The sequence below is a fragment of the Pipistrellus kuhlii genome, unplaced genomic scaffold (assembly GCF_014108245.1).
Source record: "Pipistrellus kuhlii isolate mPipKuh1 unplaced genomic scaffold, mPipKuh1.p scaffold_m20_p_1, whole genome shotgun sequence".
In the NCBI taxonomy this organism is placed as follows: domain Eukaryota; kingdom Metazoa; phylum Chordata; class Mammalia; order Chiroptera; family Vespertilionidae; genus Pipistrellus; species Pipistrellus kuhlii.
Genome location: NW_023425404.1, coordinates 49,232,873 through 49,367,553, shown reverse-complemented (window position 1 = coordinate 49,367,553; position 134,681 = coordinate 49,232,873). Strand labels below are relative to the sequence as shown.

The window sequence follows — 134,681 nt, the reverse complement described above, 5'->3', positions numbered from 1 at the left end:
TTAGGAATTTGGGAGGTCTTAAACATATGAGCAAAATTTTGTGGACATATATATATATATTTTTAGTAAGTCCCTTAGGCTTCATCATATTCTCAAATGGGGTTAAATCTCAAATAAAATTTAATACAGCAATAATAATAAAGACACTGTCAGGAGAAATTATCATTTAGATCAAACTTAGCTTCTACTTGGAGTTGAATTATAGTGCAAACTCCTATTTATCCAACGTTTATAAATATTGTATTTTTGTTTGTTACTTTTCCCCCCTATGGTTTTTTTTTAAATATATATATTTTATTGATTTTTTACAGAGAGGAAGGGAGAGAGATAGTTAGAAACATTAATGAGAGAGAAACATCGATCAGCTACCTCCTGCACACTCCTCACTGGGGATGTGCCCACAACCAAGGTACATGCCCTTGACTGGAATTGAACCTTGGACCTTTCAGTCCACAGGCTGACGCTCTATCCACTGAGCCAAACCTGATTTGGCCCCCTCGTGGATTTTTAGAGAGTTGAGGGAGAGGGAGAGAAAGAAACATTGATATGAGGGAGACACATCAATTATATGCCCTTGATGGGAATCGAACCCAGGATCCTTCAATCTATAGGCTAACACTATATCCACTGAGTTAAACCGGCAAGTCTATAAATGTTGTATTTTTTCAAATTTTTTATTGATTAAGGTATTACATGTATCCATATCTCCCCATTGCCCCCCGCCACCTCACTCCCATACATGCCCTCACCCCCCAGTATAAATGTTGTATTTTTAAAAATATATATTTTATTGATTTTTACAGAGAGAAAGGGAGAGGGATAAGGAGTTAGAAACATCAATGAGAAAGAATCATTGATCAGTTGCCTCTTGCACACTCCCTATTGGGGATGTACCCCCAACCAAGGTACATACTCTTGACCAAAATCGAACCTGGGACCCTTCAGTCCCCAGGACAATGCTGTATCCACTGAGCCAAACTGGTCAGGGCTACTAAATGTTGTATTTTAACAGTAGTCTACATGGACCACCAAATTTCAAGTCACAAAAAATATAACAAAAAGTCTTAAGAAACATCATTTTTCTCTGAAGATTCAGATGACATTTTAGAATTTTGCGTCTCAGGTGCACGAGTCCCAACCACTTTTAGATTCCAGAATAGCCCCTCGCTTTTGAAGGCCCGCAATATTCTTAAAGCACTGTAGCAATGGGAAATCAGGTGAGGAGACCTGGATCAGAGATCCCATAGTTCCCAAGACCCAGAATATTCAGTACTCATGGCACTTAGGTCATTGTCAGCAGAAGGTGGAGAGCTTACTGAAGGTTGCTTTCCTAACTCCAAATATCTTAATCCATCCATTTGGGAGTAGGTTATTTGTTATTTTTAATGTGTTTATTCTACTGCCTGAAATTCTAATGGTACAAATAAAGAAGCAAATATTCCAGGAGTGTGATAGCTTCCCAGTGTAAATTCTCCACATGAGATTCTTTATAAAGAAAAGGGAGAAATGTTTTCTAGAAAAGTCGAGGTGAGAGTATTTTCTTAAATTTTATTTTTAGTATTTACAGTAAACTCTATTGAGAAGTTTTGCATTCCAATTTATTTTAATTATTTTGTATAACTGGGTACCTGAAGAGAGAGATGGGAGGGCAGCCAAAAACTCCATGGTGATTTTAGGATAGGTTCAAAAATTCTGTGATACGATCCCCCTCAAGAGGTGAAGGTTACTTCCCGCCTCCCATTGAGTGTGGACTGCTCCTTCATGAACAGCTTATGGGTCATAATGAGCAGACTCTGGCAGGAGTGACCGTGTGTGACTTATAAGATGAGGTCACAAAAGGCATTGCAACTGCCTTCTTGTTCTCACTCTAAGGTCATTTGGACTGGGGGAGCTAGAGCTACCATGTCATGAAGACTCAGGCTTCCTGCCAACAGCCATGTGAGTGAGCAATGTTGGAAGCAGATCCCCCTAGTGAAGCCTTCAGATGGCTGCAGTCTGGATGATGACTGAAACCTCACCTTGAGCAGATCCTGAGCAGAACTACCCAGGTAAGCCATTCCCAGATGACCCACAGAGTCTGTGAGATAATAGATATGTATTGTTTTAATATGGTGAGCTTTGGGGTAATTTGTTACAGAGAAGCAGGTAACTAATAGACTCTATGTCAACTTTCCTTTGTACCAGAAAAGATACTTTTCTTATTCTTTCATCACATGGACTCTTGACCCAAGGCCTACCTTTGGGTTAGCGGCATGGTTTTTTTATTTTTTTATTTTTAATTTTTAATTTTTATTTTATCATTGAACTTAAAATGGGCTAAATAAATAGACTTCTGTGAATAGGTTTGGAATGTAACCACTATTTTCAATCTTATGTCTTTGTATTCAGAGCTTATCACAATAGACAAATGTACTTTTGAAATATAACTTCACAATCTGGTTACTGCCTGCAGTTCCGCTAGCTATTGCTTAGGGCACTATTTGTTTCCATAAGTGACTTCATATTTCTTCCTAGTATGAAGGATTTTTTTTCCCATGGGAAAATGAAAATGGTTGCCAGCCATTTAGCCCATCTCTTAACTAGGTAACCCATAATACAGAGATGATTTGGGTAATAACAGAGGCTTGTCAGTTAAATTGCAAGACACATAACCTTAGGGCAATTAACTGCAATGAGTGCAAAATATGCTATGTCAAAACCTGTTTTCTGGCCCAGCTATCTTTTGGAACAAATGACAATGGTAAAAATTATACAGCTAACATTTACTTAAGGCTTGTTTATGTGCTAGGCATTGTGCAGGTGCTCTGGCTTGTATTAGCTCATTGAATCCTTACAACCTCAATACGAAGAAGGAAGTGATTCAAAGCATGGGTCTTGGAAACAGACTGCTTGTGTTTGAATTCTAGCCTCATGATTTACAGTCATATAACCTCTGGCAGACTGTTTAACCTCTTTGTGCTTCAATTTTCTTAGCTATTAAACAATAATAATAGTTCCTACCTCACAGGGCCGTGGTTAGGGTTAAATAAGATAATGTATGCAAAACATGTAAAACTTAGCATGTAAGTAGTCTGGGCTCACTCAATGCCAGCTATTACTATTTTTTTTTTTAAGTAGATGAAGACACAGAGCCCGAGGGAGGTTAAGGAACTTGGCCAGTGTTGTGCAGCTAGCAAACAGCAGAAACTCAATCCAGATCAGTTTGGTTTCAGAACTGCGGCTCTTAAATGAACCATTACTCTATAACCTCCATACTGATTTCCACAGTGGCTGCACCAATCTGCATTCCCACCAACAGTGCACAAAGGTTCCCTTTCCTCCACACCCTCACCAACACTCGTTGTGTGTTGATTTATTGATGTCAGCCATTCTGACAGGTGTGAGGTGATATCTTAAGTGGTTTTAATGTGCACTTCTTCGATGATTAGTGATGTTGAGCATCTTCTCATGTCTATTAGCCATCTGTGTGTTCTCTTTGGAGAAGTGTTTGTTCAGGTCCTTTGTCCATTTTTTTTTAAACTTTGATTTGATGGTGAAGAACCTGAAGGTGTTTTTTTGTTTGTTTGTTTGTTTGTTTGTTTGAGTAATTTTTATTGATATTTAGAGAGAGAGAAAGGAAGAGGGAAAGAGAAACATGGATGTGAAAGCTTAACATTGATCAGCAAACTCCTGCATGCTCCCTGTTGGGGATTGAGCTGAAATCTAGCCAGGCGCCCTGACCAGGAATTGAACCAGCAACCTTTTACTTAGTCAACTGAGCCACATGGACCAAGACTGCCCATTTTTTAAAAATTGGATTGTTGGCTTTTTTGTGTGTTGAGTTGTGAGTTCTTTATAAATTTTAAGTATGAACCTCTTATAGGAAGTATCATTGGCTAATATTTTCTTGCATTCAGTAGGTTGTCTTTCATTTTGTTGATGGTTTCCTTTGATGTGTAAAAACTTTAGTTAGATATAGTTCCATTTATTTATTTTTTGTTTCCCTTGCCCAAGGAGATATATCAGAAAAAAAATTGCTAAGAGAGATGTCAGAGGTTTTACTGTCTATGCTTGCTTCTAGGAGTTTTATGGTTTTGAGCCTTACAATGAAATCTTTAATCCATTATGGTGTAAGAAAGTGGTCTAGTTTCATTTTTTCACATTTATCTGTCCCAATTTTCCCAATACCATTTAATAACTAGACAGTCTTTGCCCCACTGTATATTCTTTGCCTTCAGTGATTCCATTTCTAGGTGTATATTAGAAGAAATCCAAAACACTAATTTGAAAGAATAAGTACATCCTTATGTTCACTGCAGTGTTATTTACAACAGCTAATATCTGGAAGAAATTCAAGTGACCATAAATAGATGAGTAGATAAAAAAGCTGTGATACATATACAGTATTTACAATGGAATATTACTCCATTAAAAAAAAAAAGGAATGAAATCTTACCATTTGCAACAGCATGGGTGGTCCTAGTGAGTATTATGCCAAGTGAAATATGTCAGTCAGAGAAAGACATATACTATACGATTTCACTTATATGTGGAATCTAAAGAACAGAATAAATAAACAAACAAGACTGAAACAAACACATAGATACAGAGAACAGACTAATGGTTGCCAGCAGGGAGAGGGGTTAATTCTAGGTAAATTCTAGATCCATTCCCCTATGACATCCATCATGCCCAGGTCTAGAAGAATCCAGAGGGAACACTTTGTAAAATATATAATTGCCAAACCACTATGTTGTCCACCTGAGAGTAATACAAAATAATATTGAAAAATATAGTTGAAAAACAAGCAAACACACACACACACACACACACACACACACACACAAAGTAAATGTTTTTATGGATTTCTCTAGCCATGTCTATCTAAAAAGAGAGAGAATAGAGCAGGTGGGATGGATTTAAGAACTGAGCACAGTATCCCTGGGGTCTGGAGATGGTAGCTGGGCGGGGGGAACTGGAAGATGAAGGTAGAAGGCTGACTTTGGAAGTGCTTGGGAATGCTTCATCATAGACAAGAACACCACAGGAGAAAGTGGAAACTAGTTTCAGCTGCTAATTTGGCCATCCAGTCACTGTGATTCCTAGCAGCATACTAATGCTGAGCTCATTTTCTTAACTGTAAAAAGTAGAAATAATATCTGCCCTCCCTATTTCATAGGGACACTAGACGAATGAGATTTTTGTATGTGAAAGCATTCCCTTACTTTACTGGAGAGAGTTATGAAAGACTATGCCGTCTGAACCAAACTGCAAAGCAAGAGTGTGAGCAAAGGCCGGTCTTCAAGAATCCTCCACTTGTATCGTCCCTTTTCAGGATTGCTAAACTCCAGTCCTTGGTTTACGAAGGACATGTTCCAACGTATTTAGATTTCTAGATCACCACTATACACATTACTGTTAGGGTTACTTCATTTCTATCATACGCTGTTGTTGTTTTTTTTTTTGTGTGTGTGTGTGTGTGTGTGTGTGTCCATAGCACCTAGCATCATTCTTATAGCAGGAGCCCTGTAAATATGCATGAATTAACATATGGAAATATTTTAATCATAGAGAGTTAATCCATAATTTTAAATTTCCCTCTAACAAACATTCTGTTTCTTTAAACTCGTAGGTAAGGTCATTTCTAAGAAATTCTTAGTGATGAAATCATTTTGTCTCATAATGATTGGAGATTATTAACACACTAATAGTTTATATTTATACTAGACTTATTTCAAAGAACATTGTAACATTGATGAATTAAGCCGGGAGAGAGAAGCAACCGCAAACAAAGTGACTCTTTTTGTAGGCCTAACAACTTGCAGCTTTACACAATGAAGGCCATTGTGTCAGAATTTCCCTCCCAGGGTTATTGTGAGGATTAGTTTAATTAAAATCTGCAGTGTTTTGAGTTTTTCTCAGAATTCTTTCATAGGTAAAGATGGTAATAATTTTTTTTTTTTAAGTATCATTATATTGGTCCTCCTAGAACCAAATGCAACAAGTTCACCTGCTATTTTAACTCCCTATTTTCCCTGCAGCAAAAATCCCAAAACTAGGCCAACCTAAATTACCTTTAATCATTTTAAACCTACCACCAGAGCACACATGCCTGACTAATGTTTAGTCCCCTAATCACAAAGATCTTGGGGTATGCTTTATATGGCACAATAATGCCTCATAATCACTATGCCCCATGGTAGTTAAATGTAAATTACTGTAATTATTACAGTTGTTTTTTACTGACCAACAAAGTTTTACTCTCCTCTTTGTTACTTACGTTTTAATAATTCATAGTCTGCTCACTTGCAAATAGGGTTTAAGGAAGCTTTCCCTTTGTAGTTCTTCATTGTCTCCAAACATTGTAAATGTTGAAAGTTTTACCTGATACCAGCTACCGTTTAACCCTCACAGAAACATCAGATAAAAGAGGAGAGGCTTTGATCCAACTCTTTATCAGCTGTGTTTCCTTAGGATCTCCTTTTCCTCAGTCTCTGACTTCTGATCCTAACCCTGAACCCAGTAGCCCACCGAGGCCATGCTGTCCCCCTCCCTGATGCAGAAGGAGCTGCTTTCAATATTCTGAGTGATGGGCAGGAGGCAGCAGAAACTCTGGAGCAGACCCAGGTGAAGTGTGGGGAACAGTAGGATAAGAGGCCCATTGTAAATGGGGAAACTGCCTGGCAGGTAACCAACTGCCCTGGTTTATTTGGGACAGAGGGGTGTCCAGGCCATGGGACTTTCAATTTACTTGGATGAGTTCACCTCTCAGGAAAGAAAGACTCTAGAACCCTGGTAAGGGCTGAATCTTGCTGAGCTGGGAGAGAATCTTTTCTGGGAAAGATACCTTGTTCCGATTGGGTCCCGTAGCAAACTGGGCTGGGTAACCTCAGGGAATTCTCTGGGCATGACTCCTAGTACATTGGAGTGAAAGAGGTCAGAGCAATCAAAAAGGAAAGCCAGCTACACCCAGGTAGGGCCCTGCAGGCCACAGCCATGTTAGAGTCACCAAGGTCCCAAGTGAATTCTGAGGCTTTGCAGGTACAGAAACTACACCAGAGGAACAGGCTGGGGAAATCAATGTTTGCCTAATTGCCTCAGAGACTGAGTAAATTACTTTGTGGCTGATCCTATATAATAAAGAGGTAATATGCATATTACCCTCGCACAAGATGGCTGCCCCCATGTGGGCACAAGATGGCTGCCACAAGATGGCCAGCAGGGGAGGGCAGTTGTGGGCAATCAGGCCAGCAGGGGAGGGCAGTTGGGGATGACCAGGCCTGCAGGGGAGAACAATTAGGAGTGACCAGGCTGGCAAGGGAGGGCTGGGACTGTAGGGGAAGGCAGTTGAGGGTGACTGGGCCAGCAGGGGAGGGCAGTTGGGGGAGACCGGGCCAGTAGGGGAGCAGTTAGGCTGGCAGGAGAGTGGTTAGGGGGTGATCAGGCTAACAGGCAGAAACAGTAAGGGGCAATCAGGCAGGCAGGCAGGCGAGCAGTTGGGAGCCAGCAGTCCCGGATTGTGAGAGGGATGTCTGACTTCCAGGATTTGGCCTAACCTGGCAGTCGGGTCCCAAATTGGAGAGGGTGCATGCTGGGCTGAGGGACAATTCCCACCCACCCCCCGCCCTCGTGCACAAATCTCATGCACTGGGCCTCTAATATGTTAATAATCCTGTGGGATATACCTTTCCTATTGCCCTAGATGCCCTCTTTACAGGACAAGTGATAGGAGAAATCAAGTTATCTTAGAATTAGAGCAAAGATGACTGAGAGTTTTAAATGACATTGTTCCAGGCCTCCTGGCCTTTTGTGCTTCTATTTCCCTGCTAAGGTTCTCTTTATCCTCGGCAACTGGCTCACTCCCATCCAGCCTTCAAACCCTGTGGATTCTGCCCAACTTTCTCCCTTCTTCCTACTTCCTCCACCTTCTCCCTCCTTCCCTTTTTCTTCCCTCTCTTCCCCTCTTCTATCCCTCCCCTGACTCCTTATTTCTTCAACAAATATTATTTGAATGATTTTCATATTCAGTCATGACACTAGACCTTGAAGCTATAGTGCTGAATAAGACAGTCTAGATCACATTTGTCAAACACAAGGCCCGCGGGCCGAATCCGTCCCGCCAGGCCTTGCAATGTGGCCCACACTGCGCTGTCATCACTGCACTCCGCTGCGTTTCCATCACAATGACAGTTTATGACTGTTCAGTAAACCATTCGGCCCGCGATTTAGGCTGGATTTTAGATTTTGGCCCCTTCTCTGATTGAGTTCGACACCCCTAGTCTAGATCAAGCATGTCAAACTCAAAAGCTAACTAACACTGGCCAAATAAACGAGGCATATGGGCTGCAGGCCGCGCGTTTGACATGCTTGGTCTAAATGAGATTCTCAGTAGTCCTGTGTACACATCCCAATTCTAAATCTTTATTATTAATTTTCCTTGAATTATATGCAAACTGTTGATATCCATACCTATACGTAGTTTTTAAGTGAAAGTGCAAAATAATATATCCTTTTTTCTCAGTTATATTTTAGTCTAGTCTTCCTGAAATCATTCCCTTAGGCCCCATCAGGTGAAGTCTGCAGATAACCAACTTCAACCATTGTGTAGTGATTTTTATAGTCTAGGGCAGGAAATGCACTTACTATTACTCTAGCTGCCTTTAGTTGTGCTGAGTTCTGAGTTGTAATCTCACAACTCAGAGCTCTGTCTTCATTTTATAAATTGTTTGGATATTTTTACCCCAAAGTACATTACTTAGCACTTGTTCCCACTAAAGCTTATTTTTCAGTTGTCTGACCACAGGGTCAGATTTATCGGCTCTTCAGACTAGCCCAGCAAGCTTTTTCTATACAGGGCCAGTAGTAATGTCCGTTTTATAGCAATACCCTGGTGTCAGTCAGCTTTTCAGCTCTGCTTTTGTGTTGTGAAAGCAGCCATAGGTGATAGTAAATGATGAGTATGGCTGTGTTCCATAAAACTTTATTAATAGGCCCTGAAATGTGAATTTCATACACTTTTCATGTGTCACAAATATTAGTGTCCTTTATGTTTTTTTCCTCCCAACCATTAAAAAGTGTAAAACCACTCTTAACTTGTAGGCTGCCCAGAAACAGGCACAGGATGGATTTGGCCTGAGGCCTATAGTTTGTTGGACCCTGATCTAGGCCCATGGTTAGTGGGATGTGTTGTTCAAATTTTACTGCATTCTCTCTCCTCCAGATCATGAGCACAGATCTTAGTGAGTCTCCTCCCACATAGGAGCTTGAGGCTCTTGACTGGGTTCCATGAATCCCTGCTTCCCAACATACTATTAAAGCAGCTACAGTTAGAACAACTGCTCCCATAAAGGTGGAGTATAGCTAGGTCCCATAATTCACCAGAGGGCTCTGCTTGTGACTGTCCAGACCTCCTAGTGGCTTCTGTTAAAACACCTTGGCATTTTCAGAATGGAAATCTGTAAATTCTAGGTAAATTCTAGAGCCACTCCCCCATGGCACCCATCATGCCTCCCCTCCCCCCGCGTGCTCCCCCCCCCCATCTTTAGGAGTCTATTTGTTGCACGCATGCATGTCTCACTTGTTATTTTATCTTCATTGGTGGCATTATTTGACTAATGGCTGCTTCTAACTCCCTTGTTAGACTCTACGTTCCATGAGAGTAGGGGACTCCATCTTTGTGGACCACTGTGTCTTCTGCACCTGGCCCTGTGTCTGGCACATAGTAGATGCTCAATAGGCATTTGTTGAATGGAGAAATTGGAGCCACTAGACCCCAGGCGATTGGCTGGGGCATTACTGTCTATGACAGCCCTCTCCCCTTACTGGCAGAACCAGCTTGGATGAATTACATCATCTCTTTGATCCTCAGTTTCCTTCTCCGTAGAAGAGGGGTAATAACTACTATAATTGGCCATGGTGACTTAAATGAGATAATGTACCTGGCACATGGCTTACCCCAGTTACTGTTAGATTCATATTAATTCCCCCTTTCTCTTCTTCTCAATGGCATCAACTCCATCTCCCGGTAACCTGGCTCACAGAAACTAATAAATATAGAACAGAATATTGTGGGTATGTAAGAAAATGTTGATATGTTTTGCAGATCCACAGTGAATGAAATAAGTGGGGATGAAATGACTTGGGATAGCACTTGATTTAAAATATTTTAGTTTTCAGCATGGGAAAATCTTGAAAATGATTGAATCTGATTAATGGTTATTCTATACTATTGATTATACATTATATATATATATATATATATATATATATATATATATATATATATATATATATATATATATACTGGAGGCCTGGTGCATGGATTTATCCACCAGTGGGGTCCTTTGGCCTGGCCTGAGGGGATCTTGCTGAAACCAGCTCTTATACATCCCCCGAGGGGTCCCAGGTTTCAAGAGGGCAGTTCTTGGGTGACGCACCCTGAAATGGGGCTCTCTCCTCTCTGGTTCCAGGTGTGTCACCTGAGAACCACAGCTGCCAAGTCACCGCAGCTTAGCAGCTCCTGCATTGAGCATCTGCCCCTAGTGGTCAGTGTGTGTCATAGCTACCAGTCAGAGCATCTGCCCCCAGTGGTTATTGCCCATAACCACTGGTCAGACAGTTGGATGGTCGCTTAGGCTTTTATATATAGAGATAGTATCTTCTCTATATCTATGTGTTTGAAATGTTTTGTAATATAAACATTTAAATATAAAGAAAATGACAATGATTTGTAGAGAGAAATAAAATATGTAGCCTGGATATTCCTGAACCAGGAATTCAACATGGAAAGCTAATTTGATTTAAGACTGCTGGGAATCCTAGCAAGGGGAGTTAGCTATAGGCTCCAGGCTTACTGGCTACAAGCTCTGGGGTCATTTCCATCAAGGAGATCTACTTCTTGTGGGACTTGGCAGTGCTCCCATTCCTCAGACGTGTTTGGAAAGACATTGGCTGTTTCTGAGCTGCCCTAGCCTGGATAGAAGCTCAATATTCTGGCTCTTAGTCCTGTGCTCTTGTAGAACTTAATCTGTGTTTAAATCCAGAGCATCACCTCACTGCTATATTGTTGTGATTACTATTATTTTTGTAACATAGGTTATTGTTCTATGTAAAATACAAAATGACTAAACCATCCATTTCTGTTTCCACATCTTTCTCCAAACAATGGATTTGATTTCAGCTTACTATTGTAAATTACAACTCTAATAATGCCTCACCATCATAAAAATACTCCCAGAATATCTCTGAACACCCCAAAACTCTTTTTAAAAAAAATATTTTATTGATTTTTCACAGAGAGGAAGAGAGAGGGATAGAGAGCTAGAAACATTGATGTGAGAGAATCATCGATCAGCTGCCTCTTGCACAAAACTCTTCATTTACTCACAGCTTCTTGCTTTTACTCCAACAGATAACTCATTCATTCCTTTGTACTCTCAGAGGATGGCTTATTAAAAATCTCATGGGTAAAAAGATGAAAAAAAAAAAAAAAAAAGAGGGGGGAAAAAAAAACAACCAGAAAAACAAAACAAAACAAAACACTTGTTCCCTGCCACCCAGCCATGTTGCAGATGGAACTGTTCATAATCCAGCACATAGCACAGTTAAAGTCCAAATAGCCCATGACCTCCAGAACAAGCCTGTCGTCTGACAAAATCAGAACCAACTGTCCTCACGTGTCTACTGATGAGTGAGTGCAGGAGGGATCATTTTTAGAGAATGAAGGCTTGCTTCAAGAGAGCAGAGTAAAAGCTCCGGGGGCTTCTGAGTCTGAGCTCTCCCTGTGACTCACATACTCCTGGACTGCGGTCGTAGTTCCCCAGGGCAACGACACAATCCTGGTGGTAGCCCGGAACTCCTCTCTCCCCGTCTGCTCTTCTGTCCCAGGACCAGTTCCAGAGACTGTCTCAAAGATTGAGTCATCTGGTGGCTGCGCTCAGGGGCTTCTCCCATCGCACACTCTGTCCCCCAAGTCAGGCACTTAAATCCTTCTCCAAGCAGGGGCAGCGGTGACGGTGAGAGGGGTGTGACAGTTGCTGCTATTGCTGCCACCAATGGCAACAGGCATCTGTTTCTCCTGCTTCCAGTTTCTGGTTTTGCTTTAGGACCTCTGAGCTGTTGCTTCAGCTAACACTCCTGCTGGCACTGCATTCTATCAGATCTCTTCGGGGTTGAAACCTGAGAAGCAGCAGGGTACTATGAGAATTCCTGATTTTGAGGTTTGACCTGCTTGTCCAACTCTGTCCAGCAGCAGCTTCAGGAACGACAGAGACCGCTAAAGGGAAAGGCACTAATAATAACTGTGGTTTACTAATTGTGCTCAAAGGCATAATTTAATTGGATCCTATTTCAGATCTGTGAGATAGTTATTAGTCCTATTTGGAGAGATAAAAAACTAGGGCACTGTGAGGTTAAGTAATGTGTTTACAGCCACAAAGTTAATTGGCAGCAGGACCATAATAACAGCTGAAGGTATTCTGTTTCCTAGAGGAGTTTATCTGTATCAAATCCAAGAATTTACTAAACTGAGGAAGTAGGGGGAGAGAGAGAGAGAGAAAGAAACATCAATGTCTGTGGGAGTGGTGGGGTTGGTGGGAATGGATGTTGGAAGATTTTTGTTTTTCATTTTAGACACATCTGTGCACTCTACATTTTCAAAACGTGCAAGTATTACTTCTATAAATTAAAAAAGTTTTAAAATATAAAAAATACAAAAATATTCATTCATGAGTGATTGTTTAGTCATATGTAATACTATGCAGGCAATAGAAAAAATAGGTCCATCTATACAAATTTTAAGTAAGAAAAACAAATTGCAGAAGGATATAATATGGTTAGGATAATACCATTTATTTCAAGTGTGTGCGTGTGTGTGTGTGTGTGTGTGTGTGTGTGTGTGTGTGTGGATAGATAGGTAGGTAGTGAGATCAGTATATGTGTACACCACATTGGGAGGATACATATCAAAGTGAAGAGGAAACAGACATTTATATTTTACTAGAGGACCAGTGCACGAATTCATGCACAGGTGGGGTCCAGCTGGCCCTCCCTGATGGAGGCTTATGGGGCCTGTCTGGCAGGTGGAGGGACTGTGGGCAGTTGGCCTGCTGGCCCTGCCCCAGATTAGGGTGTTGAAAGCCAATCAGGGGCTGGGGTGGTGGGCCCAATTGGGGCCTGGATCAGGCTGGTTGGCTCCACAGTGCACATCATAGCTTCTGGTCATTCTGCTGTTCTGGTCGCTGAGCTTTTATATGTATGTATGTATATATACACACACATACATACACACACACACACACACACACACACACACACACACACACACATATACACTAGAGGCCTAGTGCATGAAATTCATGCATAGAGGGGGGTTTCCCTTAGCCTGGCCTGCACCCTCTCACAATCCAGGACTGCCATGTGGGATCGGACCTAAACCAGCAGTCAGATATCTCTCTCATAATCCGGGACCACTGGCTCCTAACAGCTCATCTACCTGCCTGCCTGATCACCCTAACCACTCACCTGCCTGCCTGATTCCCCCTAACTGTTCGCCTGCCTGCCTTATCACTCCTAACTGCCTCTGCCTTGGTCCCCACTGCCGTGGCTTCATCTGGAATGACGTCTGGAAGATTGTTTGGGTATCCACTCTAATTAGCATATTACGCTTTTATTATTATAGATTAGAGGCCTGGTGCATGAAGTTCGTGCACTCAGGAGTGAGGTGTCCCTCAGTCCAGCCTGTACTTTCTTACAGTCTGGAAGCCCCACAATTGATAGCCCTGCAGAAGCAGGCCCTGCCCACCCGCCTCAGTACAGCTGGCTGAACAGCTTGGGCCTCCCCCTGCCCCCAGGTGGGGCTCCACGATTGATCACCTCTGTCCTGCTCACCCACTGCCCTGTTGGTTGGTGGCCTGGGCCTCCCTCTGTGGGATGATCATGGGGCAATAGCCAATCCCCCTGACCCCTGACCAATCGCATTACACCTACCTTGGCTGGCCTGACTCCAGTGTGTGTCATAGCGTGGTCATCTGGACAGTTGTTCTGCTGTTTGGCAGTTTAGTCATTTTACACATTATGCTTTTATTATTATAGATAGATTATATATTTCCATGCCTCTCAATTCTGTTTTATTTTTTTTAAGAAGCATGTCTTGAATTATGAATGTGTATGAAATATTCTGCTGGTTCAAAGCTGAGCGATTGTAGGTGTTTCCCATTTCTCTTTTTGCCACAGAGGAGCCAAGTTTGACTGTATTGTTTACATAGGAAAGTCAGGATCTTACACTGACTTATAGCAAGAAAACTACTGGCTTCTCAGCATTTTTATAAAAGGGAAGTTAGTGAATTGAATTGCTCTAGTCTTGTGACTTGATGTCATCACAGAGCTCACCAAAGTTGATTCAAGCTGCTTTTTGAATATTGTTAGATTTCCTTTCTCTGCTTGGTTTTGAGCAAATGTCACCAAGTTGTACGTGGGATTCAAATCCCCAAATCCAGTATCTGATGATTGTAACAAGGTATCCCTCCCATTATTTGGAGGCCTTACTAACCCTGATACTTCTTAGAATCCTTTTAGCACTTCAGTTATTTTTGTTTTGTTTTACTGTGGAAAGAACACAACCTGAGATTTACCCGCTAAACAAAAGTTTGTGTACAAAAATTTTGTACCGAAGGCCTCTAGAACTTACCTGTTTTTTTTTTTTTTTTAAATCTTTATTGTTGAAAATATTACATATGTGACCCTTTTACCCCCATTGACCTGCTTCTAGCCCGCCCTGCCTCCAGCCCCAGGCCTTCACCACCTTATTGTCTATGTCCATGGGTTATGCATGTATGCATACAAGTTCTTTGGTTTATTTTTTTTTAATGAAAGAAGTTAAATTTATATACACCTTAAGATAATTTGTGATATTTTAGTAAAAAGAATGAAATCTGCAAATTGGAGAGATTTTACTGATATGAAAAGTGCCAGTCCATCTAAATTTGGTGTATTCAACCTGGCTGGCTTGGCTCGGAGGTTGAGTGTCTACCTATGAACCAAAAAGTCACGGTTCTATTCCTGGTCAGGACATATGCTGGGGTTGCCGGCTCAATCCCCAGTGTGGGGTGTGCAGGAGGCAGCCGATCAATAATTCTCATCATCGATGTTTCTATCTCTCTCTCCCTCTTCTTTCCTCCCTGAAATTAATAAAACATATTTAAAAAATTAATTTAGTGTATTCAATTTACTTAAGTGGTTTAAGTGTTAATTTTTCTAACAAAATTCAGTTAGAGGATGAGTGATATAGTTATGGCCTGGACAAAGATGATAAGTGTGGTGTACTTGGTAAGTTTGTGTACTTCTCAGAATTTATCTATTCTTTTGACTAAGAAAGTAGGATATAGTTCCTGATTATCTTACTGTTCTGGCTTAACAAAGTTCACAGAATATAGGAAGTTCTGCCATGTCCAGTGAGTTAGGCAGATGTAATAGAAGGCACACTGGGTTGACACATACTTTCATCATAAAAGTTTTCTGGTTGATCCTCTTCATCTTCATCAGGAAAAGCACATAGGGAATAGTAAGTTTTCACAGAAATCCTTACATGCAGGCAGTTTAGAATCTCTGATCGTTACTGAACATTTTTATGTCCATTTTATTGTCCTTGTATCTATACTTCCAGTCAGTATGCTGTCATATCTTGCTTCTCATTTCCCCAGGCATTTTAGATCCAGGCAAGACCCTGGCAACGTCACCGGTTAAAATAGCTCCAGGTCTCCTGTGGGTTTTCATTTGACCGTAAGTACCAGGTTGGCCTTTAAATCCTTATCTTTCCTTTGCTTCCTTGTAAACCTTTACCAATAGTTTTTTTTGCTGTGACATTCATGTACTGCTCGGGGTGACAGTGAGCAGCGTAAAGAAGAATCCTGGCTTTATTGCAGCGTAATCTGTTGCATGGAAGATTTTAACTTTCTGTTTTGGAGGCAGATAAAATGCCAACATTAAGTGGGATTGCGGGTCATATGGTAGTTCTATTTATAATTTTTTGAAGAATCTCCATATTGTTTTCCATAGCAGCTATACCATTTTGCATTTCCACCAACACTGCAAAAGTTTCAATTTCTTTACAATATTGCAAAAACACTTTTTGGGCTTTATTATGTTGAGGTAATTTTCTTTTATTCCTACTTTGTTGATAGTTTTTTTATTTTATCATGAAAGGGTGTTACATTTTGTCTAATGATTTTTCTGTATCCATTGAAATGATCATGTGATTTTTATTCTGTTAATGAGGTGTATCACATTAATTGATTTTCATATACTGAACCATCCTTGCATCACAGGGATCAATCCCACTTGATCTTTTTAATGTGATCTTTTTAATGTACTGCTGGATTCTGTTGCTAGTATTTTGTTGAGGATTTTGCACCTCTATTCATCAGGGGTATTGGCCTATAATTTTGTTTTTGTGTGGTATCTTTGTTTTCAGGGTAATGCTGGCCTCATAAAATGAGTTTGGAAGTGTCCCCTCTAATTTTTTGGAAGAATTTGAAAAGGACTGATGCTAATTCTTCTTTTTTAAAAATGTTTTTTATTGATTTTAAAGAGTGGAGGGGAGAGGGATAAAGAGAGACATTGATGTGAGAGAAACTTCCAACAGTTGCCTCCCAACCGGGATCAACCCCCAACTGGGATCAACTCCCAACCCGGTCATGTGCTCTGACTGGTAATCAGAACAGCGACCTTCCAGTGCACAGGATGATGCTCAATCAACTGAGCCACACTGGTCAGGGCAACATTAATTCTTCTTTAACTGTTTGGTAGAATTTGCCAATGTAGCTATCTGATCCTGGAGTTTTCTTTCTTGGGAAAGTTTTGAGCACTGACCCAATATCCATACTAGTTATAGATCTATTCAGATTTTTTATTTCTTTATGATTTAGTCTTGGTAGTTTGTGTGTTTCTAGAAATTTTTTTATTCTAATCTATGCTGTTTGTTGGCAACTGTCAAAATATTCTCTATATCTATGACTTTTTAAATTGTTATTTTTAGATTCCATATACAAGGGAAATCATATGGCATTTGTCTTTCTTTAAAAAATATATATATTTTATTGATTTTTTACAGAGAGGAAGGGAAAGAGATAGAGAGTTAGAAATATCAAGGAGAGTCATCAATCAGCTGCCTCTTGCACATTCCCTACTGGGGATATGCCCACAACCAAGGTACATGCCCGTGACCAGAATTGAACCTGGGACCCAGACTGACACTCTATCCACTGAGCCAAACCAGTTTCGGTGGCATTTGTCTTTCTTGGTCTGACTTAATTCACTCAGCATATCCATGTTGTTGCAGATGGTAAGGTTTTCTTCTTTTCTTTTTTAATGGCCGTGTTATATTCCCGAGCTTGTTGTCTTGTTTTTAACAGGTATTAATAAAAGTTAATGCTTTTAAATATGCTAATTCATCTAGTAAGTTAAATGAATAGTTTAGAAAAAATACTTTAAGATGAAATAAGTTAATTATCAATTTTAAAGACAGAGCACTTTCACTAAGTAATTGAAAAGATGTTGACAAGAAATTTACAGGAAGGCCAAAGACTAGAGCAATAATTTTAAAATGACTTGATCCACTGGAATTTTTAAATTGAAAAAGGAATTAGAGACAGAGCTCTGTAACTTGGTCTCATCATGTTACAAATAAATTGAATTTGTATATTTCTTTCTCATCATATGGCCTGGAGAATCTTTGGAAATTATTCATATTTAGCAACAGAAACACTTCAAAGAGAATAGTTTAAGTAAGAAATAAGGACTTTTTAGAAGCTAATTCATTACTACTTTTAGCAATTCTGAATGAAACATGATTAAAATAACTAAGTAGTTTAAATAAATTCATCCTAAAAGGGAAACTGAGGACTGGAAAAATTTATGCTGCACATCCTATATAATAAAAGGCTAATATGCAATTTGACCAAACAGCGGAATGACTGGTTGCTATGACATGCACTGACCACCAGGGGGCAGATGCTCCATGCAGGAGCTGCTCCCTGGTGGTTAATGCATTCTCACAAGGGGAGAGCCGCTCAGCCAGAAGTCAGGCTCCAGGCTGGGGAGCGCAGCGGTGGTGGCAGGAGCCTCTCCTGCCCTCAAGCATCACTAAGGATGTCACCTGATGGCTTAGCTGTCAGAGGACATCACCTGAGGGCTCCCAGACTGCGAGAGGGTACAGGCTGGGCTAAGGGACCCCTCTTAGTTCATAAAATCCCACTTTCTGCATCACATAGAGAGCGAATAAAGCAATAGTGTTGGTGCCCTTTTTGATATCTACACAGTAATATGAACAAATTAATTTAGTAAAAACCCTGAAGTTATGGTTTAGGGCTTTCTAAAAAATTGTCTTTTGGCCGAGACTGGTTTGGCTCAATGGATAGAGCGTCGGTTTGGGGACTGAAGGGACCCGGGTTCGATTCCGGTCAAGGGCATGTACCTCGGTTTCGGGCACATCCCCAGTAGGGGGTGTGCAAGAGGCAGCTGATCGATGACTCTCTCTCATTGATGTTTCTAACTCTCTATCTCTCTCCCTTCCTCTCTGTACAAAATCAATAAAATATATTAAAAAAAATAAAAATAAATAAAAAATTGTCTGTTGAACCACCATAAACATATATATAAAAAAGGATTTTAAAATGTAAAATTCTTCAAACAACTCAACACCAAAAAACACAATAATTTAATTTAAAAATGGGCTAAGGACCTGAATAGATACTTCTCCAAAAAGGACACACAGAAGGCCAATAGATATATGAAAAGATGCTCAATGTCACTAACCATCAGAGACATGCAAATTAAAACCAAATTATCACCTCATACCTGTCAAAATGGCTACCATCAATATATTAACAAACATTAAGTGTTAACAAGGATGTGGAGAAAAAGGAACCCTTGTGCACTGCTGACAGGAATTCAGGTTGGCGTAGCCACTGTAGGAAGCAGTATGGAGTTTCCTCTAAAAATTAAAAATGGAACTGTCTTATGACCCAGAGATTCCACTTCTGGGAATATATCTAAAGAAACCAGAAACACCGATCTGAAAGAATATATACACCTCTATGTCCATTGCAGCATCATTTACGATGGTAAAGATTTGGAAGCAGACCAAGTGCCCATCCGTAGGTGAGTGGATCAAAAGTTTGGTACATTTACACAATGGAATATTACTCAACCATGAAAAATAAAGGAAGTCTTGCCTTTTTTGAGAGGAAGGACCTAGAGGGTATTATGCCAAGTGAAATAAACCAATAAAAAAAGACAAATATGATATGGTTTCATTTATATTTAAACTAACCATCAAAATAGAAGCAGACTCATATGTACAGAGAACAGACTGACAGTTTGTCAGGGTGGTGGGGTGGGAAGCTGCGTGAAATAGTTGAATGTTTCAAACAAAAACCAAAAACCAAACCCAAACCCAAAAACCTCATAGACACGGATAACAGCATAGTGATTACCAGAGGGAATGGGATGGGAGCAGATAGAAGAGGGCAAAGGGGGACATAAAGAGACTTAGACTATGGGAAGTGAACATACAACATACAGATGAAACCTTTTAATCAATCTAATCTCATTAAATTCAATAAAAAGTATATAAAGATGTAAAGTCCTTTGAATCAATAAAATTTTGCCACTACTTTTAATAATAGTTCAGAAGCACTGATATTTCTAATGATTATCACTCAATATTATGAACACTTGTTTACTCATGAATAACACCATGAGTCAGACATTATAATACTAAAAGAAAAAGAACGTAAGACACCTCATTCTCCACCTCTGTCCCCCAATAAAAGCAAAACATTGAAAGTGGCATTGATGGTCAATAAAACCTTGGTTTGGTGGTGTTCTCTGTACTCCAGGACTTGATTTTCTAACTGTGCAAGCCTGGAACTTCAGCTGCCAGCTCAGCCAGTGGAGCTTTACCCCTAAAAACAACCTTATTTTAGGACATTGATTTGTACAAAAGAAGTGAATTTGTAATAAAACATGTCATTTCCAAACTCTGATATTTATTTAAACCTTTTAGACTCCCTTATCCCACCATAGAAATCTAGTTAAGAAATAAATTATAGTTGACAGGTTATTTGAGAAGTCTAAAGCCTATTTAAGAAACTGTAGCCCTGGCTGGTGTGATTCAGTTAGTTTTGTCCTGTGCACTGAAAGGTCACCGGTTCAATTCCCAGCCAGGGCACATGCCCAGGTTGCAGGTTTGACCCCTCATCTTGGTGCATATGAGAGACACTCACAATGACATTTCTCTTCTTCCTTCCTCTCGCTTTAAAAATCAATTAAGCCGGGACAGGTTTGGCTCACTGGATAGAGCATCGGCCTGCGGACTGAAAGGTCCCGGGTTCAATTCCTGGCAAGGGCGTGTACCTTGGTTGCGGGCACATCACCAGTGGAGGGTGTGCAAGAGGCAGCTGATCGATGTTCTCTCTCATCGATGTTTCTAACTCTCCCTCTCTCTTCCTTTCTGTGAAAAATCAATAAAATATATATTTTTAAAAATCAATTAAAAAAACCCTGTAGGGTAGGAATAAACTTTGCTCTACCTTTTAAGATTGTTGGCTGTTGTAATAATTGACACAAGACAGATTAATAGAAAAAAACCCCCCACAAATTTAATGACATGTATACATATGGGGATGCCATATACAGGAGAGGTTTAGGGACAGAAAGGGAAATGAGGCATTTTCAAGCTAAGGGTGTGATAAGGCACCTGGGAGTCTTCAGAAGGGAGGAAGAGTCATTTTCAGGATGACAGGAAGAGCTGATGATTGGTAATTAGATGTTTGCTCTGCCCTATAGACTAGTCATAAAAAACTATTTCTGGTGATAACTCTTATTGTGGACAACGCCTCTAATTTAAATTCTTTAAGGAGAGGTAAAAGTTTCTCATGAACCCTCATCTCAATTGCTTTCAGCTCAAAATAATTCACATGCCAAAGTGCCTGTTCTGAACTCCTTCCAACATCAGTGAGGTTGGTGAACATATTAAATCAAGGCACTAATAACAGAAATAATATTTATTCTGGCACATAGCAAGTACTTGGAGACTGTTATTGTTTGCAATGGTGCCTCACAGCTTACAAATCTTCTTCAAATGTTCTGTGGAGTGTTTGATTCTCACAAGAACTATGTCAAGTGGTTTTATGCCTTGTTTACTGATGGGAAAAACAGCGGCTCAGAGAGATTATGGGGCTCGACTAAAATCTCATAACTGATATAGTTGACATCTGTTGCTTTGGTTGGGACAATTTCCTTCCTTCTTTTGGTAACAGGACTCTGATTTTCCTTTAAGAAACTGCCCTGTGGTTTTATATAACTCCTAGCAGGGTTGCCAGTTAAGAGACTCTGCCTCCCTGTGCTAACATGTGACCCACACTGGCTCATGAGAAATCTCTACATCCCCCGGTTGCAGAGACTGGTATACAGGTTGATATGGGATCCAAATATGAGTTTTTTTTTTTTTAATTTTTAAAAATTTTTAAAATATATTTTATTGATTTTTTTACAGAGAGGAAGGGAGAGAGATAGAGAGCCAGAAACGTCGATGAGAGAGAAACATTGACCAGTTGCCCCCCGCACGCCCCTCACCGGGGATGTGCCCGCAACCAATGTACATGCCCTTGACCGGAATCGAACCCGGGACCCTTCAGTCCACAGACCAACACTCCACCACTGAGCCAAACCGGTTTTGGCCCAAATATGAGTTATTTTTATTAATTGATTGATCTTTCACTTGTGGACATTTTATGAACTTCCCTCCATGTGGCTTCAAGCTACCAGGACACAGGCCCCGCCAACACCCTGAATCTTCTCCTTGGCTCTTCTGCTAAGAACTTGGCCTTCACAATGACAGGCTGCTCTGGGAGCTTTCCCTTCCCCAGAACTTTGTAGTAGCCAGATTGCACCACACCAACGATAGGAGCAGCTCCAGTCTTGTTTTGGCAGCATTTACCTGCGTCTGCTTTCTGACCAGAGTCCACAGTTTATTAAGGTTGACAGTTGGGCAAAAAGCTCTGCTTCCTCTTTAAGTGGTAATGCCTCATTTACAAAACCTTCCCAAAGTAGCTTGGGTGATATTTGTCGAAGCTGATTCTATGATGGCACAAGCCACCAGCACTCCCTTGGCCTTCCGGGTGCTTCCTGTGCTTGCCAATAGGACTGTGGCTGTGGCTCACATGGCCCTGAAGTTTCTGGGTCTTCTTCAACCTGGATGACATGTTGGTGGCCAAGATGCAAGAGTGAGTTTTTATTTTTAAATAAATAAATAAATTCTAGGAGTGAGAGGGCTTCACTTGAGAGATGTAAGGAACTTGAAATCTTGGAGCTATTTTCCAGAGAGGACTGCTAGAGTAAAGCTAATGCAGGGGAAATCCTAGTGGGGGGGGGGGCGGGAACAATATATATATGTACACACAGACACACAGACACACAGACACACAGACACACACACACACACACACACACACACACACACATATATATATATATATATATATATATATATATATACACACACACACACATACATACATATGGTAAGAGAGGGAGAGAGAGAGAAAGAAAGTGGTGGGCTGACACTCTAACCACCAAGCAATGCTGGCCAGGGCAAGACATTCTGATTTTATTTGAGGAAACATAGCTATGCCTGAAGCTGGCCAGATCAACTCTTGAATTTTCAAGTTCAGTGAGTCAGTGAATTCCTTGTTTTGTTTAAATAGGTTTGGACTTCTTTACTTGTAACCAAAATATCCTAACTAGTAAATATCTTAGTAATGAAACATGTCTTTTGACATCAAATACTTGGGTATTTCCATGCTGCAACCTTCAGAAAGATGCCCGTACATATAAATTTCAAAACTCTATGGGAGATTAGAGAACCTGCCCTCTTTCCATTAACACACACACTACTTTAGGTACCCTTCAAGTTTTCATTTAAAAAATCTGTCAAGAGAATGAGAAGAAAAGCCACAGACTTGAAGAAAATATTTTCAAAAGATATAGTACCTGATAAATGGCTGCTATCCAAAATCTTAAAAAAACAATTCTTTAAAAGTTAAGAAGAAAACAGCTTTATTTAAAAATGGACAAAAGATCTGAACAGAGACCTCACCAAAGAAGATACATGGATGACAAATAAGCATATAAAAAGATATTCTATATATCAATAGGAATTACAAATTAAAGAAACAATAAGTTACCACTACATCCTATTAGAATGCCAAAATCCAGAATATTGACACCAACAAATGTTTGAAGCAACAGGAACTCTCATTAATTGCAAATATTTATTGGGGACCTATTATGTGTTCTCTGTGAATAACAGTTTCTGTTTGAAGTTTGCAATATAATAAAGTCAGGGGAAATGACTAATACAAGAATATATTAAGTGCTAAATAGCAGGAGGGCTCTTTGTATTGAGAAAAAGTTATTACTGTAATTTCTGAAAGTTGAATGGGAGGTAGAATTGTGAATGATTTAAAATTCAAGGTATTATTTAGGCTGAGCCTTGAAAGATGAGTAGGAAAAAAAATCAATAAAATATGTAAAAATAAATAAATAAAAGAAAAAAGAAAAAAATAAAGATGAGTAGGTCATTGGATAGAACATCCCAGGCAGAAGCATGAGCAAGAGCATTGGAGACATTTCATGCTTGAATGGAACAAAGGATGGTTGAAGGGTAATGCATTACTTTCCTATTGCCATGGTAACAAATTACTACAAACTTAAAACAATACAAGTCTTATTATCTTACTAGAGGTTTGGTGCATGAAAATTTGTGCACTGGAGGGTGGGGGTGTCCCTCAGCCGGGCCTGTGCCCTCTCACAGTCCTGGAGCCCTCAGGGGATGTCTGATTGATGGCTTAGGCCCACTCTCCATGGGGAGGCGACTGGCAGCTGATCAGGGGATGGCAGAAGCTGGCCAGTGGCTGGCCCTGCCCCCCGCCCCCCCACCATTACCTGTGGCCTCCCGCCATTGCTCTTCTGCCCCCATTGCTGTCCCCTCCCTCTGCCAGCTGGCACAAGCCTTCGCTGGCCTGGTGTCATCTGCTCACTGGCCCCGCCCCCTGCCAAATGTTGTCCCATCATTTGATCAATTTTCATATTATGCTTTTATTATATAGGACTAGAGTCCTGGTGTAGTAAATTTGTGCACAGGAAGGGGATCCTTCAGCTCGGCCTGCACCCTCTCCAATCCAGGACCCCTAGGGGGATTGCCTCTTACAATCTGGGACTGCTGACTCCTAACCACTCACCTGCCTGCCTGATTGCCCCTAAACACCTCTGCCAGTCTGCCTGATTGCCCCTAACTGTTCCCCTGCTGGCCTGATCACCCCTAACTGCCTCTGCCTTGCCCCACACCCAGGACCCAGGATTTTCTCCTCTGGCAGGTTGTAGAGGCACCCAGGACCTGGGCCAGCATTTTCTGGGCCAGCTGCAGCCACAGGTGACGTGGGTGGGCAGCTTTGCACAGGCTGCAGCTGCAGGCACTGGTGCTGGCACCCCGGACTGCAGGGCGGGCAGCTTGTCCTTCTCTCAGGCCTCAGCCACAGGCGTCTGGGACTGCAGGGCAGGTGACTTGTTCCTCTCCAGGGCCACAAGTACAGGTGCAGCCGCTGGCACCCGAGACTGCGGGGACCATCCAGCATGCAGATTGTCCTCCCTCCCCCCGCACCCCCCACCCCCTCAGGCCATAGGCACAGGCACAGCTGCTGGTGCTCAGGGCCACAGGACATGTGGCTTGTCCTCCAGGGGCCGCAGGTGCAGATGCAGCTGCTGACTCCTGGCTCTGCGGGGCATGCGGCTTGTCCCTCTCCTGGGCCACAGACTGGCTAGTCTCCATTCATCTCTTGTAACCTCATTTGTGCCTGGCTGGTCCCCATCCTCTCTCCCCAGTGTTGAGTGTCTGAGCCTTCTGGCCTGATGGTGAGAGGGCTTGACGACCATTTGCATATTAGCTCTTTATTATATAGGATAGTTCTGTAGGTCAGGTTACACTGGGATAAAATTAAAGTGTTATTGGGATAAATTTAAAGTGTCAGCAGGGTTCTAGAGGTTCTAGGGATAAATCCATTTCCTTCTATTTTCCAGCTTCTAGAGATCTCCACAATCCTGGCAGGTAGCCGCCTTTATCTCTTTTCAAAGCCAGTAATGTTGTGACTCTCTAACTTTTAAAGTCTAGCTCCGCCGGGACCGGTTTTGCTCAGTGGATAGAGCGTAGGCCTGCGGACTGAAGGGTCCCAGGTTCGATTCCGGACAAGGGCATGTGCCTTGGTTGCGGGCACATCCCCGGTAGGGGGTGTGCAAGAGGCAGCTGATCGATGATTCTCTACAGCGATCTCATTGATGTTTCTAACTCTCCCTCTCTCTTCCTCTCTGTGAAAAATCAATAAAATATATTAAAAAAAAATATAAAGTCTAGCTCCCTTCTGACTCTCCTTTTCTGCCTCCATCTCCAGTGTTGAAAACCCTTGTGATTGATTATATTGGGCCACTCAATAATCCAGGATAATCTATTTTATGTTATGATCAAGTGACTAGCAATCTTAATTAGCCGCTTTGGTGAAATTTAACATGGGAACAGATTCTGGGGATTAAGACTGTGGACATCTTGGGGTGAGGTCATCATTCTGCTTATTACAGGTAAGGAATAGCTACTCTTGAGAGGGAGGCCAAAAGAAGGGGTGTGAATGCACGGATAAGGGCAGTGGGGTTGCAGGTACAAGTTTCTGAGGTTTGACTTTACATGTATGAGAAGTGAGAGGGAGATAGAACCATCAATGATGAGAGTGAATCACTGATTTGGCTGCCTCCTGCATGCTCTTCTTCCTCTCACCTTCCACCCCCTTCTCAGTAAGTGCAGTTTTTAGTCATATGACTCAATTTGTTCAGTAGATGCTGCAACCCAGGCCTTAAATCATTCACCTACAATCCACAGGGGGAGACCCGTATGCTGGCCAATGCCCCAATCAGCAAGGCTGAAGCTATGGTCCAAAATTGCGGGGAAGGCACGCAGTTCTAGTACTTAAGGTGTCACCTTAACACAGACACAGAACTGAAGAGCTGTGCATGGCCTCCGCGAAGTAAGCCCGACTGTCCGCCCAGTTCTACAGAGCCCGCCTGCGAGGCCCCGGGAGCAGCCTCTTCTCTTCTCACCCTCCCGCCCCTCGCGCCGTCCCGCTCCGGTGGGTCCCAGGGCAGCAAGCCCGCAGCGCAGACCTTTTGGACTCCGCTCCCTGGACCCGCCTGTGACGTCAGAGCGGAGTCCCCGGAGCAACGGGGTGAGGGGAATGCTGGAGGCGGAACGGTCAGGGGGCGGAACCGCGGTCACGTGCCCGGAGCCCGCTGGCTTCCGCTTCCGGTACTTCCGGGTGCGACTGCCGGATCGGTCCGGCGGGGCGCGGGACGCGCTTAGCCCGCCTCACTGTGTCTGACCGTCTGCATTACCGTCCCTGCCCTGCTCCCAGCGGAGGGACATGAGTGTCCCTGAGCCGCCGCTGTCGGACGGGGTCCTGCCAGGGCCGCCCGCCGGCCTGGGAGCCGGGGAGCGGACGCCCGGTACGTGCTGCGGGCGGGGCGGGCGGCCGGGGCGCTCCGGGGACTGAGCGGCGTTGGCGGCCGCGGCCCCGAGCGACGCGGAAGTGGGCACCGAGCTGGCCCGCGCCCTGCGGACTCGGGGGGGGGGGGGGGGGGACACGAGATCTGCAGGGGGAAGCGGTGCTTTCGGGGTGGAGTTGGAAGCAGTTGATGGTTAAGTCGTTCTGCGTGTACGTGACGCCAGCTCCTTGTTAGCTATTTGTTACACGTTAGTGGTTGAGAATGAATTTGTCAGGGTGATCGCTTTGTAACTTAGAAGTTACCCAGTGCTCCGCCTTGCTTGTTGACATTGCTGCATCCCTGTTCCTCCAGCAGTTCCCAGAGCGATTTAAGCCCTAAGGATCCATGGAATGCAATGGGTTGACTTGCTATGCATCCGGAATGGTACTATTTCTGAGCCCTCCTTGGGAGGATTGAGAAAGTCGTCAAAGCAGAGTCATGTTCTGTGGCAGATAAGGGACCCTCTCTTTTTCCCCCTCTTGTTCCAGAAATATAGGGGTTACCGAAAAAATAGGGCTCAGTCCTTTCTTGGTGATCTCCCTCTCTCCCTACCTTCATAAATTGCTTCTGTAAATATAACTTCCCTGTTTATATGTGAAGTTTGGGTCCCTCTCAGTTCGTTTTTTTCATCTGCTTGATTGGTACTTTGACATGGTTCTGTTGCACTGATCTCATAGCGTGTCCATAAATAAAAGGAGATATTTGATCCTATTAATGGTGCCAAGTCACTCTCACTTTGGTGTTACCCTGAACTTTTTCCTCTCACTTGCCTCCAACTTCTGTTTAATCTTGGGCGGTGGTTCTCAACCTTTCTAATGCCTTGACCCTTTAAAATAGTCCCTCATGTTGTGGTGACCCCAACCATAAAATTATTTTCGTTGCTATTTCATAACTGTAATTTTGCTACTGTTATGAATCGTAATGTAAATATCTGGGTTTTCCAATGGTCTTAGGCAACCCACAGGTTGAGAATCGCTGCTATAGAACCTAAGACCACCGGAAAACACAGATATTTACATTACAATTCATTAACAGTGGCAAAATTAGTTATGAAATAGCAATGAAAATAGTGTTATGGTTGGGGGTCACCACAACATGAGGAACTGTAGTATAGGGTCGCTGCCTTAGAAATGTTGAGAACCTTCATTTCCTCTTCGTATTTTCATCGTTACAAGTTGTAATGCTAATCTCCTTCTACACCGGAAGGGCTCTGCTCCCAGTCTCTTACTCTTCTTCCTCATCTGTCCCACTGCTGTCACATCAGTGCTCCAAGATAAAGCTCCAATCATGACATTTCCTTGCTCGGAAGCCTTAAGTGGCTCCTAACTACTTACTAAAATAACCCATTAGCCTGGCCCTCAGGGGTCCTCCTAGGCTGGCCATGTGGTTCACATAGCTCACAACTCTTATGTCCCATGCTCCCACTACCTTCTCTATTCAGAGCAATGCTGTATTCCTACTTTTCCTCATGTGGCTTTCTTTTCCCATATTGTATTCCTTTCAATCCTGTCTTCATACATACTTACCCATTTGGAAATAATAGCTCTCAGATAGTTGGCAGGAGTCAATTATTGCCATCTCTTAAGAAGGCAGTTTTGCAACGCCTATTAAAAATGCATAAACCTTTGTCCCATCCGTCTATTTCTAAGAATTCGCCCTACAAAAACAGTGACACGGATTTGGAAAGACAAGGGAGAAAGCTTACTGCAACATTGTTTGAAATAGCACGAAGTGAAAAAACCTAAGTACTCATCCATAGGTGTCTTAGTGTACTCGGGCTGCCGTAACAAAGTGCCGTAGGCTGGGTGGCTTACATGACAGACATTTATTCTTCACAGATAGGGAGGTTGGGAAGTCCAGGATCTGGGTGCTGGCAGATTAGGGTCCTGATAAGGACCATCTTCTGATCTTCACATGGTCGAGGCAGAGAATTCTGATTCTCTTCCTTTTCTTTTAAGGGCAAGAATCTCACCCACCTTCATGACCTCATTTAAACTTCCCAAAGGCCCCATCACCAGATACCCTTACATGGAGGTTAGGGCTTCAACATGAATTTTGGCCGGGACACACACAATTCAGTCCAAAACAATAGGGAGTTGGTTAAACTATGTTAAAATTCTATTAACTTAAAAAAATAATGTAGTAAAACTACTATATGCATATGTTAATTTAGAAAGATGTAACATATATTTAAGAGAAAAGTTGTAGAAAAATACAACTAATATTTCATTTGTGATAAAAACAGGGTTTTTGCATGGGTATGCAAAGACAGTTTCTTATTTTTATTTTTTTTTATTTTTTAAAAATATATTTTTATTGATTTTTTTGCAGAGAGGAAGGGAGAGGGACAGAGAGTTAGAAACATTGATGAGAATCATCGATCAGCTGCCTCTTGTACACCCCCCACTGGGGATGTGCCCGCAACCAAGGTACATGGCCTTGACCAGGGAATTGAACCCGCGACCTTTCAGTCCACAGGCTGACGCTCTATCCAGTGAGCCAAACCAGTTTCGGCGAAAGACAGTTTCTTGAAGGCTGTGTAAGAAACTCCAGAATGAATCTAAGGGCATGAGAAGAAGTATTTTCACTTTTCATCTTTGTGTTTTAAATTTTTATAAGAGTAACATTTTTAAAAAAAGAGAAATAAATGAAAATTTCATCCATTCTACAAGCTTCAGCACAAATGCCCACACCCCTTTTAGGCATTGTTCCCAGATTTCTCTGGTGAACGTGGTCTTTCTGTCCTCTGAATTCCCCTCTGAGTTTCGGTTTCTCTAATGGCACCTCTCACAGAAGGATACTTTCCTAATTTACTGTTATACTCAGAAACTAATACATGATATAGACATGCAGCAAATGTTACTTATATGTATAGAATACAGAGCCCCTTTTTTTTCTTTAATCTCCCACAACAAAATATCTTGAACTTAGTAACTAAATGTATGTGAAAACTTGGACATTTCCGGTAATTAACTAGACAGTTGGGGCAGAGTAAGAAAGGGCTCTGTGAGTTAAAATGTATACGAGTATACAGGTTTACAATTGTTTGGATGGAAAATAATACAATAATTAATAAATAATAATACAAGAATAAACTGTGTTTCATTTACTCACAGCTATAAACCTACTTTTGTCCCGCCCTGTATGATAGACTTCACATTATACTACTAGCTTAAAAAATATGTTTTGAGTGTTCATAGTCCTTTTTTAAAAGGATACTCAGAAAGTAAAAGAGAAAATAGGAGAAAAGGATACCTGTACTGCCTCATACATGTGTGCTGAACCCCACCGCCAGCCTCCTTCCCTGCCTGCCTACTACTCTCTCATTCCTGTGTCAACTTAAAAGCTTCCTAAATTTGATTTTTGCTTGGGGACAGGTTTAAGTGATGCTTCTCCAGATGAAGGGTTAATAGAGGACTTGACTGTGGAAGAGAAAGCTGTGGAGCAACTTGCAGAAGGATTGCTTTCTCACTACCTGCCAGATCTGCAGAGATCAAAACAAGCCCTCCAGGAACTCACGTGAGCTAACAAAAACCAGAGGTGCCCTCATTTCCCTCTGGTAGAGTCATTTACTGTATAAGTATATATTGTATTAAGGTATATTGTTTTGTAACATGTTATTCAATTGGGCATTTCTATATCTTTACTGATAGCAGGTGAGTAGAGGAGTTCATAGTTACCCTATAAAAAAAGAGGTAATATGCACATTGGCCATCACTCCAACACACATGATGGCTGCCACAAGATGGCCTGCAGGGGAGGACAGTTTGGGGTATAACCAGGCCTCCAAGGGAGGGCAGTTGCGGGGGACCAGGACTTCAGGGGAGGGCAGTTGAGAGGAGGGTCCAGGCCTGCAAGGGAGGACAGTTAGGGGCGATCAGGCCTGCAGGGGAGAGAAGTTAGGGGGGCCAGTCTGCAGGGGAGGGCAGTTGGGACCAGACCAGTAGGGGCGGGCAGTTGTAGGCAATCAGGCAAGCAGGGAGGGCAGTTAAGGGTGATTGGGCAGGCAGAGGAGGACAGTTGGGGGGGACCCAGGCCTGTAGGGGAGGGCAGTTGGGGGCGATGAGGCCTGCAGTGGAGGGCAGTTGGGAGGGGAGACCAGACCTTCAGGGTAGGGCATTTGGGGGGACCAGGCCTGAGGGGAGGGCAGTTAGGGATGATCAGGCAGCAGGGGAGGGCAGTAAGGGGCAATCTGGCCCTCAGAGGAGCAGTTAGTTGTTGATCATACTGGCAGGGGAGTGGTTAGGGGTTGATCAGGCAGGCAGGTGAGTGGTTGGAAGCCAGTGGTCCTGGATTGTGGGAGGGATGTCCGACTGTCTGGTGGGATCGGGCCTAACGGGCAGTTGGACATCCCTTGAGGGGTCCCAGGTTGGAGAGGATGCTGGCTGGGCTGAGGGACACCTCTTCTCCCCCCTCCCCCCCCCCCCCCATTCACGAATTTTGTGCACTGGACCTCTAGTCTAAATATAAAAAGTGAAAAGAATACTTCTAGGGTGTTTGACTTCTAAGAAGTACCCCTAAATCTTATCTAGACTTTGATTAGCTTTTGGTATTTTACTATTATTTTATGAAAGTCTTGTCTATTGGGAATGTTGCAGGATGGCCATTGAGTAGAATTGCAAAATTGCTTCCGTAAGAGTCACATTTGTATTCAATTGCTGGCTCACAAGTTGCCAGAAATCCTTAGGTATCTTTTTAAAAGGATATATATTTAATTGATTTCAGAGAGAAAAGAAGAGGGAGAGAGAGATAGCAACATCAGTGACGAGAGAATCATTGACTGTCTGCCTCCTGCACACCCCCTACTTGGGAATGAAGCCCTTGACTGGATTCGAATCTGGGACTTTTCAGTCTGCAGGCCGATGCTCTGTCCACTGAACCAAAGCAGTTAGGATCTTAAGTATCTTTTTTAATTTTTAATTTTTTAATATTCTTTTTATTTATTTAAAAATATTTATTGTTGAGAGTATTACAGATGTCCCCATTGTTCTCTTTCACCAGTTCCTGCCCTACCCCAGGCCTTCACCACCCTATTGTCTGTGTTCTTAGGTAATGCATATATGCATATAAGTTCTTTGGTTAATCTCTTCCTACCCCCACCCCTTACCCCTTCCCTCTGAGATTTATCAGTCTGTTCCATGTTCCCATGCCTGTGGTTCTGTTTTATTCATCAGTACTTTGTTCATTAGCTTCCTTCTTCATTTATTTTGATTTTTAAGATTAAATTATTGATAGATATGTATTTATTGCCATTTTATTGTTCATATTTCTTTTCTAATTCTTCCTTTTTCCTCCTCTTCCTCCTTTTCTTCTTCCTACTCCTCTGCTTCTTCCCCCCTTCCTCATCTTCCTCCTCTTTTCTTCTTCTCCTCTTCCTCCTCCTCCCCCCTCCCCCTTCCTCCTCCTTTTTTCTTCTTGCTGGGATTTAAATGGGGATTGCATTGAATCTATAGATCAAGTTGGGAGGAATTGGTACTTAATATTGAGACTTTTTAAAAAAATTTGATTTGAAAAAAACAAACATCTCTTTGTTGTTCCACTTATTTATGCATTCATTGGTTGATGCTTGTGTGGTCCTGACCAGGGATTTATCCTGCAATCTTGGTGCATCAGGACGGTGCTCCAACTGAGCTACCTGATCAGGGCCTTCGTATTGAGGCTTTTATTCCATGTACCTGGGATATTTCTCTATTATTTATATCTTTTTGAAAATTTCTTCCTTAATTATGTTAGTAATTTGTATATTTTTTCCTTTCTCATCTGTGTGCCTTTTATTTTCTTTCCTTTTTGTTTTGCCTTAGCTAGGACTTCCAGTATCATATAGACAAGAAGTGAGAATAGACATCTTTTCCTTGTTCCTGATTGTGGGGGGAAAACAACTAGTTTCTCACCACAGTGTGATGTTAGTTATAGGTTTTTTTTAGTTTGTTGAGAGTGTTTTTAATCATGAATGGTATTGGATTTAAATGCTGTTTCTGCATCAACTGATAGGACCATAAGATTTTTTTCTTTAGCTTCCTGCTTTTCAAATATTGAACCAGCTTTGTATACTTAGAATAAATTGTACTTGGTTGTGGTGTATAATACTTTAAAAACATATTTATATTGATGTAGAGAGAAAGGAAGGTAGAGAGCGAAAGAGAGAAACATCAGTGTGAGAGAGCATCATAGATCGGTTGCCTCCCATACAGATCCTGACCAGGGATCAAACCTACAACCTGGATATATGCCTTGACCTGGAATTGAAGTAAAACTGGACAACTAATGAGTCTGGGTTGCCTGTCACTACTTTAGCCAATTCAGCAGACAGGGTTGAATCATAAGAGCGTTTATTCCAATACTGCCGGTAGTATGGGAGAGCAGCAGGTCAGCCACAAAAATCTGCTCTCCAATACCCCATAAGCCAGCTGCTTATATTGGATTGGACAAACATTACATGGGGAAGTTGGGATTACAGGCAATGCGGGCTGGGGTTGAATTCCATTTGGCTAACAAGGTTATTAATCTTTCCATATTAAGTAGTTCTTGAATGAGAATGGACATTCCAAGGTTGACCCTCAGGTCCCAGGCATGTACAACTCCTAGCCAGGTTCTTTAATAAGAGCAATGCAATCATGGTTAAACTGAGCATGTTTAGTATTTCTTAAAACTATAGCTAGTCCCCAATATTCTATTTTTGCTCCTAACAGAATCAGCAACCCTGTGGTACACGGAACGGTAGCTCCACCAACTGAGCTATAATGGCCAGGACTGGTGTATAATTCTTTTTATGCATTGTCAAATTTGATTGTCAATATCTTATTGAGAATTTTTGCATCTATGCTGATGAAATATATTGGTCTGTAGATTTTCCTTTCCTTTATCTGGGTTTTGATTTTAGGGTTTTGTTGGCCTCATAGGAAATGATCTTTCTACTTCTGTGTTTGGAAGAGACTGTAGAAAATGGGCATAATTTCTTCCTTAAATGTTTGTTAGAAGTCACCAGTGAAAATGTCTGGTCCTGGTGCTTTCATTCTGGGAGATTATTACTTATTAATTCAATCTTTCTAGTAAATACATTGTTGGCAGTTAGACATGAGCAGAGTAGGAACAATAGGCAGGTACAGGTCACTAGGGCGGAAAGTCCTGGGTGCCTAGCAATGGACAACATTGGAAAAACAAGTATTGTGGAGTGGGACTTTGCCCTCAGGGTGACCTTTCTTCCCCTAGCATATAGTTGGTCATGCAGTTTAAATATATTTTTATTGATTTTTTACAGAGATGAAGAGAGAGGGATAGAGAGTTAGAAACGTCGATGAGAGAGAATCATCAATCAGCTGCCTCTTGCACACCCCCTACTGGGGATGTGCCCGCAACCGAGGTACATGCCCTTGACCGGAATCGAACCTAGGACCTTTCAGTCCACAGTCCGACGCTCTATCCACTGAGCCAAACCGGTTTTGGCTGGTCATGCAGTTTAGATCCCCTTACCTTTCATATTGTAGGTCATCCTCCCCTGACCTTTCGTCCCCTGGCATGTCCCTAGTCTTGTGGTAGATCTCCTTAGAGGAGGATCAAGAGGACAGGAAAATAGCCTTGTATGACTCCCATACAAGTCCTTGCATGACCACACCTTGAGCCTTAAAGCCCTCAGGACAATGAGGTTCTGACCTGCATCAGGAACAAACCCTCAGGTACTGAGACACAGTTTTGGTCAAACTATTGATAGAGATAACCTTTAGATCTCAGCTGCAGGCCTAGAAAAGCAGCAAAACTCGACAAAGCATAGCTGTGGCTGACATCAAGACCAGGTGCAATGACTGATGACCCCTAACCTCCTGCTGACCAGCCAGTAGAGACCACGACCCTAAAGGACACACCTGATAAACTGATGAATATTTATTGAGATCCTCCCCTGAGACCTCTACCAAGATTCCCGACTTTAGAAAACAGATAAAAACATGTAAGACAAATAATCCAAAGCTGACTGTCTCTCTTGATTGTACACCTTTCCTTCCCCTCAAGACACAAATCAAAGTACATTTGCTGCTTTTCTCCTTAGCTCCAAGGGCCTTATTCTGCTTCTGTAACTTGTTTCCAGAGTCCATGCAGCCCAGCCGGCTCCCTCTTCCACAGCTCACTTCTTCTATTTCTGTGACTTTCTAAATAAACTTTCGCTTGTATTTGAGTTCTTGGTATAGGCCTACTTAGATTATCTGTTTCTTCTTGTGTGAGTTTTGGTAGATTTTGTCTTTCATGAAAGTAGTCATTTTCATCTAAGTTACCAAATTTGCAGACACAAAGTTGTTGAAAATACTTCTTTATTATCCTTTTCATGTAATGGGATCAGTGGTGATGATTACCTTTCTAATAAATTACGTTAGTAATTCATATCTTTTCTCTTTTTTTTTTTTTTGTTAGTCTGGTGAGAGGTTTATCAATTTTATTGATCTTTTGAAGCACCAACTTTTGGTTTTGTTGATTTTTCTATATTATTTTCTAGTCATAGCAGCCCTGTATTTGCTTTATTGACTTACTGGGTTCTCCTATCATCCATCCTTTCTGTGTTTCACCTGCTGTGGTTTCCGGTCAGAGCTGATGGGAAAAACCTAGGACCTCTGGGTGCTGGATGGTGGCGATGCTGTAACTGCCCTCAGTCTCTTCATTGTTATTCTTTTTCTCATAATTGCCCTTTGTTTAGCATAGTTTTGCAAGTAAATTATTTATTTTATTTTATTTTTTTGTCAATAGTATTTTTTAAAATATTTAGTTAGATGACCTTTCAGTGCCACTTATTCCTGTGATCCTAGTATTAATTACTAGGATCTAGAGAGGTACTGGTATTATTAGGTATCATTAGGAAAGTTGGTTTCTCTTTCTCAGTAAAAGGTTTGAATCAGAATTTTTGAGTAACCTTCAAAATTATGTGGTCTGACCTTCTCACTTTATAAATGAAGAAATTTAGAAAAATAAACTAAGATCACACAACTGATTATTGGTAGGGGAATCTTGTGATTCTTAGTTTTGTTTTGTTTTCATCTTGTTTCCTATTTATTCCTTTAGATCCCTTGGTAATCCTGGATTTTTCCCCCAACTCTAAAAAGTCACTTCTCCTTACCTTGTTTGTGGTTTTCTTCCAGTTTTAATATAAATAAAATATCAAGTTTCTTTGGCAAGATAGCATAAAAAAATCTTTTTTTGGATAATACAGAAAATTGCCCAAAATAACAAGTAATAATTTTAAATGACTTGGTCATTTTAGTTACTAGAATCTGAAATTGAAGGAAGAGTAAAAGATACATTTGGCTATCAGAATGTGGCTTTGAAATATTATTTTGAAAAAGATTATGCTGAACCTAATAAGTCTTGGAGAATCAATAAATTTCCAACTTAATTTCTACCTTCAACATTAAACAAGATGAATGTGATTTCTTTTAATGAATCAGCACTTACAGTTTGTAATGTTTATTTTGGCTGTGTGCTTTTGTTTCAGACAGAACCAAGTTGTATTATTAGACACACTGGAACAAGAGATTTCAAAATTTAAAGAATGTCATTCTATGTTGGATATTAATGCCTTGGTAAGTATGATTTAATTGACATAGCTTAATGACATCTTTCTTGTTATAGAAATAGGTTTGTCCTCCCAACTTTGTACATATATATGTTTGGGATTTTTTCATCTACTTTAAAAAATATATGTGTGTATACACACACACACACACACATATATATATACATATATGTGTGTGTGTGTGTGTGTATATATATATATATATATATATATATATATATATTTTATTTTTTTTATTTTTTATTTTTTTATTGATTTTTTACAGAGAGGAAGGGAGAGGGATAAAGAGCTAGAAACATTGATGAGAGAAGAACATTGACCAGCTGTCTCCTGCACACTCCCTACTGGGAATGTGCCCGCAACCAATATACATGCCCTTGACCAGAATCGAACCTGGGACCTCTCAGTCCGCAGGCCGATGCTCTATCCACTGAGCCAAACCGGTTTTGGCTCATCTACTTCTTTAAAAGGGTAGAATTTGTTATTTAATAGGAAACTTTGATTTATTTTACTGGAACTTCCATTGTCTTAAATAGTTATCTTTTAATGTTGAACTTATGATAGGAATTAGAACTTACTTATGGAAGTCTGGAATAGATCTTTATTTTATAAAAGAGAACTAAAAATAAGAAACTTTTGGGATACTATTTTTCCCTTTAGGGAAAGTGCATCTCTTTTTATCAATTACATGGTTTTTAAAATTCATATTTAATTGTACGGCATTTTCATAATGTTATGACACGTCAAAGTTAAACGCTAAAACAGACCCTTTGAAGTTTCCTTATGGACCCTTTAAAGCTTTCAATATAAATGACAAGAATTGAATTTCATCAGAAGCTCTATAGCTTTTAGATGAGAGGAACCGATACTCTTTACTAGTATTTTAAGAAACAAGAATTAACAAAAATAAGGAACTTAGGACTACCTTCCTCTTCAGCGTAAACATTACAAATACCTTCTTTTGCATAATTTTTATGAACTTTTCACACATACCTCAGTAAATTGATTTTTCACTGGACAAATATGGCTTATTAATGTTTTCCTTTTATAACAATCAGAAAGGAATTTCATCTCTAGCATTAGGCAGAAGCCTGTGGTAGTAAATGGAAGTTTTCTGCCTGTAGTTCCTGACATCTCGTGAAGGAGGCAGGCAAGACTGCACTGACTTACAAAATCTTGTTGAATGAATGAATGATAAATGAGCCAGGCAGATGTAATACTGTTGCTTCTGTCTGAGGGCAGAAACTAAGACTTCCTTTTTTGTCTTCTCTCAGCACCGTAGTGATTCTGATTAGCATTGAGGAACTGAAAACTGGAAAGTTGAGAGAGGGAGGGAGGGAGGGAGGGAGGGAGGGAGGGAGAGAGAGAGAGAGAGAGAGAGAGAGAGAGAGAGAGAGAGAGAGAGAGAGAGAGATTGTAAGCTCTAGAGCTCACCATACTATGCCTTTACGTATAGCTGCATGAAGGTTGCTAGTATCTCTACTGACACGTCTCTCAATTTTGTTACCTGATCTTCTCTTACCTTGCCTGAGAGCTCTCTGGGTGAGATAGAAAAATCTACATCTGTAACTCCGTGGGAGAAGTGTCCTTACGGAGGTGGTTCTGCTTGGTCTGACTTCAGAAGCCCACAGGGCTCTCTAGACAGTTTGCCTTTTCCTGATGGGCAACACTTCAACTGTCCTTTATCCTGGCTTGGTCTCTCTCTTGCAAAGGCAGTAGAGAGTTTTACTTTTCTCAGATGAAGCTGACAGTATTATTGGGAAGTCTTACCGAATTTTAGGATTATATTGCATGTTTTTAACGCAAAAATGTATCTGTATACAAAATAAATGCCTATTTTATGGTTAGTAACTTTTTATCAATCTGAACTGAATCAAGTGTTTTCAAAATTCTAGTGGTTTAAATAAAATTTAAATTTGGACTTAAATTGTGGAAATAATTAAGGCTTTAAAAATTTGACCAATTTAGGAAGAATGAAGTGTAATGCAGGCATTGATTTATTTATCCATTTTGATATTTCAGTCTACTTTAATTTGACTTTTCATTTATTTTTTCATGTTAAGTTCACTGAAGCCAAACACTATCATGCCAAGTTGGTGAATGTAAGGAAAGAAATGCTGATGCTTCATGAAAAGACGTCAAAGTTAAAAGTGAGTTGGCAGGTTCTTTTATATTCTTTCTAAAAGTAGAGGTGTAATTGTCTGTCTTCAGTATTCATTTCTGACTTCTTATATACCCATATATAATCATATGCTCAATTCATGGTGCTTTGTTTTCTTTTAAAACATCCAGTTGAACCCCACTCTGGGCTTTTTTTTTACCGAAGGCTGAGCTTATAAGCTCCTATTCTCTGAATACGACACTATAATCCTCATTTAATGGAGTAACAATTCTTTTTTTTCTTTTTGTTCCAAGGAGACCTTAAATTACCCAGAACGAATTTATAAGTTAAATATGAAATGTATTAATATGTATTGATTACTCAAACAAAAGCATTTTTAAATTAGGCCATAATCTATTTACCTTGATTGTTCTCATTTTTTTGAATTTTTGATATAGAAAAGAGCACTTAAGCTGCAGCAGAAGAGGCAGAAAGAAGAGTTGGAAAGGGAGCAGCAACGAGAGAAGGAATTTGAAAGAGAAAAGCAGTTAACTGCCAAACCGGCAAAAAGGACATGAAAAGTTGAATGTGTTTGTGTGTCCTTCCCTCCCTTGTCCCACGTGCTTTGCATTTAAGAAGACTTAAGTGCAGACTGAAGTTAAGGTAGTGCCTTATACCATTGTGTCCTGTTTTGAAATCCTTTCCCCAAGAGTGCTGTCTCTATGTGTTCATTTTAGCCATTTAAGACGCTTCTTCTCTCCCCACTCCCCAAGTAAAAGACAAAAATGTCACTTGGTTGGATATTTATGGGTAATTTTTCAATTTCTGTTTTACTTAATTTTAAAATTCATTATTTTGGCCTTGAATCACTTATTAACTGGAAAATGGTTTGATTGTTTTCTTAACAGACTAGACTTTAAATGGTTAAAAATTAGTATGAGTGTTTTAGCTTCTGAATAACTGTGGAATTAAGTTTCAGTTTCTTATTTTATGAAATGACTTGCCTCTTTTGGGATCCAATGCTGGTTTTTGGCAATTGCCTTTTCATTTCTTGGTTACGAAGGAATGCCAGCTGTTTAATCACATATGCTACTGGAAAAGAGGTGATGGTATTAATCTTTGTGAAGAACATGATAGAAAAGTGTATACACACTAAATAATAGCTTCTTAGGCATAGGCGAGGTGAGCACGATGCCAGATAGATTCCACTAACCATGCACTCTGCTTCCTTGTATTGTTGCCATTTAGTTCTTAGGTAGCTTCTGGTTCAGAGTAGATTGTATCTAAAGTTTGGCAGGGGTGGTGGTAGAGCTGCCACACACTCAAATATGCTTAAATATTTATAATACTTAGTAAGAGTTGTCACACACTGAGATACGGTTGTCAAGCTGATACAATAGTGAGCTCAACTTTTCAAATGGAAGGTCTCATTGCTAGTTCTGTCTTCTGATTTGCTGTGTGGCTTTACATGTGGTTATTAAAAAAAAAATGCTGAGAGTAGATTGATGGATATCAACTACTGGTTTTGTAGATAATGATAAGAATTGTGGAAAATTGGTAGATAGCTTCTTCACAAAAGAGGCAGCATGATACTGTTAGTGTTTTCTAGATATCCTCCCCCCAGTATTATAAGTAGAAACTTATGTGAGGGAAATGTGAAGTTTTATTGTTTTTAAAATTGAGAGTTTATTATTTACTGTTTTTAGTATTCTTAAATGTCTGGCTGGTCTCCAGTCTGTTACATAGAGACTGTACAGAATCTGTAAAGGTGTGTGATTAGAAGGTATATTTTTTAATAGTGTACATTATGTTTTTGGTAAGCCAGAGTCAGCGTCTGATCACATATCAGGATACTTAGTGATGGAAAAGCATTAGATTTAGTAAGTTGCATGCGAAGAACTGGTCTGGTTAAAGAAAGGTTTAAATAGCTTGAAAGCCCTTTCCTTCTTTAATGAATGGTTTATGATCTCACAGTTCTCTTGACTTTGACCTTATGTTTAAGAACACATTTTATTTTAAAAGACTACATGTTGCCCTCAGATACCGGCTAAAACGGCCTAGGGCAGGATTCAATAGTGCTTGCAGTACAGTGTCACCTGCATGCTGAATGTACTCATTTAAAATCTGACAAAGGCTGTGCTTTGTTTCTGAGTGGTTTGTGGACCAGCTGCAGTGATTATTTAAACACTGGTCCCTGCTCACCACTCTCAGTCTGCTGAAGCAACTCTGTTTGTTTTGCTTTTTAAAAAAAGTTCCCTCAAGTGATTCATGTATCTTAAGAGTTGAAAAACACTTGCTAGTGGTTTAAGTTAGAGGTTCCCACACTAGGTTACATATTATTATCACCTGGGAACTGAAAAACAAAACAAAACACTTGAAATTTAGGAAGATTCTTACTCTTTAATCATGAGGTGGGGACATACAAATTTTAAAGAGCTCCCCACACTGGTCTAGACTATTTTAGTGATTTATATTTATAAAGAGTGAAATAGTTTAAAAAGCCACCCAGTAACTTTTGGGATTAATCTTATGAAATAATTTCTGAACTGCTGCTTTTGATATAAAGTCAGGTTTAAGACTGAAGTTGATAGCAGGCAGGAAATAAAGAACTCTGGTTAATCAGTTGAACTTTTGTGACCTGTATTAAGGTAAATCATGTTTATTGAATGAGTGGAATGGCACATATGCTTTTAGAATTGTATTATTTAACTTTGAAGATTTTTAAAAAGGCTATTTTTAGCCCTGGCACGTCCCATGCACAAAGAGGTTCCCATTCCGGTCAGGGCACATACCTGGGTTTTGGGCTTGGTCCACAGTAGGGAGCATGCAGGAGGCAGCTGATCGAGGTTTCTCTCTCTCCCTGTTCCTCTCAAAAAAAATCAATAAAAGTTTATATGTTTTTTAAAATGTCTGGTACATGGGATGGGGGTGGGCTAAAAGAGTTGATGGAGGAAAAGAGGGAACATATGTAATGGCTTTCAACAATAAAGATTTTATTTAAAAAGTAAAAAAAAAGGCATCCTGTATAATAAAAGCATAACATGAAAACTGACTCAATGGCAGAACAATTGGTTGCTATGACATGCACTGACCACCAGGGGGCAGACGCTCAATGCAGGAACTGTCGCTGGTGGTCAGTGTACTACCACAGGGGGAGTGCTGCTCTGCCAGAAGCCGGGCTCATGGCTGGAAGCGCAGTGGTGGTGGTAGGAGCCTTTCCTGCCTCCACTGCAGGCAGGCGGTAAAGAGCGAGGGGTCCCGGACGGTGAGAGGGCGCAGGTCAAGCTGAGGGACCCCCCATAGTACATGACTCTCATGCTTCGGGCTTCTAGTCCACTGTATTTAGGTCAATTGTAAATCAGAAGTAATTCCCTTGGTAACTAAACTAATTACATTTAATTACCTTTGTAATTAAAATTGAAAACTTTAGCTGTATTTCAGCAACACAGAAACATATCTTACTAACTAATCCTGGACAGATTATACTGTATTTTTGCACAAAATAATGAATTTGTACTTGGGTTGAAAAATGTTGCCTTTGTTGTGATACTACTTCCCATGCACTGAACTAAAATGATGGGATTGATTTTGTGTTTCTGTGTAGGAGGTGTCATGTAGATATGCAGATGTGGAATGTAACATGGATTGTATCCTTTGTGAGTTTTTGGGTTGATACAGTTTATAAATATGACAGTTACAGACTCTCATGATTTGTCTGATTTTGAACTTGTAAAATGAAGACTATTTTTTACACATTTAATTTTAAAAAGGCCTCTGAAGTATCCAAAGTCATTAATAAAGCACTGTTTATTGTGTACGTAGACTGTATACTTCCCTTTCTGGACAGTATTTCAACTATTCCTCTCCTTTGCTTTCTTCTCCTGTCACCTTTCTCTTAATGTTCTCTGAAATTTGTCACAAAATGACCAGTTCCCTCATAAAGTCTTTTTCAGAAAAGTGATAGAAAATGTTGTGAAAGATACTAGTTGAGCCAAAACTGGTTTGGCTCAGTGGATAGAGCATCGGTCTGTGGACTGAAAGGTCCCAGGTTTGATTCCGATCAAGGGCTTGTACCTTGGTTGCGGGGCACATCCCCAGTAGGGGGTGTGTAAGAGGCAGCTGGTTGATGTTTCTCTTTCATCCATGTTTCTAGCTCTCTAGCTCTCTCCCTTCCTCTCTGTAAAAAATAAAAAAAAAATATATTTTTTAAAAAAGATACTAAATGAAATAACCCAACTTTATAAAGTTTTAATTTGAGAATAAAAAGAATAGCTACTACTTTTAGTAGTTTGGTAGAAAGTGCTTCATAAGGACTTATAGCCTATAAATAACAAAATTCCAACGAATAGAATATTATACACACACACACACGCGCACACACACACACACAGTAGTGGCCCAGTGCATGAGATTCTTGCACAGGACAGGGGGTATCCCTCAACCTGGCCTGCACCCTCTCCAATCCGGGACCCCTTGGGAGATGTCTGACTGCGGGATCAGGCCTCAACCAGCAAGCAGTTGGATATCCCTCTCACAATCCGGGACCGTTAGTTCCTAACTGCTCACCTGCCTGCTGCCTGATTGCCCTTAGCTGCTTCTGCCTGACAGCTGATCACCCCCTAACCACTCCCATGCCGGCCTGATTGACGCCTAACTGTTCCCCTGCCTGCCCAATCACCCCCAACTGCCCTCCCCTGCCAGCCCGATCATTTCCTGCTGGCCTGATTGCCCTCAACTGCCCTCCCCTGCCATGACCAACCTTCTCCTCCGGGACCCACCTTCTCCACCCAAGGTGCACAGATGCTGGGACCGGCCTACTCTGCACTGCACAGAGCCACGGGACCTCCAGGCCTCACTGCATGCAGTGGCCACCAGGCCCCACCACCACTGTGCATGTGGCCATCTTGTGGGGCCATATTGTGATGACATCGAGTGCGAGGGCCACCTAGACTTTTATTACTATAGACTTAAAACCCAGTGCACAAATTCATGCATGGGTGGAGTCCGGCCTGCCCAGCCCCAATCAGGGCATATTTGGGCCAGGCCTGTCAGGAAGAGGAGATGGCGGGAGGTTGGCTGGCCAGCGCGCACCATCAGGTCAGGGCTGGGATAGCTGGGGGTAGGGTCCATGGGTGATTGGCTGGTAGCCCATGGGTGATTGGGATGGGGGGGCTATTGGGGGTGGGTCCAGCTGTGGGGAGGGGCTGTGGGAAGTTGGCTGGCCAGCCCCATCCCTGATTGGTGTGGGGGGGCCGATTGGGGCGGAGCTGGTGGTGGTGGGGAGGGGCCACGGACTGATTCGGGTGGTGGGAGCTTATCCGGATGGAGCGGCTGTGGGGAGGGGCTGTGGATGATGGGCTAGCCAGCCCCCCCCCTCAATGTGTGGGGGGGCAATTAGGGGCCAGCGGCCTGGGAGAGGAACCATGGGTGGTTGGTCAGCCAGCCCTGACCCTGATCAGAGTGGGGGGAATTGATCAGGGTTGGAGCTGGCTGGGGGGAGGGGCTGTGGGCTGATTAGGGTGGTGGGGGCCCATCTGGGGCGGGGCTGGCTGGGGGGAGGGTCTGCAAAACATTGGCTAGCAGACCCTGCCCCTGATCAGGGTGGCGGGGCAGGCGCTGATCTGGGGCAGGGCCAGCCAGCCAACCTCCTGCAGCCCCTCTCCCTGCCCAGCTGGCCCTACCCCCTATGGGGTTGGAGGGGCAGTCAGGGGCAGGGCCAGCTAGGGGAGGTGCAGCAGGCTGATTGGGGTGGGTGGGGGGCAATCAGGGGAGGGAGGCTGTGGGCCGGTTGGGTTGGTGGGAGCCCATTGGGGGTCGGCCCCGCGCGGAGGGGGGGGGGGGGGGGGACTGCGTGAGGTTGGACACTGGTGGGCATCATAGAGACTGGTCATTCTGGTGTTCTGGTTGCTGGCTTTTTATATTAATATATCTAGATATATATGTTTTTTAACTTGGGAGGCCTTGGACCCCTGGGAGGGACTTCTGTGGATGACCTTTGGAGGAGACAAAATCTCTAAGATTTCCCATAGAATTTTGTATATATGTGTTTCCCAAGATTGGAGCTATAGTTTTCATTAGATTCATATATATCCTATCTAATAAAAGGATAATATGCAAATTGACTGTCACTCCAACACACAAGATGGACACCCCCATGGGGACACAAGATGGCTGCCACAAGATGGCCAGCAAGAGAGGGCAGTTGGGAGGGACCCAGGCCTAAAAGGAAGGGCAGTTAGGGGTGACCAGGCCTGCAGGGGAGAGTAGTTGGGGGCAACCAGGTCAGCAGGGGAGGGCAGTTAGGTGTAGATCAGGCTGTCAGGGGAGTGGTTAGGGGGTGATCAGGCTGGCAGGCAGGCGAGCATTTGGGAGTCAGCAGTCCTGGATTGTGAGAGGGGCGTCTGACTGCCTGTTCCCGGGATCGGGCCTAAACAGGCAGTTGGACATCCCTCCAGGGGTCCCAGATTGGAGAGGGTGCAGGCTGGGCTGAGGGACACATTACACCCCTCCTCATGGCCCCTCCACCCCGTGCCTCTAATATATATTCTCAAAAAATGTATACACTCATTTTGAATACTTATAAAGGCAGTGTTTATTAAAATACATTTCATTTTTAAAATTGAACTATCAGTTGTTAAACTGTATATACATTTTTTTTGGACACCCTGTATATGATTTCCTCTGAAACAAGGATTCAGTGATTAAATTTTCAAACCTCACTGTACACGTATTTTAAAAAGTTATTTGCCCAGCCAATCTAGTTCAGTAGTTGGTCGTTGACCTATGAACTAGGAGGTCACGGTTCGATTCCTGGTCAGGGCACGTGCTCGGGTTGTGGGCTCAATCCCCAGGGTGGGGCGTGCAGGATGCAGCCAATCAATGATTCTATATCATCATTAATGTTTCTCCCTCTCCCTCTACCTTCCTCTCTGAAATCAATGAAAATATATTTTTAAAAAAAGTTACTTAGTTTCTAGGTTTCCCATTTGGATAAGATAGTTTCTATATTGTATATTTGTTCAGATATTTTTGTACTAAGTATTTAGATATTTAAGATTTGTTTTGTTGCTAGCTTATTCATACTGTTTTAGTGTTTTGCATGTACAAGGCCATTAGGGTGAGACTAGGTCTATTTTCAAATCTAGAGAGTGAAGGAAGTAGTCAGGGAAGACAGTTATGACTGACTAGTTTAAAAAATATGAAAAGCAGCCTTAGCCAGTTTGGCTCAGTGGGTAGAGGGTTGGCCTGTGGACCGAAGGGTCCTGGGTATGATTCCAGTCAAGGGCACACACCTCAGTTGCAGGCTCCTCCTTGGCCAGGACCCTGGTTGAGCCAGGTGCAGGAGGCAACCAATCGATGTGTTTCTCTCATGTCGATATTTTCATCTTTCCCTCTCTCTTCCACTCTCTCTAAAAATTGATGGAAAATATACTCAGTTGAGGATTTAAATAAACCCCCAAAACATGAAAAGCAAAATTTCCAAAGAAACGATGTGAAGGCAGGGCCATCAGAGAAGATAGGTAAAATCTGTGGTGGAATGGGAGTGGCAACCGAGAAAGAGAAAAAGAAAGATCAACACAGGTAGAAGGGAAAGTATTATAATGTGTCTATTGTGTACCCTGAATAAAGGAGATTTAAAGGCCTGTAAAGAACAGTAAGTGAATGAAATTCATCTATTTTTAGGGTAAGGCTGCCACCTACTGACACTTCATTCTGGCTTAGAACATAAACACATTCCTAATGCACTTCAGGAGACTGCAGTGCTCAAACCTGGATAAGAACGGGGCTGAAAATCACAGCATGTGTGAGCACTGCTCACTCCTGGGTAGGCTTTGCTTTCTTCAGGACTTTGGAAATCTTTTTGGTCAAAAGTGTAATGAACACTTTGTGCAGGGATTACTAAGCAACAAAAACGTGTGTATAGACTTGAAGATTCCTGGACTCTGCTTTGATCATGTAATATCGTGGTTAGGATTGTGGACTCTGAAGTCAGACTGCTGGTTTACATTCCTGTTTGATTTGGGGCCTTGGACTTGGTTAAACCCTGTGCACTTTAGTTTCCCAAACTGTAAAGTTGGGAATAAGTGTATCTGGCTTCATAGAGTTTTGAGGTGTTTTGGTATCCATATAAAAGCCCTTAACAAAATAGTAAAAGCTTTAAAAATGTTGGATGTTATAGCACAGTATCTTGAAGTCACATCCACATTGGGATGGGGGTGGTACTTATTTTGCCCCTTGGTGTATTTTTTCTCCCAGGGCTTCCACTGCTTGGGACCCGTCATCCTGTAATGTCTGCCCTTTGGACACCTATTCATTTTTTGTAATCCAATTGTCACTTCTTTATGGTTTTCCAAACCACCTCCCAAAGTTCTTTTTTTCTTGTGTTCTCATGGTACTTAATATTACAGTTGCCTTAGCATTTAATATCAAGGGTATTTATTAATCATCTTACTATTCCATAATGCAGTAGTGCCTGGCCTATTGTTGGTATATTAATCAAGGTTCTCCAGAGAAACAGAACAGTGTGTGTGTGTGTGTGTGTGTGTGTGTGTGTGTGTGAGAGAGAGAGAGAGAGAGAGAGAGAGAGAGAGAGAGAAGCAATTGGCTCACATGATTGTGGGGGTTGACAATTCCAAAATCTTCAGGACAGGCTGGATCCCCAGGGAAGAATTCAAAGGCAGTCTGGGGGCAGAATTCCCTCTTTCTCAGGGGACTTACATCTATTTCTTCTAAGGCTTTCATTTGATTGGTTGAGGTCTATCCACACTATGGAGGGTAATCTTGACTGAAAGTCTACTGATTTAACTGTTAGTCTCATCTAAAAAGAAATGTCTAGAGTGGTATTTGACCAAATATGTAGGTACTATGGTCTAGCCAGGTTGTCACAGAAAATTAACCATCACAGTTGAGATCAAATTGAATTTAGTAGGAGAGATGTATACAGATATTAAAAATAGTTAAAATAAAAAACTAGATTACGTAAATGCTAAATAAGGAATATTACAATAAAAAGATTAAATTCCTGCAATTCAAACATGGCTTGGGGGCTTGTAATTCTTGGATAATCCAAGCCACTGCTTTCTTGCCCAATTACATATTCAGATAGACTAAAAAAATAATGACAGCCAGTCCTAAGATCTTGGGAATGGAGTGAGCTTAGAGACAGTGAGCATACTGGACTTAAAAAAAATAGATGCCACCCCTGCTGTTAAGATTTACTCCTTCTCTATCAGCTAGGGGCTGTTCTGGCATCTTAAAAATACTGGACATTCAAGGAAGAGTTGGCAGTTTTAGAGCAGGTGCAACAGATGAGCACACAGCCCTAGAAAACATACCTAGGTGGGACAATGCTGCCACCTTGTGGTACTCTCTGCTCCCGCAGGTCTACAGATTCTGATATTGACTTAATCAGTTTGATGTAGTTGGGCCTAAGCATTTTTCAACTACTATATAAAGTTTTTAGGTAAGTCGGGGTTTTCTGTATGGTCTGAAATTTTGTTTAAACAGTGAGATGTTTGAAAGTAATTTGTGTGGAACATTTGATAAGGTTTAAAACAACATTTTCCTAATGTTTTGTGTCTTTCAGTTTAATGTTGGGCTTGACGTTTTAAATTTTTACTTATATTTTCTTCCTCATTCATGTAATCTTATCACCATCAACCATGTGCTAAGAAAAATGTTACAGGCCAAAGATTTTGCTGTGGGCAAAGGCCCTAGGAGTTGTGTGATTTTAGTATTCACCTGTCCCTCCACATTAGGTCTTAGCTGATAGGATATGGGTTGGGCACTGGGCCCAAAAGATGCCAACGCCTGGTCTAATTGGTAAAAAATTAGCCTGGCAGGAAAAGCTTTGCCTAGATGAGGACTATAGGGAATCTCATTGGCTTAGTTACCTACTGTCTTAGGAATATGTATTGTAATACTCAGTCAGCTCGGCCGGCATGGCTCAGTGGTTGAGCATTGACCTATGAACAGAAAGTCACAGTTTGATTCCCTGTCTGGACACATGCCCAGGTTGCAGGCTTGGTCAATGATTCTCTCTCATCATTGATATTTCTATCTCTCTACCCCTCTCCCTTCCTCTCTGAAATCAATTAAATAAATAAATAAACAAATAAATGAGACACCCAGAAGAACGTCCAGTGTTAGCGCGCAGAAGGAGGGATCCATGCTGAAATGGGACAACTTTTACTTCTTCAGGATCCTCAAGATGCTGGATCCTGAGCAATTTTTCTGTATAAGGCTCTGTGCTACCTGGTGGTGGACTCTTCTTAGGTACTTAGGATTTTAGGATTTAATTACTGGATTAAGAATCCTGTTTTCCACAAATATTTCACACTATCTTCCTATTTCTGAGATAACCTTAACAAACTCTTTATTGTAAATATAACCATCTAACATTGTTTTTTAGGCTCCTCTAGCATGTTGTTTTTATTTTTTTTAAATCTTCATCTGAGGATATTTTTCCATTGATTTTTAGAGAGAGGGAAAGACAGAGAGAAATGTTGATGTGAGAGAAACACATTGATTGGTTGCCTCCTGCACATGCCCTGACCAGGGACCAGGCTGGGAAGGAGCCTGAAATCGAGGTACATGCCCTTGACCCAAATCAAACCCAGGACTCTTTGGTCTGTAGGCTGACACTCTATCCACTGAGCCAAACCAGCTAGGGCTGTTATGTTTTTCAAAGTTTTTCTAAATGAGGTATTTAAATTTTTAAAAATATATTTTCATTAATTTCAGAGAGGAAGGGAGAGGGTGAGAGAAAGAAACATCAATGATGAGAGACAAACACTGATTGGCTGCCCCTCTTGCACGTTCCCTACTGGGGATCTAGCCCCCAACCAGGGCATGCGCCCTGACTGGGAATCAAACCATGACCTTCTGGTTTATAGGTTGATGCTCAGCCACTGAGCTGCACTGGCTGGGCTCAAAGTGTTTTAATATGCATTACCTAAATTAATAATAAGGCGTTCATTTCCATGCCTGCTAATCCAGGAATCCAAAGAAGGAAATAGCAGTGACCAGAACCCAGGTGCAGACCTCCTGTCAACCACATACCTGTTCTCATTGGTTGTTGGGTTTCCCCCCTTGTTTTGTCTAATTGCATAGATTATTTTCACCTCTGGCTGGATTTCTAACCTCAGATCTATTGTACTTCTAGCTCATTCCCAAGCCTAAGATTCAGAACCCCAGCTGTGTTGAGCATCTGTTTCATCCTAGGTGCTGTACGTAGGTTATCTTGTAACAGCAGCCGTGGGAGGTTACACCATAACACCATAGTCCCATTACATTTTACAGATTAGTACATTTATAGATAAGGATATGTTAAGTCTGAGTAATTTCCCAGATAATACAATTCAAGTGGTGGAGCTAAGATTTTATTGTGGAAAAAAACCAAATTACCACCTTCCTAGACAATTTTCTTAGGCTGGAGACACTAGAAACAGACATAGAAATAGACCTCAGGAGCTTTACTTTGAATATTTTGATAAAGCTGTACCAATGATAGGGAACTATATGGATAGACCAGGTCATCTTCTAACCTGATAATATCGGAAGAACAGAAGTGGGAAGAGACGAGTGTCCTGTTAGGGGAGAGCCTAATGGGAAGAAGCCCAGAACTCTTGATTTTCCTGGAGTGACAGGGAAGTTCACGCCTCTCTGGTAGAAGGAAGCAACAGTGAGGCTGGAACTGAGTGAGATCGGCTCGGGATTCTTCCCGTGAGATGCTGCTGACGCTGGAGTAGACAGGAGAGAAGCCACGCTGCTGGGAGAAATGGGCAACTCCAGAACGGCCGGGACATTCCTGTGCCGGCTGTTTTGAGACATTTCAGCACCACTGAAAGCACCTGAAGAAAGCGATCTTTGATAGTGCCACGCTGGGCCTGCATTTTTGGGTCTTTGGTTTATCACTCAGCTCTGTCTCTCTTACACCTTGATGGCTTTGGGGGAAATGCACAGTAGGATTAAAAGCCAGGAGGGCTTCTGGCCAGTTCTCCCTGGAGGGCTCTAAGCAATTCAGTTTCCTTCTGGGTAGACATGCTGACAGGAGGTGATCCCTAAGGCCCTTCCAGCGCCAATATTCTGAGGCACCGTCCATCCCAGGGGTCTCCAGGAGATTGGCTCATGGGCGGCTGTTCTCACTCAGAATGGCTCCAGTCCATCTGCTCGATGCAGTGACAGCATCCAGGCAGGGCACTCATCTCACATGAGGTGTTTCTGACCTTAACTACCTCACAGCCTGGGCCTCATGAATTTACCCTCTCTGAATGGGGGAGCAGGGAAGAGACTGCTTCTGAAGGAGGGCAGATGCTCCTTTCCTGTGTGGATCCAACGTGGAATGGCTAGGGGAGAGGAGGTGAGGCCCATGTGAGTCAGCTTGCCCCTCTGCAGGCCACCCTGAAGCCCACTTACTCTGACTCAGCCGCTTCCAGCCAGGAGTGGCGATGTCCTGAGAGGCACCTGGTGCCACCTTACAGGTCAGACAGGTTACTGCAGATGCAGACGGGAATTTAAAGCAGGCTGGGCCACACCCAGCCTCATCTTTGTCCTGGGCTCCAATCATAGCCCTGAGAGTGTCTCTCACACACCTCTGACCACAGGACAAGGGGCTCAGCTGGGGTGCTCTGAGGTCTGTCTGCATTTGCACCAGGACATACTTTCTACATGCTGCTCATAGCCAGTGGCCCACTCCTGGGAGACATGGGACTTCTCTGATGGGCCACTTGGGCTCCAGGACTGCCCACTGTTTTCCCTGAAGCTCTGCTCTGCAGTTTAGGATGCTTCCCTCCAACCTTCTTTCTCCTCTTCACTCCGATGACAATTCAGGAAGGAATAAAGAGGCTGAGGGATATGGGCATGCTGGAAAGGCTCTATTATGTAAGGCCAAAAGGCCCACCACAGCCCTGTATGTGCCATGAGAGGGCACACAGGACATGCCATTCACCAAGCCATCTAAACGAGCTGGGGAGAGGGGCACCAACATCACTAAGCCAGGGATGAGGGAACGAGAGGCGTCTGCACATTGAGCTTGATAGCATTTGTGGGGATGATGGAGGGCAGGGGGTGGCTCTTAGCTGCCAGAAGTAGGAGGCCATAATTTCCCGAAAGGCAAGGTTGGAGGGCAGTCAGTGGACTTTACCAATACATTGTGGAGATGGCTAATGGTGTCAGTTTTGCATCTCGGATCAAAAATAGGTAGACCGTTGTTGACAGGTGTGCACCTTAGCATCCAAAACGGATGAGCAAACTTTTTACGTAAAGGGCTAGATAGAAATTTTTATTTATTTTAAATGCTTGAACCGACTTCATTATAGCACATGTGTCAAACACAAGGCCCGTGGGCCAAATCCGTCCCGCCAGGCCTTGCAATGTGGCCCGCAACGCGCTGTCATCACTGCACTCCGCTGCGTTTCCATCACAATGACAGTTTATGACTGTAAACCATTCGGCCCGTGATTTAGGCTGGATTTTAGATTTTGGCCCCTTCTCTGATTGAGTTCGACACCCCTACATTATAGCATCATGAAAAACAGAAGACATTATACCCCTAGAGGAAGACTGGACAAATTAGAAGGTCCTCTTGGACTTGTTCACTTCCTGGCACTGTCTGCTGACACTCAGAACATGCTCAGACACTTCCTCGTGAACCTGCTGGTCACTTAACCTTTCCACTTCAACCTGGGCATCATCTTGGGTACCTCGAGGCAAGGTGGTTTTTGTGCTCTCACAAGCCACAAAATCAGCCATTCTTCTGTCTCAGATAGGCCAGAGAATTCTAAAGTCTAGATGTTTCTGCCTACTTAACTTCATCTGACTCAATCCTTTGACCAATTGCAAAATGGAAAGTCCAGGGAAAAGCTACAGAAGAGTTAACTGGCTAAATGGAAGCATTTCAGAGGCCTCGATAGCAAATGAAATGGCCTGTTTCTGACATTTCACAGGCTTTATTTCCCATCCTCTACAGTGCATGCATCTTATTGAGACCTGTAGCATACTAGCCCTCTCTTGCTCGTCCTGTCCATATGAAACTTCTTTCTTTTCAGCATCTATTGTAGTTTAACAGTTGCCTAAACATTAGATAACAGCAATAACTATAGTACTGTAGTTACTTTAGTAATTGCCATTTATTACCTACCATTGACCTGAGTACTTATTCGATGCCAGGTATAGTACCAATAACTTTAGCTGTGTTAGCTCATTTAATTTTCATAAGGAACCTTTGAGGTAGGCATTTATAAAAATACCCATTTTACTGATGCAGTTAACTGAGGCCTCTTTGAGAGTGGTGGTGAATACAACACAAACATAACCTTTGGTCTTCATAGTCCCACACATACTCTGAGCTACTATAGCCCAAAAGATAGTTTCTGTCTTCCAGCATACCCTTGAGGTAGGAGGATAAATTTTATCTCTTTTATAGATGAGGAAATTTAGGCAAAAAGAATTTCCCCAAACTGTGTTTGAGACTAAGTTTCTGAAAAAGACGATTCCAGATTCAGTATTTTTCCTATATCCTAGATCCTAGGAGACAGCGTCTGGAGAGTCTGCCTGCCACACCCTTGCTTTTAAGCACTCTTTAAAAAAAAGAAAAAAAAAAAAAAAAAAAATATATATATATATATATATATATATATATATATATATATATATATATATATATAAAGTTCTTTGTTATTCTCAGACTGAGGGTTTTCATTATTATGCTACCCTGCTTATGTATGTAAAAAAACAATATATGTAGTAAGTTCTTATATTTATGCAGCCCACAGTAGTCATCTTCCTTTTGTTTTGCCTGCCTAGTATTCAACCCTTTTCCCCATTTGGGGGGAATACCTATCACAAGTCCTGGTCAAAGTCAGAGGGACCAAGCATGCTCTCCCTGTTCTGACAGCTATGATGCTGGCCTTTGGCATAGATTTGGTCAGTGGACACTCCCACTGAGGACCTGATTCTCAGTCCGTTTATATTTATGTCACTCCTCCTAGAGTCATTTGTGAAGGCAATGGGAGTATTCTGAGGGTGGCCAGGCTTTTCCTGCTAAAAGATGGTGTGTGATTTCTGCTTTTTGATTCTGCAGAATCAAAAAGATTTCTTTTCACTTTTCCTGCCATCGTTACCCCATCATTTTGATGGTTCTATGAGCCCCTGAAATCCTTTAATATCTCTCTTCTATGTAAGTCATCCAGAGCTGGTTTATTGCTTGCAACCAAGAATCCTGGTTGAGACAGAGTCTTTATAGTTTGTGAAGCACCTCCATACATACATTACTGCTTCTGTCTTAAAAACCACTTGATCTTCTATGTAACAAATGAAGAAACGCTAGGTACTCTGTATAGCCTGACAGCAACTTTGGTTACGTGATGTGTAGGCTGGCTGTGAGGAAAACGGCACATTTGGGAGTATGGGGAGCGCTTTGAAAAAACCTGGCATAGTACACGATCCTTGTACTCTCTCTGCCCACCCCCTCTGAGGTTCTGAGACTGCTGCGTGGTCTGGCAGGATGAAGACTGTGTGTGCTGCTTGGTCCTATAGTCAGGACATAGAAGGACTCACCCCCAGGACCCCACAAGTCTCACAGAGTCCCTCAGAAGCTGGTGCCACCTTGGCTGGGCTGCTTTCTGAGCTAGGGAGGGATCTGCTGGCTGGGGGGGGAAGGGGGGGATGGAGAGAGGAAGGGTGAGCTACTACTCTACCTACTTCCTCACCCAGGGAAGATTTGCTGCAGGGAAGGGATGAGGTTGGGGCTGGCTGATTCAGCAAAACAGAGGGTTCTATGAAATGTTGTGTGTCCGCCCTGGCTGGTGTGGCTCAGTTGGTTGGGCATTGTCCTGTGCCCTGAAGGGTTGCCTGTTCATTTGCCCTGCTTGATCTCCAGGAGGCAGTTGATTGATGTTTCTCTCTCACATTGGTGTTTCTCTCTCTCCCCTTTCCTTCCTCTCTTTCTAAAACCAATTAAAAAAAGTTTTAAAAGCCCTACCTAGTTTGGCTCAATGGATAGATCTTTGATCTGCAGACTGAAGGGTCCCGGGTTCAATTCAGTCAAGGGAACATGCCTGGGTTTCGGGCTCCATTCCCAGTAGGGGGTATGCAGGAGGCAGCTAATCAATGATTCTCTCTCATCATTGATGTTTCTAACTCTCTTGCCCTCTCCCTTCCCCTCTGAAACCAATAAAAACATATTAAAAAAAAAAAAGTAAAGTTGCAGCCTCTTGACCATGCTCTTCCTCCTGGCCTGCCCTTTCTGTTTCATTCCCTGTTCTCGCCCAGTTCCTGTTGCCAGTTCTTCCTGCTCACTAGCCTGTGTGTTTTCCCAGAGCCCTAGTGGTTTGCTCTTCATTCTTTAGGATGTTGTTAAAATGGGGTGTATTGTTCTTAGTGCCAGCTCCTCCTATCACTTCCTCTTCCCACTCTTAATGATGCTTCTCCTAGTTTCCCATCTCCCCAAGCACTTTTGCACCTTTGCAAGCCCCATATGGGTAGCAACCAAGTCTGATTTTGTTAGCAGTATATGACCAGGTAGGGGGCACAGGGCTTAGATGAAAGAACACTGCGTGCGTGAGTGAGTAAACTCTCAGCCTCCTTCCTGCCTGCCTGATGTAGCAGTCCCTGCGGGGGAGAAGGGGTCTTCGGTGAGGTTCTAGAATGAATACATGCAGAGCCTCCAGCATGTGAGATCTGATTCTCAGGACCCTGAACTGAGTGTGATTCCACACCCACCAGCCTCAAACCACCCGCAAGCAGCATGCCTCCTCCGATTTTCTCCCGCCTGCAGTCTTCCCATGTAAACCAGGGCTTCTTAACTGGGATGGGGAGGGTGGTGTGACTGGAATGCGAAGTGGGCATTTCTGTTTGTCAAGATGATTGAAACATAAACATGGCGTTTAGAGGGTAGGAGTCAGACCACCTTCTGACCTGTGTGGACAGTGCTGTACAGCAATCATCATAAGTCCTGTATGATTCCTGGTGTCCCCACCTTTTGCCACAACATTCAAGTATGAGAAAATATATATTTTTGTCAAATCAATTGGATTCTAGCTGAGATAATTACAAATATGCATAGGGTGAAATTTCCAGGAATTCATCTATTGGTAAAACTGAAAGATTATATTCATTTTGTTCAGAGCTTTTTTTTTTTTTTTCTACCATAATTTTATATTTTTTTGCTATTTTATTAAAATACCTTTTAAATTAAACTTATTACACGTATAAAAGCCTAAGCTACCGTCACAACCGAAACAACCTAACGGACCGCCAACCAGGCTGTGTGGGTGACCAGACTGGCAGGGGGGTTAGTGAGGGATGACCAAACAACTGAACAGCAGGCTGCGTGGGGCGACCAGGCTGGCAGAGGGGGTAGTGAGGGGCAACCAGGCTGGTGGGGGGCATTTGCGATAACCAGGCCAGCAGTGGGAGCAGTAAAAGGCAACCAGTCTGGCAGGAGGAGCAGTTAGGGCACATGTGTCAAACACAAGGCCCGCGGGCCAAATCCGTCCCGCCAGGCCTTGCAATGTGGCCCGCACCGCGCTGTCATCACTGCACTCCGCTGCGTTTCCATCACAATGACAGTTTATGACTGTTCAGTAAACCATTCGGCCCGCGATTTAGGCTGGATTTTAGATTTTGGCCCCTTCTCTGATTGAGTTCGACACCCCTAAGTTAGGGTGACCAGGTCGGCGGGAAAGGGGGGGGCAGTTGGGGGCAACCAGGCCAGCAGTTAGGGGTAATCAGAGAGGCAGGCAGGTGAGCAGTTAGGAGTCAGTGGTCCTGGATTGTGAGAGGGACATCCCCTGAGGGATCCCAGATTGGAGAGGGTGCAGGCTGGGCTGAGGGAACCCTTCCCCCCCCACCCCCCCATGCACGAATTTCATGCACCGGGCTTCTAGTTGGTTAATAAAATTATATAGGTTTCAAATGTGCAATTCTATGCTATATCATCTACTATAGTATATATTGCATTCAGTGTTTACCACCCACAAATTAAAGCTCCTGTCACATGTATTTGATCCCCTTTTATCATTTTCTATCTCCTACCCCCTTTCCCTCTGGTAACCACCATACTGTTGTCTTTGTCTATGAGTGTTCTCTATTTTGTTTGTTCATTTGTTGCTTTCAGTTTTATATCCCACACATGAGTGTAATCATATGATTCTTGACTTTTTCTGTCTGACATATTTTGCTTAGCACAATATTCTCAAGATCCATCCATGTTATTGCAGATGGCAATGTTTCATCTTTTCTTATGTTTGGGTAGGATACAGTATATGTACCATATCCTCTTTTTCCAGTCATCTATTGAAGGACACTGGTTGTTTCCATGTCTTGGCCATATATCTTTGTGAATAAATGTTTTCAGGCAGATACCCAGAAGAAGGGTTGCTGGGTCATATGGTAATTCTATTCTTAATTTTTTGAGTAGCCTCCACACGGTTTTCCATAGTGGCTGTACCAGGCTACCTTCCCACCAGCAGTGAAGGAGGGTTCCCTTGGCTTTCAGACTTCTTTACCAGAGTTGTTCCACATTTCAGAAGATCATGTACTAGAAGCAGTCCTGCAGGTGGAACTGAGTTGCCAATAAAAGTCTACAGTCTGCATTATAGCTATAATGTTCATAGTGGTTTTATCATAGATGCAGTTAGTCCCATTGATTGAAGATAGAAAACATTGTAACAAAATTTAAAAAAAAATAAATTATTCAAGTCACAAAACAAAATGTAAAAGAAATAATATCTTCAAGGACTCTTTAGGAGGAAAGTTTTTAACATACCCAAAGTTGCAGTAAAACTTACGGGGCACCCTGTATGTATTATTAAAAAGGGCTGTTATGCCGGGCCATTTTGGCTCAGTGATTGAGGATGAGCCTATGAACCAGGTTCAGATCTCTGTCAGGGCATTTGACCAGTTTCGGGCTCCATCCCCAGTAGGGGGCGTGCAGGAGGCAGCCAATCGATAATTCTCATGATGTTCCTATTCTCTCTATCCCTCTTCCTTCCTCTCTCTAAAAAATAAGTACAGTAAAGCCGAAACAGTTTTGGCTCAGTGGATAGAGCATCGATCTGCGGACTGAAAGGTCCCAGGTTCGATTCCAGTCAAGAGCATGTACCTTGGTTATGGGCACATCCCCGGTAGGGGGTGTGCAGGAGGCAGCTGGTCAATGTTTCTCTCTCACCGACGTTTCTAGCTCTCTATCCCTCTCCCTTCCTCTCTGTGTAAAAAGAAATCAATAAAGTGTATTGAAAAAAGAAAATAAATAAAAAATAAGTAAAAATATATTCTAGGGGGGAAAAAGGAGGGGGGCTGTTAGATCTGCTATTGTGAGAACCACTTACACTGCACCCACCTGGAAAGGGCATTCGCAGCGCAGCATGAAAGTAGGACCCAACACGGTGCGGAGGGCAGTGGCTGAAAGCCAAGGGACTGCGCTCACCGGGGCAAATACCACCTGGGGCTTCGCAGAGCTTCCGTCGTCCTAAGTGTGAGATGAGTAGGGAACTGCGGTCTTCCTGAGCCATCTCGGGAACCAGGTAAGAAGCCGACACAAACCCGCAGGGCCTCTCCCCCTCCACCTTCGCCCTCCCAGCGGCAGCACCTGGAGGTGGGGGTTAGCAACAGGTGGCCTCCTGGCCTCCGCCGGGCGCCGGCCGCCCTCCAGGGCATGCCGGAGTGGAGCGAGTTAGCCCCGAGGGGGCCCGGGCCCGCAGAGCCTGGGCTCTGCCCTCTGTGCGCTCACAAAGCCCGTGCCCTCCGCCCTCGGCCTCGGTGCTCCGGCTGCGGCGCCGGGCGGGGCAGCGGCGGGACCTTTCCTGGGGGGAGCCTCGTTCTCCCCGCCTTCAGCCTCCGCCCCGGGGTCGGGCGGGGCCCCGGCCAAGGCCACGAGCCCGCCCGGGCGGGGAGCCACGGCTATTGCTGCGCCAACACTGACCGCCGTGGCCCGAGGCTCCGCTCCCGCTGGGTAAGAGGCACCGGGCGCCGATCTCGGGCCCCGGACCCGGGGCGGGGGGGCCCTTGCGGGGTCGGAAAGCACCCCTGAGGCTGGCGGCAGGGAAGGGCCAGCTCTGCGCTCGCGGCGGGGGTGAGCTTCGCACTTTCCCCCACCCCGACCAGCAGCTCTTTGCTGCCCCGGCGGGAACCGGGTCCTGGCATTCGCGCTCCTTGTAGGGCTGGGGGCGTTGGGGGCGCGGAGTGGGAAGAGCTGTCAGCGGCGGGTGAAAACCGCAGGGTCCCGCCCGGGTGCGTGGGAAGTTCTGGCACCTCCCGCTTGTTGACCGTGTCACTCTGCGCCTCCGGGCGCGGTGGGTGCACCGGCTCCGCGGTCGGAGGCTGACGTCAGCCCGCTGCCCGAAGCGGGGACACTTTATCCACCTACAGGGCGCGGGCACAGGTGGGCGCTCCCCGAGCCAGCTGCCCTGCGGCTGGCAGAGAACAGAGCGTTTAGGGCACGTGCAGTACGGAGCAGGCGGAGAGGAGACAGAAAGGAATTGCTTGAGGTTTCTTTTCTCTCTTGTTTACGTTTCTCTTTTAAGTCTAAAAACCCAAACCTAGCTTGCTCGAAGACACAATGAGCAGAGCCCCTGGATTGGTATGGGCTGCCCCTTGCTATAATGTGGGGTTCCAACCCATTTTTGTGCCGCGCACCCCTTTGGCAGGTCTGGGGAGACTCAGGACCCCTTCTGAGAACAACACTTTTAAAGGCATAAAATAAAACGCACAGTATTGTAAAGGAAACCAGTTTCAAAACATTTGTCAAATAGTAGAATAATTTATTATGTAGTAATGTCTATGCCTTTACAAGTTACTCATGAAACAATCTCTATCAGTGGATCTAATAGCTACCATAATTTCAAAGTAGTAATGAGCATAAACGATATTTCCAGATATAGATGACACCTGTAATAAAAGAAAATAATCTGATTTCTATTGGAGATGGTCATAGGTACAGCTAATAATTGCTGTGGTTTGTTGTCTATGGTGTGTCCCCCAAAATGTGTATACTAGTATACACTTTGATTAATGATAAAGGCATTTCATTTCCAAAATTGAGCTACCAGATGTGAAAGTGTGTATATATTTTGGAGACACTGCATATATTGAAGAAAGTGTTAACTTCCAGTTATTGAAAAATAAAGATTCCCTGGTAGTGGGAAGGGCACTGCCAGGAGTTAGGTGGTATGGGTTCTGAACTTGACACTTCCATGGACTAGCAGCCTGACCTTGCTTTTTGAACTTCTTTGTGCCTTTGTGTCTTCATTGTACATACTTTACTGTGCATTTAAATTGCCCAGCACTGCATCTGTCACAGAGCGGTGAAATAAGCACCATTTATTAGAACTTGTTTGTCTCCTTCACCGGACTGCAAGCATATAGCCATCGCCATTACTTTTCCATTCCTGGTACATGGAATGCACTTGATACGTATTTTTTGAATGAATAAGCGGATTGGAGAAGGATGCTTGTGGCTGCGTCTAAAAAAACCAAAATTCATCAAGGAGATTGTGGTTTGAGGAGTAACTTTAAAATTGTGGCTTTTTAAAATTTTATTTTTAACTGGCTGAACAAATACGTAAACAACACATCCGGAGCTGAAGTGCCGGAAACGTCTATCAGAGCTCAGGGGTCTGTATAAGAGTTTGTGGCTGGTGTTCCTCCCTGAGAAAATGAAAGTGAGGATTCCTTTCAGAACAGTGCCACCTCCATCTTGCTTGTGTCCCGGCTTGTTTATACCAGATGTTGTAACACAGGAAGTGTCTTATAAGGAGTGAAGACAGACCCATGATGAAGCATTTCTGGGCAGAGATGCACATTTCTCTTTTCCCTGCCCTGCTACGTAATATGTAATATATAACTCCTCGTTGACCCCGAGGGCTTCGTAAATGGGTGTGGTGAGGGTGAATTGGTAGAAGCAGCCCAGACTAGGTCTGAAGCCAATCAGTTGTTTTTTAATTCCCAGCCTTAAAAGTCTTTGTAACTCAACCAAATATGGATGGTCATAGGAAGAAGGAAAGTACTAGTAGGTCCTGCCAGCCATCCCTGTGATTTATGTTGTGAAAGTGCTACGTTGGGGCGGGAAGATGGGGAGAGAGCTTTGTAAAGGACAGGGCATTTAGAACGCACTGGGGCTAACTATGCCTATAACTTTTAGAGGACAAGTACTGGACTAAATTATGTCCTATTCAAAATCTAGTACCTCTGAATGTGGTTATTTGGAGATAGGGCCTAAAATGGCAATTGATGTTACATAAGGGTGGGGTCCTAATCCAATATGACCGGTGTCTTTATTAGGAGAGCCTAGGGACAGGCCTGGCTCTGAGCCCTTGTCATTCTTTGCTGCAATACTTCACAGCTCTAGCAATCTGTTAGTAGAACAAGTATTCCCATTGAGTACATGCTTGTGAATCTCTTTCCCTTTTCCGGTCATTTAAAGGTCACAGAATTTTAGAAAAGGAAGGGACCTTTGAAGCAATCCTTTATCCACTGATGAAGAGAGCATGCCCTAGAAAGGTTAAGGACCAGCCCTACCTGGTACTACCTGGGGTGTGATCCTGGGTCTCCTGACTCCTGACACACCTTCAGACAAAACTTTACTGGGATGGGGAACTGTGCCATTTGGTAGACTAAGGGAAGACATGCACGTAGGGAACCTGGCACACCTGTTACCTAAGCCCTCGCCTCATTCTGTCCTAACCTTTAAAGGAGTTTGGCATCTCTTCAATCGTTTTTCAAAACAGGTGTATAACTTGTAATTAAAGAGTCTTTTCTCATTGTGTTAAGACGACACATATTGAATTTCAGGTGTGAATAATACGCCTGACTAGTTGGCTAGTCCTGTTTACCCCACCCTTTAGGATTCTTGTGTGTGAGGCTGAGTGGGAATCCCACCCAGCACTCCTGAGGCTGGTGAATAATTTCATTGAACAGATTTAGGAGATGAGGCCCAAGCTTATCCTGCTTTTTTAAAATATATTTTATTGATTTTATACAGAGAGGAAGAGAGAGAGATAGAGAGTTAGCAACACCGATGAGAGAGAATCATCTATCAGCTGCCTCTTGCACACCCCTTACTGGGGATGTGCCCGCAACCAAGGTACATGCCCTTGACCGGAATCGAACCCGAGACCCTTCAGTCCCCAAGCTGACGCTCTATCTACTGAGCCAAACCAGTTTCAGCTTATCCTGCTTTGTGATGGGACCCAATTAATTCCACATCAGGCCTCCCTCTCCAGTGTGTGGTTTGGTATGCTCTAGGGATGGGCACACACAAGCATATGCAGACCTTGAAAGGAAACCTCCGGTATACTTGATTAGAGGCCAACTATGAATGACGGATTTGAAAAGGAACTGAACTGTGATGATTTACACACTAGAACACGAGTGGCCAAGCTCTCACTGGCCAGAGCACGCAGAAAAACAAGACATATAGTTCAGTCAAAACTTCTTTCAGTTGAAATAATCCAATTGATTTATTTCTTTCTGCTTCTGGGCCATAATGTAAGAATTTTCTTTCTGTAAATACAATTTCTATTTTCTGCTTAACAAATGTATGGCTTAGTGAAATGGTCAGTGCCTCCCTATATTATAAGGCTTTCTGATTGTAAAATGAGTATAGGTTAGGGGCATTTGTATTACATTTCTCAGCAGCAAAGGGAGCCACTGTTGCATTGCCAAGTACTCATTACCGTAGTAACCCTTAATCAGTGACTCTTTATATAAAATTCCTATATTTTTCCCTTAGGGAACTAAAGAAACCCAGTGTGGCTCTAACACCCTGAAACATCAGGAGCTGTATATGATTGTTTCTGTTTCCTGGATGGTTTGCTCCTGGTCCACTACCAAGCCTTGCTTCACAGCTTAATATTTAAACAAATACTTAATAATATTTAAACAGCTTCGGAGGTAGAGTTCCAACTTGGCCCTGCAAGACTAAATGAAGGTTGCTTCTCTCTTTGTTCCCTCCCTCCCTCCCTCTTTCTCACCTGAGGATATGTTTGTTGATATCAAAGAGAGGAAGGGAGAGAGAAATGTCAATATGAGAGAGATCTTTTGCCTCCCCTATGTGCCCCAATTGGAGATCAAACCTGCAACCTAGGTAATTGCCCTGACTGGGAATCAAACCTGCAACATTTTGGTGTTGGTGCTCACCCAACTAAGCCATCCAGCCAAAGCTTCATTTTCTTTCTCCCTTCCCCTCCTCTCCCTTCTCCTCCCCTCCCCTCCCCTTCCTTTTTCTTTCCCTCCCTCTCCCTTTCCCCTCCCTCCCCCTCCCTTCTTCCCTTTCCCCTTCCTTCCCTTCCCTTCCCTCCCCTCCCCTCTCTTTCCCTTTCCCTCCTTTTTCCTTTCTCTTTCTCTCCCCCCCCCTCTCTTCCTATCCTCACCCGAGAATATTTTCCCCATAGATTTTTCAGATAGAATTGGAAGGGGAGGGAGGATAGGGAAGGAGGTAGAAAAAAAAACCAACACGAGAGAGACACATAGATTGGTTGCCTCTCACACATGACCTGATTGGTAGACTGGGGATTGAACCTGCAACCCAGATATGTACTCTTGACCTGGAATCAAACCTGTGACCTTTTGGTCCGTAGGCTGATGCTCTGACCACTGAGCACCAGCCAGGACCATTTTCTTTATTTGTTAACAAAATAGCAATCCAGTTCCTGAACACACAGGCGATGATAGCGCTGCTGTTACTTAGAGCAGGTGTGCAAGAAAGAGGAAGGGTGCAGCCTGTGTAACCTTTACTACACTGTGAGCAATCTAGTACCGATGCTTACACCCTCTCTTCATGTATCAGACGGAACAAAGCCATAGTTCATATTCTTTCCTCTTTATCCCTTATAGCTGATTTGTCGCTGAAATTACTTCAACATTTGTTTTGCATTCACACCTTCATCTTTGTTCTCATTATCTATTCTAAGCCTTCACTTGTGACTGAATTTCTGAAACAGCCACTTAGTAGACCTTCCTGTTACTATTACATCACAGACAGGCCCTGCGTGCCTAGCACAAAGCCAGGCGCTTAGTAAAGACTCAAAAATGCTGAACTTAATTGAATCGCTCCATCCAGTTCGTCCTCTCCACTTTCCCAGAGTGTCTCCAAAGACATCTGTTTTGCTAAGAACTTCCAAGGACTCTTAGTGCCATTAGTGGGGACCACATGCTCAAAATGGGTGCCAGGGCCCAGCAGGTGACATAAATGATAGGCCACGTGGAGTGGGGTGAACAGGATCCAGATGGGCAATGACTACTCAGCTCTGGCCAAGTGTTGACACGTGGGCCCATTGTTTCAAAGGAGCCCACATTTGGATTTTTTCCTGTGAGATACCCCACATTTTTAATGTTGGCACTAAATGGACAGAACACAGCTCCGGTCTGCGTTGGGCCTGCAGGTGGCTACTTTGTGGCCCTTAGATGGGATGACAATTGTCTAAGATTAAGCCCTGAAACCAAATTTCTCCCTATTCCCCGAGGACATCTGCCTTAGGTTGCCTTCCTCCTGGACCGCAGTTATATGGTCCTCATTCTAGGTGATTTCACTTCCCAGACCTCAAACCTAACTCCCAAACTAACCCATGCAGGTTCTTGCCTTCACTCTCCTGTTTCTGTCCACACACTTTCTCTCTCTTCAGCCTGGATGTCAACTTTGACTTTTTTCCTCCCAAGAGCCCTTCCCACATCTCATCCAATCGGTCTCTTTTTCCACTTTGGTCTTATCTGACTCTCTATTTGTATTTCTAATGCCAACACCTAACCAGGCCCTTATCACTCATACCTGGGCCACTGCACTAGTCTCCTAACTCCCAGGACTGATTTTGGCTTCCCTCCAATTTAATTGGCTCCCTCACACTAGATTCATTTTCTCAGAGTTGCCCCTCTGTTCTGTCACTTTTCAAAACTTTGATTTTTCAATATAAAGCTTCAGTTCCAGAACATGACCCTTTCTAATTGGGCTGTGATATTTCTTTCTTGTCTACTCCTCACATCGGTCAAATCTGGTCGGACTTCCATTGCCCAAACCTACGCTGGGCCTTCCCTCCTCATCAGCAAGGATCTCTGGGAAACAGTTGGCACACTCCAACATGTTATTAAGAAAGGTTAGAAGCAATCCTATTGCTTTGAGGCCTGAAGAAGCAAGTAGAGGGAGTGATTACTAGAGGTTCAGCAGGAAGGGGTCTGAGGAATAAATATCTTAATCTTATCTTTTTCTATCTTCAAATCTACTGGTGAATCTAACTGGAAACCAGAGGACAAGGGAAGCCAGATGATACCCACCCTGTTTACAGGTCAGCTCTCAGGGCTCAGAGAGGGCAGAGAAGGCTGGGGAAGAGGTCTGGAGGGCAGTCACCATGTCTTTGGTTCATTTACTTACGCTATTCCTGCCTCTTGATGTTCCTTCCCATAGCATTTCCGCTGTCCTAGTGCTGCCAGTGCCTTACCTCCTACTCAGATTTCCGTCTGTTTCCTTTTCTTGACAAAACAGCTTAGGTGTTTGGCTCATATTGATTGCATTGCCCTTTGCTTCTGCTAGTACAATCTAAGATGGAATATCAGTCCAGATTTTTGGAAGCCAAACCTAATTTTTCTTCCACTAGTCCAGAGATGATACAGGTGTTGGAAAATAATGGAACCCATTTTTTGCAACTGTTCCTGAGGTGGCCAGAGAGATCCATGCTACACTCTTGGCAGACTGCAGCAGTTTTCTGTCTGGACCATCCCAGGGGATGACAAGAAGGGCCCAGATACTCTTAAGTGTGTCATTGGGGGTAGATAGGACCAGAGTCTAGAATCAGTGTCTGAAACCACCAAGAGGTTTCAATCTCTGTGTGGAAATAAATACAATCAAAGCTTAACTACAACAATACTGTGCACACAGCCCATATAGGGGTGTGCCCAGCTCAGGTGAATGGGGAGGCTGAGCCACTGAGCCCTAGAGGACACCTATTACACAAGGCCACTCTACCAATTCCAGCTCTACCAAATGCATAGAAACAAACAGGAAAGCAGCCAAAATGCAGAGACAAAGAAACATGTTACAAATGAAAGAAATGGAAGCAAGCAAGCTACTGGATACAGAGTTCAAAACAACTGTTATAAGATTACTCAAGGATCTTAATGGAGCTTCAGGGGACTTTCAAGGATCTTAGTGAGAATGACAAAGACATAAAAAAAAAGACAAGTTAGAAATTAAGTATATATAAAGAATAACTTATAGTGATTCAACATTAGAGGATTCCAAGAATCAAATCAATGATTAAGAATATGAGGAAACAATAAACACCCATCCGAAGAGCAAAAAGAAAAAAGAATAAAAAAATATGAACATAGTGTAAGGAGCTTCTGGGACAACTTCAAGTGTACCAACATTTGCATTATGGGGATGTCAGAAGCTGAAGAGCGAGAGCAAGGAAACCAATTTAAAGAAATAATGACAGAAGCTTATCTTATCTGGTGAAAGAAATAGACTTACAAGTCCAGGAAGCACAGAGAGTCCTAAACAAGAGGAACCACACCAAGACACATCATAATTAATGCCAAGGGTCAAAGACATAGAATCTTAAAAGCAGCAAGAGAAAAGCACTTAGTTATTTATAAGGGAGTTCCCATAGGATTGTCAGCTGATTTCTCAACGGAAACTTTGCAGGCCAAAAGGGAATGTGCAAGAAATATTCAAGGTGATGAGTAGCAAGGACCTGCAACCAAGTTGACTCTACTGAACTGCTATCATTTAGAATCGAAGGTCAGATAAAGAGCTTCACAGACAAGAAAAAGGAGGAGGAGGGGGGGGGAGGTGGAGAGAGGGGAGGAGAAGAAGAAAATGAACAATAAAGTGGTAATAAGTACATATCTATCAACAATTGAATCTAAAAATAAAAATGAATGAACAAGAAATCTAATGAACAAAATAAACGGTGAATAAAATAGGATCAGAGAGGCACAGAAACATGGAACAGACTGACGAATCTCTGAGGGGGTGGCAGGAAGAGATTAACCAAAGGTCTTACCTATGGATACAGACAAAAGGGTGGAGGCAGAGCGGGCGGGGTGGGAACTGGGCGGAGGAGGGGAAAGGAAGAAATCTGTAATACTTTCAATAGCAAGGATTTGAAGAAGAAGAAAAAAAACAGAAAGGCTGACCTTCCCATGAATTCATTCAGCCTGTCTGCCTTGATGTGGGTCATCGACTTTTTCCTGCCTTCTCACTTTACTTGAATAGTTTTTCCTGGGACTTGAGCCTGCTCACCTTGGGCTGAAGCTGCACCATTGGCGTTCCTGGGGCATCCAGCTTGACTGCTGGCTTGAGACTTGTCAGCCTCCATAATTGTGTGAGTCAGTTCCCAGGTGTGTCCTCCATATAACATGGAAAGTGATGTTTGCTATGGTTCCCTCTTTCCCTCTCTTCCATCCCTTCCAGTTGAATCCTAGTTTTGTCCTTTATTGGCTGTGTGGCCTTGAGGATATAACCAGTGTCCTGCAGCCTGACTTTTCCTTTAGTTGTAAAATGGGGATGATACTTTAACTTTAAGCAGCTGGCTGGGTCGTGGCACATGGAGTTTGGTGTCGTCCATGAGGAGTTAGTTTTATAATAGGAATCAGGAGCTAGTTTCAGACTGTTATGGTGAGCAGGGCTGGGAGGGGGACTGGCAAAGCTTGGGACTGGTAGTGGTAGTGCAGCCAGAGGCCTGGGCAGAGTGATCTAGAGCTCTAGGCATAAAGGTTGATTTATTCAGAAGAAAATGAAGTTTTCTTCAGGGCATCCGTCTTTCACAGGCTCCTGTGGGTAATAGGGAGTTCTGACGTGTTCCAGGAGGGGAAAGGTGGCCATATTGTAACCAGGAAGCACTACTATGCTTGTATTTCTGATAAATGGCCTAAAAGAGATCTCAGAAAAAGAGTCCCAAATCTCCAAGAATTCAGATATTCATTGGGGATAAATATCTGAATTTATTGGGGATATTTATTGTGATCTATTTTCTCATTCAAATGAACATTAACTATTATATATAATTCATATATATATATAATATATATATGAATTATATATAATATAATGTATATATATATATTATATAATATATATATAATATATATACACACACACACACACACCATATATATATAAATATATAAAATATATATAATGCTTCAAAGCTCATAAAACCTGGATCTGCCCCTGCCTAGAGGCCTCCCTCTGGGAGATGGCGAGGGGGCCACTGGGTATAGCAGGACTCTTCTAAACTCCTGGCCCTTCTATCCTCCTAGCAGAGTGTTTGTCCCGAGATCTGGAGCCGGGAGAAGGTGCAGTCTGTCTTCACCTCACAGATGGTAGCTCCCGCTAATGCCTGCATTGCTGCTCCCGTGGGCATTCGGGCTGCTGACTCATTGTGTAACCTTTGGAAGATCACCTTTCTTCTCAGAGCCTTCGTTCTCCATCTTGTAAAGTGGTATCAGTGCTCCAGTGTGGGCTCAGGTGTGGGCTCTGTGGATTGTAAAGTTTTATGTACAAGGGAGGGAAGTCTTAATTGTGTTGCTGTTACTTGTGTGTCTGTTATCTTGCTATTCTTTGAAATATGCCAAAACCTTAACGTTTCAGTGAATAAAGAGTCAAAGCCAGTGTCCACTCTGTCACTATTTTTTATTTATTTTTTATTTTTTTGCTGTTTTATTCACTCATGCTTTTAAAATTTTTATTGTGGAAACTTTCCAGTATATTCAAAAATAGACTACTGAAAGGAATGTCCTTATATACTAGTATCTATCAGTTGGCTTCAAATTATTATCGGCTCACGGCTAATTTTGTGTCATCTACACTCTCATCGGCTTTCACCTCCTGGGATATCGTCAAGCAGATATCATGCCATTTTGTTACTGGACCGCTTCCGCGCTGGGGGCGGGCCCTGTCCAGGCACAGTCTAGGATTCTTCCTGTCAGGAGACTCCAGGTTCTTGATTCGTCCAGGAAAGATTCCAAGGATGAGTCAGAGTGAGAACAAAGCGAGCTTTATTCAGGTAGAGAAAAAGGAAGAGGGTGCAGGAGGCCTGTGAGAACAGCAAAGATTATGTGTCTGAGTGGACGTGGGCCAGCTCACAAGTGAGCTGTGCGCGTGGTCAGTTCTTGCGAATTTATGGGTCCAAAGGAGTTGGTAAGGGGGGTGGGGGTTGTTTTCTGGTTAGTTTTACCTGTATCTTGGGCCAGTCTGGCTCTGTGTTTTGTTTTGTTACCTTTCTCCCTAAGATGATATAAACCACCGGCTCTTAGGTATCTTTGGTTAGGGAGGATAGGTTCTGGTGATTTATCAATTGGCTATTAATTGCTCAGCCTTTCTGTGTGTTCAGCTTTTTGTCTCAGTTTCCTCATTCCATTTGCCAGGAAATTACCTAGTTTCTTACTAACCTACCTCATTTTCAAATGTAAGAATTCCAGTATGCATTTAAAAGATTTTATCGATACAACTATTATAACTCTTCTCCCCTCACCCCGATTTTCTTCTTTTCAATTTATTTAGTAAGCTAAAATTTAATATGATATTACCCCCCCACTCCATTAAATTTAAATGGAAATGAAATTTAGCTGGTGGGCAGTTTCTCCCCCCCCCCCCCCCCCCGAATTATCTCTGGGGTCTAATGCTATGAGAATGCAATAGAGGAGTCCATTTGAAATGGTGCTTAAATGAGCGATGTGACCTTAGACAGTTTGCTAACCTTATACTAAACCTCCATTTTCACATCTATAAAATGAAGATGAGAACATTCCCTTATTAGCTATTATTATGATGACAGTTTCTCCTTCCTTTTTTCTACAAATCCTGTCTCCTGGAGGTAATTTGGTTGAGAGCTATAACCAAATTTAACTAAATAGGCTGGGCAAGCCCAAGTGGGAGGAGCTAATGGAGGAGGGAGAGCCATGCGGAGTCCCCCACCACCTGGGGCCAGGTGAAAGCCCTGCCCGCGCTGTGCGGAGGCCGAGGCTCACTCTGTCTCAGGACCATCGGATGTGACAGCTCAAAGGTAGCTTGGCTCAGGGAAGCCTGCGACAGGGAGGTGGGAGGTTGGGTGGGAGGATCGGGGAGGTTGTTTGTTGGTTGTTTTCCCTTTTGATATTGGAAATTTTCTAAAAATGGTACGTTAAAGGGTGGCCTTGTGCTTATTAAAACCCAGAGCAAAGAGGGCGCCGCTTGGTGTAGGACTGACGTAGAACGGGGGTTGGGTAGCATACAAAGACTCACTGTTTCTCCAGAGCGAAAATAACTGAAAGGCTGGCCAGTGGAGCTTTCATTAAGAATGCTCTGAATAATCTTTGCTTGGAGGCTAGTTTTATCTGAACTAAGCCAGGTGTCCTAGCTGACACCCAGTGTGTAATATGTAACATGATTTAAGATTAGGGAACCTTTAAGATAAGTATTGGTAAGAATGTGGGCAAAAAGGAATCCTTTTCACCATTGGTGGGAATGTAAATTGGTGTAGCCACAATGGAAAATAGTATAGAGATTTCTAAAAAAATTAAAGCCACCATATGATCCAGCAATCCCACTTCTGGGTGTATATACCCTAAGAAAGAGAATAGCTATCTCAAAGAGATATCTGCACTCCCATACCTACTGCACCATTGTTCATAACCAAGATATTAAAAAGCTTGTTTCCATTGACAGATGAATTCATATAGAAAAGGTGACATATATACATACAATGGAATATTATTCAGCCTTTAGAAAGAAGGAAATCTTGTCATTTGTGAAAACATGGGTGAACCTATGGGATTATGCTAAGTGAAATAAGCCAAACACAGAAAGACAATACTGTATGATCACATAAATAGAATCTTAAAAAGTTCAACTCTTTGAAGCAGAGAAGAATGGTGGTTACCAGGGCTAAGTGGTGGGGGGAAATGGGGAGATGTTGGTCATAGTGTACAAAGTTTCAGATATGCAGGATACATCATTTCTGGAGATCTAATATGTAGCATAGTCGCTGTGGTTAATAATACTGTATTGTTTACTTGAAATCTGCTAGGAGAGTAAATCTTAGTGTGTTTTTTTTTTATACTAAAAAAAGTGATAGCTAGGTGAGTCAATAGCTATGTTAATTAGCTTGATCATGGTAAACATTTATATATATATATACACACACACACACACACATATATATGTGTGTGTGTATATATATATATATATATATATATATATATATATATAATGTTGTATGCAGTAGTTTTTATCAAATACACCTCAATGAAGTTGGAAAAAATAAAATAATTGCAAATAAATAAATGAAGGGGGATCACACTGTCTGAGAAGGGCGGGCTGTGGGCAGCTGTGGAGTCCCAAAGACTTGTGGAGATCGGGTGTGGAACCTTGGCCAGGTCTGTAAGTAGGAGAGGTCCAGCAGATCAATTCTCCTCTTTCTGTCAGCAGGGATTTTATGTCTCTAGTTAGACTACAGCTGCAGCAAAGCATTTATTCTAATCCTTTGAAAGGAGCACTCAGTTTATTTAGGATAAACTGAGAAGTTTTAATCTAACTTAAAAACATGACATTATTTATTTATTTACTTATTTATTTTTTCTTTTGTTGTTGTTGTTAATCCTTGTCTGAGGATATTTCCCCATTGATTTTTAGAGAGAGGAAGGGAATGGGGAGAGAGAAACATGGATGTGAGAGAGACACATCAATTGGTTGCCTCCTGCATGTGCCCGACCGGGGCAGGTTGGAGCTTGCAACTGAGGTATAGGTCCTTGACCAGAATCAAAGCTGGGTTATTTCAGTCCATGGGTTGATGCTCTGTACCCTGAGCCAAACTAGCTAGGGAAAAGCATGACATTATTTAATTATAAAATGTGTTGTATGTGCCACTTGTTAAAATGAAATTTCCATGTTTTATTGATTTTTTTTTTATAAAAAAAGTGAATATTTCACTTTTTAAGAATGTAAAGTGGTGCATTCTTCTGTATCATTGGTAGCTAATTCTTCTTTCTTTTCTTTTTTTAAAAGATATCAATAGCTTTATTTTTTCTCAATATGTAGTTAGAAAATAGGTCTGAGAAGAGGTTTCATGGAGTAGACCAAAGAATTACATACCAAGTCAAGAATTCCAAACAAGTAAGAGAAAGTGCCAGACGAAGCACCTTCCGGAGGACCAGGGCCTAGGGCCACCCCATCCAAGGGAGGGCCAACTTTTTAATGGCTTTTGAGTTCAGCTGAGGAGTTGTGTTGATCTCCAGGAGTCTGCTGCTTGCATACCTCCTTATTCTTTTAAAAAAATATATATTTTATTGATTTTTTACAGAGAGGAAGGAAGAGGAATAGAGAGTTAAAACATTGATGAGAGAGAATCATCGACCAGCTGCCTCCTGCATGCCCCTTACTGGGGATGTGCCCACAACCAATGTACATGCCCTTAACCAGAATCGAACCTGGGACCTTTCAGTTCGCAGACCGACGCCCTAGCCACTGAGCCAAACTGGTCCCAGCCTTCCTTATTCTTGATGGCGATGAACTTCGTCAGGTTTTGGTTTGCTCTCACTACGTGTTTGGCCATGTGCTGCATGACTCCGAACGCCTCGTTCTCAGTGTGTCCGGTGTAATACTGCTGCTTTACGTTCCGTTTTCCTTGGCCTAGAACCTTCTGGGACAGGCAGGAAGCAGCTGCTGCCACTCTGGACGGGTGATAATGTACCAGATCGTAGTCAATGAGAGTCAGTACCATCAACTATTTGGCTGAAGTGTGCTGCTCAACATCAACCTCCCCAGCTTTCGATGCCCGCCCTAAAAAATGTGGTGGTAAAGGCCGACCCAACTCACACTTTAGTTCTTTCAGAATGAGAGCTTCCATTTCTCGGATGTGGGAACTGGTATATGCGTTGTCTTTGATCTCAACGAAGTCTTCTATATTTGGAGAAAACATTTCCTCATACTATAATAGGAGGCCAAAAGCAAAGCTATACTCCCAACCACTTGAAGCTTCTTAGGAGAGACTGGCTGAAGCTGTAAAAATTAATCCATAATGGCGATGCACATGTGGAGAGTCTCTTAAACTTGCAATGGATCTGTACCAGCCAATCCACCAGGATGGCACGCATGCGTCTGTTTATATCTCTTCCATCTAAGGATTGTGGATTTATGGTTTGCAGAACCTCAAGCTGTCTTAGATACTGATAGATATCCTTAACGTAGTCGCTGCAGAGCTGAGGGTTCTCCCAGTCTTTATTACCGATGAGCAAAGCATCAGAGAAAGCTTGACAGAGGTTCTCTTCCTTCATGGAGCTATCCTCAGGTGCGGGATACGCCTCCTTTGGAGCCAGCGTTTCCATCTGAACTGGTTTCACAGAAGCAATATGTTTTGGCTGTTCGTTGACATTTGCTGTTTTGGTGGGTTGAACCCAGGTGCTTTGGTGTTCAGAGCTTTCTTAGCTACTTGTGTGGCTCCGGTTGTAACTCTACTTCCAATTTCTTCGGAAACTGCCCTCCGGGGTGTCACATGACTGTAGAAACAGTCTGGGACCTGCGCTTTCTCTGGGCAGTGTGATGTTTTTCCTGTGACCTGGATGTAATCAGATCCGTTCACAAACCAGTTAGCTGAGGGTTGACCCTATTTTATGAATGAATATGTGAGCTATGTCTTTGTGAAGGTTTGTCTTCTTCTGTCTTAGAGGCTATTTCCTTAGACTGAAGTCCCAGAAATGGGCATACCAGGTCCAAGGGTGATAAATGTTGTTTTCTAGAAGGGTCATAAGGATTTTAAACTTGCAGCAACAATGTATGAACCTGCCTCACTTTCTGTGGATCCCAAATCGCCGGGCCACTTCAGATCTGAGCTGTTGAAGAAGTTGTCAGAATGCCAGAACCTCCGAATAAAGTTCATCCTAACTGAAGGCAGCACTCAACCTCCTTTCCACTTCCTGTCACTTCTCCCTCTGCCAGGGCCTTCCCCCCTTCCTTTCACAGCCCTGTTTCCCTCTCAGTGTCTTCTAATCCCCTCATGCTGTCTCACTCTTCAGTTTTTTTTGGAAAAAATGATATAATGAAATTGGTCCCATTAAGAAGTTAGTGATCTAAGCAGCTAGAAGGGCTACCCCCAGGGAGGTCCTTGCATTTGAATAAAGGGCTTCTGGGGCAGTGTTGAACCCAAAGGACTGAACATGATGGTGGAATTTGGGGCACAGTAATACCCAGAGAGGCATTCCGGTTACACAAGCAGATGGTGTCCTAGACATCAGGCCAGTTCTGTGGGTGGGAGAAGCCAAGGCCCACCCCTGAGAAGCCTTCCTTTCCTCACTGCCAAAGCATCGAATGCTCAGAGCAGAAACACCTGTCTCTCGGAGGAACTCTGAAGGGGAGATTGCTTACTGATTGCATACAATAAAAGACTGGTCAGCAGCATATGTGGATTCTTTACATAAAACATAACTTTATGATACCAGGCAGGGATCTTTTTATGGCTCTCTTATCAACTGGTTGAAATTGCCAAAGGTGTGGAGGGCCTTTGCTTGCGTGTCTGTTGCCCATGTTTTGATTAAATTGTGTGTCCCTGGGCAGACAGAGCCAGCAGGCTGTCTGAGTGGGGCCGAGGCCCTGATTTCCCTGGTGTGAACTCCGAGTTGCGGAGATGGGTTTTTTGCTGGACTACTCCTGTTTCAGCAGGTCTCAAGGGACCTATGGCAAGGACTGGTGCAGGTGTCTATCTAGTTGTGGACTTATCCATGTTTGGTGGACTGAGAAACCAATGAAAGCGTTGAGGCATGTACCTGAGAGGAGGATGGGGGACTGCTGGATGCATTGCAGGAGGCCCTGGAATTTTTGGATGGAAAAGTCCTGGATGTCCTGACAGGAGGGGGAAGGGGAGAAATGGAAGCTCAGCCAGTTGTTAGTTTCAATCTTGTGCTGCCAGGAGACTTTGGGACCACAGCCAGCTGGGGAGGTGGTTTTGTGGGACGTGGTGGGCATCAGCTGGAGCTGGCCAGATGCCAGCCTCCCCTTCCTCCGGAAGGGAAATGCTTTGGTCGCACAGTGGTCCCTTCCTTACGCATAGCCTCTTCTGTTCCTTTCTGTCCAGATCCCGTGTGAAGATGACCCCGCTGGTGGCCTTGGTGTCTAGCCCCCACGCCCGGCTCTTTACCTGCTTCCTCAGACTGGGCGCTCAGCAGGCCAGCTCACTTCAGCTGCACACAGGGACCAGCCTTGCGGTCAAGAACTACCATGAGGTGCTGGTGCTGGGAGGGGGCAGCGGTGGGATCACCATGGCCTCCCGCATGAAGAAGAAAGTGGGCGCAGAGAATGTGGCTGTCATTGAGCCCAGCGAGGTAAGTCTCCCGCTCCTGGGTGCATGTGCGTGGGTGCGATAGGGGGCGGGGATGACGGTCAGGCATGGGATGTCATGTCCCGGGGTTAGTGCTTCTCTGGGCACAACAATCAGGCCGGCCAAAAAGATGGGAGAAGGTGGAGGGAGGAAGAGAGAGAGAACAGATCCCTTGGCTTTTTATGGCCTCTTCCGTATGAGTTTCTTGTGCTAACACATTACCACAGATTGAGAGTCTTAAAACAATAGATACTTATTCTCTCATAAGTATTAACTTGATTACATCTGCAAAGACCATATTTCCAAATAAGGTCACATTCCCAGGTACCTGGGTCAGGACTTTAGTATATCTCAACCCGTGAAAAGTCAATCAATGGTCATTGCTCCTTCCTGCCTGTGGTCCAGTTTGGAGAAAGGTGATGAGTGAAGGACCTGGGGGGGGGGGGGGGGGGGGGGCTCTGGGAAGGTGTCAGTGGGTTTCAGAAGCTTAAGTGCAAGGAACTTATTATAGGGCAGAAAAAGATGATAGGGTTAGAAACAGATTATAGGGCAGAAAAAGGTAGTAAACAGGAGGGAAGTTGGGAAACGTTTATATGTAAGGCATTATTTCACGTAAAAACATTTAAAAATTGTCCAAAAGCTACAGAGAAGTATTCAAGATTTCTGGTGGCTTGTCTAAGGTTTTCGAAGGAGCCACGCACGTACCAGTCGGGAACTGTATCCTTGGGGGCAGGGAGCGGATGGATCTGGTGCCTGTTTGGTGAGGAGGGGAAGGGCGGGTGAGAAATGCACATGGCTCCCCGCTGTCAGCCTGGGGTGCTGTGATGTGGGGGGAGCCTGGAAGGTGCTCTCCGTTACTCTCCTTTTTAAAGTGACTCATTCAGGACAACATAGTAACTGAGAGCGGTCTGAGAGCCGTGTCAGGTGGCCTATTGTAGCTGACCCATGGGCAGGGGCTGCTCTTTGTAATGAGTCAGAGGCGCCGGGCGCAGCTCAGGAGGCCAGGATCACGTCTGTGAGGACGTGCGGGACAGGAGTCTCTCGGAGGAGCTGCCAGGGGCGCAGGCGGTTGGCACTTCCCCTCCTGTATCTGGGTTAGTGATTGCTGGAGCTGATGGTTGTTTGCAGTCTATAAAACATCCGAGCGCGCTTGTTTTCATTCCTCTGTCTGTTCAGGATGGATTGGAACCGCTCAGCTCTTGCAGCTGGAGGCCTCTGCCCCTGTCCTCGGGATCGCAGCCATTGTTGGCTGTAGGGAGATTGCCAAGCCCTTCCTCAGTTCTCGTCACCTCTCTGTGGCTTTTGGCAAATCTGTCCAGCCAGTCTGAGGTGGTTGGGCAATGCTGAGGACGTGTTTGGGCAACTGTGGCATTATGCAGTGGCATTTGGTGTCCCTGCGTTTGGGCATACTAGTAAATCCTCTGAGAAAGGATTGCTAATAGGGTTGACAGGCAATGTCTGCACCTTCCACGGGCTTGGCAAATGCAGTTGGAAGTTAGTAATAGAGTTTGAGGATCCTCAGAGTGGCTGTAAACTTTAGACTTACCTCAGTCCCCACAAACATCTGAGGAACCATATTATGCTACTGGATTTAACTTTTCTTTATATCTGTGCACATAAATGTATCCATAATGTGTACATTATACATGTAAATGTAACATGCACATGTTAAGCCCCAAATCAACTGTCACCTGCCAGCAGCAATAAATAATACAATGGTCACTAATGATAGGTTATGGCTTTTTAAAAAATCCTCACCTGAATATGTTTTTATTATCGTTTTTTTAGAGAGACAGAAAGGGGGTGGCGAGAGAGAGAAAGAGAAAGAGATGTGAGAGAGAAACATCAATCAGTTGCCTCCCATACATGCCCCAACGGGGGTGAACCCACAACCTAGGTATGTACCATGACTGGGAATTGAACCCACAACCTTTTGGTGTACGGATGATGTTCCAACCAACTGAGCCACATCAGCCAGGGTAGTTTATGGCTTTTTAAAAAAATGATCTTGGCAGAATTCTTATAAGTGACTACTCTTCAGAATTTAACATAATGGGAGACGCCAGTGGGAGGGGTGGTGGGGAGGACGACCCAGAGACTTTCTCTGTGATACTCCAAGAGTCAGGAGGGAGAATTAGTTCAGGTACCTTTAGCTATGGCACTTTGGTCAGCCTCAACTCGAAATGAATCCCCAAAACGTTCTTTCTCAGAGACATTTCTACCAGCCAATCTGGACCCTGGTGGGTGCTGGTGCCAAACAGCTGTCCTCATCTGGCCGTCCCACAGAGAGTGTGATTCCATCCGGTGTGGAGTGGATCAAAGACAGAGTGGCTGAGCTGAACCCAGACAAGAACTGCATCCACACAGACAACGGCAAGGAGGTAACCACTGGGATCCTGTGGCTTTTGTTCACCTGAAGGCTTGTATGAAGTGAAATGCACAGCCCTTATCAGACTGGTCAGCTTCATGGTGAGACAGTGGTGTCTATAAGTGTGTGTGCATGTGTGTGTGTGTTAAATACTGCTTGAGAGGGTAGAGTGTGTGGTGAGTGGAGGATGGGACAGGTGGAAGGACGGAGGATGTTGAATTAGTAAACAACTAGGACAAGTATTTGCGGACACCCACTCTTGGCCCTATAGCTTGGCACATGTCTTGTATCCGAATGTGTACTGAACAATTACTGCTGCGTGTTAAAATAGCAGGCACCTTCCCTCCTTTTTCCTTTGAAGCAGCCAGCTTCTCTCCCTGACAGCTGGCCTCCCAGAGGAAGGGGATGTTGGAAAATATCATCCCAGTCACACTAGGGGGCGCTCCGCCACACTAGTAAGTGTCCCTGTGACTGAGCTTTGTGCTGGGGGCTCAGGAGAATTGCAGCTGCTGGAGCAGGAGGCTCATAATTGATCAGCATCATTTAGAAGTCTCCTTCTACCCCCTCCCCTCCACTCCCCACCCTCCAACACCACCCGGAGGCCGAAGCTTTTCAGAAAGTGCTGTCCCTGCATTTGACGGAAGGGCTGAGAGCAGGATGGTGAGACCACAGGCTCAGAAGCCATCTGCAATGTCATGTCGCCTCATCTGCTGCTGAGCCCAGGACTGCGGCAAGCAGTGCAGCCATCCTGCTGCGCCCTGCCTGCTCCAGGCCCCCGTGGTTCTTGGGCCCCCAGGGAGTTATTGGACTTAATATCTTCCTTATTCCTTGTCCTTCCTGTAGTGTGGGGAGGATGTCTTCTCTCTCTTGTGGGGAGAAACCCTTCACCTATTCGAAGACGGTTCTTATAGTCTCTGTCGGTATGGTATTCTCTGCAGGTGGGTTTGTCCCTTGTCCCCACTTTTCATCGTCTTCCCCAGTCTTCAGAAGGACCCTCTCCCCCCTGCTTTAGACATCATCCGGCTTGTCCCCGCCATGAAAAAGGCTCCCGGAAGAGGAAGCCACTCTGCAGAACAGCCCAGAATAGCGTGGCCCCTCTCCCTCCCACAGTCAGATGCGGCCTAATTTAGCATCTGTCTTTGTAGTGACAGTTGCCACAGGCTGATTCATGCTGGGCTTGGGGTCAGTTCAAACCTCTGGGTCTTTTTTTCCCCTTCTTCTTATGATCCACAAGTCAGGCTTCCCCCATCCTAAAGTAAGTAAGTAAGTAAATAAATAATATTTAACATATTATTTAATAAAATACACATTTATTTATTAATAAGTTAAAATGTTTATGTTATATCCTCCCTGTCGACGGACTTCCTCATTTCCCCTGCATCTCCAGGAGGGTGGACTGAATGAAACACAAGATTGTTCTCAGTTCTCAAGACTGCGCTCTGAGGCTCATTTCCCTTGCCATCTGCTGCTGGTTCCTGGGGCCAGGAGCGCTGTGTCTTATAACCCACATCACCCCTTCGGTTCGGCAGTGCCTGCCCCCTTGATCGGTCCCATTTACATTACCGGGAAAGCTCAGAGCCCTTTGTGGTTGGGCTTGTGCTCATTTAAGGATCATAAACTTGTCTCATCTCTTGAGAATGGAAGGCACCGGTCAGTGTTCTCACTTCTGAGCCCTGGGTAGCCCTCTCAAGTATAGACCTTAGGGAACTGGCAGTTTCTTGTTTTAGGGCTGGGGAAGAAGTTGGTGCAAGATGGTGGGACTTCCTCCAGTATTTTTAAGGCAAAAAGATGCTATATGCAGATTTTTAAGGAAATCTGCATATATTAATAGCATCGCATGGGAGATATAATCTTGTCAGTTGCATAACGTGGATGTTCAAGAAATGCTGCTGTTATTATTTTTAAGAGGATACATGAAAAAAAGCAAAAGGACATATTTATTGAGTACCCACTATGTGCCAGCATAGTTATTGTGGAAAGCAGGGTTGCAAAATGAATCCATGTCAATGCTCTTCTTTTTCCAAACTGCAGTAGATGAGCCTGGAATGTTGAACTGGATGAACACCCTGTTCGCCAAGTTGTTAGTTACCTTCCCACCCCCTGGAGAGAATTAGAGCACTAACCCATATTTAGCCTTCTGGAGAGGTCTGCACTGTTCTCGGCAATTGCTCAAAAGTCCTCGGCAATTGCTCAAAAGTCTTGTATACAAGTTTTTGCAGTTTCTTAAGGTCATCTGGCCTGGAGACTTGGACTTAAACAAACGCTTGAGGCTTTCTTTTTATTCTTTGCTACTTTAAAGTATATTCTCCCTTAATGATTTTTTTTTAATAATCTTCAGCTTATCTATTATTATTATTCATAAAAATGATTAATATTGTGCTCTAATAGGAACAGCAGGGTACACACAAACCAAAGGCTTTTCTTGTTGACAGTGGGTGTATGTTTTACCTGTAGATTAGGGGTGTCGAACTCAATCAGAGAAGGGGCCAAAATCTAAAATCCAGCCTAAATCGTGGGCCGAATGGTTTACTGAACAGTCAAACTGTCATTGTGATGGAAACGCAGCGGAGTGCAGTGATGACAGCACGGTGCGGGCCACATTGCAAGGCCTGGCGGGACAGATTTGGCCCGCGGGCCTTGTGTTTGACACATGTGCTGTAGATCATCTCCCCCAGATTTCATGCTACCTCTGACCTCATATACCCTGAAGATTCAACACAGTTCCCCCTGCCAGTTAATGGGTCCAGTACACTTCCCTACAGAGCAAGGAATTTCAGGGCACCTGCTGTCTATGGGACAGGCAGATCACAGGGATGATGATGTATATATTATTATCCACTTTGATAAGTTGTATGTTCACATGCAACTGGAATCAACCACCCATCCATTCCTTCATCCCACAAACATTACTGAGTTCCTCACTTTAACTTGGTGACTGTGCTAGATTCTAGGAATATAAGGGGTAAGGCACAACCTTTATCCTCTAGGAGTGTTTGATGTGGTGGGGGAGGATATTACTGTTGTATAACTCGACAGGTGCTATAACGCATCACGTGCCCGGGGTTGAGACTGAGTCATAGGAAGGCCTCACTGTGGACGTGACCACAGAGCTGATCTGGGTCACAGGGCAGGATCGCTGCTGTTACTTGCTCCTGCTCTCCCCAGTGTGAGTCCAGCCTTCTCGTCTTGGAATCCCCTCTCTTTAACTGTTTAGTACAGAAGAGAGACCGTCATCACCTGATGTCCTTTCTGGGCCCCTGGCTTTCATTGCAGTCTCATCTTCAGTTTCCTAGGCAAGTCCTTTTACTTTACATCCTTCCTGCTGACTTTTTTTTTTCTTTTCTTCAACTTGTCGTCCTCTCCATTCTCAACCCACATTTCTATCACAATAAGTAGGGAGACCTTTGCTCCCAGCATGAATAATCACAATACTCATATTTAAGGAGGGGACTTTTAAATCCCAAATAGATCATTAAATAATATGAGATACATTGTATCACATCCTTTTCAATGGCCTTGAAAAGAGCAGTTTCTCAGTTATGATATCAATCCATCCATATGACAGGCCAGACTTGCTCGGGATTCACACTTACCCTATAGATATTAAAAGAAAATGGAGCCCTGGCCGGCTTGACTCAGCTGATAGAGCATCAGCCTATGGACTGAGGGATCCCAGGTTCGATTCCGGTCAAGGGCACATGTTTGGGTTGTAGGCTTAATTCCCAGTGGGGGACATGCTGGAGGCAGCTGATCAACAATTCTCTCTCATCATTGATGTTTCTATCTCTTCTTCTCCCTTCCTCTCTGAAATCAGTAAAGAAATATACTTAAAAAAAGAAAAAAAAGAAAATGGGCTGAAACTGGTTTGGCTCAGTGGATAGAGCGTCGGCCTGCGGACTGAAAGGTCCCGGGTTCGATTCCGGTCAAGGGCATGTACCTTGGTTGCGGGCACATCCCCAGTGTGGGATGTGCAGGAGGCAGCTGGTCGATGTCTCTCTCTCATTGATGTTTCTACTCTCTATCTCTCTCCCTTCCTCTCTGTAAAAAATCAATAAAATATATAAAAAAGAAAAAAAGAAAATGGATTATTTTTAAGAATAGAAAGTCATTCTCTCCTTTCCCAACATGAAAAAGTCTTAACACAAGCCCTGCACAGGAAGTTGTGGCCTCTTTGCTGTCATCCTCCACTGTGTAAAAATATAGGAGTCTCAGCTCTCAGAAGCCAGGCAGGTTTTGCAATGTTTGTGAAGCAGTGAGGTGTGAGAATGATGGGTGTGATGGCAGACTGGAGCCTGTACTGCCCCCCCCCTCCCCCACAGCCCCAAATAATTCACATAAAAAAATGGAAAAATGAAAATGCTCTGATGACCCCACTTGCCTGGGGCCTGAGTCTGCCCTGGGACTGCCACTGTTTGGGTCCTGGTCTAAACGGCATTGCTTTCTGTTGCAGATCTCCTACAAATATCTCATTATTGCTCTCGGAATCCAGCTGGACTATGGGAAGGTACGTTTAAATGACTTGTGTGTTCCCTGGCCTACTTCTGCCAAGATCAAGCACTGCCTTGAGTGTCTTTATAATTCATTTGACAAGAAAAAGTACTAAGAAATCCTCTTCTAGTTTTATTTCTCAGCAGTCTTTTTATGGTTTTAAAAACATCTTATCTGAGATTCTGTCAATGATAGCATGATCCAGCTCTAAGCTTTAATCATGAGTCAACACGTCCTTGCCCCAATGGGCATTCATGCAAAAGAACAGCCTTTTCTGCATTTACAAGAAAACCACCTTTTGTGTGGGCCTGAGTTGGTGGTGTTGCAGGTTAAAGTTGCCTTTGAAAGTAAGCTTTTGAATTTCTAAGCGGACTTTCAGGTTAGAGTGCCAGCAGGTAGTGGAGGAGAGAGGCTTGGGTTTTGCCCTGTGACAGGAACTGGGTCTTTTTTTTTTTTTTTTTAATATATTTTATTGATTTTGTACAGAGAGGAAGGGAGAGAGACAGAGAGACAGAAACATCGATGAGAGAGAGTCATCGATCAGCTGCCTCTTGCACACCCCCTACCGGGGATATGCCCGCAGCCAAGGTACATGCCCTTGACCGGAATCGAACCCGGGTCCCTTCAGTCCCCAAGCCGACGCTCTATCCATTGAGCCAAACCGGTCTCGGCAGGAACTGGGTCTTTTTGGTCGAAGTGACCAATGCAATATAACTACTTACCCTGGAAGTTCCTTCGCTCTCCCTCTTCCTTGAGCTAGGGAGCTGGATGCTGTGTGACAATGGTGACATTCAAGCTCAGTTTTCTAAAACAGCATGGTGTAAGTCAGTAATTATGACGATTTCCAGAAGTTTGTAGGGGACGCTTGGTGAATAGTTGGAGCACATAAAGCAGAGTGACAACCAGGTCTCACTCAGCTCCAGGAACGTGACACAGGCAACTGAGTCGGCCCAGGAAAGCTCTTTGAATCGTGTTTCTGCGTAAAACCCCCCAAACCATGACATGTCCAGAGTGAGGCTGGTGATAGTGCCCTTGGGCGTGTCCTGAGACGGTTCGAAGAAGCCATGCGTTGGTGTGAAGGTTGTGATGAGTTTGGTCATGGGCTTGGCCATGAGTCTCACAGAATGACAAGCCGTAGAGTAGGTTGTGGAGGAGGTGCCAGTTACACCTTCTGGGAGGTCCTTGTCTCTCACGAGACCCCAGAAGTGGTGACCTGGCCCAGATGGCACATCTCCATGGTAACCTCCCCTCCCCTCCCCCGCCCCGAGAGCCCCTGTGCTGCCTGAGAGGACTGAAGAGACCAGTGCTGAGACTCCGCAGCAGCTTTTTGCAGCAAACCAAGAAATAATATTTATGCTGCTAATATTTCAGCTACTTAAACTGTAGCAGGAGCTGTGGTCAGTCATCAGAGGAGTAGTTGCTCTTGTCAGTGAATGAGATGGAGGAGATCACAGGACCCTGTTTCCTTGAGACCAGAGGGATTGGTGTCCACTGACCCTGGACGTGGCCTGTATTCTGGACAACAGCCTGGGAAGGTTCTGAAGGACCAGTCCACCTTGACTGTTTTTTTTTTTTTTTTTTTTTTTTTTTGAGAGTTTCCTTCTCTTGTTGAAAGAACTGGTGCTTCAGTCTCTTACCTCAGTCTGTGCCATTTTCATTGCATGCCGTGAACCCGCTAGCATTTAAGACAAGAATCCGGTTATCTCACTGGCAAGAATACACTACCATTCACAGAGCATCACCTTGTGAGGTTCATTTTTTCTCAGCACTTGACACACATGGTCTCATTTACTCCTGCCAAGAGCTCTATGGAGCTGTTACTTTATCCCCTTTTACAGGCAGTGAACGTAAGCTTTTCAAGCCTCAGTGCCCATCGAGTCACCCGTTAAAACCGTTTCTGGGTTTGCCCATGAGTTCTTGATTCAGTAGGTCTGGGGTGGGGCCTGAGAATGTGCATTTCAGGCAGGTTCTCAGGCAGTGCTGGTGCTGCTGGTCCGGAGACCACACTTTGCGTGGCTTAGAGATATTGGTTAATTTACCAAGGGTCACCCGTCTTCCCAGTAAGGTAGCTGGCTCACCAAACACAAGTCTGCCTGGATTCTTGTCTTTACCCCGATGGTGGGAAGAAATGTATTGGAATTATGGCCTCACGGCCAGGGAGGCAGAGGGGCTTCTCTGGCTGAGTCCAGTCTGCAGCCCGGCAGGGGACTGTGGGTGCTGCACCCAGCTGCCCGCTGCACTGTGTGTGAAGGCTGGGGGCTAATAATTGTACTGAAGTGCTTGTGAGGTTGTAGAAATGGTGAAGAAAGCCATTTGCACTTCTGTTAAACATTTATTTTTACAGTTTTCTTTCAATTTTATTTCATATTGGTTTCAGGCATACAGCTCAGTGGTTAAACAACCATATACTTTACATACCCACCTGGCACCATTCACAGTTATGAGAACATTATTGACCATATTCCCTATGCTGTGCTTTACATCCCCATGACAGTTTCGGAATACCAATTTGTTCTTAATCCCTTCACCTCTCTCACCCCGTCCCCCAGTCCCCGTCCCCTCTGGCAGCCACTAGTCAGCTCTCCGAATCCATGAGTCTGTTCCAACTTGGTTTGTTTGTTTAGTCTCAACATATAAGCGAAATCATGTGGTAAAAATGTTTTCTCTTTTGTTGTAGATTAAAGGCCTTCCTGAAGGTTTTTCCCATCCCAAAATAGGGTCTAACTACTCAGTGAGCACAGTGGAGAAGACGTGGAAGGCTCTGCAGGACTTCAAGGAGGGCAATGCCATCTTCACCTTCCCAAACACCCCCATAAAGTGCGCCGGGGCCCCGCAGAAGATCATGTACTTGTCGGAAGACTATTTCAGGAAGGTACGCTTCCTTTCCAGGGAAAGAGACAGGGTCGGGGAGTAGACGGTACTAATTGGTTGAGTGACAGAATTCCATTTTATCCATGTCAAAGTACTTTCTATTATTTCTAAACTTTTGTTATGTACAAAATTATATCATTGGAAGTTTATAAAATAGAAAAAGGCAATCATAATCCAATTATTTTAATACAGCTGGTATCATCAATCTGACATGACCTTCCATTTTTTCTTATGCATGTTTTTTAAACATGATTATTAAATAATCTTTGTAACATACTTTTAAAAAATATTTTTTTTTATTGATTTCAGAGAGGAAGGAAGAGGGAGAGAGATAGAAACATTAATGATGAGAATGAATAATTGATTGGCTGCTTCCTGCATATCCTGCACTGGGGATTAAGCCCAAAACCTGGGCATGTGACCTGACTGGGAGTAGAACCATGATCTCCTGGTTCAAATGTTAACGCTCAACCATTGAGCCATGCCAGCAGGGCAGTAACATATCTTTTAATGTGTATATAAAAGCCTATTGGGGCCGAAACCGGTCTGGCTCAGTGGATCGAGCGTTGGCCTGCGGACTGAAAGGTCCCAGGTTCGATTCAGGTCAAGGGCATGTACTTTGGTTGTGGGCACATCCCCAGTAGGGGGTGTGCAGGAGGCAGCTGATCGATGTTTCTCTCTCATTGATGTTTCTAACTCTCTATCCCTCTCTCTTCCTCTCTGTAAAAAATCAATAAAATATATATATATAAAAAAAAGTCTATTGGGGAGATACGTTAGAGATTGCTTAAATATTTCCATATAGTTAGACAATTAATTGCACATTGTTCATTTTTATTCATAATAATATCCTCAGCTCAAGTTTAAGGTTATGAATGTTTTCTGGCTCTTGATATACATTTTTGGAAGTATAATAGGAAAAAAAATGCCAGTTCTGAAGGGAAAAAATAATGTTCACGTAGAACTTCAAACCTTAGTGGAAAGATTTGTCCTTTAGAGACATGGCTCACACAGCCTCTGTGTCGGAGCAGGCGTCCGCAGCCCAAGAACGCGCGGTATGAAGCTGGGGGAGCTGCCCTGGCCCTCCTCCCTCTGCGGGGGTCACACTAAGTTTACTAAAGCGTGGTCCCACTTAAGACGGTGCAGGTTCAGAGCAGCCTGTGGTTCTGTAAAGGGACAGGTGAGGAGGGGAGGGAGGAGGGGTGGGATGTGCGCTGGGAACCCAGCCCTGGCAAGGCTTCACTGAGTCATGGAGACCAGCGCCAACCCCGCAGGTGGGAATTAAGTCATCATTTCTGTGTCCAAGAAAGACTTTTCTGGATTACGAGAATTCCGAGTTGGCAGTTTGAGGTTCTTTCTTACTCACCTGACTTCTTCTAAACAGTGAGATCCAGGTGAGCAAATCCTACAAGGTGCTGTTCCTTCCCTCCTGGAAATTCTCTCTGTTAACTCACCCCCCAACGCTTGGGTGGTCTGAGAGAAGTCTCTGAGATTGTAGGTGTTGGGGGGAATACTAGCCTCTCTGAAACATGAGCAGCACCGGAGTGTGGGAGCCAAGGGGACATGCCTTCGTCTCATTCACTGCCATCCCTCAGCGCTGAGCATAGACGGGCCGGCTCAGGACCTCACGACATCTTTACTGAGTGAATGAGCAGATGGGTATATGAGTACATAATCAGCTCTGTGTTTGCCTAGAAGAAATCTCACCTCTGGCCTTCGATTGAACAGTGCCCACCTCAACGCCTTGATTCAGGGGAGCACTTAGTTGCTGTGTTGCTGACAGAAAATAAGAGGGAGGCAGCGGATTGGTCCGCACCTCACCCCACCAGGGCAAAGGGATGGAGAAAGCTGGCGAGGTCTCTTCTGAAGGGTTTAATTCTTGTCTCAGTTGAAAAACAAAACAAAAGGTGGCTGGAGGGATGCTTTGGTGTTGATTGTTTCTATTCTTTCCTTTTTCTCAGACAGGGAAGCGATCCAAGGCCAATATCATTTTCAACACTTCTCTCGGATCGATTTTTGGGGTTAAGAAGTATGCAGATGCGCTGATGGAGATCATCCAGGAACGGAACCTCACTGTGAACTACAAGCAAAATCTCATTGAAGTCCGAGCCGATAGACAAGAGGCTGTGTTTGAGAACGTGGACAACCCTGGAGAGACCCAAGTGATCCCCGTGAGTGGCGAGGTTAAGCTGTCAGGTGAACGGTGTTGTGGATGCAGGCGGCATTGTGGCTCCTACTTCCCTGTCCATCACCACTGTGCCCTGGGTGAGCCTGGTTACAATGAGCATCTTAGGACAGAGATGGAGGAGGGTGGACCACCATGGGTGAGGAAGAGAAAGAGGTAGGAGGCTGTGGTCATGGGAGGGAGGAGAGTTTATTACTGGTACCAAGTAAATTTTTATCCTGTTTTATGTCTTTGCTTTTCTTGGCACTGAGCCACTTGAAGCAGTCAAATATTTCACAACCTCAGTAACAGCCTAGTGTTCTGGAAGGGCTTCCTTACATGCAGGATCTGGTGATTGATGGACTTTATAGAATGGGAGAAACAGCCCTGATTGTGGTCAGTTCAAGAACGACAGGGACGTCTCTCACCTCTCAAGAGGCTGTCTTTAAACATCTTTCACCTGCACACAAAAGGAAGCACTTAAAGCCCTTTGAAAGATCTGGTGGAGACACACCGTGCTTGGGAAGGTCTAGCCTTTGTACATGGCCTTGGTTTCCCTGAGTCTCAGTTTATTCTGTGAGTGGGAACAATAGCACTTTTGTAGCAGGAGGTGAGGAGTAAAAACACAATGAAAAGGCGGCTGGAGAGGCCTGCATGGAGGAATCATTTGTTTGTCATTCTGGCAAGAACTGTTAGCAGTGAGAAAATAGTGCACAGGCGTATTTTATTCATTCGGCATTTTTAGAGGTAAGAAAGGTTCCATGAAAATGAATTTTGAAGGAAATCAAAGATTAGTCTTCTAAGCATGGAAACTTTACATTATAAGCTTTTAAGTCAAGTTCTTTCTAAATAAATTTCATACCTCTTGTCTTTTGTACTTGAGTGTATTTAAAATCTTACTGATGACTCAAGATCTTAGTTTTTAAATATATATTTTTTAAATATCTCACCTTAGGAGAGCGTCGGTCTGAAAGGTCCCAGGTTCGATTCCAGTCTAGGGCATGTAAATTGGTTGCGGGCACATCCCCGGTAGGGGGTGTGCAAGAGGCAGCTGGTCGATGTTTCTCTCTCATCGACGTTTCTAGATAGCTATCTATCCCTCTCCCCTCCTCTCTGTAAAAAAATCAATAAAATATATTTTAAAAAAAATCTCACCTAGGGAAAGTTGCCATGATAAAAAATAGTAAATGTATAAGTAATATAAACTTGTGTATAGTCTTTACCTAGATGAACTTAATATAGAGTTTTATCCCATTTGTTTTATCATCTCATTTCTCTCCCTCTCCCAGAAGCATTGAAAGGTTAGCCCTTTGCCCCTAAATACTTCACTGTAAATTCCCTAAGTCATAGGGGTAGTCTCATACATAACCACAGTATTAACTCAGCATATTTAGCACGGATACAATATTTTAATCTACCATTGGTACTCCAGTTTGTTTTCAATAGCATTTATAGTACTTTCCCCCTCTAGGACAGAATCCAGTTTGCAGTCAGGTATTTCATTTAATTATGGTGTCTCTTTAGTCTTTTTGAATCTGGAATGTTTCCTGTGACACTGGCATTTTGGAATAATACATCCTTCCTCCCACACTTTAATTTTTTAAAATAGAATGGTCTTCATGTTTGGTTTGTGTTTTCTTGTGACTCATTTCAGGCTATGATTTTTATTTTACTTTATTATTATTATGATTTTATTTTATTTTTTTGTTACTCCTCACTTGTTACTTTTTTTGTTACTCCCCACTTTTTTGTTACTCCTCACTTTTGTTACTTCTCATTTTTTCTCATTGCTTTTCAGAGAGAGTGGGAGAAAAGAAGGGAGGGAAGGAATGGGGGAAGGGAGAGAGAGAGAGGGACATCGACTGATTGCTTCACATGTGCATCCCAACTGGGAGTGGGGAGCAAACTGCAACCCAGATACTTGCCTTTGACCAGGATTCAAACCCATGACACTTGGGTACTCAGATTTGTGCTCTAACCACTGAACACACTGGCCAGAGCCAGGCTATGAGTTTTAGACTGAAATGCTGCTTAAGTGATGTGTCCTTCTAGGGTGAAAGCACACTGTGTTCAACTGCCCCTCACTGATGATGTTCATTTAGACCAGTCAAGATATGAACCAATTTCTCTATTGTATTATTATTATTTTTCCTTTTGCTACTAATAAGTCTGTAGGGAGACATTTTAGGATAATGTGAACATCCCATTCCTCATTAAAGTTTCCCCCTAGATGTAGCATCCATTGGTGATATTTTGTCTAATCCAATCTCTACTGCAGTGGTTGCAAAATGATGATTTTCTCTAATTTTAGCATAGGCTCTTGGCATTCTGTCAGCAAAAACCCTCCCTTCACTAGAGGCCTGGGGCATGAAATTCATGCATGGGGGGCAAGGGGAAGGTTCTCCTCAACCCAGCCTGCACCCTCTCAAATTTGGGACCCCTTGGAGGATGTCCAAGTTTAGGCAGTTGGACATCCCTCTCACAATCTGGGACCGCTAGGTCCTAACTGCTTACCTGCCTGCCTGCCTGATCGCCCCCAACTCCTCCCCCCACCTCCCTCTGCTGGCCTGGTCGCCCCTTACTGTCCCCCTCTGCCAACCTGGTCACTTCTCACTGCCCCCCTGCTGGCCTGGTCGCTCCATGCAGCCAGTTGTTCAGTCATTACTGTGAGAAAGTCCCAACCAATTTGCATATTATCCTTTTATTAGTATAGATTATTAGTATGAACTCCTAAATTCCTACTTTCCTCCAAGTGGTTTATAACTCATCATTATCTTTAATTACTTTGGTGCACAAATTGCCCCAGATTTGAGGAGCCCTTTTAGATGGTTCCAGTGTCCTTGTGACATGCCCTCATCATATTTTTGAGCACTTTCTTACTTTATGGCGTCACGGGATTCCCAGGCTAAGTAGCATCTATTTGCTCCAGCTCAAGGTCAGTTATGAGTAGTTTATACAGTTACCCTCCTAGGTTGTTTTAGGGCTAGTTAACACCTTACAAAAGCTGGTCTATTTTTTTTTTTATTTATTATTTTGTCTACTATTTCTTTTGCGCAGGGTATTAATAGTTCAAGTAAATAGTTATGCCTTTACAATGATTATGTAAAAATATTGAACTTCTGGAAAGTTATCTGGAATTCATAAGATTTAAGCCAGCTTAAAAAAGTGGTTGTAGTTAACTGAAGCACTGCAATGCAGACATGGCCTCAATGACTTGGTGGATGATGGCTGTTGACCATTCCTCCATTATCCCGAAGACGTGTTCAGGCTCCATGTTCATTAGCAGACCCAGCCTGGGGGCCCACGTCCCTCAAAAGCCACCCAAGATCACCCTGCAGGGCAGCACTGTGCGTTTTGCAGCACCCCTTCTTCCTTGGGGCTAACTCAGCTTATAATTGTCGGAAATTGGGAATAAATGCAGGGCTTCTAGTGTCATCCATGACTGACAAGTCCTGATGAACCTCCTTAGGGGAACCAGGGGCTGTTAACTCTCTCACAGGGATGGAATTGTCTTAAAATGCTAAAGTTTTCACCTTAATAAAATGTTTTGTGAACATTTGAATCAATTTAGAATTTCTAGATGGAATTTATTAAAACTCAGTTAAAAGAATAAAAAGGATGAACTACAAAAAGTAGAGGAATAGTACATAAACAAACAAAAAAGGGGCCAGTGCACCATTGCCAAGGGTAATCTTGACAGAGGTATTTGTGGGGGAGGAGAGGGGTGGGAATCTACCCTGCCTTCTACACTGTTCAGTAAACTCAGTACTGAGTCAGACCCCTCTTTACTCCACGTTGCCGGGCAATATTCTAACCAACTTTTATTTCATTTTAAATTGGTGTTTTGACTGCTTCCTTTATTTTGAGGGTTGACCCATATTTGGGAATGCCACTCACTTATCAGCTCCTAACACAGCCTTGACAAGTTTCAAGGACTCTGAGTACCTCTTTGCAGTCCCAGACTTTACAAGTCAGTAGATGACAGTCAGGGAGAGAGCAACTGAAATGTGCCAGCCCCTTTGTCTTAGTTTCAGTGACGGGAGGAATGTCCCTGGGTCCTTTCAGAACGGTAGTGAGCTTCCCCCCAGTATCTTGGACTCCTCCAGGCGTGCTGCCAGAGGAATCAGGTGGACTCTACGGGGAGACAATGTCAACCAAGAGCGTGGTTAGTTATTTTATCACCAGACTCCAAAGGAGCCTGTAAGATCCTGGAGAAGGTGTAGATTAGTATAAGCACTACTTGTATAATGCTCAGTGCAGCCAAAGCAGTGTATGGGTGAGGGAGGCGGGGGCAGAGCTTGTGGGGCTGTGGATATATGGAAAAAACACAGATGTGGGTGCTCTCCTATTTTTGTAGTATGAAATGCTTCATGTCACACCCCCAATGAGCGCACCTGACGTCCTGAAGAAGAGCCCTTTGGCTGATGCTGCTGGCTGGGTAGATGTGGATAAAGAAACCCTGCAGCACAAGAAGTACCCAAATGTGTTTGGGATCGGGGACTGCACCAACCTTCCTACTTCGAAGACCGCCGCTGCCGTAGGTAAGATAACGCGCGGAGTTTCTTCCCCCTTCGAATGGTCACCCCAAGGCACCATGGTAACTCAAGCAATAACTTGACACAGATAGCATTCCACTAATAACGAGGAAACCTCTCTGGGTTGAAAAATGACTTTGAGTTCCCTGACACAGAACCATGTTGATGAGATCATTGTGTAAAGAAGAAAGAATGTGCTGAGGGCTTCGTATCAGAGTCGCATGACCTCTTCTGCCTTTCCTAGGTCAGAGAGGTTGTTTTCAGGGGAGAGTGCGTTAGAGAGAGGTCCCCACTTCTCCAGCTTCCAGGAATTCTCTTACTCCTCCTAGTGCCACCCGCTCATCCCTGACCTCCTCAGCCTGTGACAGCAGGCAGGCTGGCTATTTTTCTTCTGCCTGAAACGCCATGAAGTTAGAGAAGTATTTGTTCCCCCAGAAAACACATGCAAGTCAATGGATGCTTGCAGACCAGAACATTGTCCTGCTAAGACAAACACAGTGGAGCGTGCCCTGATTGGTGCGCCATTAAGGTCTCCGCCTGGGAAACTAAATTCTTCACCTCGGTGTTCTGCACTAGCAGTGATGGGGAGAATTGCCTTGTACATTCTGTCCTCCATAGACAGGAACTGTCCTCTGTGGATGCTGTAAAGCACAGACCTCCCTGCTGACGGGAATGGCAGTGTTTTGTGTGAATTGTACACCTGCAGCTCATGTTGCATTACTTTTACTACTTCAACCTAAGAAAGACTTTCAGGGAAGCCCACTGAATATCTTTTCCACTTTTTGTTTTTGTTTTGTTAATTCTCACCCAAAAGTATTTTTCCATAGATTTTTAAAAATTTATTTTGTTTTAAGTATTACAAATAGTAGTACATATGTCTCAATTGACCTTCCCCCGGCCTCCCCTACCTTTAGAGGGAGTGGAAGAGAGAGGGAAAGACAGAGAGAAATATCAACGTGAGGGAAACACATCGACTGGTTGCCTCCTGCCTGTGCCTCAACGAGGGTCTGGGCCGGGGAGGAGCCTGCAACTGAGGTACGTGCCCTTGACTGGAATCAAACCCGAGATCCGTTGACCCGCAGGCTAAGCTCCACTGAGCCAAATAGGCTAGGGCTCTTTTCCACTATTAATAGTCATTTCCCCCCAACATTTTATTTAAAAAATATCAAACCTATGAAAAATTTGAAAGTTTAATAAATACCCATATATTCTTGAGCAAATGCCATATCAGTTAAACTGATCACTAATGTTATATGGCATTTGCTTTATCTATGTACATTTTTTTTTATGCTGAGTTATTAAAAGTGACTTTTGACTTCGTAATACTTCACCCTCAAATAACTCAACTTGCATCTCTTAAGAAAAAGGACTTTCTCCTCTATCTTCCCAAGACCATCATCACATCCAAGAAATGGAACATTGTATTAGAAAATCATCTCATATACAATCCATTTTGAATTTCTCCAGTTTTCCTAATAATGTTCCTATGGCACAGTCCTTTCTTATATGCATGAACCAGTCAAGGTCTGTTGCAGAGATTAATAAAGGGAAGGGAAGCAAAGGGAATTGGATACTGAGCCTGTTTGCTACACCAGGAAGCTATAGCTTCACACACTCCAGGGGTCCAAAGCATTACCTGGACAAGGATAAACTCTCCTCACCCCCCTACAGAATTGGGGGTGTGTGTGCTGGGAGGTAAGCACATGTGCAGTAGAAGTCAAAATGGTGCAGGGGGAATTGCCTGACCTTTGAGGCTTGGGAAAGGGAGTTGGATCCATCAAAAGCTTGCAAAAGCTTGGGAAGTTGATTGGTTATTTAGAAAAACTCCTGGTCTTTCAAGCCCGGGGGAACAAAGATATTTCTCCTCTCTTCCCCTCCCCTCCCTTCCCCTCCCCTCCCCTCCCCTCCTCTCTCCCCTCCCCCTCTCTCTTCTCTCCTCTCCTCTTCTCTCCCCACTCTCTCTCTCCCTCTCTCTCCTTCTGTTCCCTGTGTGCTTGTACAACTATGCAGGTCTAGTAGCTAACTGGGGCCCCAGGCAAACCTCTTGCTTCCAAGGACTAAGCTTTAATATGAAATGAAAACTCAGGACACTGGCCTTTGTTTGGGCCTTGATAAAGACAAGGTTGGGCTGAGACCGGTTTGGCTCAAAGGGTCCCAGGTTCGATTCCTGTCAAGGGCATGTACCTTGGTTGTGGGCACATCCCCAGTAGGGGGTGTGCAGGAGGCTGCTGATCAATGACTCTCTCTCATCGATGTTTCTGACTCTCTATCTCTCTCCCTTCTTCTCTGTACAAAATCAATAAAATATATTAAAAAAAAAAAAAAAGACAAGGTTGGACTTTTTTTTTTTTATGGCCAGATGGTTGGAGATAGGACACTGGGAACTCAGGGGCAGTCCGGGGGCAGCCTTCCTGAGTAGATCTTGTCACACCACGATCTCCCATGCCTGGGTCCTTGGAATGCTTTTCTCTGGATCCTGTGGAAGGACCGCACACTACATAGGTTGTCATGTCTCTGGTTTCCTTTAATCTAGAACACACCCTCTAACATTTTTTAAAAACTTTTATGACATTGGCATTTTTTAAGAGTCCAGGATGGTTAATCTGTAGAATATGCCATAATTTAGAATTGCCTAGTTTTTCTTGTATTGGGATTCAAGTTAAAGTTTCACAGGACTCTCCTCCACACAGGAGTGTGTGCCTCCCACTGTGTTACCTCAGGAGTCCATTATGTTCATTGTCTCGTCCTGGGTTCTTGGTCTTTGGGAATTATAAGTAGACTTCAGGGCCATACTTTGAATTTACATTTCTCTTAACGGCAGGCTGCTGAATTCATGTATTAAATACCTGTGCTGCATGTGAGACCCAGATAATCCAACTTTTGACTTTCTTCAAAAAAATATATGTCTGATTTCATGTTCCAAATAGATACTATTAAATACAACTAAATGAAAATTCTAAAAGTAGTCTTGCTTCCAGCCCTATCCCATCTTCTGAGCCTCTACATTCCCCCTGACCATGTAGAGAGCATCCCCTTATTTATTTATTTATTTATTTATTTATTTATTTATTTATATTGTTAAAAGTATTACAGATGTCCCTGTTTGTGTGGAGGGCATCCTGTTAGTTTTTACATGTTTTTTTTTACAATCTGTATTCTATTGTATGGTTGCTCGAAGATTTATTTAACAAGTTAATATAGATATATAGATATGTGTAAATATGTGTATATAATAGTTTTTAGCTGTGTATTTATATATTTATATATTTATATATATAACTAGAGGCTTGATGCATTAAATTTGTGCAAGGGGCTCGGCCCTCGCAGCCCCGGCTTTATTCAGAAGGTAGTTTGGCTGTTTGGTCTAATTAGCATATTATGCTTTTATTATTATAGACTAGTGTTCCGGTGCACGAATTTGTGCACATTGAAAGGGAATTAATTTGAAGAAATATTTTAATATCATTATTTGCCAAGTTCTGGGTGCAGGTATCTGGCTCCCTCCTCCCTCCTGTCAATCTGTGATGATGCCTGAGGGGTTGCAGGACTCCCCCCAGTCCTGGAGCCTAGAGTCCCTCGGCCCTGCAGGGCCGGCTCCCCAGCGGACACAGGGCTGGTGAGGGCGATGAGAGTGGTGGCGTGGCTTTAAGAAAACTGCCCTGGGCCTGCCTGGATTACCTCTGGGTTCCCCCATGAAAAGGGCCAGAGGTGTAGGGGCTGAGTGTGGAGCCAGCAGTGACTGTGGCAGCCAGCAGAACATGCCTTGGTGGGAATGTTTCTATCAAATGAGCTGGGTATGGGCTGTTTTAGAATGTGGCTGCCTGGCTACCAGGGTTCCACGTTCTGTTGGGCTCCATCGTCAGGAAGTGAGGACACGGCTCTTGTCAGGAAATGAAATCACTGCTCTTGTGTGGGTAGAAGCTCAGGGTAGGGGTCCAGCTCACTGTTTTACGTAATTGATATACTTAGGCTATTAATCTAGGCTGGGACACAGGGACATCCAGATGACTAGGGGATACGGGGCACACAGATCAAGTGACACCCACTGAACCCTAGGAGGAGGCGGGTGGGGTTGTGGTGTTGTCTCCCTTATAGTCCTTTTGTTTGAAATTGCCAGTCCTCCTGTTAGAGACAGCTGGCTCCTCAGTGTCAAACTTGTGGAGGCAGTTAGGTGGGCCTTTGATGAACTGAAGAACCCCTTCTGATATCCAGAACTTCAAATATTAAGAATCATGTTCTAGTTAAAATTTAGAAGGATAGGCAATGGAGCCTTCTTAACTGGCTCACGTTAAAGTTAACTGCAAATGAGGGTTATGAGAAAACCTAGATGCTTATATTTTTCTGACTTTTCCATTTCTCTTACAGCTGCCCAGTCAGGAGTCCTTGACAGAACAATTTCTCTGGTCATGAAGAATGAAAAACCAACGAAGGAGGTTTGTAAGAGTCAGAGTCTCAATTATCATCTTCCATTCTGTGTGAAAACAATGGTTTCCTACAATGTTGGCACTTTCTTAATTAGTTTCTCTAATATAGCCATTGCAGTTGTTGCCTTTAGCACTACTTTTTGTTATATAATCTTCATTTTTCATGGTACAGAAAAAGAAAGAAAAAAAAGAGGAAAAAATTTGCAATTGATCAGAGTAAAGAATAAATTCTAAAGTATCTGATATATAACATCATGAAAAAAGCTACTTTCCAACTCAGTTTCATGTACAATTTTAGTATGATGGCTACACGTCATGTCCACTGGTGACAAGCTACAACCGTGTGATTCTTGCGGAGTTTAACTACAACATGCAGCCACTGGAGACCTTCCCCTTTGACCAGAGCAGAGAGAGAGTTTCCATGTACTTCATGAAGGCCGACATGATGCCCTTCCTGTACTGGAATATGATGCTAAGGTAAGCGCATCGCTGGGGGAGAGGCACGTCTTTTAGCCTATGGCACCCACTTGAGTAGGGAGAAGGTTTTAAGGAGGCCTTTCAGCTTCAGGAGAAATCATGACCTGGAGCCCAGGGCTGGCCATTGGGATCCGTGCTTCTCATGTCTGGTGATGGCAGCCTGCGGAGGATGCTGGATCCTCAGCCACACGTGGTGTGAGAGAGGCTGCCCTGGGTGAGGACAGGGAGTAGTATATCCACCACCCACAGGGGTCCCAGCCTCTTCTCTTCATTATTGGCAGCAACCAAGTCTTCTCTCTTTTTTCATGTTTTGGCTTTTTCTCACTGCTGAATTAATAATAACAATAAATCCTGGTAAATCATATTTTTTTTTTACATGTTAAGTAGTGTTTGCGTTGGTCACTTATTAAGACACACGCTGTGTGTCTTATGGCAAGTTGTTTAAACTCTCTATGTTTAACTTTTTTTAAAAAAATTCTTTATTGTTTAAAGTATTACATATGTCTCTCCCCCCCCCGCCGACATTGACCTCTCCCCAGCCGTTCCCACACCCTAGCACATGCCCTCATGCCTCTACTGTCCTGTGTCCATGGGGTATGCTTATGTGCATGCTTACAAGTCCCTTGGTTGATCTCTTATCCCCTCAATCCCTCCTGATGGCCTGTGTTTAACTTTTTTATCTGCAAATGAAAGTAACCTCAGAGGATGGGGATTAATGAGGTAACACATTAAAAGACAGCTACATAGTAGGCATAGTAGTGCATAAATAGAGTAAGAACATTTAATAATTCTTTTTCTTAGTTCCAAACTATGAAAATCTGATTTGACCTGTACAAACTACTCTGAGATAGGTAAGTCAAGGTATCTATGCTAGTGGTTTTCTTTTTATACTAGTGGTTTTCAACCAGAGTGATTTTGCCTCTCGGGGCATTTGGCAATATGTGACAGCTGGTTGTCACAGCTGGAGGGGTTGCTACTGGCTTCTCGTGATCAAAGGCCAGGGACGCTGCTAAATACCCTACAATGCACAGGACAGTCCCCACAAGGAAGAAATAGCTGGTTCATAGTGTCAGTAGGGCTAAGGTTGAGAAACCTGGCCCTATGCTTTATTTATAAGCAAATGAAAGTAGAGAGGATTGCAGTTTGCCTGTAGTAGAGATTGCATACAAGTTTGCTGAAGTCAATGTCGAAGCCAGAACTCAAAGCATGTCCCCTCCTAGTCACAGGATCTTTCTACCTCACAAGTCAAATCTTGCTTTATGTGCTAATAAGCATGTCTGTGACTTATCTGACTTTCCTTTCACCGTCCTGCTGACCGAGGTCATTCCCATCTTTTCTGATGCAAATATCTTTTCCATGTCATTTCTTCCAGGGGTTACTGGGGAGGACCAGCCTTTCTGCGGAAGTTGCTTCACCTGGGTATGAGTTAAGGATGGCTCAACCCCTGCTATCTCTGGGCGGCTTCTGGACCAAGATCACAGTCAGATTGGCCAAGAGCAGCATCAAGGACTCCAGACCTAACCCTGTAAAGAGTTTAGTGCTGGATGCTGGGTGACAGGGACTAAATGCTTCCCTTTCAAGTCCCTCTCACAAGCCACTGTCCAGTCTGCCCGGGATGAGCTTGGTTCCTTGGAAATATTAAAATAAAAGAATAGACTTCTATTTTTTAACTAAAATCTTGTCATTGAGATTCTAAGAAAAAAACTAGAGGCCCAGTGCACAAATTCGTGCATGGGTGGGGTCTGGCTCCACCCCCTATGGGGAAGATCAGGGATTGGGGGGAGGGCCACAGGAGGTTTGCCAGCAGGCCCTGCCCCCAATAGGGGTGGGGAGGCAATCGGGGATGGGGCTGGCTGGGGGGAGGGGCCGCAGTTGGCTGGCCAGCCCCACCCCTGATTGGGGGGCCATTGAAGGTGAGGCCATTCAGGGTGAGGGGCCTTGGGTGGTTGGCCGGCCAGCCCCACTCCCGATCAGGGCCCCCATCTGGCCAGTTGGCCACCGCAGTGCACTTCCTAGTGACCGAATGTTCTGGTCGTTCCACCATCCCAGTCACTTGGCTTTTATATGTATAGATTTTTTAAAAAAATCTGGATTAGTGGAATGAAAAGTCAGCGCTTGGGAGGAAACGATGGTGGTGGTAGAATAGCTTTTCTATCATGGACTCTGAGCATTCAGCAGATAGCTGGTGTAATTTCACCCCAGCCTGTTTCGATTCACAGAAAACCAGGGTCATTCCAGGGAGAAGGTTTAAACAGTGTGTGTGACTGCCCTGAGCACATGCTACAGGAGCACAGTGGAGTGGACCCAGCGCCCGGCCATCGCCCCTCTGTGGCCACCGCCCCGCTGTGGCACCACCGTGTTTGTGCTGAGGCCACACCCTCTCCCAGCTAGCCACAGATGCGGTGGGATACTAGTGTTGTAGGATACGGGACTTCTCTGCTGGGCAACTTTGGCTCTAGGGGATTTCCCATCAACCTGGCTGAAACGTTCTTAGAACTGTATCAGGTCTGCGATGCTCCTGGTCCCTTCACTTTTCCCAGGCGTCTCAGCTGAATCATGGTGTGAGCGCCCTCCCTGCCTTCTCTGTTAGCCTCTGCAGACATCCGTGCCCCCCCACCCCCCAAGTCTCTTGCAAATGTAATTCTGCCATGGCACCTGCCTCCCAGAGACCTCACACACAGTGAGGATGGGGTTAGAGGAAATGATGTGTGTGGTAAGCATTTACTTCATTCAGTCCCAATTTGGGCCTTGAAAATTTTGAATAAGTTCACATGAGAAATATGGCAGGAAATAGTTCCAGTTTAGTTCAGCAGTGGCTTAAAAAAACTGTTTCTAATGTGTTTATTTGTAGAAGTTTATCTGTTCATCTGGTATTTGAAAGCTTTGTACATTGCATATTTATAAACTCTGCCAAAGGGAAATGCGTAACAGTCTGTGCAATGCCTTAGATTTTTACAGCAATTTAGAGTTCAAACCCTTGTATATTTCCTAAGATTGCCAAGTCTCTGGTTTCCTGGGGCTCAGGTGACTTTGGAAACTGCTCAGGCATTCATTCATTCGTTCATTCATTCATTCATTCATTCAAATAATTACCGAGCACCTGCAACCTGCCAAGCACTATTCTTGGCCCAGGAGGTGCAGCGGTGAGCCAGACAGAGAAGGGCCCTGCCGACATTTTTGTGGTTCCTCTTCTTTTCCTGTGATGATGCCAAGGAGCTTGCTGAACGAGGCCCTGGTTCCATTGGGAAGTAGACTTTCTTCGGTGGCACATGTTTTGGAAAAGAACAGGCCACTACCCCAGCCTCAGACCCCCACCCGGCTCCAAGAGTGGAAGATGTTTTCTGGGGTCACCACACATCCTGGTTTGTCTGGGGTTTTCCTGTTTCACATGTATCCTGGCATAGCTATGAATAGCATGTCCTTTCACACTCCAGAATGACCCATTGGGACAATGGATTATATGATCACTCTAGTGATCACACTCACCTCTCCACCCCCACCCAGTCCGAGTGGGAGAGCCGCACTGCAAACCAGGGGCTTGCCGCCTTGTGTGCTTTCCTGTGGGGCTTATGACTACTCTGCCCTGTCCTCTGAATCCAGGCAAAGAAACCCCGTGTCTATCCAGAGCTTCTGGCGGGCTGCTCACTGGGAGAGCTGTGGCCATTTGTCTCCAGTGACCAGAGATCCCAGGATCCACCAGCCAGTGGCTCTTCCTGGCTATGGACAACAGTTCTGGGAGGCCGGCTTCTGCATTCCCGGGCATGGACTGTGATTCTGGGAGGGGCTGAGCTCTAGGCTGGGTCTCTTGGAAATCCCTTGCAGAGTGAACTGGAGACCCCTGGGTCTGTATGACCATGTGTCTGAATAACCCTCCAGCCATCTGGGAATTGCTTTTGGGTTCACATTCCATGGGGCAGAATTTATGGCCCACGCTGGAGGGAGCAGTGACCACTATTGGCCAGTACATTGGTCTCCAGCTTTCATTCCTCTGAGCTGGGGAAGATCAGAAAAATCTTGCCTTTCAAAATCTTATCCCCTTCGCCATGAACGTGGGACTGGCCACGGGAGAGGTCTTCCATGAGACTGCCTCCGGTCCTTAGGATCCTGCAGCAGGAAGAGGGTGTGAAGCCAGGGAAGGGACAGGGCGGTGGTTTCTCCAAAGGTGTGAGGCAGGATGGGTGTGGTTTCAGGGTGTGCCCTTTGAGGGCCCTGACTTAACCGCTGATGACTTCAGAGTCCAGAAATGATGCCAGCTCCGACTGCCAACTGAGAAAACCCTCTCCACTCCTGCTCTTTGTCTCTAGAGCAACTTTCCAGGAATTAAAATTCCTGCCCTAGCATCAGCCCGGGGTGAGCTGTGGGTGTAATAAAAATAGCTGGGTGGCAGCTTAGAGGCCCTGGGATGCAGGAAAGGAAGCAAGGCTTAAGTCAGCTGGGGGAACTCAGGGTTTCAAATTTAGAAGGTTTTTTTTTTTTGGTATTAAGAACATTTTTTAGTGTTTTTATTTCTTATGTCTAATATTTGTAAAAATTTAGAGATCAGAGATAAAAGGCATAAAGTTTACTCCAAATTCATCACCAGTTTATAACAAGTAATCCCATTTTGGTGTTTTTTGTTTTTTTTCTTTACTGACCTAATATTTTACATAAAGTTCCTGAAAATCAATAGGATTGCATTGTAAGTATTGTTTTGTGTTTTATATTTAACTAGTGGCCTGGTGCATAAATTCGTGCACATTGAAATAAAATTAATTAGAAGAAATATTTTAATATTGTTATTTACCCTTTCTCTATAATAGAAGTGTCATTCAAATTCATGATCAACAATGACAGATAGAAACACCCACATGTGATTGGCACCGGCAAAAGCTTTATATGTATTGTGCATGTTTGAGTCAACTTAGCCTTTTATATACTAGAATATGGAATAAACTTGCTTAATAGAACTGCTTTCTGACTTAGCTAAACTTTTTCCAGACCAGTGAAGCATCCCAGCTTCTCTTTCTGGTAATTGTCAGAAACACAGCAGTAAATATCAACATGAAGCAGATTATTGTAGATCACATCGGGAGGACAAAGGGTAAAATATTTAACTGCAGCAGTGTTTGACTATATTCTGCACAGTGAGAAACTCTGAAGTCTTTTTCAAGGTCCACTATTTCTTACTTCTTTTCAGTTGAGTCAAGTTCCTAAACTTTCTAAATCCTTGTTTTCCGGCTAATGAAAAGAAAATAGGATTCTACTGAGTCTCCTATCTACCCACCCCAGGACTTCTGTGAGGATCAAATGAGGTGAAGCACAGGAAAAACACTTCACAGACATTTGTTAAAAGTGTAAATGTTTCCACCTGGCTATAAAGCAAGTTGTGTGCCTGAGCTGAAGAAACTGCAAGGAGGCTAGTCGTTGGGGAGAGGAAGTGGGTGTTGAAGTGGCACCCAAAGTGACGTTTCTGGGCTGGGCTGTGGGCTGCATTTTGTGCCATGAGGTCAGCTGCTACTTGGTGAGCTGTTGCTCTGGGGTGGTTGCGGGGCCTGTGTCTCACTTGTGGGAAGCTGAGTTTTGCTTTGTTGGCGTCAGGTCTGCGGTGCCGTTTCTTTGTAAATGGCCAGTGCACGTCATGGCAGCTCCTGCATTGAATGTCTGCTCCCTGGTGGTCAGTGAACATCATAGCAAATGGTTGGATAGGCAGAGGAACACAGCATATTAGCCTTTCATATAGATAGATGTGCATTGAAGACCCAGTGGTTGGTTGTAGAGAGGAGGAGGAGGAGATTGGTGAGTAATACTCAAGGAGCATGGGTCATTGTGTTGGTACAGACAATCAATTAATGTAACAAATGTGTGTCCTGTGCTTAGGAGGGTATTGACATATAATTGGCACTAGATGGTTTTCTCAGAAAATTCTATAATAATCCCATGAATAGAATTCCCAAAGGAATGGAATATCATTCTTTTTGAGGAAGGGGGCCTTTGTAACCCAACATTAAGAGTAGCTCCTCCGTTTTATTGCTCTGGGTAACTCCAGCCTGATTTTAAAACGGAGCACCTGCCTCGTGCCCTAAGGCCACGGACAGAGCTTTCTTTCAGAGTGGGCTGGTTGTGATCACCTCAGCGAGGGAAGAAACAAGAGAAATGCTTTGGGTAAAATTGAAACTGGAGAACCAATGAGTCCCCAGCTGCCTGTCACTACTTGAGCCAATTCAGCAGAGACAGGGTTGAATCATATACGAGCCAGCAGGATGGGAGAGCAGCAGGTCAGCCACAAAAATCTGCTCTCCAATCCCCCATAAGCCAGCTGCTTATATTGGGTGGGACAAATATTACATGGGGAAGTAGGGATTACAGGCGTGGGGAAGTAGGCAATGCGGGCTGGGGTGGGGCTCTATTGTTTGGGCTGTAAGGTTGTAAATCTTTCCGTGAAAACGGGCAGTTCTTGGGTGAGAATGGGCCACATTCCAAGGTTGACTCACCAGGTCCCGGGCTATACAACTCCCAGCCAGGTTAGACTGTCCTTTCTTTAACCAGAACAAGGTAATCACAGTTAACAGAGCTTGATTAATATTTCCCACAACCATAGCTAGTCCCCAATATTCTATTTTTGCCCCTAACAGGATGAGGCTTTCTAAATGGATGAATGAAAACCAGGTCCTTCTGGTTAGGGTAACTGCCAAGAAGCTAAGGAGATTGTTTGTCTATGTGCTGGAAAAAGGCAAGGTTAATAATGCTTTGCAACAGACAGGTAGAAGGGTCACAAGAGAGAGCTGAGAAAGATGGATGGTGAAATCCTGGGCAGTTTTCTCCCCTAATATTGATTTTTAAAAAGTAAGCTCCCCAGAGTAGGGCACTTGGTGAACCACCGGAAGAAATCACAACTCCCCACATCTGCATGGGGTAAAGCTGCGTGACTGCATCCACAGGCACAGGGACATGGCTGTTGAAAGGCAGGCTCTCTGGTGCTGTAACAGCCCATGCAGGGTTTGGATTTTCCTGAGGGGCATCCCGGTGGGACACGGGATTGGAGGACACAGTCCTGAATTGGAGTCCTAGCTCTTCCACTGACTTCCAGCTCAAGCATTTAATCGCCACTCTCTCACCTGTAAATGAGTAATAACTCTACTTCATGGAGTTAACATTGAGCATTAAAAAAATGGAAGTGCAGCTTTTAAGTATTTGGGCACATAGACTGTAGTCCTTATTGTCATTAGCTGCAGTAGTCGAATGCAGCACTCAGAAATACAACTTCCCCTTACGCCTGTTTGGAAATTTGTTCTTGTTCTAACTGGAAGGCGTGTGGACTCTGTTACTGACATCACCACATCTTCCTGCCTCATTTCAACTGATTATCAGAGTTGGGAAATTCCCGCTGTTACAGGTTAACCAACGTGGGGCAGCCTGCCTGGGTCTGAATCCCAGATCTGCCTTGCACTGGCTATGGGACCTAAGGGAAGTCACCTAAACTCTGTGGACCCAGCTTGCTTATCTGTAAAATGGGGATTATAATAGCACTAGAGGCCTGATGCATGAAATTCATGCATGGGAGGGTGTCCCTCAGCCTGGCCTGTACCCTCTCCAATCCAGGACCCCTCAGGGGATGTTCAACTGCCGCCAGATGGGACCTAAAGGGGCAGTCAGACATCCCTCACAATCTGGGACTACTGGCTCCTAACCACTCACCTGCCTGCACGCCTGACTGCCCTTAACCACTTTGCCTGCCTGCTTGATCACCCCTAACCACCTCAGTCTTGGCCCCTGCCACCATGGCTTTGTCCAGAAGGATGTCCAAAAATGTCTGGTCTATCTGGCCTAATTAGCATATTACCCATTTATTAGTATAGATTTGCCTTACTGGGTTATAGTGAGGATTCTGATGTGCTCTCCAAAGAATAAGCACTGTTCTGGGTATAAGCGATTCTTAATTGCCCCAAGTCAATCAAAATTCTACTTCCAAGTCTCTGTCCCAGAGAAACAGACGGGCTCCTTCACTGGCGTGGTTCTGTAGGTGGACTGGGCTCATTTAGATTCAGAAATCCTTTGTCTTCAATCTCTCCTGTTCTCAGTCAACCCCTCTCTGCAGGATGTGTAGATATATATGACAGACATATATTATTGGATATGCTATTGGTTATAGGGGTTCAATGAATCCAAGAATTATCAATTATGCCACAGACAAGTTGGGGCATCTAATCTACCCAAGGCCCTGGGGGTTCAGAGAGGAAACCTTGTCCTCAGTGAGCTGTGCTTGGTTTTGTATGTGAAGTGCCAATGAAACAGGAATTTTAGGGGTAAAATAGGACAAGTTTAGGAAATTTTAGAAATTAAGGGTCCATGGAGGAAGCTTAGGGCTTCAGAGCAGCAGAAAGTATATTTCCATAGAACAGGGGAAGCTGAAAAGCTGCAACAGGTGCGTTTCCACAGAACGAGGGAGCTGGAAACAGCAAAGGTCTATATTTACAAAATAAAGGGAAGGAAGCCCTTCATCCAAGGGAACTGGCTTTCGGAATGTCCACAGACCAGTTCTGGGAAGTGTTGTGGTTATCACAGTGTTTCCCATCGGGGGGAACACAGGGCTTCCTCTTTTGTTCCGTGCTGTGTGAACTGTACCTGGGACAATTTGACCTGCACCGGCACACGTGTTCCAGAACAGCACACAGAACGTCCTCAGTAAATATTTGTTACCTAACCGACCTCACCAGCTACATTTTGGCCATGTGCCCACTCCCTAGCTAGGGAAGTGGAGTTTGCTACCACAAGGAGATTGGCAGAAAAATGTCGTGGGCACCCCCCAAACCATGGTGATTTCTGTGGTCCTGACACATGAGCAATACTTGGCCCCGAACAGAGGAGTGGGAGCTTCCCAGGTGCAGGGAACAGAACGTGTGAAGGGATGGAGGCGGGTGGATGAATATTGGGCCACGTGATGTCAGAGTGGGAAATGGGCTTAGGGAGGATCTTGTGCTGGGATCTCGAGTGTTGATACACAGACACACACACACACACACACACACACACACACACATGCTTTATTTTAGAGAGGGAAGGGAGAGGGAGAGAGAGAGATAGAAACATCAATGATAAGAGAGAATCACTGATGGGTTGCCTCCTGCACACCCCCTGCAGAGAGCAGGGTGCAGGGCGTGGAGGAACAAAAAGCAACATGAGAGCCCTAGCTGGTTCGGCTCAGTAGATAGAGTGTCAGCCTGGTTTCTGGCTGGGTTTGCTGGTAGAGGTGGGAGGGAGGGAAGAGAGTAAAGGTTGGGGAGTTAATGCCTCTGATGCCCTCCCTGCAGGCCGCCTTGGCCCTATGATGAGGTAAGAACAGAAATTGAGAATAAGACTTTAGAGATGTTGATAGCAATTTGACAGGGAGATGTTTTATCTGTCGAATCTAATACTAAAAAAAATTGGGGTTTGTATTTTATGTTTTGTCATTTCACTTTAAAAAAATATATATTTTATTGATTTTTCACAGAGAGGAAGGGAGAGAGATAGAGAGCTAGAAACGTCGATGAGAGAGAAACATCAACCAGCTGCCTCTTGCACACCACTTACCGGGGAAGTGCCCGCAACCAATGTACATGCCCTTGACCGAAATCGAACCTGGGACCTTTCAGTCCGCAGACCAACACTCTACCACTGAGCCAAACTGGCTTCGGCTCATTTTTTCCCCTAATAATTAATTTTAAATTCTATTTTATAAAAGTACTGGTTGAAAAAAGTTAAATTAAAAAAAAAATTCAAACACAATAAAATCCCCAAACCTGATCCTTCCGCACAAATGGGGGAGAAGCCCTGCTCTGGGCGGCTCTCTCCTTCCGGGTTCTAATGCCTGTTCCCTGCGCCCATTCTGACGGGCCTCAGGGTGGAAACAGCTCAGCGACGGACCCCTAGTGACCGCCCTGTGCCTGTGGTCCCCCGGCCGGCCACCTTTGTACATCATCCTGCCTCACACAATGCTAACTTGCCCATGTTATCTGCTTCCCCTTGGGATGGAGAGCCATCGAAGGAGCTTACACAGGAACGGCAGGAGACCGTAGCAGTGCAGGAGAGGAGTGGATTGAGAAGACTCCAGATGGGATGACCAAGGTCAACGCCCACTGGCTGCAGTGAGAGATGATGAGGGCTTAAATTAAGTCAGTGTCACTAAGGAAGGAGGGGAAGGGAAATGTTCATGAATAGTTAAGATATTGCATCATTCAGGATGATAGACACTATATAAACAGTTCAAGCAGAAAGGAATTAATTGTTGTGGAGGTCCACAAACTATGTATGATCTAGTAGCCCAATTCAGCCCACTGCCTGTATTTATAAATAAAGTTTTATTGGAACACAGCCACGCTCCTCTGTTTGTGTCATTTAGGGCTGCTTTGCACTACAACGGCAGTTGAGCTATGTGACAGACTGCATGTGGCCCTCAAAGCTGAAAATATTTACTGTCTTGCCCCATACCGAAAAAGTGTATCGCCTGGCCGGTGTGGCTCAGCAGTTGGGTGTGGGCCTATGAACTAGGAGGTCACTGTTCGATTCCCAGTCAGGGCACATGCCCAGCTTGTGGGCTCTGTCCCCAGTGAGGGGCATGCAGGAGGAGCTGATCAATGATTCTCTCTCATCATTGAATTTTCTACCTCTCTTTCCCTCTCCGTTCCTCTCTGAAATCAATAAAAAAAGTATATTAAAAAAAAGTATACTGACCCCTGAAATAATGAGAAGTAGGTACATACAGAACTCCAAAGTTTCTGCAGTTTTCAGGACATTGAAGGCTGCACAAAATGCAGGAATACTGGCCTCATTGATCTCTGCTTCTGCCACATCAGAGCACGTGATTGCCTGCAAGCCTCAGGTCTACAGACAGGTGCCCACTCTCGCCAGAAGGGAGAGGGCTTCTCTCAATCTTTCAATCTGGTGCAAGGAGCTCTCCCTGCCCCTCTCGCCCTTTCTCTCCACCTGCCGCCTGCAGACAAAATGCAACGGCTTGTCCTCTTGATACAGAGGTGAATGTAGAAGGGACAGGGATACACAAACCCAGGGCTTGGGGTTGACTAGTTAAGGGGTGAGGGTTATGGAGGCTGGGACAACTCCCAGGTGTCGGTGACTATGGTGGATGACAGAGCCATCCATGGAGACAAAGAGGAGCAGAAGAGAAGATTCTGGACAGGAAGAGAAGCGGTATCAGCAGGTTAGATTCCCAAATCCTGCCACCTGTGGAGTCACAGGCATCTGCCCGAATAAGGTTTTGCTCTAATTCCTTCATACCAGTGATATTCATGGAGTAAAACCATATATATATATATATATATATATATATATATATATATATATATATATATATATATGGAGTGAAAAATTACTGACCTTGCCTGGAGGGTAGAAAGTTACTACTCCCTCCCCATCCTGGACCTGAAGACCAAATCAACAGTCTGGGTTAGTCAAGGCTGAAGGCCAAATCAGCAGTCTGGGATAGTCAAGGCTAAGATAGCAGAACAAACCAAGGAGGGAGATTAGGCCATCTGGCTGATGCATGCAATCACAAGGTTAAGACCCCCCCACCCCCCCTTGTTTGGAATGTGCTTGTTTGAAGAATGCTTAAAAAGAGAGAGACCGCTTTGTAACCGCTGCTGCTTCTGGCTGCGCCATTGCCACGGCGGCAGCCCAGATTCGAATCTGCAATAAAATTTGTAATTAGACTCTGCAATTGGCTAGTTGGAGTTATTTCCCGGGTAGGGGTCTCTGCCTCTTGGGTGGTCTGGGCTCCATTTAACATTTTGGGGGCTCGTCCGGGATCAGAGACCCCCAGATGGGCAGACGCCCCATTCTCGTTGTCCGGACTACTTGAACGGCGCCGGTAAGTAGAGGCCTCATTTGTTCCTTGTGTTTCTTGTTCTTGGTTGCTCGCGAGCGCTTGGGATCTGAGAACGGCGGGACGCTGCCAGAAGTTCTCAGATCCGGCCGGAGTGGGGGACGCCCCACCTGCGGTCTTGGTTTCTTGATGTTGGAGTGGGTGGAAGTGTGAAAGAGATGCTGTGGTATGTCTGGGTTTTTTTGTGTGTGTGTTTCTAGGAATGTTACTTGTCGTCCTTGTTTTGGACTTATTTGTTGCCTAACTGTTTATAGATTGGGAAGAAAGAGAGAAATGGGGCAAGGAAACTCGAAGGAGAGTCACCTAAGTCCTCTTGAATGTATGATTAAAAATTTTTTCTGACTTCAGAAAAGGGTGAAGGCTATAGTGTTTCTGTAGATGCCTTCGCTCTCTGGAGACTCTGTAAGTTGGAGTGGCCGAGATTTGGGGTTGATTGGCCTTCAACAGGGACCCTAGAAATGGGGCCCTGCACGGGAGTCCGGCGGATAGTCTATGGAAGCCCCGGGCATCCGAACCAAATTCCCTACATTGATATTTGGATTGATGTTCTTTTTGATAACCCCAAATGGCTGAAGGAGTGTGGTTGTCTCCCTGACAAAGGAAAACTGGGAGAGAGGGAAAGAACGAAACAGAGACTTAAGAAAGAGACTCTGGGAGTCCGAGAGGGAAGAATTTAGACAGAAACAAAGATTGGAAGAGAAAGTGATATATATGTGAGAAAGGGAGGGAGAAAGACATGAGCAAGAGACAGGAAAGGACAGAGATTAGAGAGGGAGAGAGACAGAAGGTGAGGCCAGAAGAGACAGAGACAATCTGAAAGAAAGGGAGACTTAGATTCCAACAGTTTTTAACCTCGAGGAAGAAGACTGACAAGACCAGGGCTCCTTTCAACTAAGCTCCCAAGGGTAATCTTACAAGTGAGAGGCAAAGCTATTAATTTCCTGGCGAGCACTGGGCAGTTTATTCAGTCTTGACAGAGCCGATGGGACCTCTAGGAAGATATCAGTCCAGGGAGCCACCAGACAAACTGACTGTTTTTCTTGGACATCAAGAAGGACTGTGGACCTAGGAAGGAACATGTACTGGAGGAACGCAGCCACTGAACTGGACTGAAATAAAGCAATGGGCCTTTGAGGAGCTAAAGAAGGCTCTCGTCTCAGCACCTGCCCTAGCCTTGCCAGATGTCACCTCTACATGAGTGAGGTAAGGAGCATTGCCAAAGGCGTTCTCACTCAGACTTTAGGTCCCTGGAAGAGACCTGTTGCCTATCTGTCTAAGAGGCTGGACCCTGTGGCAACTAGTGTGCTTCTGGGCAGTGGCCACCACGGCATTGCTGGTGAAGGAGACAGATAAGCAGGCTCTGGGCCAGGAGCTTTCCCGGACGAGCCCCCAAAATGTTAAATGGAGCCCAGACCACCCAAGAGGCAGAGACCCCTACCCGGGAAATAACTCCAACTAGCCAATTGCAGAGTCTAATTACAAATTTTATTGCAGATTCGAATCTGGGCTGCCGCCGTGGCAATGGCGCGGCCAGAAGCAGCAGCGGTTACAAAGCGGTCTCTCTCTTTTTAAGCATTCTTCAAACAAGCACATTCCAAGCAAGGGGGGGGGGAGGTGGTGGTGGTCTTAACCTTGTGATTGCATGCATCAGCCAGATGGCCTAATCTCCCTCCTTGGTTTGTTCTGCTATCTTAGCCTTGACTATCCCAGACTGCTGATTTGGCCTTCAGCCTTGACTAACCCAGACTGTTGATTTGGTCTTCAGGTCCAGGAGCGGGAGGGAGTAGTAACTTTCTACCCTCCAGGCAAGGTCAGTAATTTTTCACTCCTCAATATATATATATATGGAAGGGAGTGGGAGAGAGAGAGAGAGAAACATCAGTGATGAGAGTCATCGAAACCCCCGACTGAGGATTGAGTCTGCAATCCGGGCATGTGCCCTGACCAGAATTGAACCATGACCTACTGGTTCATAGGTCAACGCTTAACCACTGCACCGCACTGGCTGGGCCAAAAAGTACTTTTGGTATAAAATTGGTGTTCTAAACCTGTGATTGAGAGATCTTTCCAAAGATGACAAATGTCCAGCTTTCAGGCTAAGGCCATTACACATCTTCCTTTTGGTAGGTTTAAAGGAGACCTTCCAGGAATTGGAAAACATCGGCAATCTCTTTGGCCCAAGGGCCCTGCTGGCATGTATAGTCCTGTGAACGGCTCACGGAGGCCTGAAGCAGAACAATGAAGTGAGGTGAGCAGACTGGAGAGAGAGGTGATGAGAGGTGGAGGTGGAGGGGAAAGAAAGGGGTGTACCTGGGATGGACCTCATTAAAAAGGTGAGAGGACACCCAATCTATGTAGGGGCAACAGGAACATGTGGGGAGAGGGCATTGGTCTTACTGCTGACCAGCCCGAGGCCTCTGCCCTGTCTTGTTTACTATCCCGGTGGTCAGCCAGGGCCCAGAGTGGATGCCCTACTGTTGACTGGGGGCCATGCTTTGAAATATAACAAGATTGTGGCAGAACATTCTTTCCGATAATACTTCTTCCTTAGCTGAGCTAATGGAGACCGTGAGAACCAAGGACCTCAATTGTGTGCCTTTATACTCCAGCAAAACTGATTGTATTAGCTTACTTTCTCCAGATATGTAATAGTCCAGCTTGTAAATCCATCCTTAGATCCTACTAATCCACTCTATCTAAGACTAATTAGTGGTTGTCTTCTAAATGAGGGGGGCCTTCTAATTAATGGTTTTTGTGTGCGAACACAATGCTGTAGGTGCTTAAACATCAATAACCATTTAAAACAAAGGCCAGGGCTTACTAGCTTCAATACGTGGGAAAGCGGGTTTAAATTAAGACGGTGTCATTAAGGAAGGAGGGTTGGGGGAAAACAACGTGGTCATTTGAATTATTGTGGTTAGGATGAAACTTTCCTAGTAGAGTCCAATCCACAAATCTAGAAAAGGGTTGTCACTTGTGACTAGGAACTATGTACTCATTGTCATAAGGCCTGAGTGATTTTCAAGGTCACCTGGCCCATGAAAGCAGAACTAAGATTTGGGACAATGGCTTAGAAAAATCATTGACAGCAGGATTACTTTGCAAGGGTTCTCGTAGTTCAGTACTATTGTATTTCTGCTAAGGAGCAGAAGAAAAAGAAAGGCATTAGTCTAAATTCTCTCATTTTTCATAGGCTTATGTTTCTAGAAGTCTGGGTAGGAGATCAGGTCTGGTCGGATCTAGGGGCTCAATTTCTTCCTCTCTTGTTCTTGCTCTTCGTTTCTGTGTGTTGGTTCTTTCCTGAGGTAAAGCAGTTCACACATTGACAAAGTGGCCCCAGGGAGGGTCAAGCTTACCTGCTCCTTGAAGCCTACAGTCCCTCTTTCCTGATGGTTAAAATGGTAAAAATCGGGGAAGAGATTTGATGGTCCAAGCCAGGTTTGAGACTTTTCTTGAACCAACCGTGTGCCCAACCTTGGGGGAGAGGGTTGGGTCAGCCTTGCATGAGCGAGCCACATGGACTGAAAAGGGGGTGGGGGTGGTGGTGGTTCTCCAATGTGAGAACAAACATTCAAAGATAAGCAGGAGGACACATCTTGCCTTCTCCATGATCAAGACCAATTCTCTTATTCATTCATCCTGCAAATATGCATGTCGCAGGCCGGCTGGGCTGCTGGGTTCCTGCCTTGGAGGAGTTCAGTGTCCAAAGGAGCCCGAGGGCCCAGGAACACTTGGACACTTGCAAGCATTCTCCTGACCCAGAAGGGAGACTGCAGCTCCTCCAGGGAGCCTGCCGACACCAGGGGTTCCTGCAGGCACCTGCCATCGAGGGCCCTTGCAGCTCCACAGGCCTCTCCGCGGGCTCTGATAGAACCAGTGATGTGGTGCCTGGGCAGGAGACCGCGTGCCTGGCTGGGCCCTGGAGCCCGGGCTGCGGGCGCCCCCTGCCGGAGCACCGGCGCTCATGCGTGCCGCGGACTCCCTTCAAGTCCTGCTGGGCTCCTCTTCTTCCTGGCCTCTTACAAACCGGGCCTAGAAGCCTTCGATGAGAAGTAACACCAACCTGTGTATGTCACCATCTGTGCTTCGTTAACCAACAGCCCTGGTAAGGGAGGCCAAACCCCGCGTCGCAGGAAGCCCCAGAGCGTCTCTCCAGCCCCTTCCCCACCAGCTCCCACGGGACAGGCACGGCTCCGTGTTCCCTAACTTCACCATTTCCAGTGGAGGTGAGTCGGCTCAGCATAATCATAACAAAAATAATATTAACTTGCTACAATTTTGAGTACTTTGAAGCACCCCCCACTGGGGATGTGCTGACAACCAAGGCACATGCCCTTGGCTGTAATCGAACCCGGGACCCTTCAGTTCACAGACTGATGCTCTATCCATTGAGCCAAACCAGTTTCTGCTGCACCTCATTTCTTATTTAATCTTCAGGATCACCGCATGGGAGGGCGTTTTATTGTTTCACAGGAGACAGGCTTAGAAGCAACTTGCCCGGATAGGGACAAGGTCAGGTCAGAGCCACAAGAGGGCGCTCGTTCCTTTTTTCTACATTGTCCTATGGACCTAGATTTTCCTGGGCGAAAACCCAGAGCACATGATGACAAATGTAAAACCCCACATAAACGCCCATGCATGCATGTGTGTTTGTTTATTGGGAATGTGGGCTGAAGGTAGGGCGAGCTCATTTCTGGAACTGGAAATTACGCCACATCTGGTCTGACAGGAGGCAGAAGTTTTGAATTTAGGAGTCTCATACAATCTGGGATGTTGGTCATCAATGCCATATGGGCCGGAACTGTAAAGCTGCCAGAGGCCTTCTGATTTGTGGCTGACGTGTATGCATGCAAGCCTGCACACTGACCTGGAGCTCCCTCTCAGGTTAGTCCCGGTTCTCCCTTCCCTGGTGACACTTAGCACTAACGGTTAGAGCGGCTGCTTTCCTCTGCCAAAGGCTCCCCTCTCCCTCTGTCTCCCTTCCCCTCTTCCAACTTCCCCTTGTTCACAACGGTTGCTCTGGCTGAGGGTTCTGCAGGTCCAAAATCTCCTTATTGTTTGCAGAGGAGAGCATCAGTATGGAACAGACCATTTCTGAGTGCCCCATTTCAATAGGCCATTTCCGGTTGTAAGTAGCCTCTGTAATTATCAATTGACTTAAAGTGATAGTTTTTAAACCTTCTTAAGGAAGTTTGTATTCACAGATCCCCCCCACCACACTTTGGGCTCTAGAGGGTCCCGTTTCTACTGTCCACACGGAAGCCTCACTGTGTACCTGTGCTGGGTGCCTATCTGTGGTTCCCAAACCTGCTAAAAAAAAAAAAAAAAAAAAAAAAAAAAAAAAAAAAAAGACTTGTGTCTGAGGATTCTGTCTAGATCGGTTTGGGCCCAAGCCTGGCAATCTGAGTTACATGCACAAGTGGCCCATCCCTATGGCACATACCTCTGATATTCCTCCCCCCCCCCCCCCAACCCCAGCTCATATCATGGCTTCATGGAGTGGGGGAATCCCTGTGACACCGGGAACAGAGCGTGGCTCTGCGGTCAGGGATGGAAAATGGACTCTGTCACACCAATGACCCACTTAGCAGTGGCCTTAGGGACTTCGGACAGGGCTGTGAGCAGTGCCCTCGTTTGCTCATTCTGTGTGGAGGGAGAGGTGGTCTGAGGTAGGTCAGTGGCGAACAATTTGGTGAGGAGCCTGGGAGGAACATGGTTGGAGGATTCAAGACCAGGAGCCTGGGGAAGAGACACAGGACTGAACCAGGTGGACAGGGGATGACTCGCCTGGTAGCTGTCTGCCATCCTTGGCCCCCGTGGGCGCACGGTTGGAGGAGCTACAGTCGCAAGGGCGGAGGCTCCGCGTGGGCTCCCTCTGACCAAAGCTGGTCCAGTTACTGTCACTGCTGACTACCCAGAGGGTTGATGGCAGAGACCAGAGCTGAGCCCTTGACATGGTACCGCTTCCCAAGGAGGCAGTCTGGACCTTGGCCGGCAGGTTGGTTCCATTAGGCCTTTTTCACCTAAAAGGAGACATCTGGAATGGATCCCTCCGGATATTCATGTGCCTTTCCTGTGCCTCTGCTGGTATCAGCCGAGCGCTCACGGAGTGCCTGCTTACTGACATGAGATCCCAGGAACAGCTTTTCAGACCAGAGACCTCCTTCTTAGAGAAGGAGCTAAGGCAGTGGGGGTGTGAGCACTGAGACCTCTGGGCCTACCACATGTGACATCACGTGGGAGCCGAGAGAAGGTTGGAATGGCTGATGGGGCCTTTTACCCCTCAACTGGAATCAGCTCTGGGTGCTGATGTTTCCACAGAGGAGGCCAGAGGCTAGATAAAGAGGAGCATGGGTCTGGGAGGGTGTGCTCAGAGGGGCACAGGCATCTAGGAGCCGGGCAATGGGAGAGCTCAAGGGCAGTGAAAGGGGTGACAAACAAGCAAAAAAAACCCAGAAACAGCTCTCTAGATGCCCTCTCCGGTGGGTCTGACCAGGGAAACCGAGAGAGGTTCAGGGATCTGTATTTTTAAAAAGCTTTTGAGGGAACATCCCGAACAGGCTCCTGCAAGGCCGCAGAAGCCGTGTCCTTCGTGAAGAGCCAGGTAGCAACCAAGCGCCTGTCTGACGCGTGCAAACCGTTGAAGAAGCGGAGCCGGACACCCGCAGCCGCGTCCTCGGCGCTCGCCTTTAGCAAGAGCTCGTCTCCCTCTGCCTCCTTAACCGAGAACGAGGTCTCGGACGGCATGGGCGATGAGCCCTGGGAGTCCCTGGACGAAAGTATAGATGAAACTCAGAAGTGTCCGTGTCCTCAAAGAAGTCGGAGCGAGGCCTGACGGCCAAGAAGGAGCACGTGTGACAGCTGTGCGAGAAGCTCGGCCGCCTCCTGCTCTGCGAGGGCGCCTGCTGCAGCGCCTTCCATCTCGCCTGCCTCGGGCTGCCCCGGCGGCCGGAAGGGGGCTTCGTCTGCAGCGTCTGCAGCATCTGCAGCGTCTGCAGCATCTGCAGCGAGTGTGTCTCAGGGATCCACTTGTGCTTTGTGTGCAAGGAGAGCACGGCGGAGGCCAGGTGCCGCAGTGTGGGAAGTTCTACCACGAGGCCTGTGTGCACAAGTTCCGCCGGACCGTGTTCGAGGGCCGCGGCTTCCTGCACAGCTGCGTGAGCTGCCGCGCCGCCCACCCCTCCAGCTCGCGCGCCACGAAAGGTAAGATGAGACGGTGCGTGCGCTGCCCCGTCGCCTATCACAGCGGGGACGCCTGCCTGGCGGCCGGCTGCCTGGTGCTCACGCCCCACAGCATCGTCTGCATGGCCCACTTCGCCACGCGGAAGGGGAAGCGGCACCACGCCCACATCAACGTGAGCTGGTGCTTCGTGTGCTCCAAAGGAGGGAGCCTGCTGTGCTGCGAGTCCTGCCCGGCGGCCTTCCACCCCGATTGCCTGAGCATCGACGTGCCCGACAGCAGCTGGTTCTGCAACCACTGACTGCCGGGCGGGGAAGCAGCTGCACCACCAGGACATCGTGTGGGTCAAACTCGGCAACTACAGATGGTGGCTGCTGAAGTCTGCCATCCCAAAAATGTTCCCCCAAAATATTCAGAAAATGAAGCACGAGATTGGAGAATTCCCTGTGTTTTTCTTTGGGTCTAAAGATTATTACTGGACGCATCAGGCTCGAGTGTTCCCGTCCATGGAGGGGGACTGGGGCAGCCGCTACCAGGGGGTCAGCGGGATCGGCAGAGTCTTCAAAAACGCACTGCAAGAAGCTAAAGCGCGTTTACGTGAAATCAAACTGCAGCGGGAAGCCAGGGAGATGCAGGTGAGCGAGCGGAAGCCCCCGCCCTACAAGCACATCAAGGTGAACAAGCCCTACGGGAAAGTGCAGATCTACACGGCCGACATCTCAGAGATCCCCAAGTGCAACTGCAAGCCCACGGACGAGAGCCCCTGTGGCCCGCACTCGCAGTGCCTGAACCGCATGCTCATGTTCGAGTGCCACCCGCAGGTGTGCCCCGCCGGCGAAGATCGCGCGCACTGACGGCAAGGGCTGGGGCCTGGTGGCCACGCGGGACATCCTCAAGGGGGAGTTTGTGAACGAGTACGTGGGCGAGCTGATCGACGAGGAGGAGTGCATGGCCCGGATCAAGCATGCGCAGGAGAACGACATCACCCACTTCTACATGCTCACCATCGACAAGGACCACATCATCGACGCCGGCCCCAAAGGCAACTACTCCAGGTTTATGAACCACAGCTGCCAGACCAACAGCGAGACCTTCAAGTGGACGGTGAACGGGGACACGTGTGTGGGCCTGTTTGCCGCGTGTGACATCCCCGCAGGGATGGAGCTGATGTTTAACTACAACCTTGACTATCTGGGCAACGAGAAGACCGTGTGCCGGTGTGGCGCCCTCAACTGCAGCTGGTTCCTCAGGGGCAGGCCGAAGACGTCCACGGCGCTGTGTCCGAGGACAAGGCCAAGAAGACGAGGAAGAAAGGCCGCAGGCGCCGCACCAAAGGCGAAGGGAGGAAGCCGTCGGAGGACGAGTGGTTCCGCTGTGGCTACGGCGGGCAGCTGGTGCTGTGCGACCGCAAGTCCTGCACCAAGGCCTACCACCTGTCCTGCCTGGGCCTGGGCAAGCGACCCTTTGGGAAGTGGGTGTGCCCGTGGCATCACTGTGACGTGTGCGGGAAGCCCTCGGCCTCCTTCTGCCACCTGTGCTCCAATTCCTTCTGCAAGGAGCACCACGACACGGCCGCCCTGCGCTTCACCGCCGACGGGCGCGCCTACTGCTGCGAGCAGGACTTGGAGACGGAGTCCGGGGCAGGTGCCAGAGCCCCTTCCGGGAGCCCAGGAGGCCCCAGGGCAGGAGGCGGCGGTGCTGGCGGAGGGTCACAGAGGGCACGTAGCACAGCCTGCCCCGGGGTGAGGGTGGGCCCAGCTGGGGGGCTGGGGCGGGGCACAGCCGGACCGGAGCACAAGCCTCTGGGGAGGGAGCGCCTCCCCACTGAGCCATCGCAGCCCCGCTGCATCTGCACTGACTGCCTGAGCCACGGGCTCCAGCCGGGACCAACGCCAGGGCACAGCATTACAGCTACTTGAATCGCTCAATGTCGCTTCCCCTCCCACTGGTTTTAGTTCACGTTGTGATCGACACGATTGGCATATAAGATGTTTTTATCCCCGAACCTTAGAGTAGTTTTTCTGGAGGGCCGGGGCTCAGGCCCCAGACACCTCACTGGCTCTGATGAACCAGCGTGTTTGTACTAATGTGAAATCTCCCTCCACGTGCCCTTCCTCACGCAGCACACGGCTGGCTCCGGGTCCCTGCTGTCTGCGGGCTGGACCTACCGGGCACCACCCTGTGGGCCTTCAGAGAGCAGGCCCCTCGGAGCCACTTCCTGGGAGCACTGGCGGGCGGGGCCCCGGGCCGCAGCTCGCTGGCGTCTGCTGCCCTGGGCTCTTACCAACACCTGGGGGAAACTTTGTACATTTTTTTCATTTGACGTTTCTTTACCAGTTTCTGGCTTTTATTCTCAATATATTTTTGCGAAACTTGTTTCACAATTTAAAAAAAAAAGCCTTTGAGGGAATCCTAGGTGCTCTCCCAAAATTGGGGCCCACACGGGAGTGGAAAGAGGATGGAACGTGGCGCGGAAAGAGGATGGAACGTGGCGCAGAAAGAGGCAGGTGTGAGTCCTGGCTCTCTGTTTGCCCATGAGGACCTCCCTTCTCCACAGAGCTCCTGGCTCACTGTGTACACTCTTTTCTCGTTTATAAAAATGGGATCATGCTAACACATGGGGTCCTAGTGTGTGACCCATTATTAAATGGGTCATATACATGAGACAAATAAAACAATGCCTGATAAGCACAATAATTTGGCGCTGTTAAACCACCAGCTATTTTTTTTTAAATGTAAATTATTGTTATTGTTAACAAAGGCGGGGGCACAGACAAGGCACTGATAAGGGCCAAAGATATATTGGAATTTTTTCTGTCTGTTGGCTCTTTAAGAACCAAGCAGAGGGGGCCAGGACGGACATTTCTTTCCCCAAATTTTTATTTGGAAATAATTTAAAACTTACAAAAAGTTGCAAATATAAAATAGTGCAAGTAGCACTTTATAACTTTTAAAAAAATATATTTTATTGTTTTTGTACAGAGAGGAAGAGAGAAAGATAGAGAGCAAGAAACATCGATGAGAGAATCATTGATCAGCTGCCTCTTGCACCACCCCCACTGGGGATATGCCCGCAACCAAGTCACATGCCCTTGACCGGAATCGAACCCGGGACCCTTCAGTCCGCAGGCCGATGTTCTATCCACTGAGCCAAACCGGTTTCGGCAGCACTTTATAACTTTTACTCAGATTTATTTATTGAAACATTTTAAAATCATTTTCTTTATCATTCATGTTCTTTATCTTTCTTCCTCTCTCTAAATATATATGGAATATTTGTGTGTACATATTTATGGACACATACATACTTTTATAAACATGTATTAATATAATATATTTATCCATACTATATATGAATGTATCTATTTTTTAGTGATTGAAGAGTAAGTTACATTTATCGTGGCCTTAAACTCTAAATACTACATTATACCAAATACTAAAGTATATGCTACAATAGGGATAATCTCCTGCATAGCCCAGTACAGTTATCAACCTCACAAGTTTACACCAATACAATATTTTATCTAATCTACTGGCTATAGTCCAATTGTATCAGTTGAGCCAATGATGTCCTTTATAGCATTTTCCCCTGAGTATCAGATCCAGTATAGGGTCAGGTTTTGCATTTGGTTGTCATGTTTCTTTAGATTTCTTTAACCTGGAACATTTCCACAGTCTGCCTTTGTCTTTTGTAACATGGACAATATTTTTTAACCTTTATTGAGATATAGTTGATATGTAACATTGTATAAGTTTAAGGTGAACATGTTGATTTGATACACTTGTATATTGTAATATGATTGCTACCATAGCATTAGCTAACACCTCCATCATGTCACATAACTAACAACTTGTGTGTGTGTGTGTGTGTGTGTGAGTGTGTGTGTGTGTGTAGTGAGAACATTTAGATCTACTCTCTTAGCGACTTAGTATACAAGTTAGTATCATTATCTACAACCAGAATGCTAGGCATTAGGCTCCCAGAACTTATTCATCTCCTAACAGGAAGGTTGCACTCTGTGGCCAACCTTTCCTCATTTCCCCAACCCCCAAGCCCTGGGAATCACCATTCTACTCTCTGTTTCTACAAATTCAGCTTCTTTAGAGTCTAACATGCGAGATCATCTAGTATCCAACTTCAATTTTCTTGAGTCTTTATTTGTGCCACATTTGGTCACTGTAGATACATTCTTGCAACTTCCACTCAGGAACTAAAGGCCACGAACAAGTGTGCTGTGTTAAGAAGGTTCCGCGAGAGAGCATGGGTGAACGTGCAGAGGCAGAAACCAGGGAGACGTGGAGCTATACTTCCAGGGTCACAGATCCTGTCCTCAGGAACACTGAGCTCCATGCTGAGGCCGAGAACACAATCAGCATTTTCCCTTGGATCTTGAACGATGTCTCTCGGGTCTATCGAATATTGGGTTTGTGGTGTGTGTGTGTGTGTGTGTGTGTGTGTGTATACACATGCACGCATATTTGTAAGTTATGAGTACAATCTTGCTTCTCTCCTGAAAAGGTAAAATGTCATTTTAATTATTTACTTAGCCCTACTCTGAGGTCTCTGAACTGCCATTTCTGCATAATAATAACTGTAATAATAATATAAAGCACAGCAACAATAATGATAATTGCCTGTCTCTCTGGAGTACTGTGAGGATAAAATGAGATAATGAACTCAAAAGTGCGTTGTAATCCAAAAAGGTCTGCACCGGCAGCGTATCGCTAAATATTATACCTGCTATCCTCCCTGCCCTCCTCGTGCGGGCCTCTCCCTGGTTCGTGAGAGTGGGAGTGTGCATGATGTGAGTCTTTATTTTGCACAGACACAGCCTTAACATTTCCTCCCTCTTTTTGGGGGGAGACAACTAGCTTTTTAAGAAGTTTGACCAGATGTCAGGAGGTTTTACATGTACCATCTAATGTTAATAAAAAATAAAACCCTTATTATTACATATTAGAGGTCCAGTGCTCATGAAATTGTGCACTGTTAGGCTGGGTCCCTAGGCCTAGCCTGCCTCTGCTTCCCTGCAACGCTACGTGAAGCTCCCTGCCTCGGGATGCTCCACGAGGCTCCTCCCCTCCCATACTGCACAAAATTCCCACCCCCCCACCATACTCCACAAAATTCCCCAAGCCCCATGACTGCTTCGCTAAGCTCGCTACTGCTCCATGAAGCAGCCCACCTCTCAACAGTCCTCAGCCCCCATGGTGAGCAGCAGGGGGGTGGGGGGGCTGGGAAGGGGGCACTGAGAAGTGCTCCATGCACTTCATGGTGACCAGTTGTCCCATCAGTCATGATGGCACCTGGCTCTTTATATATTAGGATAGTCATTAATGTTTTTTTTCTTTTTTTTTTCTGAACTACTTAAGAGCAAGCTGGTGATGCCCATCCACCTCTAAAGTCTCCTACGTTCTTTCCCCAGAAAGGGCACTTTCCTAAATAACCAGGACACATTCTTCAAAATAAAGAAATACAGCACTGCTGGGACCGGTTTGCTCAATGGATAGAGCGTCGGCTTGGGGACTGAAGGGCCCCGGGTTCGATTCCGGTCAAGGGCATGTACCTTGGTTGCGGGCATATCCCCAGTAGGGGGTGTGCAAGAGGCAGCTGATCGATGACTCTCTCTCATCGATGTTTTTTTTTTTTTTTTTTTTAAATCAATCTTTATTGTTCATATTATTACACAGGTTCCTCATTTCTTCCCCCCTCCACCAGGTTCCCACCTCACCTTCTGCCCCCTCATCCTCATCCATTGGTGCACAGATTATGTTCAGTCTCTTCCTCCCTCCCTTTCCCAGATAGTAAATCCCTTTTCAGATAGCAAATCTGTTACTTAGCATTTTCTCATATCAATAATACCTCCACATGCCCAATGATACACTTCACACAAAAGACATTTCCTAATAGGACAACCAGCCTCATCCAGGCCCCATCTCATCGATGTTTCTAACTATCTCTTCCTCTCTGTACAAAAATCAATAAAATATAAAAAAGAAATACAGCACCAATACATTTCCATCCAGTCTACAGATCCTGTGTGACTGTCCCAACAATGCCATCATTTCATTTCCTTTCTGGTCGAAGATCCAGCCCAGGATCACATTGTATTTCATTGTCAGATCTCTCCAGCCTCCTTCAGTTGGAATAGTTATCACTTCCCAGTATCCCCCCTATCTTGTATGACCTTCAAAGACTTTATGACCTTCGACCTGGGTCTGATGTGTCTGGCCATGCATTCTTGGCAGGAATTCCACAGGAATTTGAGATGGAATTAGAAGTGAGATTTCCCCTCTCCTCTTGAAGTCTTCCTTAATTGCCTCAGGCCCAAAACTCAGCAGAAAACATGGATCTGTACGCCAGAGCACGTTATGCTAAAGTGACAAAATTATGCTAGGCAGTATAAAGGACACACGTTTTTGAGATTAAAAGCTTACCTCATCTTTACATTTATTTCCTCTCCTATCTTCTCTCTCCCCAAACCATATAGTAGATGCTTGACCAGTCTGAGTTAAAACAGAAATAAAAGTACTCAGCGAAGATGGACGTGAGAGGGGCAATGTGGTGGGTTTAAGCAGTTAGTGAGATGATTGCAGCAACCCTTCCCACAGCTCTCTCTCAAGCATGGTCACACACAATCCCAGCTTCTGGAAGTCTGAGGACTCTAAACAGCCCCTCCTACTAGGGCAGTGGTCAGCAAGCCCTTAGTCAACGAAGCCAAATATCAACAGTAAGTACAACCACTGAAATTTCTTTTGAGAGCCAAAGTTTTTAAACTTAAATTATATAGGCAGGTACATTGTTATTAACTTAATTAGGGTACTCCTAAACTGGCCTTTGCTAAAATCTCAAGGGGCCAAAGAGTCGCCTGTGGCTTGTGAGCCGCCGTTTGCAGACCACTGTTCTAAGGTTTTATTTTATGAATTTCAGAGATGGCAGGTGATTGACTGTTTCACATTAAATTTCAAAGTCAACTGCTCTTGACAGATATTTCTGATTGATTTTTACCTTCTGGAGAATTCTTGCAACAGATCTTAGAAAAAAAAAAATCACTGTGTCAGAATTTAATGTGCTTAGCCCAGCGATTTCCAACCTTTTCCACTTCATGGCACACATAAACTAATTACTAAAATTCTGTGGCACATAAAAAAATATACCATGTTTTTTGTTGACCCGACAAAAAAAAAAAATAGGTATAATTTTGATTTATTCACACCAGACAGCTACCGTTGTGTGGGTTGTTGTCACTTTAAAAAAATATATATATTTTATTGATTTTTTTTTTACAGAGAGGAAGAGAGAAGGATAGAGAGTTAGAAACATCGATGAGAGAGAATCATTGATCAGCTGCCTCTTGCACACCCCCCCCCCCCCCCCCCAGGCACGTGCTCGCAACCAAGGTACATGCCCTTGACTGGAATCGAACCTGAGATCTTTCAGTCCGCAGACCAATGCTCTATCCAGAGTCAAACCGGTTTCGGCTGTTGTTGTTTTTTTTATTTGACAATTGAAGGCAAAAGAGGTCAGTGCCTCTGAAAAATCTCTTCCTTAGCTTAAAGGAGGCAAGGAAGCAACAGATAAGCCTATAAATAACCCCAACCTCCTTACTTTTCTCTTTCTTCTAGCCCCAGGTAAACGTAATACCTGCTACGTTGAAAGTTTAGGTTAGCTACTTTGTGCGGGTACAGGTACCAGGAGTGACCTCCCTGGTGGTTTCTGCTGGTCCCAGGCTGCCTCTGAAGAGGGCTGTGGTGAATTGCACCAATCGTGCTGTAGGTGGCGCTGTGTACTCAGTGCTGGGTGGACAGCGTGTCTCCCAGGATTTGTGTTTGAGGACATGGCCTCTGGCACCTTTTTAGTTAAACTTGATCTATCTGCTCAGCTTCTTTTGAGCAAGCCTCAGAAACAGATTAGCCGGTTTCTGACCCTAAACGGAAGGTCAGCCATTCTGTGCGCAAACGGAGCGTTCACCACAGGCTCTGTGTTGTCGCAGGGCTGGGCTTTGGAGTTATGCTTAGGGGCTGTGAAAACGATCCTCAGGTGTTTTGTCGGGCCCTTTGGGGAGTGTTTTCTGGGTTTTGTACTCAGAAGCAAAGGCTACATTAGAGTCACATTCTAAGAATGGGAAGGTAGGGGAGTTGGGTTGATAATAACTCATCAGCTTCTTTTTCTTAAAATATATTTTATTGATTTTTTTTACAGAGAGGAAGGGAGAGATATAGAGTTAGAAACATCGATGAGAGAGAAGCATTGATCAGCCCCAACATACATGCCCTTGACCGGAATTGAATCTGGGACCCTCCAGACCGCAGGCTGACGCTTTATCCACTGAGCCAGACTGGTTTCAGCATCATCAGCTTCTTTATAAGCAGCACCTGCTTGGTGTTTTAGCTGGCGGAGCTCATTGTCCAAACCCAGTACTGCACTTTAAAGTGGGCATCTATTTAAATGAGGCTTTTATTGTCCCCCCTCTGCTCCCCAGTCTCTGGAGCTCCTTTTTGTTAAAAACCTTCATGTCCAGGAAAACCAGGACATTCTGGGGGCTCTGAGAGTATGTACCTAAGAGCAGGGAGCTGAGTGTGTCACCTCAGCTGAGCTAGTTGCAGGATCGCAAACGCCTCAATTCAACTTGGAGGTTTCAGGTTCTGTAAAAACGAATCCGTGTCTTATTTTTACAGTTTGAACGTGCCGAACTGAGAGAATTGAAAAGCATCTCAGAATCGTGTGCAGGATGACCTTTTCGTATATTACAATTCTAATTCCCTAAACGCGTGTACTGAAGGCGTGTCTGACTTCAGGTGTCTCTTATGTGTTCTTGCATTGAAGGGAAGGAGATGACACTTCCCATCATGTTTCTATAATGAAGTTATTCAAGTTGAATTGGACTATTTTTATTTTTCCTGTTTATTGTCTTCAGATGACTTCTCCTTTTACTTGTGACCAGTAGGTGGCTCTATGGTGTTCCTTGATTTGACATGCATTAGTTTGGTGCTGCTTAATGTATAAGGTTAATTCACTTCTGCCCTGGCTGGTGGAGAATTTGAGCTGTTTTATTCAGTCCCACAGGTGAGGAGAATGGAGGATGAAGGCTCTCCCCGCTCACCCCAGTACACCCCCAACCCCCATCACTATCCTCATCCTCTGCATCTGAATCTTTGAGGACCTCAGGTTGTGTGTGAGTGTGTGCCGAGGGAGGTTGTCCACAGGAGCAATCAGACGATGAAGCAGATATTGACTAAGTCTGGGCACTAGGGCAGCAGTCCTTCTGGGTGATCCGTGGGCAGTGTGCTGGCTAAAACATCCTCGGTAGACGGCAGAGGAAAGCATGGCTTCTCAGCTCTGGGGGGTAGAGTGCCTACTTGAATGGAATGGAGTCTGGGCCATCGATGAGCATAAACTCAGCTTCCAATTGTCTTCCCAGTGTGGAGGGTTGCTGCTTGAATGCAGGCAGAGTATGGGGCACATCTTTGGCTGTGGTGTGTGCTCTGCCCACATGGTCTCTCCAATCCCCCCATCACTTCCTTTTTATCACCCTTCCCTCTTCCTTCCCCCATCATTTACTCTAGGGGTGGGGAAGACTATGTCCAGTTTCATATCTTCCAAATCATCTTGGTTTACCCTTGTCAGGTAGAGATTTTCTGTGCTCATATCTTCAAGATGATTAAACTTTCCAGCCCCTCTTGTACTGTAGTTAGGTAGGGTCATGTGAGTCGATGTTAAAAGTGTGGAGCCCTAATCTAATATGATTGATGTCCTTATAAGAAGAGGAAGAGACGAGGGATGTGTACACAGAGGAAAGGTCATGTGAGGACACTGAAGGCCACTCCCTATAAGCCAAGGAGAGAGGCCTCAGGAGAAATTAAACCTGCTGACACCTAGATCTTGGACTTCTGGCTTTCCGAACCAAGAGAAATAAATTTCTGGTGTTTGAGCCACCCACTCTGTGGCATTTTGTTATGGCAGCTTGAGAAGACTAATGCACAGGCTGAGGAATTTACAATGAGTGTGAGCTCTCTGTTCTCTCTCTTCCTCTACTACAGGGCCATGTGTTCTAGAGGATGTTGCTAAAAGATGGAGAAGGAAGGCCCAACCCAAATAAGGGATCTTGTGCAAAGCCAGTAGTATTTCTGGTTCAATGTTTGCTGTAGGATAACCTGACATTGACTAGGCAGGCTAATTCAATCTGGGCCTTGCCTTGTGAAAACAAAACTCAAGCATCGGATCCTCTGGCTCTGTAGTTCCAGGGGATGAATCCTCCTTACGGCCCTGGACACCTCAAGTCTGGATGCACAAATGAGGTTGGCTCATAGGGTGACTGGGAAGATGGAGGTGAAAAGAATGGGTTAATACATCAAAATATTATACTTCTGCAATTATGTAGGGCCCCAAGGGACCTACGAGGTTTCCTCTAAGTGTTCAAGCTGTGCCCTCCAGCTCTCAGAGACCTGATAAGATGTCTGAGGTTGCAGTCAAAGGCCACATAGGACTCTGGCTTTTCTCTCTTTAATTAGAGAAACTCTACTTTTAATCTGTTTAGGGTTCTGTGTGAGATTTAATTTAAGCAAAGAGTTCTGTTGCTGAAGAAAATTGTTTAAATCATTCTGACATTTCCACAGTCAAATACAGATTTGTTGAGTATAGTTTGATTCGGCCAGAGCTCTACATTGATAGCATTATAATCATAGGCCTCAGTTCAGCTCAGTTCCTTGATCTTCTAGGTGACTTTCAAAAAAACAAAACAAAACAAAACATCTGACTCATGGAAATAGATATGTACAAAGCACAGGATTTTGTGGGGTTTTATGCATTAGCTTAGATTTAAAAAGGTACTTATGGATAACACCAATGGCATACAGTGATGTAGCAGTGATACCTAAGCTATAGCCTGAAAAGGGATGTGTGTGTTTCACTTGCTGTTGCTCACCATGCTGTGCTCACAGCAGACATTGCTAATTGAAACCAGAACTCATTTCTACAGAGCCCAGATTTAGCCCTATAATTCTTTCAATATAGTATTCTAGCTAACGACTTCCAACTAATTGGGATTAGCACACAAAATGAGATCTCTTTTATCATCTTTATGCATAATCAATAACAACGGGGGCTCATTTATCTGTATTTTAAAAAATATATTTTATTGATTTTTACAGAGAGGAAGGAAGAGGGAGAGAGAGTTAGAAACGTCGATGCAAAAGAAACATCGACCAGCTGCCTCTTGCACATCCCCTACCGGGGATGTGCCCGCAACCAATGTACATGCCCTTGACCGGTATTGAACCTGGGACCTTTCAGTCCATAGACCGACGCTCTACCACTGAGCCAAACTGGTTTCGGCCATTTATCTGTAGTTTTGAGTGTTGGGTTTCAGAGCTGTAGTAAAGGTAGGTGGGTAACTCAGTGGTCAGTACGTCTGGAAGCCCACAATGGCCATGCTGTCGACAGGTGTGAAGTGATATCTCATTGTGGTTTAAATTTGCATTTCTCTGATTCAGAGAAAGACAAATCACAGAAAGATAAGTACCACGTGATTTCACTTATATGTGGAATCTAATGAGTAAAATTAACTAATAAAATAGAAACAGACTCATAGAGACAGAGAACAGACTGGCAGCTATCAGAGGGGAGGGGTGGTGGGGGGCTGGGTGAAAAGGGTGAAAGGATTAAACAACCCCTCTCCCTAAGGGAAAGGGAGGTGAGAGGACATAGGTGAGTGTATAGAGGGGATAAATGGTGATGGAAGGAGACTTGATTTGGGGTGGTGAGTGCACAAGACAAAAAAATATTCAGATAATGTATATAGAATTGTACACCTGAAACCCTTGTAATTATTAACCAATGTCACCCCAATATAAATTCAATAAATAGAAAATAAAAAAGTTTTTATTATAAGAAAAACAATTTCTAACTATGTAAGATGATGGATGTCAACTAAATTTATGGTGCTAAACAAGCAGACTGTCAATTTACAGTGGGGAGGGGAGGGAGATCTGGGGGAGATAATAGATCAACCGAAGGACTTGTATACATGCATATAAGTACAACCAATAGATATAAAACTTTGGGGAGGGAGGGTATGTATGGGAGGGAGGGAGGGGGGCAAAAAAATCAATAAAATATATTAAAAAAATAAATTTATGGTGCTAATTATTTTGTAATATATACATTTATCAAACCATCATGTTGTTTGCCAAAAACTAATACAATGTTAATTGTATCTCAATAAAAAGAGAATTAAAAATATAGTAGCTCTAGTCTGAAACAGGAATTAAGGTCATCTTCTGTGAGATGGAGGGCCAAGGATGGTTGGGAGTAAAAATGATTGGTCCAGCTGAGTGTGTGTGTGTCAGGGGAACAGGCCTGCAGCTCAGCATTTCACTCCACATGGGGACCCAGCTATGATTGAAAAGCCTGGATTTTGCAATGTTATCTGTTCATATCCCACTTCCATGCTGATTCTCTTACATGTGGGATCACCCAGGTGGGCAGTAGGCTGGTGGATAGAAAGTCAAGAGCAGCCAAATTCTGGGGTATTAGTAGAAGCAGAGTTAAGTCTATGGGCTTGGAGACTAGCCAGGCTAAAGGGGACTAGTTGAGTAGAGAATGGGACTGAATGTGGGCATCAGGGCAAAGAGCAGGCTCAGTGAGAGAGGGGACTGGGGTCCTTGGGGAGAGGGAGCAGTGAGATGGGACTTTCAGAACAACGGTACTTACTGTGATGTTTTGGAGGTAAGACAGGTTCATGCCCATGCACTGCATGAGGGTGCTTGAAGGAGAGGGGTGAGGCCATGGAGTGTTTAAGGACCATGAATGATGTTTAAATTTCTGAGGATATTGGTTACAAGGGTGGTAACAAGGACGGAAAGTCCCCGAAGAAGGCAGGGAATAGTCCTGAATGTCCATTCACATCAGTGACGGGAAAGGAGAGAAGGCGGAAGAATTGATTCAGGAAGATGTGAATGGAGCTGGTGAAGTAACTAAGGAATATGTGAACCCTTCTTTCTGGATCCTAGACTTGGAGTGAGTAGGAGGAGCAGTTATTTCCCTTGGAGGCCCTGGAGAAGGACAGTGTTTCAATTGGGACGAAGTGGAAGGGGAGAGGATGAGAAGCAGCAGAAGGACCCAAAGACTCTCTTTGGGTTGAGCATAATGGAAGAGATGAGAAGGCTTGATTCAGCCCGGGGTTGGGGGACAAGTAGAGTTAGACAGGTCTGAAAGGAGAATGTGCACAGTTATTTGAAGCTAGGAGAGTAAAATGATTGGCCCTGACAGTGCTGGGTGAGGGAGAGAAACGTGGGGAGTATTGAGAGGGGGTTGTTTCTTTGCCCTTGGATGATTGAATGTAGTTGATCCCATTCCAAGGTTTTGATATGGATATGACAGATTCTACCTACTCTGGTAACACAAGGGCAACTTTTATTTTTATTTTTGTGTGGGGAGGTGTGCCACCCATAGAGGCAGGGTGATGGGCCATTTACTATTCACTCCCAAGTTTTGATAGATCAGAAATAAAATTACAATCAAAGATGAATAGTCACATTTTAGGACGTCAGAGTAATTGGAAAGAATATTGGTTTGAGACTCGGGCACCAAAGAGGTTATTACAGATAGTTGGATTGCTAATACTGCTGTGAAATTACCTTTGATTCCTGGCATATTATAGATATAAAATATTCCTGTGAGCTTGGAAAAATTTTCTGGGGCAATAGCTGCTGGCAAGTCGTCTGTAGGTAATTACAACACAAATTCTCACACATCTGCTTAGTGGATGGCCTATCAGTGATGCTTAACGATGATGATTTGTTTCTGGTTGGATGTGTTAAATTGTCAGCTATCAAAAATTTTATGCGTGAGACTGCTGGGAATGATGAGATTGCAAGAGCTTTTTCAACGTACACCCTCCACAGGGATGTTTCAGCGTCCTGTGCATCATCTAGCATCTGTTTTTGTGAAGGAGAAAGAATCTGGACCATCAATTTGAATACCAATTAAATGGCTTAAAATGTTCCTGGTAAATTCATTGATCCTACATAATCTGGCCCCAACCAAAAAGTCACTGGCTAACAATGCCTGGCACAGAGTTAGTTCTCCATAACTACTAGCTAGAAATATTGGTGCAGCCCACTAATACCAATGTTCATTGAAAACTTTGTGTCAGGCCCTGTTATTGCACATACTTATTATCAGAAGGTTCTTTGCCATAAAATAAAAATAATGTGGAAGACCTGGTATTACATATAATAAAAAGGTATTACATATAATTATGGTAAAAATTTAATTATTATTTAAAAAAAATATATTTTGTTGATTTTTTACAGAGAGGAAGGAAGAGAGATAGAGAGCCAGAAACGTCAATGAGAGAGAAACATCGACCAGCTGCCTCTTGCACATTGGATGTGCTCGCAACCAATGTAAATGCCCTTGACCGGAATCGAACCTGGGACCTCTCAGTCCGCAGACCGATGCTCTACCACTGAGCCAAACCGGTTTTGGCAAAAAAGTTAATTATTAAGTGCTTCGTGAAATAATATTAATTTGCCTGAGAAAATCAATACATCTAGGAGTTTGGGGAACCCCCAGAAAAGGAGAGTACTTACAGAATTTAGAGAAATCCAAAGATTATGAAGATGACTTATATTATGGGAAGGAAATTTCAGGTTCTAAGAAAACCCTGTACTTAGGAGGGCCTCAGTTTCCTGTGCCCCTGGAAGTTCCTGGGGATCAATCTCAAAAGTTTCCTGATTAACACTTTGGTCCTTGAAAGAAGAACAGATAGATGACCATCTGAGAAGAGAAATTATTCAAAGTCTGTCCTTTATAACCCCAAACTTGAATATCATCACCTTAAACACACCACATGAATTTTTCTTTCTGAGCCGGTCAAGAGAATGAATACCTATAATAGAAACATAATTATAAAGTATAATGAGAGCTCCAGTATTTTAATCATGTATTATGACAAGTGTCTTAGATAGTATATCTTATTTAATACCCCCAACAAATAGCCAAAAGAGTTGTTCCCCCTAGCCTCCACATTTTACCACAAACACACTGAAGCTCAGAAAGTTAAGTAACTTATTCAAAGTCACACATAAGCACTCTCTCTCTTTCTCTCTCGCTCCCTTCCTCCCTCCCTGGAACCGAACAGTGAACATTCACATCGTGGATCCGCTAACAGGCACAGATGTCATGTGAAAACGCACATGCTCTGCCATCCACACCTCCTTTCTTTCCTATTTCCTCTTTTTTTTTTTTTTTTTTTTCTCTCTCTCTCTCTCTCTCCCCTTTGATTCTTCGCTCCCTGGTCTTTGTAACTAACAAAACCACCACCAACTCCTCCTCCTGCCGCTGCCTTTCCTCCTCCTCCTCCTCCTTCTCCTCCTCCTCCTCCTCCTCCTCCTCCTCCTCCTCCTCCTCCTCCTCCTCCTCCTTCTCCTCCTCAGTCCAAGTGATCACAAAAGAAATCTTCTGAGCCCGAGGCGGTGGCATATATATTTTTTTTAAGCAAGCACATTGGAGAGAAAGGAAAAAAAAACGAAAAAAAACCCAAAAGCAAAACAAAACCCAGGCACCAGCCAGGCAGCACATTTATTTTTTCCACCCTTCCTGAAAACAAACAAACAACCAACAACCACCCAAACAGTCATCAGCACCATCATCAAAACTGTTAACCCAGCGGCGGCAGCGGCGGCGGCCAACGTCACCCTCCAGCCACAGCGCCTGCCTCAATGGTTTTCTCCGCGGAGCAGCTCTTCGCCGACCACCTTCTTCTTCCCTTGTGCTGAGCGGGATTTGGGGGCTCTCCGGGGAGCGGGCTGGGAGCAGCTTCATGCCTACGGGGAGCGGGAGAGCAGCGGCTACACCATGCCAGAAAATCAGAAATTGGGAAACCAAGATGCAATATAAAGGAAGAAATTTTGAGAAGCAGGCCTCATAAACATGAAGAATTAAAGATTAAACTCCTTTGTTAGCAAAAACAAAACAACAACAACAAAAAACAAAGTCACACATAAGCTATATGGTATGGTGCTGATTGTATATTATCTATTATTTAAAAAATAGGACCAGCTTCTTTAGAAAACAACTTTTACTTCAGACTATTTATTAATAATGAGATTACTCTATATCACATTTGGAATTATGTTGTCCCTCACTGACATTTTATAAGAAGCCTGGTGCTTCACACCACAATGTGGTATCACAAAAGATTGAATCAGTGCTTCTGTTTCATTATTAATAAAATTAAAATTATGTTTATGCTGCCTCACACAACAATTTCAATACTACAACTAAAAGACAAAACGGACATTATCCAGAACCACAGGAAGGCTGGCTGAGTGGAAATTCTAAAACTAGAAGAAAAGAGAAAAGCACACTGAGACTCAGAGGAGCTGCAGAAGGCAGAGTTATGGAGATGCATGTGTGAAGAGGGCTGGCAACTGAGTATGCAGCTGGCTTTCTCAATTGGGAGGAGGACAAAAGCTCCCAATAGCTCTGAACTCCAGTTCCAGGCGAGACTCTGGGGACCCAGACTCATTCAGGGAGAAACTGGACTGTCTGGCAGCAGGCAAAACTTGAGGGTGGCTAATCTCTTTGCAGCGATTACTGCTGGACACTGAGACCCAGGGTCTTCTTAGGGCAGAGCTTACAGAAGCCATTGCTGTCTGTTCTACCCTGAGACTCCACTCCATCTCAGCTGAGCACAGAGGCTTTTGAAAGTCTTGTCTTATAAGGGTGTCTCCAGAACAGAAGTTTTCCCAGCATAGACACAGCTGATCCTCACAGCCAATTGGCCTGGATATCAAATCCTCCCAGTGATACCAACAACAATCAAGCCTTAACTACAACAAGGCTGTACACACAGCCCACAAAGGGGTGCACCAAGAGTGTCTACCTCAGGTAACTGGGGAGGCTGAGCCACTGGGCCCTAGAGGACACCTAGCACACAAAGCCACTCTATCAACTCAGGGAAGCAGCCAAAATGCAGAGACAAAGAAACAGGTCACAGATGAAAGAAATGGAGGAAAGCAAACTACTAGATATAGAGTTCAAAACCACAGTTATAAGGTTTTTCAAGAATTTCCTAGAAAAGGCTGATAAATTTAGTGAGACCCTCGAGGATATAAAAAAGGACCAAGTAGAAATTAAGCATACACTGACTAAAATAAAAAATAATATACAGAGATCGAACAGCAGACTAGAGGATCACAAGAATCAAGTCAAAGATTTGAAATACAAAGAAGCAAAAAACACCCAACTGGCAAAGCAAAATGAAAAGAGAATCCAAAAATTTGGAGATAGTGTAAGGAGCCAAGGGAACAACTGCAAGTGTACCAACATCTGAATTATGGGGTGCCAGAACAAGAAGAGAGCAAGATACTGAAAACATATTTGAAGAAATAATGACTGAAAACTTCCCCTACCTGGTGAAAGAAATAGACTTCCAAGTCCAGGAAGCACAGAGAATTCCAAACAAGAGGAATCCAAAAGGACTACACCAAGACACATCATAATTAAAATGCCAAGGGCAAAAGACAAAGAGATTTAAATCCCCTCAGTAGCCAAAGGCTTTAAATATATATAAGGGAGAGGGGAGAAAGAGAGAAACATCAATGATGGGAGAGAATCATTGATTGGCTATCTCCTGCATGGGGGATTGAGCTCACAACCTAGGCATGTGCCCTTGACTGGGATTGAAACTGAGACCTTTCCATCTGCAGGCCGATGCTCTATCCACTGAGCCAAATCAGCTAGGGCCAAAGGTTTTTTTTGAGTGTGACCTAGTGACTTGCTTCTAACAGACTATGTGCGGGTGATGGGGTGTCAATTCTGTGATCAGGATATAAGAAGATTGTTTCCAAAGGCCTGATATGGAGCAGGCCCAGAGTGGGGCGAGAAGGGAGAGAATAGAAGACATCTCTAATACTGTCCATAATAAAATAAAATTTTAAATAAAAGAACACTGGCTTCCCCTTGCACCCATCTTGCTCTCTTGCTTGCTCACTGCGAGGGAAACAAGCAGCACGCTGAGCTGCCCAGTGGAGAGGCCCACACAGCACAGAGTGGAGGGAGGCCTCCAGTCAGCAGCTGGTGGGGGACGAGGCCCTCAGTCCAATAACCCTTCAGGAGCTGCATCCTGCCACCACCCCTGTGAGTGAGCCTGGAAGTGGTCCTCTTCCCGCTGAGCCTTGAGAGCCCCTGAGCCAGGGACACAGCGAAGCCCTCCAGAACCCCAGACCTGCAGAAACTGTGAGGTAAGAACTGTGTGTTTCTTAAACAGCTGGTGAGATGTTATGCAGCAGTAGGTAACGAATGCAGACACACCCACCTTCATTGAAGAGTGGCTGTTGGAAGGCTGTAAGAGGGTGCTCCATCTTGCCTCCCCCATTAGTGTTTTGAGAACTAGAAGCTACTGCCTAGGAAAGGATATGCTTTGCCCAGGGTGTGAATTAATCTTTGGACGGGTTTATTGCTTGATGTTTAGGGGAGGTTCTGATAGTCAACAACCTTCACAGCATCAGCCATGGTCTTGTGTTGTTGAGTTCTGAGGTGATAAAATGTTTATCTGAAGCACACTGAGAATAAGGATTTTTTAACCCAGCACTTTCAACATTCACAGGTTACCTTCACCATCAAGCCTGGCTTACTTATTTTTTAACTTACAGTTAAGGGTTGGGTCATATGTCAGTTCTGTGTGAGATCTCATGAATTTTCCAGGGTTCTGGGCTTTTTAGGGCACTCACCAAACCCTGCTATTTGAGACATTGGGAAGCAATTTATCTCAGACTCTTGTCTTTGTTCAGCCACGTGACATGCAGGTTCAGACAGGGACCTGTCTGGGACCCTCAGCCTCGGTGGCCGGGGTTGTCCATTGCAGTGACCACAGCTAAGCACTGGTTCTGACGATAGTTCTAAGAGACATAAAAGCTGCACCAGAACTTATTGATTGCTTGAAAGAGTTAGGAATTATGTAAGAAAAGAAGCCTCAAAGAGTTTGCCTTCTTGAAGTCTCTCTGCTAAACAAACATGAGGCATAATGGGAGAAGATAGTAGAAATAGCAAAGACTGGGGAATTAGGTGGAGCCGAGTTCAAATTTAGACATCATCTTTTACTAGCATGTGACCTGGGGCACATCACTTTCTCTCCTGGGCCTCAGTTTTATCATCTCTAAAATGGGGATAGTAATACCTAACTTGAAGGATTGTTACAATTTGTTTAATAAGGCAAAACATACAAAACGACTAGGCTGTACCTGCTACTAAAAAAAAGAGCAACTTTGAATGTTACCTATTGAGGTCCTGCTATGTCTTCTAATGGTACCCAGCAAAGACACAGAACCCTGCTCTCCAGATGCTGATAGGCTGAAAGAGGAATAAATACTCCCACCATGAGGCATGTGGGCTTGTTCTGGAGAAGTATGTGTTGTTATGTAGTTTTCCTTTCATTTATAGGAATAGTTGGGAGTGTGGATGTGGGAGGGACCCCATGGAAGGGGTCCTGGACACTCTGATTCCAAATCTGGTGTGGGGTGTGGTTCCAGCTCCTCAGGTCATTCACATGCACAGTGAGGGTGACAATCATTGCACAAAGGGCAGAAACTCAGAATCAATTACCCTTTGGGTGTTCCAAGGTATTCCCGGTTAAGCATAAAAGAGTTGAATTATTCCGCTTCAAGAAAAATAAATGGCAATCTTTTTCAATTTACAATGGTTTTCTGTGATGCAATGTAATGCCCTCTGATTATCTATAATCTTTTAGGAGAAATCT

General features: G+C 44.4%; 3 protein-coding genes and 1 pseudogene across 5 annotated transcripts; 3 read left to right on the top strand and 1 right to left on the bottom strand.

The window, feature by feature from the left end:
- Positions 1–21,751: 21,751 nt before the first annotated feature.
- On the bottom strand, positions 21,752–22,246 carry LOC118721930 (annotated as a pseudogene).
- Positions 22,247–26,376: 4,130 nt separating this feature from the next.
- On the top strand, positions 26,377–52,513 carry BLOC1S6 (biogenesis of lysosomal organelles complex 1 subunit 6). Of its 3 annotated transcripts, none has more exons than XR_006741886.1 (6): positions 26,377–26,580; positions 29,997–30,138; positions 36,092–36,179; positions 38,236–38,322; positions 38,732–38,936; positions 51,830–52,513. XR_006741886.1 is itself a non-coding variant. In XM_036443203.2 (5 exons), exons 1-5 carry the CDS (start codon positions 26,499–26,501, stop codon positions 38,849–38,851), a joined length of 519 nt encoding a protein of 172 aa, XP_036299096.1. In that variant the 5' UTR covers positions 26,378–26,498; the 3' UTR covers positions 38,852–40,654. The 3 variants fall into 3 exon arrangements, 1 of the variants encoding a protein (XP_036299096.1); XR_006741885.1 differs by having other exon boundaries at positions 51,797–52,513; XM_036443203.2 differs by lacking the exon at positions 51,830–52,513 and having other exon boundaries at positions 26,378–26,580; positions 38,732–40,654.
- SQOR (sulfide quinone oxidoreductase) lies at positions 38,804–97,557 on the top strand. The gene is made up of 10 exons (XM_045582851.1): positions 38,804–38,936; positions 74,312–74,558; positions 76,765–76,935; positions 81,373–81,426; positions 84,088–84,282; positions 86,243–86,452; positions 90,803–90,986; positions 95,346–95,413; positions 95,703–95,881; positions 97,254–97,557. The coding sequence occupies exons 1-10, from the start codon at positions 38,860–38,862 to the stop codon at positions 97,309–97,311; spliced, it is 1,443 nt and encodes a 480-aa protein (XP_045438807.1). The 5' UTR covers positions 38,804–38,859; the 3' UTR covers positions 97,312–97,557.
- A 9,415-nt stretch (positions 97,558–106,972) lies between these two features.
- Positions 106,973–117,301, top strand: LOC118716594 (histone-lysine N-methyltransferase NSD2-like). Its single transcript, XM_036434402.2, is given in 9 exon segments — positions 106,973–107,054; positions 108,084–108,137; positions 109,863–109,931; positions 114,272–114,526; positions 114,529–114,801; positions 114,804–115,210; positions 115,212–115,750; positions 115,752–116,191; positions 116,194–117,301. Coding segments are annotated over 9 exon segments (2,760 nt in total). The 3' UTR covers positions 116,835–117,301.
- The last annotated feature ends 17,380 nt before the right edge of the window (positions 117,302–134,681 follow it).

What these genes read in the sequence shown, in the direction of transcription:
- BLOC1S6 (XM_036443203.2), top strand. Translation starts at nt 26,499, where the DNA reads ATGAGTGTCCCTGAGCCGCCGCTGTCGGACGGGGTCCTGCCAGGGCCG. An exon ending in AGCCGGGGAGCGGACGCCCG is followed by an intron (nt 26,581 to 29,996) that starts GTACGTGCTGCG and finishes GCTTGGGGACAG; the next exon opens with GTTTAAGTGATGCTTCTCCA. An exon ending in AAAAGACGTCAAAGTTAAAA is followed by an intron (nt 38,323 to 38,731) that starts GTGAGTTGGCAG and finishes TTTTTGATATAG; the next exon opens with AAAAGAGCACTTAAGCTGCA.
- SQOR (XM_045582851.1), top strand. Translation starts at nt 38,860, where the DNA reads ATGTGTTTGTGTGTCCTTCCCTCCCTTGTCCCACGTGCTTTGCATTTA. An exon ending in AAGTGCAGACTGAAGTTAAG is followed by an intron (nt 38,937 to 74,311) that starts GTAGTGCCTTAT and finishes CTTTCTGTCCAG; the next exon opens with ATCCCGTGTGAAGATGACCC. An exon ending in TCCAGCTGGACTATGGGAAG is followed by an intron (nt 81,427 to 84,087) that starts GTACGTTTAAAT and finishes CTTTTGTTGTAG; the next exon opens with ATTAAAGGCCTTCCTGAAGG.